General features: G+C 34.5%; 1 pseudogene across 1 annotated transcript; it reads left to right on the top strand.

Annotated features, from left to right (window-relative positions):
* The first annotated feature begins 22,555 nt into the window (after positions 1-22,555).
* Positions 22,556-89,923, top strand: LOC143252716 (uncharacterized; annotated as a pseudogene). The gene is made up of 10 exons (XR_013029117.1): positions 22,556-22,710; positions 48,825-49,028; positions 56,229-56,325; positions 57,726-57,781; positions 60,743-60,790; positions 65,273-65,375; positions 66,576-66,636; positions 68,726-68,824; positions 84,466-84,546; positions 86,034-89,923. The product of XR_013029117.1 is annotated as an uncharacterized LOC143252716 (transcript).
* Positions 89,924-107,477: the final 17,554 nt, after the last annotated feature.

Below are 107,477 nucleotides of genomic sequence, written 5' to 3'. Positions count from 1 at the left end.
AAGCTCTCGTCTTGATTATGTCTATCTGTTTAGCGTACAAATACATCCATAATTTTAAAGCACACCAATACTATAAAGAACAAAAACAATACAAAACGCAAACTCAGTGCTGTGAATGCATAAAATTAAAAGTAGAGATAAAACCAAATCAGGTTTAAGAGAAAGTTAGCTAAAGCATTCACTGAAATGTTATGATCTGTCCAGTAACTGAAATGTTATAATCTGTCCAGTAACTGAAATGTTATAATCTGTCCAGTAACTGAAATGTTATGATCTGTCCAGTAACATTCTAGAATTAAGAATATGAAACAGCTTTGCTGCATATTGTTAACACAACATACTATTGTAGTAATAAGTAAGCTATGTAAAATAATATTATATAATTAATGGCTACGATCATTAATAAATTGCATTTGCGACGATTTTTCATAAAACTTTTTAAAAATTTCTGATGAATTATAAAACACATTTGATATATTACTTTCGCTGGAGCTTAATTATTTTCTGAACCAATTTTGACATTATGACCACACTGTAATGTAATTACTGAAAATAACAGTGAGTGAAATACGGAGTGGTTCTTGTGCTACAGTTCTATTATCGAAAATAGTTTATATTGGGAAATTTATTGACATTATTATCTATAGAACTTTTTTAACTTTCTTTTACAGTTTGAAAACTTACATCAGTTAAGAACATTGGTTATTTTTACAAATGATTTTCTTTGTTATATATTGAAGGATTTAAAAAAACTTTATGATTTAAGAAATTATTAATTTCTCTCATAATCAACAATTAAAAATGGTTCGTTTTAACCCTGGGAAGCCAATCACACTCAATGAACTAACCTTCATTCTTCTGCTAAGTTTCACTCATGTCGCGTCTGGTAATGATGGTGTATATAACGGTTACCAATGTCGCCATTTATATATTCTCACTAAAGCCGAAACGGCATAAAAATGTTACCTAATGTTAAAAAAGCAGTAAGTTGATACCACGAGTATGTGTTTTTTACAAATTAAACTTTTGTCGTAGTCCAGAAATACAACCAATACAAAACAATTTAGGAATTGTAAAAAATATTTGTTATTCAAAGTAAATCCCTAGGTGGGGCAACAGAAAGTGTATGGACTTGCATCGATAAAATCCGGAGTTCGATTCTCCGTAATGGATACAGCAGAGAGCCCGATGTGCTTTGTTTTAAAACAAACAAATCGTAATTAATAGATACAAATATCAAATCAATTAACAAGGAAAATATACGCCCCCCGCTAGTACAAGGGTATGTCTCCGGATTTGCAACGCTAAAATTAGGGGTTCGATTCCCCTCGGTGGACTGAGCAGATAGCCTGATGTGGCTTTGCTTTAAGAAAAACACACACAGGAAAATATACATTTCTTTTATGAGCATGCTCCTACATAATTTAGTACTAGTAACCAGTTTGCGTATACAGTAAAAATACACATAATTTAATCTATAGAAACATTGAAGATTTAATTAGGTTTTTAACTTTGTAACAAGTAGTTAATAGCTTTTTGTTAGCTTCGGCATATATGCTCATAGAACAACTTTTTTTCCTCTTCTTTTTTTTTAATGCAAACTTTTAGCTTATAGCTCCTATTATCTCTTTGATATCTAATTACAGTTTTGGACTGACAAAGTTTGGAAGGTCAAACCCTTTCGATTGATATATTCGATCACGTTTTAAAAAATTCTGTTTTAGGTTAGGCTGTTTGAGATCCTGATGAGTAAGTAATAAAATCGAATCGGGTATATGAGTGCCCCACGTTTGTTGCTTCTTGTGCACAAAAAATATAGCTTATAGAAAGGGAAAAAACATGTTATAGATTAACTTACTCTAACCCTGTGTAAAAAAAAAGAATTCAAGTGCCGTGTATATTGAAGATTTCATGTTCTTTAAGATTATCAAATAATACATTTATTGCTATTATTATTATAATATTATAAGAACGTATGAAAGAAAAATAGAATATTTTATAATGTATCAACCACACCACAACTGCCATATCACTATGATAAACCAATTTAAGTGTAGAAGTGCAAAAAATATATCGTAAATATTCTAAAAAACAAGTTATGAATATTTTTCGTTTAATAGAAATCTTTATTACTTGATTCATGGTGTATCTACAAGTCCTATATATAGTATCAAGTTAATCTTTTATCTAACCAATATTTTTACAATTGATTGCTCACTCTCTGTTTAAACCATTATGTTATCGGAAGTATACAGACGACAGCTTTACTATTCCTATGATTCACATCATGTTTCTCAGTGTTTTGGAGTATTTAAACACCCTAAATAATAGTAATAAGTTCACTGTCGAACATCAGTCTGAAACTATTGAAACCTTAAAATCATCTTTGAATTGAAGCTTGCCTTGGAAACAAATTTCTGATCTATATTTTAATTTTACAACTTATGTTCAAATTTTGTTTACGGAAAACTTAGATGAGATCTTAGTTCATCATGCATATAACATCTGAAAAACTTATGAATTTTTCCTAAAGAATTTGATAACAACAATAGATTCTTGCGGGAAAAACTGGTTTTTATGCTTAATTCAATGGGTAGAATGATTCACGACTATTTCAAGGAATGAAGCTTTATTAAATCAATAACGAATAAAGTTCCAAAACAGTGAATGCCTATAATATTTACCATATTCTTACAAATATTAGTATTTTATAAATTAAAAAAACAGCTACGTATTCTAATTCCCAGAGTGTTTGGGTAAGTAAAATTGAGAAGTATTTTTAAATCAGGATGTCGTCTCAAGTATTTCTTCATATATAAAGATTGTATTCTCCATTGAACACGCATCAAATTATTTTATCAGTTTATTTGTCCTTGTTGCAAACAAAGTTTCATTGATTATACTATAAGAAGGCTACTAACGAAAGCGAAGGAGTATGTCAAGCGTAATGTTTTTGTTATAAGTGGAAATTTAAATCTAGTTGCGAATATTTACAAACCTGGTGTATAAATGAGCATTTTGTATCTCAGGACGGCTGGTTTGGGTATTAAAACTTCTGCGAATAAAGCATAGAACAGGTCATCTTCAGGTTAACCTGAGATACATTTTTACCTCAAGTAGGTTTCATCTTCAGGTTAACATGAAGGTCGAAACGTTGTTCTCTGCTTTATTCGTAAAAGTATTAATACCCATACCAGCCGTCCTGAGGTACATTTTAACTTCAAATAGGTTTCTTATTATCCAAAATTAAAATTTTGCTCAACGTTTAACTCAAACGGCAGTGAGCTTTTGTAATTCAGCATGCACTGAAAACAAGAAAACTAAAAACTTTTTATTTGAGCAAATCTAAGCTCAAATTGAAATTCTTAATTCAAATAAAAATATTAGCTACTTAATACACACACATCGTAGATTATGCATTTATTTCAAGCTCCAAAAAGTGTAAAAGAAGGTCATCGAAGCATTACACACCCAAAGAAAACATATTGTTTGTAATTACAGTTGAAAGAAATTACACATTTTCTTACGTTAGTTGTCTTTCTTATTATTTTATTTCTGAAACCAAGGGAAACAGAAACCGGTCTTGATAACGTTCACTTGCTGCCCGTTCAGAGTCCGTTTCTAGGCGTACAGTATTTCTATTAGGTAATCGTAAGATGAACATAACCCTGCTTATGTCACACTTCCAACTCTTTCCTTTCCATCCTGCAGGGTTTGTGTCTATCTCTGTTTCCCTCTACGTATCTCGAAAACTAATAGACCGATGCACATGGAAATTTTACACAAGATGGGAAGTCAGTATGGGATAGGCCTCCCCAAATTTGGTACGGATCCTACATTACTTTGAAGCAATTTTTGCAATGGGGAGCTAGGACATTTCACAGTTTATGTTTAGTAACTCTGTAAAATGTAATCAGATTTATATAAAATTTCATAAGACTCTTCATCACACTATAAAAAATGATTCGCATCGTTGATCATTCTGGATCTGAGAAGGATTTTATGAATTTTCGAAGATGAAATTTGATGTTATCCAATACAAACATACAGTCTCAAAAAGGAGCGGCGGCCCGAGGGTATGCAATCTATCTTATTGCTCTTGTCATCTATACGATCATGTGCTGTACCGGTCAGGATAACCTGAGGATAAACCAGTAACAAATAATTCTAAAAACATTCTTTTTCTGAACAATAAATTCAGATATGGAAAAATTGAGAAAATTGGACACCAAAACTTTATGTACCCATGAACACAATTACAAATATATAAATATTTTAACTGCATCTAAATTCAAATGACTGAAAACAGCTCATGGTTCAGTAACTTGATTTATTTGTCTTGTGCTGGTTTTAAGCCATCTGTTTTACTTAATCTTTCCAACTGGAAGTTAACTGAAAAAATTTTCTTTGAGACTAGGTGATCGGTCAGACTAATCGAACTTAACTGGAAGAGTTTTATTTCAGGTTAGATGTTCAGTTTGTTTTGTTTGTTTTAATTTCGCGCAAAGCTACACAAGGGCTATCTGCGCTAGCCGTCCCTAATTTAGCAGTGTAATACTAGATGGAAGGCAGCTAATCATCACCACCCACCACCAACTCTTGGGCTACTCTTTTACCAACGAATAGTGGACTTCACCGTCACATTATAACGCCCCACGACTGAAAGGTCGAGCATGTTTGTTGCGACAAGGATTCAAACCCGCGACCCTCAGATTACGAGTCGAACGCCTTAACCCGCGTGGCCATGCTGGGCCTAGGTGTTCAGATGTTAACAAAATAGTCTTATTTAAGACAAGACAATCCTATTAATTTATATATAACATTTCATCTTCTGGAAAGCAGTGGTTTGAAGTTACAGTGAAGATACATTTAGTTTTATCTGCTAAATCTTAATAGTCTATTTATGTGTGATATTTACTTTATTTACAATGGAATAAATAGCTTCAATAATATTTTGTACATCAGTTAAATTAATTGTTAAGAGGCAGTTAAAGTCAGCTTTATAAGACAATAATAAACTTAATATAAAATAAGCATTAGGAAGTTCTTTGCAAAATCCATTGTAAACCACTGTTGTCACCTCAAACCCAAAACGTCACTTTCGTTACGATTTTAAGGTGACGATTGGGGTTTACATTGGATTTTGTAAAGAGCTTCTAAATGCTTATTTTATATATATTAGTTTTATTATCTTATTTATAATATCATTATTATTTAAATAATTAAAAGACTGGGGTTGCTTTTATTATTATAGTAAAACTGAACATTTCATTATTGATCTCAACAATATGTCAAACTTTGACATCCATTTTGTGTCATCTTTCATTTTGAGTCTGACTAGAATGGAACGCCAACCGTCTTGAATTTCATATTATCTTCCCATAACGTTCTTTGACGTTCTTTTGCTCTCTTTCCTTTCACTTTTCCGTTTTCCATAAATTTCTGATATGCCTTTTTATATGTCCAGAATACACTATTTACGGAATTTGTTAGTTCTTTTAACACACCATATAGTAATAACGATTATTTTAGATACGTGATTAATATTATGCCGTTGCGACTAATTTATTATTCGATATTATACAGCAGATCAACTGTTTCATGACTTGTGATGTAGAAGGAAAAGAAAATCTTTTACATTTATCATTTTAAGGAAAGGCATTCATAGGAAAATATCAAAGGGAAGTACAAGCCTGTTTCACAGCAGTTTCAAAGACAAATGACCAATTCTAACATAATATCAATAACTCGTATTGATCTTCGTTAAGTGGTAATATCGGGAAAATACATGAGAGTGTCAATTTACATAAACAGCATTCAACACAAGCAGGACTTCTTCTAACACTATCATTGTCAAAATTCGCAATCTGGTTGTCCAGGAGTTCCGAGCTCCCTTCCCCAGAAAACTATTGCCGACAAGTCGCACAAATTCAGATCAGCAGTGCACAAGACAATCCCTAAGACGTATTAACAGCTAGAACACAGACTTTTCGCTAGACACACTTGTGAAAGAAAGTTTGTGTAAAAGAACTGTAAGAAAAATAGATTTCACGTGAGATATAGAAGTTTGTTGTAACACTGAACATGGGGTGGATGTACTTGAATTACTACTACAGCTTGTCTTGTAATAAGAAACTTAAACTTTACAATGACGCGGTGGTTGCTGTCAGGAGAACTTATTAGCATGAATTAAACGAAACAAAGTTTCTACATTCAAAAGTTTCTATGATTCAAATTGAATGAAACCGGTGTTCATGGTATATCCTTCGACGTACTTGCGAAGCCACCTAATCCCGTATCCACAGCTCTCTGTATATTTGGTTAGTTTGGCTACAGGTCTCGGAAACCAACGCCTACGTACAATGTAGGATTGTTAAAATTTTACCATCATGTGTGATCTGAGATTGATGTCACATTCCTTGGTGAAAGTTTGTTATATTGAAAATTCCAGTATCAACTAATAGTGTAATAACCATAATCATAAAAAAAGCGTGGTTGACAAAGGGAGAAGTAGTTCAAGTGTACCTTATGAAGTTCGACTAAATTTTAATTTTCTCAAATATTTCTTCTCTAGTTTTACGCCTCTAATATAGCTAGCTATTCACATATGCATTGCTCTGTTATCCATGTGAACTACATGGATGCAGCTACATAGGTGAGTATGTGCAGCTTTAAACATAAACAAGTTGTGTGTTACTAATATGATCTTTGTACTTCCATTCCACATATGCATATACTCCTATATCGTCTTACTATACAAACTATCAAATGCTATCTTTCAGTTACCCAAGCTATAGAGATATCTTTGTCTCTGACTGGGTGTATACAAATTCGAATTAGAGTATTCTAGTTACGTGAATTCCTAGGTTGACTTCCATGTCGACACTTCGTGTTTTTAATATACCTAAATTAATACATTATATTAATTATAAGTTAATGGACCTTTGAAATTTTAACGACAACTTTGTTCTAAAGTACAAGTTAAAGAAGACTTGGCAATTTACAATGTTCTTACATAACATAAAAAGGTTTTCTCGTGCTCTATGTCAACGTGTTCAAGAACATGTATGAATTTTCTCATTATTTCAGTATGCCAGAACAGCTCTCAACTGAACAAAATATCAGTAATTATTGCAAACCCGCTAACGTAAGGTCACGACTCTCGGTATCGGAATTCTCACGCGGCTTTGCACGGGCTTTGCGGCGAGTTTCACGGATCAAGCGGGATCGCTACGGATGTCCAATCGTCGGTCTACTGTCTCGGACTCATTGTTACACACCTTTTTTTTTTTTTGTTCCCCGTGTCTCGCGAGCTCTGATGTGATTTAAAACTTCATTTAAACATCACCTGCACATGTCTGATTTCCACTAATATGTATCGTAAACCCTTGCAGTAATGTTTGTGATTATTAAAATGTTACTAGAAAATTATCGTTACAATTTCACACTAACGACTTTGGAAGAGCAGTGCAGTACATATAGATACGTATATTAACAATTAACAGAAACGTTCTAAACAGTTTGCTCCTCCCCCTCTTGTTAAACTTTAACGCTACCGTTTATATTACTTGTGTTTGTTTCATTTGATGCATTTAGCTTGTATGTGTTTTTAAGAAACATGCAAAGGTACGTTAACCAATGTAACAGAGAAACGCGTTACGTTTCAAGTTGTATAGTTTAATAGTTTCTTACACTCGGAAATGTCGACACGTATAAAACAAGATTAGTAAATGTATTCAGATGGAAAATTTCATGCGCTTACCATTGAAGCATACCCGTCAACCTATTAAATGTTAGTTTATCACGTGATACTGACGTCGTTCTTTGACCCTCTTTTAGCTGCCAACAAGCTCGGGTGTGATAAGTTTACAGTACACGTGTTTTGGCAGGGCTATCAATAACTGGTTCTACATACAAGTTTCTAATCGTACAGAGTCCGTCGAAAATATGCTGAAACTTTACTTAGCCCTGTAACATAGCAGTTGAGAAAGTTTCTATAGATATTAATGTTGACTAAAAATAGTTAAAACGACTTAAGCTCGTAAATTAACGAAACTTTTGTTTCAACTGCATTTCTTTTCTCTCTATCTCTGGTTTCTTTTATTTGCTCAGTCCCTTTCACCTAATTTTATGCCACCTTAAAAAGTGACCAATAAATTTTAAAATTTCGAGAATATTCTATTCTACTCTTTCTAAGTCCCAATAAACTGTGGTAAAGATACTCAGGAAGGTGACGTGTGTTTTCAGCATATTTGTTGCTCATTGCATGTTATACACACTTTATATTTATATACACCCGTCATGATTATCACTTCTTATTTTTATATATATGTATCAAATTAACATTCAATAATATGTTCATTATGTTCTACATATTTGCGCATCATACTACTGTTAATAAACACTGTGTTTATTAAACTAATAATGAGGCAATGGGTATACTATTATACTGAATATCTTGCTATTTAACTGAACATCATATAATGTGCTGTTAAGTTACGTTACGTTTCTCTACACATCATACCGTTACTTAATTTCTAAAGGTTTTCTACAACTCATAATCTAATTCGGTTTTTCCTTGAAGTATTTAATTAAAAATGTTTATTTTGCATTATCCATACTCATGGTATTTATTGGTTTCTCCTGATCTTTATCTATTATAAAACTAATGAATCACTTAACGTTTCTCATGTTGTTGTTTTTTTCTGTTTATATACACATCATTTTTATTTCTTACTTCTCTGCACTCACTCCATGTACTGTTAAGATTTTCTCTTTATCTCTGCATCATTCAGTTATGTATATATATATATTGTCTACACATTATACTATTGGATAAATTCTTTCGTATCTAAGCGTTTGGCAACTGAGAGACTTAATCTACGCGTTATGTTTTTCTTGAGTTGTTCTAAATTACTTACTCACGAAACTTGGTGTTTATCTGCGCGCGCAGCATATAACTATTTAATCACTTGGTGTTAATCTACATATCTTATTATTTTTATCTTGGTTAGTTACATTCTATACTACTATTCCATATTTAACCATTTGTTGTTTTAATATCAGCTATACTGGATATACGATATCTGCTCTGCATAGACTATCTGCACGATATCTGTGTAGCCAAACAAACCCTTAGTAGCTCACCCTGTTCTTAAGGTCATACACATGATTATTAACCAGCCAGGATTGTAATGCATCTATAACAGTTTAAAATATATATTCCTCAACATTTCCTATCTTGGGTCAATCTTCAAGGATTCTAGCGGCAAAACAGCAAATCCCGAAGTCTGTGAACACATTCGTTTTGGAACTGTGGTTTAAAATTAACTATCACAATATACCAAATAATCCCTTCACTCGAACTTGGAAGCAATTATGTAATACTTTGAAACTTTTAGTTGTTGTCCACGAGTTTTAAACTACACCTGTAGCAGGAACTAAATCAAGTTAATTGTTTTCATGAAAATAGTGTTGGTTTCAGAACAAAATCAGTTTTGATTCAATGTTTGCAGCAAATTAATTTGAGAAAATATCGAGTAATATATCGATATCGTATAAGGAAAGCAACTGATTTCAGTTTAGTTAATTAGTTTGTTTTTGAATTTCGTGCAAAGCTACTCGAAGGTTATCTACGCTAGCCGTCCCTAATTTAGGAATGTGAGACTAGAGGGAAGGCAACTTGTGCAGATAAACCTTGTGTAGCTTTGAGCAAAAGAGAAATACGATTTGAAAATCAAGTAAGCAATCTTATATCAAGGATGGCTATATACAGATAGGTCTTGTGTATCTTTGCGCAAAATTATGAATATAATTCATAAATAAAAATATTTTTCTGGTAAATGAACAAGGTGAATTGTTTGTTTGTTTATGCTGTAACAAAAACGCAAGAATTATATACGTTTGTGTCGCTAATCTGCCTGTTAAATAAGTTGAGTCTTTAACACTAATACGTACTCTTGTCAAAAGATTAAGGGTCCATAAATGTTTTTAAAGTTACGTGAGTAATCGCACATGTTTTTTTCAGGACAAAAATCTAAGTGTTACAAGATGTATTAAGTTGCATAAATATATATATTGCAAATATTGAAGGTAGACGCATACGTAACCCTATATCATACGCTTTGTTATCCTTTGACAAAGATTCGCAGTACGCATTGACAACTTTAAACAAAATACACGTCGACTTGTTTTGGAAAAAAACTTATTATCACCTATTAACAAGTCAGAGGTTCGTTGATATACAATGTTGCGATTTTGTTCGTAATTTTATTTTTGTATACAACAAAAACACAGCTTCACTCAAGGCAGAAAATACTATTGTGAAAAAAAACAACTTTATACTTCATTGTAAGACGTACAAACTAGACTTGTGCGGCCAAATTCTGCACTTTCAATAAACGTGATAGGTATTGGCATCGAAATTTTTAAAACAGAACTAATAAAGTACCTTTGGATTTCCGAACACGTACGATCGAGTGTTATCCCATACGTTTGAATCTGTATTTGTATTTATGGCAAAACTACTAAGGCTATATGTCGCCATCCCTAATTTTGAGCTGTTGACCATAGGAAAGGCAGCAAATCAGTAGTATCTTATGACATCCCTACTCACCATCCATGCTGGTAAGATTAATTGCTACTCCTATGAAGAAGCTACAGCTTAAAGGGGGGGGGGAGGAATATCTTGAGCTATCACACGGACTCGATCATGGATATAATAAACCCAAAGAGAAAACATGAGAGCAACAGTTAAAAGCTGATATGGTTGTCCAGAATTCTTCTTTTAGTCCACTCGTACGATAATAAGCTGCCAATGTTAAAACGCTAATTTAAACAAAAAATAATTAGTTGGTTGGTTTGAATTTAAGCACAAAGCTACACAGTGAGTTGTCCTTGCTCTGCCCACCATGGGTATCGAAACCCGGCTTCTAGCATTGTAAATCCGCAGACATGCCGCTGTGCTACTGGGGCCAAAAAGGATAAAACGCTTGTTTTACTGCACCCATGGTTCTCTTAACCGTTGTGCTTACTTTGCCATGATATTTCGTCAGACGTTACCTCAAAGGTAATTTAAGTTCCCATAAATAATTCTTATCGTAAGTTAATTAAGTTTAATTAACTTTTGTTTAAGCGCTATAACCATGAAATGTGAAATTGGAGTATAATCGAAAAATTAATTGCATGTATCTTACCAGAACGTTGGGATTTTCGTCCGGAGGAAAAAGTGGAAAACTTTAAATTCGAAGAAAGATATTTAGACCAAGTAGGAATTAGATCATGAAATCAATTATTTTTTGTTACTGGTTTAATTTGCACGTGTATGGTTTACTTTATTTCTTACTCTGTGTAACAAGTGTTTATAGGGTGTTTTAGTCAGCCAATTCTGTTTCATTGAAATAAATCAGCAAAAATCTGTTAATAAGCAAGTATCATTTTTCATCTCGGTTCATATGTTTTCTGATACGTAATTTTTCATAGTAATACTGTTTTTAAAGTATTTTATAAATGAACTCAAACTGTTTTTCACCAGTATAATATCGTTTTGTTCAGTTCCAGTTGTTTTTATAATGTCTGATATTATGACGAATATAATGACGTTGTTGTTGTTGTTGTGGTTTTTTGTTTTTACTCTCAGTTATATGAAAAAAGCATATACATCTCGAGTATATATTGGTTACAAGTTTGATCACAAACTTCTTAATTTAACACAAGTGTAGTAACATATTTTATTTATTTACACAAGTTGAGTACCATAATCTATTCTTAATACTTATTTCAGATTTTACAGTCTAAATGTTAATCTCATCTTACAGTTTTGTAATGTTCGTTTCAAATTATTCGACAGTCACCACTTTAGCGGTTTTGTTACTCTATACGCAGATTAGCGTCAGTTTGCGATTCTGTAATATTATTGTTATATTTTTACGTAGATGAGTGCCAGTTTTGCGATTCTGTAGTATTATTGCTATACTTTTACCCACCTGAGTGCAATTTGCGATTCTTTAGAATGAAGCAAAATGACGAAAAAATATTGAGCTAAAGCATACAACTACAGTGGCTCGAGTTTGTTTGAAATGGAATATTATACACAAACACAGTTTTCATAACACCTACTGCTAAATTAGGGTCATTTTCGTGAGACCTCTGCACAGGTGGTATATCCCTAAAACAGGTTTTATATCAATAAAATATATGCACCTTAGACTTGGTGTTTCTTGTATTAGTAAAACGTTGGTATAACATATATATACACATATCTTTTTGGTGGAAATTGAGTGTTAAGATTTTATTTAAATAAGTTTTATTTATAATATTGTCCGTTTAAACAAAAAGCTCCAAACTAGTAACGATTTTAACCAAAAATAAACGTTTTGATTTCTTGATAACTACAGAGAGCTACGTTTTGATTTTTTTGATAACTACAGTAATAATTTTGTTATATTTTACAAATTTCAAGTGACCAAGGCGTATGCAAGACAAGTGCGTCGATATTTTTGGTTAGGTTGCCAACAAATAACGCGAAATTGACTCTCTAACGCTAGTATATAACTGTAAACGTTATTGAATATAAGTATTATACAACGGATGATTTGATGGAGAATGATATTCTAATATTGCATTTACTATATATGTCACACAAGTGGACAAAAATTGAGAACTACCAAAGTAATACAAAAATGAACGTTTTAATATATATTTTAATTTATATTTTATCCGCCTGTTTGCGGTTAGAAAATGGCAAAACAGAATTAAAATTAATTTGAAAGTTTTCATGTTTCCACAGCACACTAAAACATGATGGTTACAGCAGAAGTGACTGGTTAACATAAAAGTGTAGACGTGTTAGGTTTTGTTGTTGTTTTTAACGTAAACTTATGCAATGGGCTATCTGCTCTCTGTCCACCGCAGGCAATCAATTTTTATATTTTAGCACTGGAACTCGACTTGCAGGTGACCCAAAATGTTGTATACCTCAGACACTTCAAAACATCAGCATAAACATTCGTGTTGTTTGGTATCCTCTTACTAAAAGCCTTAACGTTTTTATGAAATACGGCTAATAACCATAGCTTTTGGTCTTGCACATATGCGGTATATTTTTATATTTAAAACTGTTACATTACTAACATGGCTTCAAGAATCAAACAACATTCTCTTCACCCTTTGCTTCAGCACAATTTTATATATATATATATATATATACATATATTAGAAACTGAGTTAAGACGTCGAAATTGGTAGTTAATGAAGAATTACATGTTAAAAATGCACGATGTGTTGAGGCATATCTACTTCATACGTTCCTATTCAGTATCATTCTTTACTAATCAACAAACACCAATCTTACTTTTTTTTTCGTGTAATTTTACCTGTAAGTTTTGTGTAAGTTTTATGTTTTATTTTACTTCTACTAATTAATACTATAGGACTTTGTACGTGTAAAACATAAAGCTCTTGTACTAACGACCTGACTTTTGAATTGTAGAAATTAAATATTTAGTATTATTATTCGATTAAATAATAATAAAAAAACTGGTATCGGCTTTGTTATTTTTTTTGTTTTTTGCAAAGCAACTGTTTAAATCATTGTAAGATAAAGTGGAAAATGTGACCAAATTTTGGTGAATGTCGTTTATCGAGATAAATAAATAGGACAAACGATAATTCACTTCGAAAGGCGATTCGTTCGTTCGTTCGTACCTGTCCCTAATTTGGAAGTTGTAGACTACGGGGCAATGCAGCTTAGGCAACACCAACTCTTTACCAACGAATAATGAATGTGGTTGACCAATCACATTTTGATGTCCCCCACGGTTGAATGTACAAGCATGTCCGGCGACGAGTATTGATTCTATGACCCACAAATTGTGGTCAAGTGCCCTAATCACTTGACAATGACCAAATGTAACTGCATAATATCTCATAAGTGCAATTATATATATATATATATAGAGAGAGAGAGAGATTTTTTTGAAGAACCGGTTTCATAGTGCGACCGAAGGCTCTAAAGTGTGCATGGAAATACATATATAATTGTTGAATTCCACAAACAACTTGGAGATTGTAATCCTAATATTTACAGCATTTTTCAACTAATTTAATATCCCTCAATTTTTAAAAAAAATTGGTTTCTTGTTACGTAATTCTCGGCTGTTCTTATACATAGTTATTTAAAAATAATTTAATGCTCTTTTTGCCCATAAAAATAATTACTTCTATGAATGTTAAAATTAATAGTTGTGATTACGAATTAATGATTCCAAATAAACAATGTACTGCATGAAGTATTTGTTTAATTACTTACCTTAATATTCAGTGGGAAACCGGATTTGCTTTAATTGTGTATACGTCTGTAAATTCACAGCAGTATATATCTTAGAGGCCAAGCATGGCCAGGTGGTTAAGGCACTCGACTCGCAATCCGAGAGTCGCGGGTTCGAAACCCCGTCACACCAAACATGCTCGCCCTTTAAACCGAGGGGGCGTTATATGTAATGGTCAATCCCACTATTCGTTGGTAAAAGAGTAGCCCAAGAGTTGGCGGTGGGTGGTGATGACTAGCTGCCTTCCCTCTAGTCTTACACTGCTAAATTAGGGACGGCTAGCACAGATAGCCCTTGATTAGCTTTGCGCGAAATTCAAAACAAACAATGTATCTTGGAAACGAACATAGCATAATAGCTCAAGGAGCAAAAATACTTAAAAGGATTCGTGTGTAACGTAGTTAATATAACGACGTGATAAGGCACTTTAAAGTCATAGCATTTTCGTTATGAAAAGAAACTAAGGGAGGAACTAAGTGTGAAACCGACTCGATCTCTCAGAAGGTTATTGTTTATCCTGAAACGAATATATCTAAAGCTGTTAAAGAAATAAAGTTTAGTAACTCCATATCATACATGTATTTTGTTATTTATTAAGACTTTTGTTAGTTTGTGTCTTTTTTTCAAATTAAGGGCCCAGGTGGTGCATTGGTAAGCTTGAGAGCTCATAGTGTTAAAAACTGAGTTCAATCTTGTAATGAGAACAGGAAGGATAGCCCATTGTTCTTACAAAACAAAAATAGTTGGTTAAGGACTTATTGAAATTTCTCCGTATTATTATTAACTTATTAATAATGCTTTACACTAAGCACAGCTTAGAACCAAATGTAAATCTGTACAAATGATCCAAAAAACAAATGTTAGTTTAGCCAAAGATCAGACTAAAGAAGAAAAAATAGCACAAACAAAACACAATAGTACGAAGAAACTCGGATCCACCGAAAGTGGACCCAAATTTAGCATTGACTAACATTAAACCATACTAATTACTGCTCGTAACTAGTTTAAAGTAATTAAATTCGCGTAATCGCGGCAATAATCGTGAAACTGAGAAAGTGTAAAATAATAGTTCGGGAACTAAATTTGCTTATTAGAGGCCCTGTAAAAATAGGCCATAGGCCCACGGGCTCGCTTGTATTATCATATACAACAGTTTACATTGATAATGTTAAACAGTTTAATACAATATAGTAAAATAAGATATTTGTGTCTGAAAATTATTCATCAATTTTCTTTTTACCTCTCATATAAAATCAACGATAAACTGTAGCACGGGGCTGAGTTTTATTCAGATTTTTATTTCGGTGTGGGACTCTTTTATTTAGTGACTCATGTGGAGTGGAACATTCAAGTGCCGAAGGTACAAAACGTCTACAAACACGATCTAGTTCTATTCCCAAAATTGTTTTACAACCGTGTCTAAAATGATACAGTTTTAAAGACATCTAGCTTCTTCCATCAAAAGTTATTACATAGAAATAAAATCCTCAAATTTGCAAAACAGATCTGGAGAGAATTAAATTTAGGGGGTGGAAATTCGCCCGTTCTATGGAAAGAAATTTCCCTGAACGAGTTTTTCTAAATAAGATTATTTTAATCTATAATTTATTTCTTACATTATTTTATGCCAGCTAAGATCACTTTTAACTTGTATTTATGTTAATTGTTCTTCATGTTTAAAAATAATTTCAGAGGACATGAAATAAATCTGAAGATTCATTTGAAAAATGCGTGTTGATTTTCTGTAATATTAACAACAAAAAATGCTTCATCTTAACTTACTAATAATGCTTTACATTAATATTAATTCAAAGTCGAATTTTACTGTAAACAAATGATCAGAACGAAATATTAATTTAGGTGGAGATCAGAATAAAACTTCACTACAGACAAAATCAAGAACAAACTACCACAAGGAAAGGACGAAAATAGAATACAACAACACAAAAGAAAAATTAATTGTGGAATGTCATATATATGCACCAAAATACGTGGAAAATCTTACCACAAAAATAAAGATGAGGGCGAAAAAGCACCGTAGACAAAAGATAAAAATCGAACGCTACAGTTCTTTATAATACAATTGGAATGTCAGTATAGACAAAAGTGAAATATGAAAATTGAGTGTCACTATAGACAAAGTGCAATATAGAATATCACTATAAACACCGACCGAATGTCACAATACACAAAAATGCAGAACGAAAAGCCACCACAGTTAAGAGAGCAGGATGGAATATCATTATAAACAAATGCCAGATCAGAACGGAGTGTTACTATAGATAAAAATCAGAGGGTAATGTCACCATTGGTAAAATACCAGAATGGAATGTCACTATAGATAGATAAAATACCAGAATGGAATGTCACTATAGATAGATAAAATACCAGAATGGAATGTCTCTATAAATAGATAAAATACCAGAATGGAATGTCACTATAGATAGATAAAATACCAGAATGGAATGTCACTATAGGTAAAATACCAGAATGGAATGTCACTAAAGATAGGTAAAATACCAGAATGGAATGTCACTATAGATAGATAAAATACCAGAATGGAATGTCACTATAAGTAAAAGATCAGGATGAAATGTCATTATAAACAAATGTCAGTACGGATTGCCCACTATGCATAAAAGATCAAACCAGAAACAAAATGAAAATGTCACAGGTAAAATATGAATAGTAAACATCTTAATATAGAGAAGAATAGACACGAACACGAATATTATGAACTGAATGCTGCTAAAAGCAAACGATGAGAACGAATGTCATTATATAGACAAAGACGTATACAGAGAGTTGAAAGATTACAACGGAATGTTACTATGGACGAGCTATATTTAGAAACCAGAATCTGTGACTGCTTGCCTTCCCTCTGATGTAATCTTTGCGATATTCTGAAACAAACAGTTATGTTACTATTATAATTTATCTCGGACAAGTCTCCCATTTAATACGTTACATACGTTACGTATTACGAATTAAAATGTTTGGCTATTTGAAATCGTAGTAGGTAAAGTAATAAATCGGAGACTCGTCAGAGATAAATTATAATATGTAGCAAAACGCACAAATCAAAGTATTCTACGTAAAGTAAATGTATTGAATACAATAAACACCTTTATTCGTTTAATGATTGTTGCTTATGTGTGAATATGCTCAAACTCTACAAGATTGTTCTAGTTTGTTTTTGGTAAATTAAATCGGATCATTTGTAACGATTACTTGAAACAAGACATTTATGTATTTGGAATTGTTTCCAAGTTTCATTCATTCCTACTGCCTGTCATTTGCCCGAAAAGATCTTAATTATGTTTCTTTTTTTCTTTGAATAACATGTTTGTTATCCATTACTTTCCCTACATCTCAACATTGTTCGACGTAGGACGTTTAATTAGTGTTGTAATTAATGTTTACAATAAAAACGTAATTTAATCAGAAAACTCTAAAAGCTAGGTGAAATAAAGGAAACAATAATGCCATATCAAGTAAAGAAGAGTAAATACAACTTGTAAGCATTTACCGAGTACATTTCCTGTCATAATCAAACCCATATGATGATTTCAACTTCCAACAAGGCAGAGAAAGATATACATTTATATATAAGGCATTAAGTGTTCAAGCTATATGACCGAGCTCAATGAATTTTTGTGTATTGAACTTTCAGTGTATGTCAAATGGACATAGTGACAGAAATTGGTTTGGTGTGTTTGGAAGTTCGCGCAAAGCTACACGAGTACTATCTGTCCTTAGCCCTCCCCAATTTAGCAGTGTAAGACTAGAGGAGCTAGTCGTCACCATCCACCGCCAACTCTTGGGGTACTCTTTTACCAACGAATATTGAGATTGACCGTCAAATTATAACTCTCCCAGCGACAGAAATAATCAAGATATAGTACAAATATAATGAGCTATAAAGTTGTCTCATAGATATAAGGTGACCCAAAAATTAGTTATTTCTACACTTTTATCACAATGAGTTGTAGCGCGAAAATTCTTGTTCCGTTGTCTGTTTGTTTGTTGTGCTTATTCACTCCTTACACTCGCATACCAAACTGAAAAAAAAGATGAAAATCAAAAACAACTAGTATTCGGCTCTGGGGTTATTTTGGGATCGCCTGTAATGGAAATGTGTTATTATACGTACGCGCACACCTAAGTTCTACTTGTTTCCAGTATGTGCATTTATATGAAGCCTTACTGTAGGTAAGTACGGTTGTAATAGCCATGAATTTAAGCAATATAACTTAATCTTTGATATCATATAATTATACTTCTAACTTTAATGTATTCATTTCTTTAGTTGAAGGAAACAATACACCATTCATTTGCTCTTCTAGCCCTGTGTGTCATCAATTTTATGAAATAACTTAAAAACGACAAAAACTGCATCGAAGAATCAAAGTTAAAATGAATAACGAAACCTAAATGTCCTAGTCCTTCTGGAAACTGATGGGCTCCGACTGATAAAGGTGAAATACTGTCGAAACATGTAGTGTTGTAGTTAAAGTTTGACTGTGCACAAAGAAAAGTTGTTTTTATAAGTTTGTATTTCAACTCGACTTGTAACCAGAGTGTCGCGGGTTCGAATCCCCGCTGCACCAAATACGCTCACCCTTTCAGCCATTGAGACGTTATAATGTGATGTTCAATCCCATTATTCGTTGGTAAAATAGCAACCAAAGAGATGGCGGTGGCTGATGATGACTAGCTGCCTTTCCTCTAGTCTTGCACTGCTAAATTAGAAACGGCTAAAGCAGATAGCCTTGGTGTAGCTTTGTGTAAAATGCACAAAAACAAACAAACAAACAATCATTTCGGCTTTTTTCTCCTTGTATAAGAAGATAAATAATTTGAAGTATTGAATGAAAAAAGAAGTAAATGTGTGCATCCTAATGCGAATGAAGTAAAACTGAAAAGGTTATGTTGATTAAAGTGATAAGTGGATCAGACACATTTTAAAATACGACATTTATTTTCAGTTATCTGTATTCTGCGGTGCAGATAAAGATGAGAAACGTTAAGCTAAATTCGGAACTTCTACACAGATAATGATTGATAATAATTCGTTGCTTTTAAAAGTTTTTGTGAAAATAATCATCCTAACCAAATAACATTCAGTTTTTCCAGAACCCCGTTTTGTAGGTTAAGAACTTTAAAGGTGAAACTTTTGTTTTGTTACAGAATGTAAAACATCGCAATCGCGTCGCTTTGTACGTTAAGTTTCAATTTCGCGCACAGCTACACGAGGGCTATATGCGTTTGCCGTCCCTAATTGAGCAGTGTAAGACTAGAAGGAAGGCAGCAAGTTATCACCACCCACCGCCAACTCTTGGGCTATTATTTTACCAACGAATAGTGGGATTGACTGAAACATTATAACGTCCCCACGGCTGAAAGGGCGAGCAAGTTTGGTGTGACGGGAATTCGAATCCGCGACCTCCAGATTACGAGTCAAGTACCTTAACCACCTGGCCATGCCGGGCCTTTTATACGTTAGGAGTATTTCAGAGAATATTCTACCAAATCACACTAAAAAGGATGTGTAGCCTATATAGAAATATCATCACTATTATTTCCTTAGAAAGGTTTGAAAATTATTAGTTTTAAAAGATGCTCTTACCTCATTAACGCTGTTGATAAGCGATAAGAACAATAATTCTATAAATCCAAATTCAGAAATTATAATTCTGCATTGCACTATCTCCAGACTATTAACATTCATTGCTCATAACGTTTATCAAAATTGGGAAATCGTCAGAGCGAGTGGCAAGACAACAGTCGTAAATGTGTAACGCTTATCCAGAGAAAAATAACATAATTTAAATATATATGTATATGAATTCATAATATATATCGACTTATCAGAATGGCGTGGTAAACAAATTGCGTTTTTTCTTCTAGTAAAACATTTTCTTCCTGTTCTTTTTTTATTTGAAATTACACTCGGAATAATTATATATATTTTAAACATTGAAAACTTATTTTCATTATTCAATATGGATATACTCAGCTTTCATCTGCCATCTAGTTAGCTACGTTTAGTAATGTTGCTATATTAGATATACCCTGTAGTGTTATAATACTCAAAGATCGCAATCGTTTTTTGGAAATACGCGAGGTTAATAAACAAATGTTTAAAATACTGAAGCCTGCAACGTTTATGTCTAAGATACTCAAAGAGGTTATGGTATAGTTATATTTATTTCAAAAACTTACACAAATACATTAATACTTGAGAAACTGAGAGATTGTATCTCAGGACGGCTGGTATGGCTGTTAACAGTTTTACTAATAAGGCAAAAAACAACGTTTCGACCATCTTAGGTCATTTTCACTTTAACAAAAAACTGAAGGTGATCTAAGAAAGTCAAAATGTTGTTCTTTGCTTTATTAGTAAAAGTGTTAATACCCATACCAGCCGTCCTGAGATACAATTTTACTGTAAGTGGGTTACTCGTCCATCACGAGAAACTGAGATATTTACCTGACAGGTTTAGAGTTTTCTGTTCGGTACTCAAATTAACATTGAAGATCATTGATTTATTTTCTTATTTTTCAAGTATACTCATCACTCATACTCATAAGTGAGAGGATAATCATATCCATGTGAGTTGTACTTGGTATCGTAAGAATATTGTTAATGAAATATCCATGAGTTTGGATGTTACCAAAAATCATGTGTAAACATAATAAAAGTATAAATGTATTCTCATAGAATGTTATAGAGAAACGCTAGTATTTGTACGATCAAAAGCAAAATTTATACGTCAACACAAAATTACGCACATTTAACTTTCCAGTCGTCTTTTGTTTAGAATATTTTTCTATTCCATATCAACTGCTTTTTACATAGCACAGAAGATGTTGATATACACTCATACCAAATGTTCACATACATGTAGATTTGTTCCATTGCTTTCTTCCTGCAATTAAAGGTTCATTTGCAAACAATCGCTGTCATCATGTTGTCTCACATACAAAAATATAATTTTAACAACTTATAATTTTCTATTCAAATATAGAAACCAACACTGTATTACTGGTAAGAAACATTATAATATGAAACACTTTTCTTCAAGTCTTCTTTGGACATTCTACTGGGTATGTGATTATTGCACTATGCATGTGTTTGCTTTCTTACAGCAAAGCTATCTGCTGTGTCCACCGAGAGGAATCGAGCCCCCTAATTTTAGCACTGTATCTCCGAAAACTGACCACTGTCCCACCATGTCACTCGCACTAAGTGAGTGTTTACTTTATAAGAGAAAGGGTTCTAAGGCGCATATTATGCTGCTGTGTAACAGAAAATATTCCACTGTCACTGTGGACACAACTGTTCTCTAACAAAGTAACTTAAAAAGTATATATTTAAAAACATTACAACTAGTGTTGGCACATTCACCAAGATTAACCAGGAAAACTAAATGGAAGCTTTCAGTTTGTAGTCATAAAAAAAAAACCCACCTCCTCCCCCTTTCATCATCGGACAGTTGCTTTTATGGCTAACCAAGTTCTGAATGGTCTTAATTGACTTTTACGGATTCGTATAAATATTTTCACTGTTCTCTTATTTGAAACTGTTTAAATTCGTTTTACCTCATCATATGATGTAATATCTCTGAAGTTTCATACGTTATAAAACGAGTGAGAATCAAATATTGCGATCTGTTATTTACAAACTGTCTCTGTTGTTGCTTTCCTTCTTAACAAGAACCCGAGGTTTTGGGGGTAATATTGATTTCGAATTCTAGGTATTGGTGTGTTTATTCTTAGTTGATCAGCGCCATTATCTTTACATAGGAAATACAGCTACAAATTACATGTTGTTTTCAAAACTGAATTGCATATTTTTTTCGTTATTTTTCCCCATGTTTAAATACTGATAGAAAGCCAAACTACTGTTAAAATAACGTATATATATCCTAAATGAAAGTGTACAGTGAAGGAGTGACGTATAGCTAGACGTTCTCGTGCGTTCAAACAGCTAGCTCTCTTCAATCCAAATCCTGCACTCTCCCTGTCAAGAATATGTCACGCAAGAATTAGTGTTTCAGGCTACAACTCGAGCTCTCTCTCTTCCCCGCTTGCTGCTGGTCTTATGTTTACCACTCTACACGCCTCACGAACGAGCGGGAAATAGGGGAATAAAAATACGTGGCGCGTTACTCAGATCCGTCGATTTGCTGACTTGGTCTGAACAAAAGCAATCCGGGACTTCTGTCACGTGACTTTCGTCAGCCAGCCAGCAGATCGAGGCAAGCAGACGCGCCGTTCCGATGTCGGTGTACTGGAAGGAGCAGTTAAGGATAACTCTTAAGGTGCTGCATATTTTCGATTTTTTGGGAAATCTTTTGGCGTGACCACAAAACCAAAGGTAAGTAGATGGTCCTTAGTCTTTCTAGTTATGGAACTGATACTTATTAAACTTACAATAAGCTTTGCTTTTACTAAAAATCTGCCAATTTATTCACGCTACTCGGGTGTCGTCTACACCACTGAACCAAAATGGCGACAACATATTACCGTAGATGCTCTCTCGAGAAAAACTGCACTCCTCTTCTAGTTCGTTGTTGCTAGGGTAGTTACACTGCCACTGTCTTATACTTAAGGCTTTAATACTCCTTTCAAGGAGGCACCATGTGTCTGGAAGTCCGTTTACTAATTTTAATTTGCACTTTCTCTGTCTCTTCACGTAGCCTTTGAAGGTTTCATCTGAAGCTGTTGTGCGCGTTTAGGCACACTCGTGATCACAGGCAAGCCTCAGCGAAATATCCTTGATTTTAAGTTAATGACAAACCGGTCCTACAAATATATTATGCCATCTTGGAGCTAACAATTCTCCAAACGTTTCTCATTTTGTCTGAAGCTATGGAGATAAGTATTTCTAACTTTTGGATAAGTTTTCGCAAGGCGATGTGACACTCTGTTCACTCGTAGCAAGTGTTAGTCCGAGCTTTCGTGATGTAGGCAAAATATAAACCTTTCATTTCTCACGTTATTGTAGATTAAGCTCCAAACAAATATTATGGACAGATACTCTATAATATAAAGATTAGCTGGTACCCTTTTCGGGAGAACAATTTTGATCCGTGTTAAAATTGTGAACTTGAAAGCAACATGTAGTCTCTCTCCAACCTCTGACGTCTTCCCAACTCTTACATCTACAACACTTCTCTCATGTTTGAATACACTGCATTACGTTATAATCTAACTGCCTTATGAATTTCGACACTTTTACGTAGTTTAGTGGTACATCCAATTTATTTATTTATTTTTATTGTTGTTTTCTGCACAAACATCATACAGTTTTTTAAATGTTTGATCGTATAATTCAGTTATGCAAAAATAAAAATATTATACAGAAATGAAAAATGCTTGCGAAGTGAGTGGGGATTGGCATAGGGAGATACTTCACGAAACTGCTCATTTTTTGCATTTCGCTCCCGTAATCGTTATACAAATTAATATTATTCTATTTTCACACACATACACAAATGAACGGTTGCTTAACAGGATTTAAATTAGTCTTATAAATTTTTGTGAGTGAATCTTGAAGTCTGTTTATTTCAGGTATAGGATGATTTTCTAGTATAAAATTATAGAATTGATTATTTTAAAGTATACTTCAATGCGTGCAGATCAACTTTAGTAGTTTTTAGATGTGAATAGGGTAAGCCATCGTGTTCAGTTCGATAACATTCACGCAAGCATGTGTTTTGATATGTGTAGATAATTTATTTCTAGTTTGTACATGTTCCTTACGTAAAGATACAACAATGAAGAGTGTTTTTTTTTACGTTTTGTTATAACCTATGGAGTCTACGATAGCAGTGGACAACATTTTAAAGAAAGGTCTTGAGTGAAATGTTTTTGTTTTTCAATGGTTTAAACTTAGCCTTTCCGGGGTCGGAGAGCAAATACGTTAACAAGTTTACGGAACGAAAATCAAAGAAAGGGGATAAAGTACCCCCCAGAGATAACCATTTGAAGGTTTCCCCGGGATTAATGAAACCCATGACAAGTGACAGTTATTGGACATTTCTCTTGATGATCCGTCGAATAGACAACCATTTCGCCGACCACATACACAGACCACCCCGATATCTTGAAGGGGAAAGGTCGGACGAGCGACTCAGGCAAAAGGTAAATATTCCCACAAACAAACTGGTGGCTGAGAAAGTCGTTAATTTTTTGTTAGCAAAAAAAAAAACCAAAAACAAAAAAACCAACAACAACAGAACCTAATGGGTCACCAATGCAGCAAAGTTTAACTATTATGGCATGTTGTTTTTTCTTTCTTTACAACAACGACAAAATGAGTAAGTAATAATGAAAACAAGATTTGAAATTATTCTAAGCCGATCATAGATTAACATAGATGGTGTTGATTTTTTGCTGCCTTGAATAGGTAAGTATCTTTCAATGAACGTGGCAGTATTTGTGTCGAGTTACAGACAACCTTGAAGAAAGTTCCAGAAGACGCAAAGTGTTATCATAGAAAATGGGGTTTGGTAGAAAGAATTTTGAAATGTTTGACTTTGAAGTTTACGTCATCTTTTTCCCTTGTAATGAGTATCCAACATATCTTACGTGTTTTGACTATGTAAAGAGAGATTTTCAGCCACGTGTGTGATGTGACACTCGTGCTTTGTAATCGTACAAGTATCCCATAAAAGAAGCACTTCCATAATTTGTCTACGTCTTTGATGTTATGGTAAGGTCCGTTTCTCTGTAATAGTTGTTTTACGTGGACAACATTGCTAGGGCAAGACTTGACTAACGTTTTAAAGTTAGTTTAGAAACTTGATAGCTACTCAAGGTCTAGGCACTGATTGCCGTTCGTGCCCTTGCATGTGTTTAAAGGGTGTGAGCGGGCTACAGTTGGCCAGGAAACCCTCCTCTATTCTACGTTCTACTGGAGAGAGACGAGCACCGAGAGAAGTAAGTAAGCCAAGTCAAATTGACGCTTGGTTTCCCACTCCTATTAGCTTGCATACCGGCACCTCCCGTCAATAGCAATGGACGCGGCCGCCTTGCTGCGGCATTCCGCGACATGTTGTATAAGAGTACGCAACCAACTAGCTAAATTTCCCTTTTAAACCGGTACATCCACAATCGGTTCTCGCTCTCTCTGTCTAGAGTATTAAATTTGTAGTGGGGGACATTCACGAATCCCACGGGCTTAACATTCACAACGGAAATTTTTATTTTTTTAATACACCTTTTGCTGAACTCTTAATACTGTGCAGGCCACTTGGATAGTAAATGGAACTAAACACACTATAGGTTTGGTCTTAAGAGCTTGCTGTTCAATACGTTTATGGTCGTTCATCGTGGGAAGAACCTGTCTCTCCTTCTCCGGAAACGTTTAGTTTCATAAAAACAAAATATCTAGGCTTTAGAAAAAACCTCTGGTTATGAAGTGGATATGTACACCCCGTAAAAGAGAATGTGATAAAAATATAATAGAATTACATCGTAAATTAATAGAAACTTATTCTCAATTTCTTCGCGCCATAGACTTATAATACACGTAACAAACGTTTCTTAATGCATGGAGTACTTTTACTTCAAGGTGTATTGAAATTATTTTTAGTAGGTATTTTTGAAGATAGATAATTGAAAAAAAACCCAACAAAATATCACTTGTCATTACATGATATATTTTATTCATGACTACGTCTCACCGGTATTGTTGTGGAAATACATCGCGAATTTTCAATGTTTTATTTCTGTACAATGAACTTAAAGCCATTATCAGTATTAGTGGAAGTTCCACGTTCACTCTGAGATGGCCAGATGGTTGAGGCGCTCGACTTGTAATATGAGGGTCACGGGCTCAAATCCCCGTCGCACGAAACATGCTCGCTCTTTCAGCCGTGGGGGTGTTATAATGTACGATCAATCCCATTATTTGTTGATAAAAAGTAGCCTAAGAGCTGGTGGTGGGTGGTGATGACTAGCTATCTTCGCTCTAGTCTTACACTGCCAAATTAGGGACGGTTAGCGCAGATAGCCCTCGTTTAGCTTTGCACGAAATTCAAAAACAAACAAACCTCTCCAAGCTCAGTAGAACAGAGGTATACACCTATTGTATTCTTGCTTCTCTGCCGTTCGTGTCTGTTTCTTGTAAATCCATTAATATTCATTCAACCTGAAACAGTCTTCTTTCAAAATTATTTGACAGATCATGTTTTTTCGCTTGTTCTACTTTTATATATATACAGAAAATATCTATATAAAGAATATTAATACTGAAAAATTAATTAAAATAAAATAAAAAGGTTTGTTTGTGTTTGTTTTCTTATAGCAAAGCCACATTGGGCTATCTGCTGAGTCCACCGAAAGGAAAACTATAATATAAAGGAGGGACTGCGTTAAAAACGGCAAATCCAAACCTCTGACTAATGTTAGTTTATTATAACAAAGAAAAAGCTGAAACAAAAATAAAAAACGCTGCACTACTTGAAAGGATTCCAGGGTACATGTGGGATATAAAATGTACCCTGGGTTTTGAAGGTGACTGCGGAAGTAGGACCCACATTGCGGTGGAGATACACCGTCTATCAGTCTTTACCTTCATTCTCCAGTCTCACATAAAGAAAATAAATAAGAAAAAGCAATAGAAATTAAAGTACTAGAAATAATAGATGTGGGTGCTCAATTTCACAACGTCCCACGTTTGTGTCCTCCTTCACTGCTTGCATACAGTTGTGGGAAGTTGACTGCTCTCTAAAGTAAAGAAAAATAAGTAAATTAAATGAAAAAAATATATAAAAATAAAAATAAGGTACTACTATATGGGAGTAAGTAAGTTAAATAAATTTACCTCTTGAAGTTAGCAGACACTAATTGGTAGGCCAGTAAATGAATTATACTGGTATTAAGGGTCCCAACCAGTTATCTAAACTAACTTGTATAACTCCCATTATTCTTTCTGTTGTTTTTATATATTGTTTTAAGTAACATTTAAGGAATTTATTATATTGTTGTTAAGCACAAAAATACAGTAATGAGTACTGTGTCCAAACAGAGATCGAACCCGAATTTTAGCACTATAAGTTCTCAAGCTTAAGTTTACGACTGACTCACCAGTAGTTGGTGTTGGGGGATATTTCGATTAAGTCATGCTCCTATATTAACGTAATACAATAGATTAATTAACGCTTTAATATTACCCAGTTAACGGCACATTATGCAACGAAAACATTCACTACAATACACGAAGCTATACTAGAAAAGAACTCGATTCAACATTGAATTATGTATAATTAGCAAAAAATTACAAAAACATAATTTTTGTATTACTACTAAATTCTTTCATGCATTTGCTACGAGTTTCTGCACAAAAGTTTTTATTGTTTGTTTATTTTGAATTTCGCATAAAGGTACACGAGGGCTAACTGCGTTAGCCGTCTCTAGTTTATCAATGAAAAGCTAGAGAGAAGGCAGCTAGTTAGCCATCACCATTCACCGCCAACTGTTCGGCTACTCTTTTACCAATGAATAGTGGATTGACCGACACGTTATAACCCTCTCACTGGTAGGGTGGAACGACCTAACAACCTGACTATGTCGGGTCTTACACAAAAGGAAGCGAATTATAGTGTTCAGTAGATAGAAAGAAAAATACTTGTAATTGACATATATTTGCATAAATACAACCCAATATAAATAATTGACTAAAATTTATATGTTTTAAAGTAATAGTCCAGAAAATCCAAACATCCGTCGATTACGTTGCGCTGAAACGTTATTTGGTTGATCTTACTTTTAATAATATTTTCGAACTTGGTTTAAGGTAATATTACAAGGAGTTTGGTCAAATAGAAGGCTTAGATTAAATCCTGCCCCCCGCTAGTACAGCGGTATGTCTTCGGATTTACAACGCAAAATCAGGGGTTCGATTCCCCTCGATGGGCTCAGCAGATAGCCCGACGTGGCTTTGCTATAAGAAAACACACAGATTAAATTCTATACTCACACACTTAGCTATTAAAAGTAGAAAAATGACCTTCATAGCTGTAATTAGTTATGACTAAAATCAACACCAGTATTATTTAATGAAACTAGGATTGAGTTCACCAGAAAGTTAACACAACTTCGAATTGGAAACAACAGGAGTATGAGAAAGGATTTAGTTAAGCCACGTTTGAAACAACTGCTTTTCTGTGATTTAATGGCGTGTTAACAGTTGCAGTACCGTCACAGACGACTTCTTATCTTTCTGGTTTGATCACGTTCACAGGCTCCCTAGACCACCCATCCACCCACACCCCTGAAGTTTCTTTGGGTTTCCCACAATGTCTAAGTTCTTAGTTAATGACACCATATAATTTTTCTCCATAAGTGTCTTGTACGTCAATGATGATTAGTTGTTGTAAGCCTAAGTTGGCATTTTAATTTACTGTTTATCAAAAGTATCATCATATAATGATATATTACTGTCTTAAGATCCAGAAGTGATGAGGGAAGTAGGACCTGAAGAATTAAATGCACATAGCAGTGACATAATATCATTATAGTATTGAAGAAAGAGTTAGTAAGTATTAGATATAGAATATCAAGACCTATGATAGTTTACTGGTGAGGGATGAAAGTGTGGATTATGTGTGTATCTATATATTAAACCTGACGTAGTTGTGAGGGGTACTTTGGAGGACCTGATTTTATGGAGTCACTTTTACATTCTCGCGTTAATAAATGAAGTGTGAAGTTTAAAGCCCTTTCAAAGCGATCGAGCTTCGTATACCTATCATAGAGTGTGGAAATATATGTGTAATTATATAGCTTCAGCCTGTCCTCTTTTATGTAGTGACATCGCATTGATACGTTCCAAATATGTGGTTTCCCTTATTATTCATAGGTAACTTAGTGGTTCATCAAGCGTGACGTAACATGTACCAAAATGACAAATGATAACGTCCTATTCGTTAGATAAATATATCTTAATGCTATTGATCTACCAAGGTTTAACTACAAACGATCGAAGTCCAAAGTCCAATTTGTTTAAATCATTAGTTCACAGAACATGGCGTGAGGGAAGAATTTCTTTAACATGCATTTGATGTAGCATATATATATATATATACACACACACACAGCTTCTTCTTACGTATATTACAAGAACTAGGATATAGTAAGTTAAAATCATTACTTATTTGTTGCAGTTTATCTAAAATTTGCCTAATATAAGTTTGTGTACTCAGAACCCGAATTTACCATGGTAATGATTAACACAGTATCCTGTGGTAGTTCTTTTACTGACTGTTTTTCCTTACACGTGTTTTTCTTTCTTTATATTAATGGTATAAGGTTTGGAAACCTTATATCCCTAAATACACCAGTAGAAATAAACCTAACTAAATTATGCTAAAATATATGTGTATAAAATTTGGTTTATTAATAACTTTAGCAGCAATATATCCTTTTAGCTTACCTGGTAATGACACAAAAAGAAAATAACAAACGCTACAGATAATTCCGTTCTCTTTTGTCTATAAATGTTGTATTATTCTATTTCGAGTGTAGTTAAAACAATAATGCTAATTTTACAACAAAGATTAGAACATTTTACTGAAAAAATTAAGTAATATTTATATATATATAAATTTGTGTTAATTTCAACAATATTGAAAACGTGCTGGTGTATATTAAAAACGAATTGTAATTTAACATTATTATTAATGGGTACTGTTATTACAGCATGTTCACTTTAACTCACCTTAAACGTAAAGTCCTAGTATCTGTGGTTTTCTTTACCATCTTGGTATTTAAAAGATGCAATAGACTATCTACTTTGTATGAGAAATTACTATAATTTACGTCAATGTTAACTTGAAACTTGTTGTTATATATTTTTTAAAATAATTGTATATATAAATAGGCCCCTGTAGTGCATTCAGTTTCCAATTGTATCATGCTGACTAGAAATGTAAACATTTTTGTATAATGTGTGTCACATTCTGTTGTTGTTTAGAACAAAGCTGCATAATTAGCTATGCCTGATTCGCCCACAGGGGAATAAAAACTCGGTTTTTAGCGTTATATGCCTTCAAACTTATTGCTGAGTCACTAGTTGCATTGTGAGTAAAACAGTCTTTATAAAATTTTAAATTCTGCTGTTTTACAAGTGCAGGTGTTTTGTTATAACATGTGCTATTAATCTAGCTTTCGAGGTTGTTTAAATAAAAGATAACTGATCAGGAAAATCGATTAAATCGATGCTTTCGCCGCCTCGATAAATTCAATTTCTTTGGCGCTACAACTACACTTGAAAGCTACACTAAGCCGTGGGAAACACATCTAACTGAAGAGCGAATTTAAAACAAGTTTAAAATAGTAGGGGTGGTGTAGCACAAGCGCTGAGATAGAATACACTGCTACTCCTTTTTAGCATGAAAAAAGAAAAAGAAAAACTATTAAGTTTTAAAATGTTGCCGCTCACCCACATACGTTGAATGTTACGCTTAATAGCTGAAAGAAAAGAGAAGAGAACTAAACCTTTTTTTAAAAAAAGAATGACATATCATAACACTATCTGATAACACACGCATATACACATATATCAAATTAGTGTCATATAGCAGCATTCTAACGCGTTCAGCTCGCGAGAAGACGCTCCGCTTGCTATCAATAAATCCAGAGAATGCTTCCACGTGTCTCGAGTTGGAACTTGTCTCTATGGGGGCATAAAGAAAAGAACGAGAAAAAGAGCTTGTCTTTCACTAAGTCATATTTACTCAGCTTTAACTTAATTACACTTAAATTATGTTTAATTATGCAGAGGACTAAATGCATTGTGTATATATATATATATACCGTGTTTCTCCGAAAATAAGACAGGGCTTATATTAATTTTCACTCCAAAATATGACACTAGGGCTTATTTTCGGGGGATGTCTAATTTTGATATATTAAAAAAATGAAGTTACAAAGTAAAAATTATAAGACCTCTAAATAAATAGAAATTACGAAAAACATTCAGAAACTCATTAACAGGAATTTATTCAAAAACAATCATATCATCATCCTCTGGAATGTCTTGCAAATCATCTGTTTTTAAAATTCCTGCTGAGTTTTCACTTAACTCAATTTCTTGTAGAATTTTCGCACCTACTCTCTCATGTTGAGCAATAGAGGTTTCATGGAATGAGAATTTCTTATCCAAGTGGCTACTTGTAACGCATTGGCAATACAGTTGTCTGTAATTTTGTTCCATGAGTTTGTCACCCAAGTCACAATCTCTTGTAACCCGGGCTGGAGTGAAAATGACTAAAAAAATTATATTCTATTTAATGTTGCAAACTATTAAACTAACCATTTAAAATAAACTACTATTAAACTATTAAACTAACTGATTAATACTTAAACAAACTAATTAACTAACTATTAAACTAATTAATAAATTAATTTTTTTTTATTTCTTTCCTCTTCCTGCCACTCTTAACTAGGGCTTATTTTAAGGGTAGGGCTTATATTAAAACTATCCCCAAAAATCACACTAGGTCTTATTTTATGGGTAGGTCTTATTATCGGAGAAACACGGTATATACAGTTTTCATATGTTAATTCGCTGGAGTATCGCCGAAGATGAGAGCTGGGGCGCCACGGGCGACATTTTGAATACTTGCATCTATGTATATATATATATATGTATACTTGATCCACGACAAATTCCCGAACATATGGCAGTGCAATATCGTTTGAATAGATATGGAATGTATGTTACTGCTCTTTAAGGAAAAGGAATTTATACAGCAAGGTTACTGAATGATTGGTTTGGTTCAGTTTGAATCTTGCTCAAAACTACGCGAGGTCTTTACTTAAGCATAAAAAATGCACAGCAGAGCATTAAAAAACAACTGGAATCTAAAACACACCCTAAGCTTATCTGGAGGAATACCATTCACAAAGTAAAAACTACTTTTATAGGCAGCAAGATAATGAGCAAGTATTACAAAGGCTCAAAAGCTTCCAATCACATCAAATTAACGGCTATCTTCATGAGAACGATGAAAAATCATGTGAAGAAACTGCAGTTTTTGTTTGTTTTTTAATGTTTTGTCTTGATTACAAGAGGTGGGAAGCTCCTGTTCTATGGACAGTGAAAGATTTGTGGAACGTTTTCATACAATGTGGAAATGTGTTATTTATTGAAAATTGCGATGGTATATCATTCAGTACAGTACGCAATCGTGCTATCAGACTGAAAACTATTGACACTGGAGGAAGTGGTCCCAACAGTTTAGAACGTTTTTATTAAGTGTCATTATCCCTCAGTGTACCAGCCAGTGAATTCGTTATTGAAATCATTAAAAAGGAAGGAGAAACTGGTTCCAACACAACAGAACATTCTTTCCAAGTATCATTTTCCATCACTGTAGCAGCCAATAAATTCGTTACAGGAATCACTGAAAAGGATGGACAACTGGTTCCAACAGCTTAGAATATTCTTATCATATGTTATTATTTCCCACTGTTATAGTAAGTAATTGGTCGCAGATGAAATCACTAAAATAGATATACAGATCAAGTAGTAAACAAGTGTTATCTTTTTAAAATTTTTAATTGGTTGGTTTGGTGTTTTATGGCGCAAAGCAACTAGACTATCTGCGCAAGGTTTAATTTATTTTGGAAGAAATAAAAAGCAACAAATTGGTTTGTATGATTAATACTGGAAACAATTGGTACTTGGTGAATCTCCATGATTATAGAATTGAGGAATATAAGGACATATGCACAGTTTACAGATGTCTCATTTATTATAGTTATGGTGTCACCTATAAAACTTTTTTTTTTTTACGTGTAAATGAACCAGCATTAAATTTGTGACGTTTCCATTAAGTTTAATTAAATTAGCCATTTTTAAACAGTATTTGTTTATCGGCTAACATCACTAGGTTATGTTTGTGAGAAAACATTATTCCGATTCCCACATTTTACAAGAACTGGAAAACTACGCTTTATTATGTACGTGTTTGTTTATTTTACCTGTTTATGTCTATAACTTATCAGAAGTCACAAAGTTATAAGGACCAAGCTCAGTGCCGTCCGTGAGTCAAACAGTGGTGTTCTTTTCTGTTTCCAAGTTCGGAAGCATTCCATGAGAACCAGCACGGCTGACGAGTCGATATCGTACTACATGCTTCCGCCTGCTAAGGGCTGTACTCTTATCAGTCTGGTTGTCTAGGGCTCTACATTGCGCTCGTGCTAGTTCGACCCTTTGCTAGATTATCAATACCGTAGCGTACGTCGCTCTCGAATATGGTCGTTAGTTCGATTTTCCTGCCATGGTTTCATCCACCTACTCACACTCTTAGAGACAGGTAAGAAACTAAAAAAAATTAATAATAAACAGATCTTAAAAGTTTGTAACATACACTGGTAATCAGAATCTCGGAAGTAAAATTATTTTCAATCAAGAACTAAACAATTTTGATTGTTTCTTTGTTTTTTTTAATTTCGCGCCAAGCTACACAAGGGCTATCTGCGCTAGTCGTCCCTAATTTAGCAGTGCAAGACTAGAGGGAAGGCAGCTAGTCATCACCATCCACCGCCTACTCTTGGGCTACTCTTTTACCAACGAATAGTGGGATTGACCATCACATTATAACGCCCTCACGGCTGAAAGGGCGAGCATGTTTGGTGTGACAGGGAATCGAACCCTCGACCCTCGGGTTACGAGTCGTGTGCCTTAACCACCTGGCCATGCTGGGCCTAAACATTTTTGAAAAGTCTATAAAAACACACCAAGAGTTTCACGTTCGTGTTCCTTCCTGCTCAGATTCTTTAATTCGACGTTAGAAGGATGTTTAACAATTGATTTAGCACTGTTAATTACTTTTTATCAACTCTTAGTATTTTACTTATTTAATCATAAAATAAGACCATTAATCCTTTTCCTGGAACTTCACCTCTCCATCACTTAAAGTTACGTAATTTAAAATCAAGAAATGTTTAAAGGATATGAGAAAGCGTGATAGTCCTGCAGTGCGTGTAAAGTTTACGTTTTATTTAACGACGTCCAAGTTCGTGAAACAAAATTGTTTTTGTGTATTATGCGCCTGCTTTACGAAACAGAGATGAAAATTTATCAGTTAAACATTTCGTCTAACTGTTTTGCTGACGTATATCGATATATTGAAAATGTTAAAATTGTTTTGCAGATTGGTTAACGCTTAACAAAATTGGATATTGTTCTGATTTAAAATTTTGATCGAAGCAAAATCTTTTGCTGCAGTGGGACTAAGCTTTTGCTGAATATTAACAATTAGAAGTGATTGTGAGATATAGCGATAGTAGGTTTATAAACTGGTATTTAAAAAATGGATATTACATCCATTTTTGTTTGTATATTTTTTTGGAATTTCGCGCCAAGCCACACTAGAACTATTTGCATTATTCCTCCCTAAGCAGTCATCTCTTGGGCTATACTTTATGAAAGAAAAGTGTGATTGATCGTCACATTACAACGCACCCCACGACTTAGAATATTTTTTAGTGTTTCCTTTTAAGAATCAATAATAAGAGAATAAAATTGAACTCAGGTAGGGAGACAGGTAAGATAACAGTTTCATTAATTTCGAAAGTTTTGTATATATATATATAATACACATACATACACACATATATATATATATTAAAAACTACAAACTCTCCTTCATATCGAGAGCTTCCTTCATGTCAGCTGTTAATGTTATATGTCCTGTGGTTTTAAAATAATCTTCTACAAGTTAATATAATTGATAGCATGACCTTCACTTACGTGCTTCTCTCATTCACGTGGTTAATGTTTTTGATGTTGAAGCAGCCAGCCTAGCTAATAGACATAACAGTCGGGGATTTCCAGTAGATAACTTCTCAACGCGGTGAATTCCTTGTTTGGAGAGTTATGTACGTCCAAGTGATGGTTTGGATCTCTAAATCAAGTGTATACAGTTAAGTTAAACAGCGGTTTCCCCATGAGGGGATCGCCGAGTAGTCTTTTGTAACCGTGTGTACTTTTTATTATTGTGAACCCAAGTCGACGTTACCGTACGTGAATGGTGTGTACTTGAAAACACGCAAAAACTAGCACTTTGACGTATAGATATTTTACTCTGTAACGACATGTATATTTGTTACCGTAATTTACGAGTGTACGTTGTATTTTGATCAATGATGTAAGAACTCCCATTTTTAATCTCTTTAATACGCCGACAGTAAAACGAACTCAATGGATCATCTTGTTTTTTTGCTTATTTATTGCTAATAAAAGACACTTTAATAGACGCCTATCCATACATTTTCTATAGATGCTAAACACCTTAAAACTGAACTTGATGAAAGAAATTGTGGAGAAATTACTTTCAAACATTAAAATTACCCTTTGAAAACCAGTAAAGCCAACCATATGCATTAGATACAGCTGACTAAGGACAGAGGTGGGTGGTACTTATAGGTGGCGAGTTTACTGTGTTTGCTATTATGAGTGTTAATATGTCAATAGACTTTTATGTCGAGATCTTTGGTTACAAAAGTTGTATTGCGTGAATTTCTCTGTCTCCTTTGAAGCTTAATATTTTTTACCGTTTATTCTAGCGTCTAGATGGCACCAATGCACCTCTTTTCTTTATTGTGTGTGCCATGATGTTGTACTCTCAATTCGATGGTTCGAGGTTCTCGTCTCGTTTCTGCAAACATGCGTTCTGAACATTGGAGCAGTGTATGATTTATAAATTTTGTAAAAGTCCACTCTTCGATTATAGTAGCTTAAAATTTGGCAGTGGTTGTTGTTGTTGACAATCTGCCTTCTGTCATTTGAAATTATGGACGGCTAGCGTATGTAGTATATAGCCTTTTGTTGTAGCACTTCGCGAACTTCAAAACAAATAAACGTTATGAAGTAGTGAGATATATGTGTATTTTAGCCTCCACAGCTTCGACTAAACCTCACCTCTGGCGATAAGAGGTAACGTGCTAGAAGTGTAACTCCTGATCTTAAGTAATTTCTTCCTATTTATTTTGTGTTATGGGATGTAAGATTAATTTAAAAAGTTTTATAACACATTCGTTTATACGTGTTTTAATTTTGTCTTAGAATGTTATTTTATTGGTCAAATATTCTTATAAAACGGTATTCAGTGGTCACCAACTTCATTTGGATTAACTTATTCCAAACAAAATCTATCACTTTTCTTCTTTCTATTCCTTATTGTAAATTACGTAAGTGCACGTGTTGTTAGTTGCAGTTGTAAGGAGTTCCCAAAGTTTTTCAACCACATTTTATCTATTATTATTCGATAATAATATACCTATTTTATATAATCGATTATTTAGGTAATATCTCTTTACAGAGATTGAAATATTTAATTTCGGTGGAGAGAGATCTCCACTTCTTAAACCTATGAGAAATCTTGTGTTGACGTTGCAAAAATTACAATGTTTTCTTTACAAATTTGAGCACAAGGAAACCCAAAAGACTAATCTCTCGTACAGACTTTGTGTAAATTTAAGATTCTATAACTCGCTTGGAAAAACAAAATTAAATTACCAAAATTTTGTTTTGGCTTTGATGAAAGGTCTTTCCAAAGTAAGCTTTTGTGGAGGGTTATTTTATTTTAACCTTGATTGCACTGTAATAATTGTTTTCGTAATGTCCATAAGATTTCGAAAAACTCTGCGTTCTACAGCTATTTGTAATGACTTTAGACGGTTGAGGTCTGATCAATCATATCTAAGTTGTCAGCCACTGAGCAATCTAAGACAACGAAAGTGCTTTCAGTGAGAAAAAAAAAACGTTTTTACTATCTCTTCTGCTTCGCAGCTTCCTTGTTCTTTTTCTATTTGATTCTAACGTTTTGGACAACCTTTCTCATCGCTGTAACTTCTATAGGAACCCTATTGTGAGTTGTGACGTTAAACTGAAAATGGGCCTCCCATTGATAAATCACTTTGCAAAAGCAAAAAACATTCATAAACGTTTCACAAAAACGGAGAGAATTACTAATTTTCAAATGAAAATTTCCATGCAACAGGTGAACCGGTGGGTACGAAAATCATGTTATTCTAAAGCTCTAATACTAAATAATCGTCGAAAAGATAATTTTGGAGCTTTGCCGTTCTTTATAATTTATAGAAATTACTTCTAGCTTTCATATAATCAGTTCTTGATTTTGGTTAAAAAAGAAAGTTTGAAAAAAAAATGGTTCTTAAAAATTCTTGTGATGGGCATTTTAATATTAGTAACAACATAATAATATAGATGATATTGTAAATATTTATATTTGGAGTATATTGTAACAAGTTTCGCTATTTGTCAGTACAGTTTTCATTTTTTTCGTGCAGTATAAATTTTGCAAGTTTTTGAAATTCCTGGCTTTTGTGCGAACGTCGAGCAGTTAGTTATTGTTGTAATTAACTTCTCCCCGCAGTGATCTTAAAGGAGTGAAAATTTCATTTTTTATTCCAGTCTATGTGAGCCTATTTCTATTTTTTATTTTATTTTCCAGTCTCTGTCGTGCTGAAACCACGTGCTACAGTGGGTCACTGTGCCGTAAGTCGTGATACTAACGTCCGTGTGTCTCGTGCTTCCCATACTAATAACCTTATGATGTGGGGTTTAAGGCGTGCTCGGATAGGCCATAATTGGTGCGCTGCAGCCTAGCAAATCTTCTAAGTTTGGCCGACAGGAAGGTTAAAAGTAACAGTAAATTTTCAGCGACGTCACCGTAAAATAACAAGCATAGTTCTATCACTCTCCTCGAATAAATAACAGTAACACCGTCTCCATGGATTATTGCAGTTTCACATTTAAACAAACAACAGCTTGCTTTCAGTAGTCAGGTAATTAGCCGCGCATTTACAATGTTTATAAGGAAACAAGCGCAATTTTAAAATAAAACAAGTTATACTTAACTCAGAAGGTTATAGATTTTCTGTTTAATTCTGTGCCTCTGCGTCTTCTAGAACACTTTCCGTAATGGTTTAGAATGAATCAGCATGCAGCTCCATCTATACTTGTGTTGATTATTCAATAAGCTCACAAAGAATTATTGCAACTATAAAACTTGTATTTATTGAGAAGTTCGTGGCCTTCTACAGGAACCTTTAACTGACAGTAAACAAAACATTTTGTCCCACTGAAATGTCATAAAATGTCTTTTAATAACAGATTTCTCCAAGTTATGATCTCCAAGTAAGTTTTTCTTTTCCAAATATTTCTTTGGCACGTTTCACAAACTAAAAATAAAATTCGAATTAGGAGACATTTTTCTAGTGTGAGCAATACTTTAATCGTTAAGTAGACGGCAGAAGCTCAATGCATTTAAGTTTTTACACGCATTTAATAGGTTGTACTTTTAGTTGTAGAATGTCAAAACGTTTAACACAGATTATTGGTAGAGTCTTCACACCTGATAATATGAAATATCGTGAGGTGATTATTTCAAACTGAAAATTAGGCACCAACTTTTGATGGGAACATTATACAGAAGTAAAGCATGTTTCATATTAAGTGGTTTCTAAAGTATATTTGTTTAACAACAACAAAAAGTAAAATATAGAGAAACAAATGGTGTTTAAACTGGTTTGTTAATTAATGTTTTATTATGACGGCATGTTTGATGCGCGTAATTCGCACACGCTCAAGTAGGTAATGGAAGTGGTGTTAAAATAAGGGCTAGCTATGGGTTAGAAATACTCGTCCAATATATTGATTAGCAAGACTTGTTCGACGTTTCTGTCGCTTGAGATCCTGGTGGTGTATTCTATAAATAAATATAAAACTTGATACACTGCAGGAGTGTAATGATTGTGTCGACTTGAACTGTGTATTTTATCATTATATTCAATATCATGTATAGAAATTAAAGCTTCAGTGCGTGAAGTCTTTCTGTATATACGACAGTAAGACGATTCTCAATTTTATTTGTATTTTTCGTATTTAAAACACTTCATTTAAACTTAAGTTAAAAGTCTGACCACACAAAAATCGTCAACCTACCGTCTTATTTAGCATTATATTCTACCATGCGCAATAAATTTCGTTTTTGTTACAGCAGTAGAGTTCTGTTTTTACTCTAAACAGAACTGACAGTGAATATGCATGTTATTGGACTCTCGTTATTTCCTTTACGTAAACTATTTCGTCAGACAGCTGTTGTCGTCGGCCGTTAAACGCTTGTGTCTTATGTATGTAGCTTTTAGACTTCTCAATAAGGCTTCACACATGCAGTCATTGTTATTTAAAAATAATTACAAGCTCCCCTTGTTAAAACTCCAACATTAAAAAAAAATGTTTAGAGTTTCTTTCAGAAGTACATCATCGTTTAGGTTACAAAAGTTATAATTTGTAATGATAACACGTAGTCTAATCTACTTCAGCGTAATATTAGTTTACAATAATAAGTACTTAAGAGTAGAGAAGAAACCATGATGCATACTCCGAACGCCTGTTAGTTAAGTCTTCGTCGTGGATCAGCTAGTGTATGCCGAACACGACTAAGTTAAGCCTTAATTTTGTATCAACAGTTCCAGTTATTTAAAGCAAGTCGATAACTATTTATATCTTATTGTCACTGTTGCGTATTTTTCATTTTTTCTCCAGCTTACCGGGTTTAGTATCCGTTTGAACAAACTAAATTCGAATTTTATACACAGTTGCTCTGTGCTTTATGCAGGTTGATCGATATGTTTGTCACACTGGCAATCCGATGTACAGTACACGGAGAGCAACGCGCACGCATCCTTATTACCCACAGCCACTGTCTACACGAGTTAGAGTTTGTGTATAGGTGACCTAACAAATAAAGTTTGTGTGTGTGTTTTTATAGCAAAGCCATATAGGGCTATCTGCTGTGTCCACCGAGGGGAATCAAACCCCTGATTTTAGCCTTGTAAACCCGTAGACTTACCACTGTACCAGCGGGGGACCAAATAAAAGTTGAGCATTTACCTGTTTCACCTAATTTTTGAAATTTTCGTCTGTTAGCCGATCTGGTTATACGCGCAATTACATTCCTGTAATTGTATTTCACGTCTTGTATAATTGCTGTATAATTGTATTATAAATTGTATAAACTGTATTATAAATTGTATAATTTTTTTCCTGTGAAAACGACCCGGCTTGGACAGGTGGTTAAGGCACTCGACCCGTAATCTGTGGGTCGCGGTTTCTAATCCCCGTCCCACCAAACATGCTCACCTTTTCAGCCGTGGGAATGTTATAAGTGACGGTCAATCCCATTATTCGTTTGTAAAAGAGTAGCTCAAGAGTTGGCGGTGGGTGGTGATGACTAGCTGCCTTCCATCTAGTCTTACACTGCTTAATTTGGGACGGCTAGCGCAGATTGCCCTTGTGTAGCTTTGCGCGAAATTCAAAACTAAACCAATCCTGTGAAAATACAATAATTTTGAAGTTTTATTGTAGAATTATTTCTGTTTAATAGTTTAGCTCCACTTTTGTTTTTCACTGACTACCAGTGTTGTTGTTGTTGTTGTTATTATGAACACCTTAATGGTTCATGGATAAAAAACAACATTTTTATAAGATCAAAAAGCGCAGAATCATTTTACCAAATCGTATCTAGACCTAGATGTTAATCTTGAACACTGTTAAATACTGCTACGTATATACATATTCAAACAGCTTTAATTAAATGAGAAAGGATATTCATATCGTGACAGAACGTGTTTTGTCGAAGTTTAACGTCGGATATAATCCGTTAGTTTCATAAATAGACTAAAATCGAGAACTTGCCACAGTAACACTTCTATACTTTCCCTTCATTGGGTTTGTTTTGTATACAGTTGTCGTAACTAAGCACCTAGATAAAACATTCTTTAAACATATCTATAGAAAACAATTATGTGCAGACTCTATTTACTTAATATTATACACTTTGTACTTGAGTGCTGAAAGTTATTTACACAAAGTGATTTTTATTTCTAACATGTACACAAACACAAATATATAAATATATTTTTCTTTCACTTGAACTTTTGTGTTCTTTAGTTACTAAATTATAAACGTTTTGAAATCCAAATTTCGTAGTTCTGTAGTAACATGTACAAAAGGTCATGTAGTTAGAATATAATCCAATACAATTTATTTGGAAGAAGTCACATGTTTAAATGCTCTGGTAATGTATTGACTATTTGGATTCTGAAAAACGTTTTAGGCTTGGGTATCCTTTATAGAACAATACATTCAGTGGTTTCTTAAATTGTACTGATGTAGATGATATGCCTAATATTACTCAAAGTGAAATTTCGTAGAAACTTGTGGTATAATAGTAGTTGCTTTTATTTTATTTCCCTTTTGCATTAGCAAGTAAATATATATAAATGTATGTGTGTGTAAATATGTTACGTTTCACATCCTAGCCATATGTGACGGTTATACCTGAATTCATGTTATCAGAATAACAAAATCTGTGTATACTGCAACCATTTCGCATTCCTACCAATACATCAGTCTCACACTGGGACAGCGGTAAGTCTACGGATTTACAACGCTAAAATGAGGATTTTGACTCCCCTCGGTGGACGCAGCAGATAGCGCGATGTGGCTTTGCTATAAGAAACACACACACCAATACATCAAGTAAGCCTTTATATACAAGTTTTCGCGCTCAGTTCTTCACTGCAAGCACAAGCAGTGGCCAAACTCAGCTCTCTCTCTCTCTCTCTATGTGTGTGTATATATATATATATATATATATTGCACGTGGCATGAGGCTTTTACCTCAGAATGTAACCGCCGACAGCTGGGGGTGTCTATTTTGAGTAACAATTTCGCGTTATACTAAAAAGTCACAGACTGTCGCATACTGCTACCAGTCGATTTTATTTATGTGGTTGTGTGTGCATATACAGGCTTTGTTATTGTTACTTTAACGTTATGTATACGAACATAAATGTTCTTGGAATATTGAAGTTTCTTAACAGTATCTGCAGAAAATTAAATTGTCAATAACTATTTTTATTGAACTAGATAAAATGCATAATAGCACGACACAAAAAACAGGATGAGAAACATATGTAGATTAAAAGAAAAATAAGTATATATATATACAGGTTACGAACAATTATTAATCTACAGAAATAGAAAACTAAAAAGTTAACTAAAACCATTTCATTGTGAAATTAGTAATTCGAAATACTTTTGTGTGCGCCCTGTTTACTCTGTCCAACGAAAATATTTTGAGACCGAGAAAGCTTCTCTACTTATTATGTGGGCGTCTTCGCGTTTTCTTCACATGTTTGGCACATGTTTTTATGTGTAATAAATACTGTCATCTGTGTTAAAAATATTAGTTATGTGAGGTTGATTGAAGACCTTAAAACTGTAAATAATTAATAGAAAGACGCCTCCATTTTTTAGTGGCCATTTTGGTTATTGTAAGATATGATATAAGCCTAGGTAACCCAACAACTTGAGGATGAGTCCAACAGGTGCACGATAACGCGAATGTACTTGATTCATGGTGTTTGCATATGGATATATGTATATATTTTTTCTTAATTTATATGCTAGAATGTAATCGAGTAAGAGTTGTTAAGGTATTTTAACTCAAATATACTCTAATGATTTATATGTCTCCGCTGTTTTCCCCCATGGGGATTGATCCCCAACTTTTACAGTTATAAGCTCTCAAGCTTACCATTGAGAGACTAGGAGTTGGAACCGTGAAATGTCTTAAAATCCGATAGATATCAATGGTTTGGTTTGGTTTGAATTTCGCGCAAAGCTACTCGAGGGCTATCTGCGCTAGCTGTCCTTAATTTAGCAGTGTAAGAAAGCCAAATAGGAAGGCAGCTAGTCATCACCACCCTCCGCCTACTCTTGGGCTACTCTTTTACCAACGAATAGTGAGATTGACCGTCACATTATAACGCCCCCATGGCTGAAAGGGCGAGCATGTTTGGCGTAACGGGGATTCAAACTCGCTACCCTCAGATTACGAGTCGAGTGCTTTAACCACCTGGCCATGCAGGGCCATCATCAATGGTGAGAAAAATTAGAATTTATGTAATATTTGAGTGTTTTCAGTGATGACAAGAGAATCCACTTGTAGAGAAAAATATATATGTAAAATCGGCTGGTATGGGTTGAGAAAATTCTATGTAGAGTTCGCTCCTCTACAGGTTGTTTTTTTTTTTTAACGTAATCTCTTGTAACTGTTAACTTCAGATTCAGTGCCATCTTTCGGACAGTATGTCTGGAATAAACATGTACAATAAAATCGTATTTAAATAAGCAAAATAAATAAATAAAACTAAAAAGTTGTGTAGTCGGCATTATTTTATTAGCTGTATTTGTTTAGCGTTGTGTATCTTTTCACGCCACACAATTTACAAAAAAAAAAGCTATCCGTAACCAGCAATTGTAACGCCTGCTGCTGTTTTGACATAGAACAAAATATTAAAAAAACAACAACTAAAACTACGTGCTGACATTGCCATATGATTCGAATTTGTCATTCCAACATCCCTGGAGCTTTGGGGGAATGGGTCAAGGGTGTTGGGTATGACGTATGCGATACATTTTTCAGCGCATTAGTCTCCCACCGCGAAGAAGTCGAAGAACTAGGAGATAAAAAGTACACTAACCCTGAGTTATCCCGTTACTTGGCAGCTGCATGACCAAGCAATCACCATGGGTCACGGCGCTGCCCACTACAATACGGGTCATAGCAGAAATCCCGGGAACACGCATAAGGGTTATAAAACTGTGACAACAGAATATTAATAATTCTTTGCCAGAAGATCCAGGTCATATGAAGTATGTAAAAGAAACTATGACATCATTCCTGTCAAGCTACGTCTACATAAGGCGTCTTGATAATGTGATGTTCTCTCATTTAAATTATAAGTGACTGAAAGTTCTACACAGCTTCGAAACCACACGCTCAGTACGTTAAGTTTTCTAGTGACAAAGCCACTGTGAATGCGAGTTTCTTTCTGAAGTTAAAGACAACACGACAAAATGTTAAAATGCTAAATAAAACACATTTTAAACTTACCGCACTGTCTGACGAAATGTCACAAACATAAAAGCAATGTTTTATGGGTTGATTATGATTGGATCACGATTATATATATTTTTTTAGGATTCGTGATTTTGTTTTTTTCAAATGTTGCCTAACACAATTTAAAGTTGAAATAAATTATTATTCAGATTTTGAAATATAAGGCAATATCTAATAACTAAACAAATATATTTTTTCTCTCCACACCAGCACTTATTTAAATGGTTCAGATACCTTACTTGTCTGTATAACTTGTTGAGTCTGAGATACCATGGGTCGAGCACTCGTTTCACATCAACGGTAGCTATATATGCTTTAAGTATCACTTGCTAATTACACTGAGCCTGTGACACCGTGGATCAAGTACTGGTTTCACATAACGGTAGACACATATATGTTCACTTGTTAGCTGAAAAGTTTATGATAAGTACACGTATTATCTGTTCATGATAAGTGCACGTATTATCTCTTTCTTTGAGAATTAATTAATTAATTCATGCTGACTGAGTACACGTTTCAGACTATTATATCTTTTGGAAGGAAGAACCATAGAGAAACTTGCGCACATACATGTTCATTCCTTCGTGGTTAACACTAGATATAACACACACAACAACAAAAAAAATTAACTATTACTTTCAAACTCTCACACTTGAACGTATTATACACAGAACTAGTTTCAACTATACCAAATAAAGTTTTCCACTTAGAGATTGCAGATTTTCAGTTAGTTTTTAGCCTTACTCTACACAATAAGTTTTATTATTTTTATCAAGACACATTTGTAGTTTTCCCTTGTTTATATTATCTTCACGTGATATTATAGCGTGTGTGTATGTATATATATATAAACACACAAATACATAGCTCATAATTAAGTGGTTATTGTTACATTATGTTATTGTAAGAGAATGAAAGGCTTTCATAACTTTCAAATTATATTTATATTCCAACAGATACGATATTCTCTACAATTTTAAACTGTTATATACAGGGTGTTCGGAAAATCACTGTGCACTTATATATTTATTAACAGACTTGTTTCAAAAAGAATACAGGAGGTAAATATGAATGACAATTATAAACAATGTTGAAAGTGACCCCCGTTGGCATCAATACGGGCTTGGATCCTTCTTATTTTGTTTCTAAACACCGCTATCAGTTGTTGGCTTGAAATAGACTGAATAAAATATGATTACAAAACTGCACAGTGACTTTCCAAACACTCTGTATAATTTCTGTTTCTTTATATGAATTAGTAAAATTTATATCTATGAGAACTTATAATTTGAAGAATAATAACTTGTGTTAATTACTTTTGGTTTTCAGATTCATTAGGGGTTCTTATAGATCGAGCCCTATGGCTTTCGCAAAAAGAAACAACAACACAAAAACTATATTTGTGTACGAGTGAATATTTATGAAAACTAACGTTTGAGCGCAATTCTAGCATATGGAAAGTTTAGATATTCTGTGTGGTATAATGCAGTGGGCCAAACGACTGTGAGTATATTTCAGCCATTGTAAGGAGATCGATAGCATTAATTGCCCGATCCTCTTCGAAAGCTGCGAAAGACTAACTCTTCAGTAGCCTGCACACAGCACAAATATAGTATTTATATACATCGCCCATCTCACCAAATGCGGTGGCCTGCCTGCAGGCGCGTCGTATAAGGATGCTAAGCTTGCCGTCAGCTGGCTCAAAGCCTGTGTACTGCGGGACCCAAAGTGGGAGGGGTTAGGGTCGACGGTAGCCGCACGCTCTTATGACAAGTGAAGTTGAATGGCAAGAATCAGCTTACTCGGCCTGTGCAGCCACCCCGGATATTTCTTTTTTTTTTTTTTTTTAGTGGGTTTGATATAGAGTATTAGAGCAAACTATTGAAGGCATGTGGATTTTGTTATTTTTATGAAGACTAGCATACACTGTTGAGGACCCATGTTTCTGCAGCCCTTCATATCAGTGAGTGTTTGTAAGTTTATGAAAATATCAAATGGGTAAAAAGACCCTTTAAATTCATCATTTATGTGCATTCTATATGTACATACATGTTATAGCTTAACCAACATTGTATCTGTAACTTAACCGTATTTTAAAACCAAATAAAGTAGCTACTTAAACTGGGCCTCTAGTTACTATTTTATCACTGTTAGTGATTAAAAAATAAAACAAACATACACAGAAGAACCAGGGGATTAGTAGGGCAGTTTAACCTAACCTGTTAATAATTTTAAAGCTATCGTACACTGCATGTCCGCATTTCACTATATTTATTTTATGTACTGCTTCATTTGGAGTTTGGTCCGGCATGACCAAGTGGTTAAGGCACTTTACTCGTAATCTTAGGGTCGCAGGTTCGAATTCCCATCACACCAAACATGCTCGCTCTTTCAACCGCAGGGACGTTATAATGTTTCGTTCAATCCCATTATTAGTTTGTAAAAGAGTATCTCCAGAGTTGGCGGTGGGTGGTGATGACTAGTCTTTCCTCTATTCTTATACTGCTAAATTAGGGACGACTAACGCAGATAGCCCTTATATAGCTTTGCGCGATATTCAAAAACATTTTTTGGAAGCTGTAATACGCTAACCCCTTTGTAAAATTGCGATGTCACGTATTCACCTTTGTTTAAATAGAAATACAATTTATTTTAATTGCCTTTATTTATAGCTACACCATCAAGTTTGTAGAATTTATTATTATTTGGCTTTTAAGGAGAGAACCTAATGTTTCACAAAGAGAGACTTAGAGGCGTCACCAGGTGCTTAAAAGATTCGGGACTTGAAGGCATGGGTGTGGGAATTTTCGGCGTTTTAGTATGATATCGACCATGGCTTTCTATTCTGATTTTTTCTAGACACCAACTGGAGATTCGGGGCACTGTCAAGTAGAATCGGGACACGGGTTCCGTGTGCCAGCGCCTAGCAACGCGTCTACAGATATTTAAGTATTCACAGAACTGTACGAGAATGGAAAAAACCAAAAAACATAACTATTCTACCTGATTACCTTTCTAACAAGCTTGATCATGAACTCCTATACACTTCCCTCCTCAACAATTGTTCTTGTTGTGAACTTTGTTGTATAGCTTTTTATCATGTTTTTTTATTATTTTAATTTGTATGAGAATAGTGTGGCTTAAACTACTTTCAGTAGAAAAGACTACAAGACGTGGAAAAATAATGAAAACAATTATAAAACACACTTGTATAACAAACACCTTTTTTCATTATTACCTGCAACGTTTCGAGCATTATCACTTCCCGACAATATAAACCATGTTACATGTAAAAAAATCGTGCCCGAAAAGTTGCTAGTAATAATTTTGGGAAAAACAACCGTTATAAACGTGTGCTTTAAATTTTTTGAGACTTTGTTTCACAGCTTAAATTACTTCCGGGTGAAATATGTCTTGGTGGAGTTTATTAATGACTGGCTGACACACGAAAACGATCACTCTTACTGTGATAATTGTGTTGAACAGGAAGTGCATTATTAGCATGTCATAATAGAAAACACGGAACGTTTGAAGCTTGTAACATAATCTGGAAATGACGTTGTTTCATCGATTATTTAGAACTGAGCAGAAAGCTACACAATGGGCTATATGTGCTATGCCCACTACGGGTATCGAAACCAGATTTCCAGAGATGTGAGTCCGCAGACATACCTCTGTGCCACCGGGTAGTCAAAGGACGTTGTGAACACACAATGAGGTTTAGAATCTGGAAATGATATTGGGATTACGCAATGAAGTCTAACATCTGGAAATGGTTTTGCAACCACACAACGAAGTTTATAATTGATAAATTACTTTTTAACCACACATTGAGGTTCGTAATCGATAAATGACTCTGTGACCATGCAATGAAGTTTAGAATGTGATGGTTGGTTTGGCGTTTTATGGCGCAAGTTTAGAACGTGGACGGTTGTTGCGACCATAAATGTTTTTCAGAATCTCTTAGAGAATCCATAACAGATGATTCCTGTAATGTTCAATGCAATATGCTTTGATAAACAAGTTGCAATGAAATCAGTTGTACTTATAAATGGCTTAATTAAATTAATTAATTAAATAAATTTCCAAGAAACTTCCACAGACAAAAAAAAAAAAATACGTAAAGATGCAATTGTATGTACAGTGTATAACACTTTAAATAGTACATGTCAAGTACATTACACATCGTGCCAGAACACATTACTTTCTTTGTCATGCGAAAGTCTTGTGAAATTATGATTTGCCCATTAGACAATGGGCATGAAAAATTTATGTTTCATGTTTAATAATTATATATTATTTATATAATAAATAAATTTACAATTTAGTTTAATTGTAAAGTAATAAATTCGAGGTCAGCTACCCTTTCATGTTAATTTACTCTTAAATTGTAAGTATGTTTTTATTTTAAAATTCGAAACTTTTGACTACTTTCGGAGCGGTTAGTGACAAATATTTCTATTTTTCTATACAGGACGACTGCTATATCAGCGAACGCTGTTATATCGATTGTGATTTTTTGTCAACCCGTAGTGGTGCCGTTTTTGGCCGCTGGGCCGACACATCATGTTACGGCCACCTCGTCTTCATGTGATGGAGGTGAACCCCTACTTGACTTGCGTGCTGTGTGGCGGCTACTTCGTGGACGCCACGACTATCATAGAATGTCTTCATTCATGTAAGTATAGGAATGTCATTTTGTATGATAGGGTCTTTCTCGTGGCGACTATCATAGAATGTCTTCATTCATGTAAGTATAGGAATGTCATTTTGTGTGATAGGGTCTTTCTCGCGGCGACTATCATAGAATGTCTTCATTCATGTAAGTATAGGAATGTCATTTTGTGTGATAGGGCCATTATCGTGGCGACTATCATAGAATGTCTTCATTCATGTAAGTATAGGAATGTCATTTTGTGTGATAGGGTTTTTCTCGTGGCGACTATCATAGAATGTCTTCATTAATGTAAGTAGAGGAATGTCATTATGTGTGTGGTAGAACCTTTTTTAGTGGCGACTATCACAGAACGTCATCATTAGTGTAAGTAAACAAATGTCATTATGTGTGATAGGGTCTTTCTAGTGGCGACTGTCATAGAACAGCTACATTAGTGTAACTAGAGGAATGTCATTATGTGTGGTCGGGTCTTTCTAGTGGCGACTATCATAGAACGTCTTCATCCATAAAAGTAAAGGAATGTTATTATGTATGGTAGAATCTTTTTAGTGGCGACTATCACAAAATGCCTTCATTCAAGTAAGTAGAGGAAGGTGGTAGGACTTTTCTCATGGCGACTATTACAAAATGTCCTCACACATATGAAGTTTCACCCTATCTATGTTTGAAGACTTTTCTTGGTTTAAACTTTTTTTCATTTAAACATAAGAATGACGTTATTTTTATTTCAGAGTATCTTCACACACTATGTTTCATGTTGTATATTTTTATCCTTGTATTTAACACTAAGTTTCACACTGGTAGTATATGAAGATGTTTTCCACTTATGTGTTCATTACAAAAGAAATTTGATGTGTGCATGTACTTAAACAGCTTTCTACTCTCACTTGTGTGTATATGAGCGCATTCCATGTTGTGTATATAAAGGTTTACCATCTACCGTTGTTTAAAGACAGGTAGTTTTTATGATGTGTATATCAAAGTTTTGTTTTTTCAGTACTTGTAAACAAGAAATTTCATTTCATGCGTGTGTATATATATATATATATTGTACTTTCATATATATTTCACAATATTTTGTATATGAAAGTTTCATGTCAAGTTTTACTTGTATATATTTACAGGAAATCCTACGTTTATATATGATATGTTTGTAATCGTATGCAAGAAATATCGCATTATGTGCATCAGGGTTTTTCTCTCTGTGTTGGAGTTATTTTCAATAAATGCCACTTCTTTACACAAGACAGATTTTCTTTAATATTGTTCCTATATACAACAGAAATTTCACGCTGAATATATGAAGGCTTTTCCGTTTCATATGTACATGTATAGAGAAAATTTCGAGTTGTGTGTGCGTCTGTGTGATCGCTTTCTTTACTACGATACTTATGTACAGGTTTCTTTAAGTTTGTTTGGTGAGCACAAAGCTCTACAACGAACCATCTATGGTGCGTTCACCATGAGTATAAAAATTGTTGTTGATGTCTTTTATTGTTTGTTGTTTGCTTGTTTTTTGCGTTATAACCTTTAAACTTACCGTTGTGCCACTTAGGGGAAGTATATATTATTGTTTTGTATGATCGATATTTTAATTTACGTAGGAATATTTAAGGTTTTTCTTCAACTCAACATTGTATTGTTTTATAATATTCAGCTCGTGCACTTATTAGAATACTTATTGTAACGTTGTTATAGTTTTAGTTTTACTATTTTTTCTATTCGTGCTTTAGCAGGTAATTTATATTTGTGCCTTTTTTCGACGCCTATAAAATAAATAAACCAACATTTCATTATAGTTCTTAAAATGAAATGCAGGCTGTAACAAAACAAAGTACTTTACTTGTTTCGAAACCATTAACAATGCATTTATTATAAGCGGTGATGTAACATGAATTGAAAGTTTCGTTGTTTTAGTAAATATTTCTACAAGTTTCATGGTTTTATGTCGTAGTATTTGACGTTCTATGAACGTTTTGTATTTTACACACGCAGTATATTATTGTACGTTTTTCCAAATTTTAATCACCGTTTCGTCCATCACAAAACTGAGCGTTTGTTTGAAGGTGGTTAATGCTGCTTATCCTAGTGATCTTTTTTTTTCTATTACTCATTTAAACTCTGAAGAATAGTTTTGTTTGTAATTAAGCATTATGCTATACAATCTTCTCACAATGGGTATCGAAACCTGGATTTTAGCGTTGTAAGTCAGCAGACATAACCTTCTGCCAATTGGGGGGGGGCTTACATTTATATTGAGTAATTGGATTTACTGAACTTTCAATCTATTCGAAGCGCATTTTTTCTCAAGGCTGTGGGGCTCAAATATAATTTTTTCAATGAAAAGATGTAATATTTAGTTCTAAATCGCATACCTTTCTAAAAATGTTTGTAAATCGTCAGCGGAAGGACATGAAATAATTTTCAGATCTATAAGTAGTGAAGGCTAATAAATTTAATTTATACGAGAAACCGTTTTGTTACAACACTATCGATTCTTCACTGTTGTAAGAGAATCTTATTTTACATTCTACATCATTGAGTTAGTGTTTCGGCATATAATGATTGCATATATTCTTTCTTATCACGTACGAGACTATTATTTTATGATTCTCTTAGAGAAATCAATAACTAGTTTTATATAGACTAGGGCGGCATTTACTCTCTTGCAAGTCAGCCGACACCTTTCACTCCAATGCCCCGAGTGGTGGAGGCTCGTGCCTCGTGACATGTCCTTACGATGTTTTGCATATCTATAATATTGGTAATCATTGAATTCCGGTGTTGTTTCATCGGTTTAAGCGCAAGTGTAGTGTGTGTAAGACTCGTCTTCCTATCGTTAATGTAATCGTTATGAAACTCGTACGTATTAAGATACTAGCGTCTTCATACAAAGTGGGGAACGTATTAAGATACTAGCGTCTTCATACAAATTGGGGGAAGGGAGATGTCAGTGAATTCATCGTATTCGTTATTAATAGAACATTTCATTTGTGCGAATACTTATAGTTTTGAATTTATAGCAAACATGTTTTTCAATAATATATTTTATGTTGCACACAAGTTTTTATGATAATTTTAACCAGAGATATTGAAACTTATTCGTTTCGAGAAAAGGAAAAAAAAAAGAGAAGGAAGAAAAGAACAAAGATAATTTTCTGTCGAACTTATATTACATACACATTAGTTTTATATTGCACATAACATATTTTTTAAGTAGTATTATTTTACAATAATACTATTTAATATTCTAAAGTATTTTGGCACTTTTGTTCGTGGGGGCGTTATGGACACATTGTCCTCTCGAACTGAAATCCTGGCTACGGCCGTGGTTTGAACACAAAGTAATGTAAGCTTTATTGTCGAAGAAATATCGTGCTAAAGTTACGATAAACGTGGGTAATGAAATGAAATCCTATGCAAACAAATGTTTTATTTGACGGGTTGACACATGTGCGTATGCCATTTTGGTAACTGAAAAAAATCGCTTAGTGTCTGTAGCAACCCCCTTTTTTATGTTTTAGAAAGATCTGGGTCTATGCACATGTGACAAACTAAACTCTCGAAACCATGTCCGTTCTCATGAGGTAATCACATGACGCAGTTCTATACAACGCGAGAATAGTGTGTCAACATCAACGTACTTGACGACACCAGAACCCTGGTTACTGTACTAGCATTTTGGGTTATTTCGAACATGTTTGATTTGTATGTAGCACATGCTCAGTGATTAGCTTGGGCAATTATTTATATCATACGTTGAACATCTTGATAGTTAAAACACGTCTCCTCAGCTAGACAACCTCTTCCCGTAATTAAAACGCTCATAATGTGTAAGCTACGTTTTTCATTACATCAATAAAGCTTTAAAATCTTCTAAAACAGTAATTGGCCGTCGTCGACGTTATTAGGTTAACAGCTCTGTCTTGCATTACCCGAATAACTGGCTAGTCGGTTTCTAATAGCACTATTTATTAGAATTTTTTTAACAACCTTATGTCGAAGAAGAGTTCAAGTGACATAAATGAAAATAAAAGCTTTTTTTTTATTGTTTTAAAGGTACAAAAGTGTCGCACATGCGTACGTGACAGTCTATTCTGTCAGGAAATGCTGTATGCAGAGCCAGCTGATTTATTACCAATAACGATTTAATTGTATGAAAAGTTCTTACACCTTTCACATTTAGATTTTTCAATTAACTGCTTGCAGAACTACTTTTATTGACTCGTATACCTCTGTATTGTTTACAGTACTGTTTTCGAAAGAACCGGATGTTTACTGAAGCTTATTCATTGGTACATGTACGACTATATAACGAACATTAACTAGCCGTGTGCAGAGATTCAGTACGTTATATTATAATAATCTTGGAGCCTCACCGCTTTTAAAGTCCGTGCCACCATGTCCACTCATGCTTTATCTAACAAAAGTGAAGACTGACAATAGCCCTGCGGCGTAGTTTTCATTGCGAAAGGCTCCATCCATCGCAAGAGTATCATGTGTAAATCACACTTCTCCTCCTTACAGGGACACTATGACTTTCCATAAGTCATCTAGTGTGCGAGGAAGACGGTTTCGCGGTGAACATTTCAACAGTCCTTTCGTAAAGAACAGCATGAATACCAGTTTAACTTTCCAACTGCTTGAGATATGCAACATTTGAACAAATACGTCGTGGAAGAAACATACATACATTTTACCCGTATAGTCTTTACGGACGGAGATCTAGCTAGCTTATGTTTTGTAGTATTGCCTAATCACATAAATGGCTTTTGCCACTGACCGTTCTGTTTCTGGATTCTCACTTTATAAAAATACAGCATTGTACTTACCACAGGTACGATACGATTTTTTTGCAAGTTTTTTTCTTTATTTTCCATATTTCACTATTTCCCAATGCTACAAAGTACAAGGAATATCCTCATCTTGGAAATTTTAAATCTTTGATCTGAACACATCTTTAAGATCTGAATACATTAATATTTTGGATTGGAAAGGGTCGTTAGAAATACTTCCGAAAAGCGATTAATTTTTGGTGCTGTTACATTACCTACGAAACAGCAAACAACGTCAAAATGTACTTCTTAAATATGTCAATCCACTGTGACCTTATACAGGTTGTGGTTGTTATGTAATTTGCTTATTTGCATATTCCAAATTGTTTTAATGTAGCATACGCAACCATCAGCACAACAGGTTAAGAAATAAATATGTTTCTATTAGTTTAGTAAAAATAACTCCAGTTGATCTTAGTACACCGTCTAAGCTGATTCAAATTACATTGTCAAAGTTCGCTGTTATCTATAGTCATTGTTGTTGTTTTATAAATAATCTTAAAATACCAATATTTACTACACACTATTTGTTGTGGTTTATGAACTACATTTTATAACGAACGCAATTAAATGCTCTTAAACAGTGACTAGGCCTAATTCTGTGTTTCAAGATGCAAGGAAGTAGGAGCAGCAGAGCAACTATGAAAGTAGAAAAATATGGAGTGAACTTGAAGGTAAACCTTGATTTAAACCTATAATCCAAAGAATTCAGTTTGTTTTGGATTTTGCGCAAAGCTGCGCGAGAATCGTTTTTAATTTACCAACAAAATACTAAATAGAAAGCAGCCAGTCATCACCACTAACCCCAACGCTTGGTCTACTCTTTTATGAACGAATAGTGGAATTGATTACACTTATAACGTCCCCACGGGGGAACGGGCACGCATGTTTGGTGTGGTGAGAATCCGAGCCCATGACCTTCAGATTATGAATCGAGCACACTAACTACCTGGTAATGCCGTCGTGATGAAGGAGATCGTGTACCTTGAACATATTTTACAGCCAGTTATATATGTTTTGTATTTTTATTTCATTCATACTCAGAAAAAATATATCGATAGTATGGGCGTAATTCTATATATATATATATATATCTATATATCGATAGAATTGGCGTAATTCTATAGTCCACTCACACACGCTTCTTTATATCTACACTGGAAAACTGATTAAATATAATTATGAACAGATTTGCTAGATTATACAAGGCATTAGGCCCATTATCACAGACAATACCTGTGGTTTCTGGATTCTTAGTTGGTAAACCTATCCCATTATATATTCCACTATAATTGGCAAGAAGAGTTCTAAAAAAATCAGTAAGTTAATTTTACATATTGAGTATAATAGAAACCTTGTGCAAACAAACTGAAAACCTGTTACTATTTCAGCTATTAACATATATGACCGACTACATTAGAAACCATTGCAATGTAACCCAGTTGGAAAATTCACGCTACTTGTTGATTCTTGCTCAAGTTGATACACTAATTTCATTTTTAACTCTCAGAATAACACACAAACTATTGCTGCTACTCAGTGCTAATAACAATAAGGATGGCTAACAACTTCGATGTTTGAAGTTCCACTCTGTATGGATTTTCTTTAGAAGTGCTCGCAGACATCTTCTATGAAGAGAAAAAAATAGACTGGTGCGCTGTGAACTTTATGTAATTGAGTTTTCAAATACTGAATGGTAGTAATGCACGATGTTCCCCTTAAGGACACCTTTTCCATGATAATCAGTCGGATCAACTTTGCCGAATATAATTTTTTGTTCTGTTTTACACAATTAACATAAACCAGTAGATGTGGATCAAATTTTTCAATGTGAGTGGTGTGTTTGTTTTTGAATTTCGCGCAAAGTTACATAAGGACTATCAAGGTCAGCCGTCTCTAATTTAGCAGTGTAAAACTAGAGAGAAGGCAACTAATCATCACCACCCACCGCCAACTCTTGTGCTACTTTTATACCAACGAATAGTGGGATTAATGATCATATTATGACGCCCCCACAGCTGAAAGATCGAGATGTTTGGTGTGACGGGGATTTTAATCACAGATTACGAGTCAAGCACCCCAACCATCTGGTCATGCCGGGTCGAAATGTAAGGGGCTCATTCGATAGAATTATAACTTCTTTCCATATACAAGACTTTACACTAAAGTTGATAGTACGTAGTACAAGACTGAGCGCATACTGTTTGACTTTTTTTGGAAGATCATTTCTTAACATCGCAAAGAACCATGCGAGAGCATTCTATCCACGCAATCATAACTACTTATTGCTTGAGATGTTTTATGACATTAGTGTAATCTTATTTAGATCAGGTTACTAAACGTTGATTTGATTCTTTTTTTTCAGTTTGCAAAACCTGTATCGTACGGTATCTAGAGTCCAGCAAATTTTGTCCGATTTGTGACGTTCAAGTGCACAAGACGCGACCTTTGATGAATATTAGGTAACTATCAATTATTGTCCCAATTTTTTTAAATAATTACAGAAGGCAGAGTGAAATTATAATGAGGTACACATTTTGTGCTTGCATGTGTTCTAACATGTGTTCTCATTATTAAATATATGAAAAGTGTATATTATTTATTGTATAGCTACACTAATACTAATTTTATGTTTTAAAACTTACTTATTCAAAAAGTTAAGTTTTCTTTTGATTGCGAACGTCAGAGTGAAACAAACAAAGATGAAATTTCGACAGGCTTTTCGAGTATTTGACAAATAAGATGTTTTAACTTAAATTACATCATGAATGCTTCTGTCTTCCAACGCTTCCTGAATTCTAGTATACAGGTATAATCAATGGTGAAGGAAGAGAATAGTGTGCCCAGGTGCTGGACCTTTTTATACCTACCCCTATACCGCCCTTTGTTCTCTGTTCCTCTAAATTTATAAATTCAGGTTTCAGGTCCCTCTGTAGTCATAAGCCCATATGCAGGTGTAGACATAGTTGCAAAAGATAATCTAATCTGTATATTAGCTTATTTAGAAATAATACTTCAATGGCCAATTTTTGGGTATTAGGCCGTTAACTTATGCTACTCGATATGAAAATGAAATTTTAAAAAAAGTTTGTTTTTCTTTCGTATCAGAAGTTTTTTTTTATAAAAGATATAATATTTCTTACCATATAATGGATTTCGACATGTGTTTTCTACCAGAATCAGTTTATTTCTTTCACCTTACTAATATCATTAAGTGTTGACACTACTGTCTATCTTTTATACTTTATCTGTCTCATCGATATGGAAGATATACATCAATCAGACAATGATGATAAAAAGTTACTGTCTTGTTTAGCTATTTATATGATAATAGAAAATATTAACACCAAACAAACGAATCTCATGAAATAAAACAGTGTCATTCAGCTATCTCTAAACGGTGTTGGATTGAAAATATTCATGAACCATAAAAGTCTGAATAACAAACAAGCTGTTTCTAGATATTATTTGAAAATATCAATCAGGCCAAACAAATATATATAAAATCCACTGTCGTCTTCAGCTATAACTAGAGAAATACAGATCAAAATTATACATTAACTGTACAACTGGTATCGGACAGGTTACGAAAATATACGTTCAAATCCATGAAAACAAACTGTGAGGCATCGAGACGTACTTATTCCAATACATTAAGTTACTAATATAATTAATTACACGTAGATATAATAGTGACTGTTTTACAACTAAACTTAACTACAAACTGTTAATCATACTTGGTGTCTGGTTTGGGTTCACATAGGTGTATATGTGAAGTAACTGGTTCTAAGTAGTTTCATTAATGTTTCTGAATACATTATAAAATTAACTAATTTAATGTTGTTTTACTCCCACTATGCAGAGCTGACAAGACCCTACAAGATATCGTATACAAATTGGTTCCTGGATTATTTCGAAGTAAGTTCCTGTTATATATCGGCTGTATGTATTAACTTAATATCCTTTATGTAAATCTTATACTCAAAATGCATGTTTTAACCTAATGTTTTGTATTTAAATGTTGTATACCAACTACATGTTTTAACTTAACGTACACCAGTTAAATGTTATATACCAGGTACTTTAACTTAACTCCCTTCAGTTAAATGTTATATACCAGCTATTTTAATTTAACTTCCTGTATTTAAATATTAAATAACAGGTATTTTAACTAAGGAGTTAAATTCTCTGTTTAAAAAACTACCCAATCTTTCTTATTTTAGATGTTACGCTTGTGAATATAGTTATGATACACGTACTCAAACTCAACATAGAGACTAACTGGTTGATAAATTGTGGAAGGTTGACTTTTTTTATCCCATACAGTTATTCGCTTCACATACAGCCTTGGAAATTTAATAGTGTTCTGAGCGTGTTGTTCCAGATGGCGGATGAGTATTCATCATACATTCAGCTAATATTAGTTCACTTCGACACTAAAATTGCTTTTGTAAAATTCACTGAAGATGTGCAAATTTTCAAGATAATTCAGAACGTTACCAAAAAATAAAAAGTTCGATAATAATGAAATGTTTGTGCGCATGTTACTAAAGGCTATTGAAGCTTGAAATGTATGAGGCGATTATAAGAAATGTCGTTATTCTATCAGCTGTAACCACTAAGAGTGAATTGTGTATATATTATACTTGGGTTCCATACATAGCGACAAAATTCTTATATAATATAAATATAACACAAAATTTCATGGGAAAACTATAATTTATCAAGTTATCAAGTCAAAGCACTGATGTTTAGCATGATATAATATAAAAGTTGACTAAGAACATATATAAATATGGAAAGGAATTTAATACCACGTGGCAAGAAAAAGTATTAATTAATGTAACTAGCAGATGACCCCTGAAGATGACATCGAAATATCGTACATGTAGAATGTATTTTTAAAGTGAAAGTCGTTAATGGCTTCAATTAAGTTTTTAAAATTGTCTAAATACGTAACGTCGACTTTAATTGTTTATTAAATGGGGTACATAAACTAAACACGCATCTATATGTTGCACATATTACAGAATGGTTAAATAGTATTGGTACTAGCTTGGTAGCCATAATTGTATTGTGTGTTTCGAATGAGCTATTAAAGGAATTTTTTTGTATAGCACCCGGAACGACCCAGATAAGCCTGGACAGGCACGTGTATTGGAAATGTCTGCGTTTCAACATGACTTGTTGTGGAACCGTTTTTCTCGGTTAGCTGTTGCTTTGAAAAGTCACGAACTAACTTTTACCACCTTCGTGTCTAATTTCGATTCAATTACAGAAGTTGTTTTGCGTCCCCCGTCCAGTATTAAAGTTATATTGTAATTTCAGGTCAATTTATCTATCTGCAATTAGGGGAGATGGTTGCTGGTTCAAAATAATATGAACTTTATTAAGATGTTAATTAATTTGTTTTTGAAGCACAAAGCCCACTTTCTTGTGGTCAACGCAAGGATCAAATCCCAAATATCAGTCACGAGCCTATAAACTTCCTCCTGAGCAACTTAAATATTAATATCTTTGAAACTACAGCTTTTTTGTACCTACATTACTCCCACTACGGGTAATAAGTAAGCTGTTAAACTGATTTAAAGAAATACTAATTTTAATGCTTGTTTTCGGTCTAAATTTCACGATTTAATATAAAGAAAATAACTTTAGAAACGTCAGTACTGAAAATTTGTACCTCTTCAAAATGTTGAGTAATTAGTGAAAAAAAAAACTGTATGCAGAAATGCCATCGTTGACGTGAAAATATTTTTGATAAATAAATATTACGCATAAATAACGTTTCATTGGAATGAAGATAAAACGTAATCTATTGAATTGTTCAACGATCAATATCATAACTATAATACACAAACAAAATGCTTGAAAACACATTCGTCTTCAAAATGTTTAATGCATTACCCTTTTGATGATGACCATTACGGCTTGTGAGCACACGTAATGTAATTAAGGATTAAATTAAAATGTATCGTATTTTGACCATAAATTCAATTTGAAAACGAATTGTTCATCAAAATATTATTACATTGATTTCCTGAACATGTGTTAAACTCACAATAAATTCTATAAATTTTCTGATATGGTAAGTGTACGATATGTACATTACCAAGAGATGAAGCTGGCATTATTTGTTCTACCTGGATGTTGTATATTTGGTATGAAAGTCAGAGTTTTAACGAATAGCAGTGGCACTTGTCAAATCTCCGTATGCTTACGTAACGTTCGTTAACTGACGCTTAATGTACCAATTGCTCGTTAAGTAGACCAGTCACGAATCAAGCCTCTGGGGCTGTAGGGAGGGAAGGAAGGGGAGGGGGGATTGGAGCGACACTTTCAGTAGAAAGTTTTATCACATTGTTCATAACTCGAAAGGAACAGGTTTGTTCGTAACAAGCCTATTCAGCTTGTAATAGTGAGAGTGGCGTTATCTTTGTTATCGTGTTTGATATTGTTGATGATCAGTGGTGTGACGGATTATTACTTGCTGGTAGGTATTACACACGGAATTTTTCACTATTTTGAAGTGTAGATTGTATCTCTTATTGGGAATTTTAGAAAAATTATTTTTGGTAACAGATCGCACGAGGCACGAGCTACGTATGGCCTCGTTCTTCAGTACGAGATTGCTGGAAGGTGAGTGTTTTCGGTGTTTTGTATTAAGTACCTGGTAAGTTGTAAACAGTAGTAACTTTATATATCCTTCAGGTACCTGCGGTTTCCAAGTGTGCATGTTTTTTAATGTGGAGCTCCTTTTGTTTCAGAGCTTCGTATCAACTTTTAGTTGAAACGTTGAGATTAACTGTCACCCATTGTAATGACGATACCGTTCGTTTCACGAGTGGTAAATATAAGCCAATCTATATTTTCTTCCAGATGAAATGAAACGACGAAGAGATTTCTTCGAAGCTAACCCTGAAGCAGGTATGTGTCAATGTGATTTTTCAATATTACTTCAAACTTCCATCATTCGAAAACCCTGCAGTATTCATATATTGATTGATCCTCAGGATATCAAAAACACTACAGTATGTATCAATAGATACGAATAGTGAAAAAATTAGTAGAGGCGGAAATGGAAATGTACACGCTATTGACCAAATAAAGTTTAGAAATTCTTAAACTTGTTTAAAATTTATAAAATCAAATTATTCAGTATACAAATATGCCCTATCAAGATGCAAATGAAACGCTGGTATTTTCGTAAGTGTAGCTCGGGGAGCGAAGACTTATTATATATTTCATATATACATGTTGAGATCATATAACGGTACTCACTGTTCACGTCGAATTGTACCCGGCAAGTCACGTATGCCGCGTATATCATATGGGATAGATTGCTGAGCGACTCGACAATATTTTGGATGAAAACAATCGTAAACAAATGAACACACGAGAAGAAAACTTTGAGCTATTTCAAGAAAGATTCGTTTGATGTATGTTGTAAGCAGTGTAACTGTTGCCTTCCCTCAGCCTCCATCAGTATCGTGTATTTGTTGCATTTTCGTCTCCTCGACGTATATCTTAAGGAATGCAATTGTTCTCTGCCTCCCTTTCATAGACATACACATCTTGCAAGATATCATATTGAAAAGTTTTGGTAGAACATTAAAGAATGTGTAAAAAGTTAAATTAATTGAACAGTAAAATCAGAGTAGTGAAGAGAAAAACATATTTAAGTATATCCTTAATCCTATATCCAGTAGCTTCAGGATACCGTGTAAGAAAAAAGTTATGTTTCACATGTGGAAATGTCACATTTACTCTCCCAGGGCCTCTGACATACCACGCGAGAAGTAAACCCCCTTAGCTAGTCCTTTTCTTTTTTAAATACAACACAAGCCACAATATTCATGTAACATTAGTATGCATTATGCGGTTGAAGCTGAGATAAAATACATTACATTATCATTAGTAGACTATTTTATGTTGGATTTCGCACAAAAAGTACACGAGGGCTATATGCGCTAACCGACCCTTATTTTGAAGTAATACACTGGAGGGAAGACAGCTAACAACTTTTTGGAGCTGTTCTTTTCAAGTCGAATAGTAGAATTTGATCGTCACTCTTATAATGCAACTACTGTCTGAAAGTGAGGAGCGCATCTTTTTGGGTTTATTTCCTTCAGCGGCAATCAGACGTTACCTACGGAACCTCACTTTTACTGGTGGGCCTCAGTCATCCCAGTAGAATAATAGAAAATCGAGAAATGAAAAACGCCAATTCTATAATACAAAAGTGTTGTTTCTTGAAGAGAAGTCAGGGTAAATTGAGAACTATTGCTAGCTTTTGTATTATATTTAGTAAATACAGTTTTATTTGTTATCTTTTAATTAAAGCTGGGAAGAAAAGTATTGTTTGTTAAATATTTTTACGTATTTTTAGACATTTCAAATCTTGTGCATTTAAAAATAAGTTTTTTTAAACAGAAAATAACTATAGAATAATATACATTTACTGTGCAATTACTTAAAAAATAAAAGAAGGTTCAATATGTTAAAGAAAAACGACATGTGGTGGCTATGGAGAATACACATTATCTCCTCATACTACATTTGCAGTTTAATTATTTTATTAGAGTCTCACTTTATGAAAACTATAACTTTTAATTACCATATATTTCGTCAACTGAGGAATCTCACAACAGAAGTCGTTCTTAAAATGTGACTTTAGAAACATCTCTTTCCTAACAATGGTTCACAAAAGATTTCGTACGTTTTTCCTGACTTTACGATGGGTAATTAAGTGTATTAAGATGAAACTGAAAATGGCCGCAATCTAAACTTACCTAGAGTAATAACGTTTATTTTAACTAAGTTACACCAATGTTTTAAATTTTTAAGCGAAATATTTTTGTAACTTTAAGAAAAGGTAAAAACTTGAAGGGTGTTAGACAAGAATGATTTGTTTGTTTGTTTTAAGTTCCGTGCAAAGCTACATGAGGGCTATCTGCGTTAGCCTTCTCTACTTTAGCAGTGTAAAACCAGAGGGAAGGCAGCTAGTCCTCAATACCCACCGCCAACTCTTGGGTTATTCTTTTTACCAACGAATAATGGAGTTGACAGTAACATTATAACACCCTCCACGACTGAAAGGTCGAGCATGTTTGATGTGACGAGGATTACACAAGAATGAAAAATATCTTGTCTACAGAAGTATTATATGATTTACAGTGTTGTTTCTTCTTCCCCCTAGTGGCACAGTGGTATATCTGCGGACTTTCAACGCTAGAAACCGGGTGGTTTATATACCCGTGATGGGCAGAGCACATGTAACTTATTGTGTAGCTTCAAACAAATAATATTTTCTCTTAATTAACTAATAAAAAAGTATTGATGAAAAAGACAAGAACAAGGATATGAAGCCGAATAAAAATGTGATTGATAAAAGATTAGGGTGTTTGTACAACTTCTAATTAATATAACTGACCATCCGATTTTATGTAAATCATCCATATATTTCCGATGTTTTGTTTTCTTAAGGTAATTCATAAGCCATTCCTAGACGAGAAATTCCTAAAAAATACTTTGTAAAACAATTCAGAACATAGTTTACGAAATTCTGAAATTTCATCTCACTTATCGACTTGAGAAAAAACGTAAGAAATATGATAAGAGGTTTCATGAAACTGGGCCCTGATTCCTTAAGCGAGAAAAATATTTCCCTGTCATGTTAAAATTGCATTACACCTATCAGCAAGTTTTTAAAATTTTTTTTATAGGTGCATTATGGTCATTGTTTAAAATTATTGTAAATGTTTTTTTAAGCAGTGCAAAACGTAAGATGTTCGTGAACCCGAAAAAACAACAACAACCCTGAATCGTAATCAAGAAATACATATAAAATTATGTGAAGCATTGGCGCTTTTCCTATAATTTGTTTATATTTTTTAGCCTAGTGATTTGTAATAAGATCATTACTGGATAAATCCACACTGATCAACAATCTCGCCAGATTAAAAATACCTAGTTTCATTAGGGGCTAATCAGCGCCATCTTTTGAGGGTAAAACAAAAGGGACAGCTTGTAAAAAGAACGAGAAAAGTATTTTCGTACACGTAGCCCTAGCTCTATTCTTAGTAGATTTGATTGTGGCTCGCTGTAACACATTTGTAAACGTCTAAGAATTACAACATAATGTTCATATAAATCGGGATCGCCCAGGTAACTCCAGGTTGCTGTCTCTGGTTTTACTTTGTAGAGTATATAATAATTGATTACATCTATGTGTAATACGCATACAGTATCTCGCTATTAGGTTCGTAAGGCCACTAGAATACCATTGTTCACTCAATACACAAATCGCTAAAGCACACACGCACACACGTCGGAAGGAAACAACAAAAATATGACAATCTTAATAACCGAGGGTGCGGGTCCGAATCCCCGTCACATCAAACAAATTCACCTTTCAGCCATGGGGGCATTATAATGTGACGAGGAATCCCACTATTCATTGGTAAAAGAGTAGCCCAAGAGTTGGCGGTGGGTGATAATGACTAGCTGCCTTCCCTCAAGTCTTACATTGTTAAATTAGGGACGGCTAGCGCAGATAGCCCTTTTGTAGTTTTGCGCGAAATTCAAACCAAACCAATCTTAATAGAAATATATAGGCCAAGGCTAACTGTGTCAGCATGGTTTTTGTCTCTTTTTCGAAACAAATGTTGTCGAAGCATAGTAACAAATTATAACGCACATTTTCCCACATAGTTTACCAAGTATCATTGTTCATTCGGTGTGGTTAACTTTTATTGTGTAACTGGTTCAGTGTCAGTAATTTCCTAATTTTGCGAAATAATATGAACGGGTACACCACTAAAGACACTTTTATATAGTATTTATTCTGCGTTTGTTTGATAGAACACAATAGCTGAAATTCCTGGATCTGGATGTTTTAACAATGAGAAGTTGCAGTTATATCAGGTCTTCTATCTTAATGAGATCAGAATATCCTTTGGGTATAGCGTATTATTGTATAAATATATTGCAACTGTAATTAAGTGGTATAATAATATTATTACAGTTTAACCTACTTGTCTTTTACACTTACACATGTTTTTCTTCTTCCGTCATTGGTATATAAGGTTCTTGGTATACATATAAAAGGAAACCTCTGAAGCTTGAGTTTTTATAGATTTATTTTATCTCTGTGCCTCATTATTGTTACGTAGCACGTGCATGGAACTTGTGAGGTTTTTATAAAAATCGATATATTTTGGGACTTTGTAAATTATACATGGTTACGTTGCCTCTTATAATGTTGTGAAAACATATAACATGTTGTTTATAAACAAACACCACTCATCAACAGATACTCACAAAGACTGTTGTTGTTGTTGTTTTTTTAACTATACACGAGGCTTAAGTATCCCGAACTTTGTACTGAGTTGCTGGTTTTGTTTATAGCCGCTTATGTGACATGTCAGGAAGACCGAGGAGAACTGACAGAACAGCGAGTAATCTACAGCCCAGACGACACTATCAGTTTATCTCTGGAGTACGGATATGGGTAAGCAGAAAAAGGAGTGTTATATAACCTTCCAGAGGAAAGCAAGGCTAAGTAACCGTAATTCTGAACTTTTATTGTCCCTGTCTATAACACCATACTTACACCTTCGAAGCAAAACAAAACGGTAGAAACTGGATTGAGTATAATTTTCTGACAAGTACCCAACAACACCCTATATTAAATTTACAAAAACAGTAGAAACTTGTAAGGTATCGTTACTAAAGTTAATCTTAACGAGTTCATTTTAATGGTCTATAAATATAAAGCTAAGTCACCAGGCCTTAATATGATTAACAACTGTTTAAATTAGTTTAATCGTAAAACTACGATCCGAATTTACTTAAGAACTTACGCCGATAAGTTGAGTCTGTTTCGTGTTGGAAATGTATAGAGTAAAACTAGCCTCAGTTTCTATGATCGATACCGTTAACAACTATAACATTACCGTTCATATAAGAAAAAACAAAAAAAAACACGTTCCTTTTATCTTTTTCGAAGAATATTAAGTTTCATCTTTCAATAACTTTTATACGTATGTTTTCCCTCTTCTTTTCTTTCTGAAAAAGCAAAACCAAACACACGTATGTGCGTGTGAAAATGGCACTTCGTGAACATCCAGAAGACATACAAGAATCAATATTGTGACGTCAGAGAGTATAAAGATCCATTTCGCTACTAAACTCAAATTATTAAAGTTAATGGTTTGAACGATATATAACATTTTATTTCATTTAGATGTGACAAATTTTATTTACAAAATAACTGCAAGCATGTCACAAAACTGACAAATTTTATTTTTTCGTAGTTTAATATGCAGGTATATTCTATATTAATTTTGTTTCTTTTTATGAAATTAAGCGTTAAATATGTATCCGTATCTCGTCATATAAGATATATGTCTAGAATGTGCCTTCTGCTGCGGTTGACAGAAACGGCGAAACGTCAGTGACGAGAAGCGAGACCACTCCTGACGAACTCTATTCTCCGAGATACTGAACTCAGTACACTCTGCCATCATTCCTGTACTGTTATCTTCTACATAAAGATTTCCTGTTTTGTCTCTTTACTTTAAAAAGTAGCTTTTTATACGCATGTATATATATATATCACATTTCCAAATTGTCTTAACTTAAAATCGATGTGCGTCGGACGTGCATGAATACCTATTTAATGTGAAAGTATTATTTCTGATATTTTCAGGAAAAATCAATTGCCGACCAATGGTCATTCCGCCACGACTACTGATTCTGGAGATGATACGGTAAGATATTACTCTGATATAACCATGCTTTCACAATTAACAAGCATATTTTCACTTAAATAGGTCATGTTCAGCCAGTGTCCGTTTGGGCATTAGAGAAAAAAAAAGTAGTACCGGTTTTCTCATGCGACTATGTTGAGTGACAAAGATAAACAGATGAAGTGGTTATTGAGTACAGAAGGTCAAAAGGTCAAGATTATGTGGACAAAAAAAATGTGATGCAGAAATATAAAATCTTCTTCTCAGAACGCAACTTCCGAGAAGCCTATTTAATTTAGGTTCTTAAGAAAGGAACTGTGGAAGAACAAACTTTCTTACACGTTGTTGTACAAACTGTTATCGTCAGATAAAGCATACTTCAACGCAATTATCATGTTCGTTTGTTTTGTTTATTTGAATTTCACGCAAAGCTACACGACGTCTATCTCCGCTGGGCCTCCCTAATTTAGCAATGCAAGACTAGAGAGAGAGCAGCTAGTCATCAACACCCACCGCGAACGCTTGGGCTACTCTTTTACAAACGAATAGAGGTATTTATAATAACATTATAACGCCTTCCACGGCTGAAAGGTCGAGCATATTTGGTGAGACGGGGATTCGAACCAGCGATCCTCAGATTATGAGTCGAGCGCCCTAACCACCTCGCCAGGCCGGGCTCGAAGCTATCATGAGTATTTTAGAACAGAGTAAAGTAAAATTAGTGTATTTGAAAGATGTTTACGTAATTTCAAAAGTGATATGTCTTTCACTTTTTATTTTCCATCTTTATGATCAGTATAAAGAATAAATTTTGTGTTTTGTCACTGATATTGAGAAATGGCTGTTGTGCCAGCTTTTTGATAATTGAAAACAACAAACTGTGGTGTTTTACCTATGTGTTGAGCAGAAACTAGAAACGTTTGTCGATGATGAACAAAAGTATGGTTTGGAAACTTATCAGTTTCTCGACTATGAACACAGAAGCATTTTACGTAATCTGTGTTCACATTTATCACCTTTGTATATCTATTATTTGGTAACTGATAATTTATCCAGTTACGTAAATTTTTTGACTCTCTATTGCTTAATCCCCATATGCTTAGTTAGTTTTATCTATCATTGTTTTAATCTATCCCAAAGCCTGATAAGACTGGTCCGTATCTTGCATGACAGTTTTATATTGTTTTTGTTTTTTTATCGGCATAGCACATTACACATGGAAGAGATACAGGACAGTGTAGGAAAGATAGTAAGAAATGCCATTTGTTTCATTATAGGTAAGATACGCTACTAGAAGATACTGTGACCTGAGCAACAGTCGTTTTTAATTAATTATTTTTCATTAGAAACAGGTAGTTTCAAGATTCGCTTTCTATATCAGTAAATTTCGTCCAACGAATGATTTGTGTGGATGGGGCACTACACTTAGACCACTGCTGCAGCATCGTATGTTGTGTAAATCGACGATAGGTGGCCTGCAACAAAATTACAAGATGGTTTTGTTTGTTTGTTTCGAAATTTTACGCAAATCTACACGAGGGCTATCTGCGCTAGCCGTCCCTAATTCAGCAATGCAATACTAAAGGGAAGGCAGTTAGTCATCACCACCCACCGCCAACTTTTGGACTACTCTTAACCAACGAATAGTGACCGCACTTATAACGCACCCATGGCTGAAAGGAAGAGCATGTTTAGTGCGACAAGGATTCGAAATGGTGGCCCTCAGATAACGAGTTAGTGCCTTAACCACCTGGCCATACAGGGCAAGCTACGAAATGTCAACTATATGAGATATATTGTATTTCAACAATGTCCTTTAATAAAGTTCTTCAAAGAAGAGAGTATAACACTTGTGCGCACATATCAACTGTTCAAAAAATGTGTTGTCACGTGTTGTTGTGACCTCACTACCAGGGTTTTAGTAATGCGTCGTTTGATTATTAAATTTTTTCTAACTTACAACTTCAAATTTTACAAATAACCTGAATTTTAACAAAATGGCACGTTTAATTAGAAATATATATATATATATATATGTTTATGTTTGTGTGTCTATTCTTTAGTTTCGCATGGAAGCCTAATTAGATATTTTCATTTCTTTATTTTGCAGGATTCCAAACGTCGATTCCTGTGTTGTCCAGCTGCAGTAACAGTGGCTCATCTCAAGAAGTTTATCACCATGAAATATGGTCTTACTCAATCGTATATGGTGTGTTTATATTCGTTTTGTGTAGCGTAAGAAATTGCACCATACAAATAACAAACCTGCTGTAAAGTGCGCTTAGTAACTCACATTTTAAAATTGGTTCGTTATTTGGTGGCTTGCTTCTGATGTGAGAACTAAAACCTCGTATCAGTAGCATTTTTAGTAACAATAAAACTTGAAGCGAGATAAATCTCCTCAGTAAGTCAATAGGTAAGCCTAATTTGCGTTTCATAACTTTGCACTGTAACAGCTGTCAGCAACACAACTATTTTAAGTTATAGTGTAAAAGAGGTGTTCGGAAAGAAACAGGATTTTCTTTGCTGCACCTTTGCCATCAGTAAATGATTACGTTAATAGGTCGGTACCTGTCCTCTGCAGGCCCCGACGTATGCTATGTATTTCTATAAGACATTGCTCTTGAACGGTTAAAAAAAGTTTTTGGTAATACTTCCATTCTTTATGTCTTCTCAAAAACGGAAGACATCTCCAGAAAACTGATATCTTCAGATAACTATTCGCATTTTTTGTAACGTAACACCTTTAATTTTTAGAACAAGAAGCGTTGTCTGATAGCATACATCCTCAAGTTAGTTGGTTTTATTTTTCTGGTAGTAACCTGATACTATTGGTCAACAAGTACTTTGGCCATTTTCCTTTCCCAGCGTCCGTCAGTGAGTTGCGTCTGCGTATTAGCACAAAGTTTATGTATATAGTGAAACACAGTAAGATAAAAACCAATTCATCGATGTCTGATTACATATACAACTATTGTAAACCATTTGAAGCTTAACAAAACTAAATAACCGTCGTATGAAATGATGATTTCTTTATGTGTAATAGCGAATGTAAGCTAACTGCTATTATGACACACGTCTCAATGTTGACATTAAATTATGATGTCTTTTTTTATCCTGTCCATGATAGGGGGAAATTTATTTAATTTATCTAACACCAGAAGATGTGTATCGCTAAGCAGGTCAGGTCAGATCAACTGGTACGTACTTTCACACTTGTTCACACTATGCTCTAGTCGATATATAACGGGACGTTGCGTTTAAGTTTTACGCTAAATTTTCTAAGTGTGTCTTGAGAACAGATGTTTGTCGACATTATTATTTCTCGCGTCTCTGTAGAGGCGGTAATGCAGTAGTAAATGTTCGAAAATTAATCGTCAGATATGTAGGCACTAAGCATGTGTCTCTAACGTCGCTGCTTGCATCTATCTGACTCGCCATTACAACAGTATATACAAACAGCACGTATCAACTAAATCTTTAGCACATAAAATACATTATAGTATTTCAATGATGCTTCCGACAAGGCCTGTCAGGTATCCATGACCAGTTTATACACTTATTCAGTGCTTTGAGATGCTGACAACCCTGAAACACAAATACGGATATTTTTTAACTGAGCAGAGAAATTATGCTACGGCCGGAATGACTCAGCATAGCATTTGCTGCTTTCTCTGAAGTTGGTTGTAAGGCAGGCAGGTTGCATCAGACATGATGCCACTATTAAACACCACTGAGCACGTGATTTTGCAAAATGAGACAGGGTTTTGAAAAAGGAACGTACTGCACCCGACCGATCTTCGACTTTCAAGTCATGAAGTACTTATATAAGCAAAGTTAATGGTTAACATAAATTAAAATTGTGCAGAATTTTAACACCCTCCCAAAAAAAGAAAGTTGTTCGAAAACATCCACTTTCAAAGAATACATTTTCCAGGTGGTGATATTTATTTTTTACGTAACTGATGTGTAATCCGACACCCCTCCTCTAGATATAAAAGAGACAGTCTGGGTTCTATAAACTGAAGATTTGAGTGCTTCCCGGTTTTATTATTCGAAAATCTGGTTACTGTAGTTAGGCATACGATGATATAGAATGCTTTAAACGATGTCACTCTACTCCAGGGCCCGGCATGGCCAAGCGCGTTAAGGCGTGCGAGCCGTAATCCGAGGGTCGCGGGTTCGCGCCCGCGTCGCGCCAAACATGCTCGCCCTCTCAGCCATGGAGGCGTTATAATGTGACGGTCAATCCCACTATTCGTTGGTAAAAGAGTAGCCCAAGAGTTGGCGGTGGGTGGTGATGATTAGCTGCCTTCCCTCTAGTCTTACACTGCTAAATTAGGGACAGCTAGCACAGATAGCCCTCGAGTAGCTTTGTGCGAAATTCAAAAACAAACAAACACTCTACTCTTTCACCAGTGAGGTGAAAATTGAGAATTTTGGCTTGTATAGGTTGATTTGATATGTTTAATTTCTATGATCGGAGACCAACAGATTGTGGCAGTGTTTTGCAGGTGTATTTTTTTTATACAACTTGATGTGTTTGCACCTATTACTGTAGCCACAACATACACACTACAAGAGTGTGTAACGCACTAAATATCAATGTTAGAGAAACAATGAACATGTATTTTAAAGCAAGAAAAACCAAAAAAGATGCCAGTAAATATCCTATTACTTTAACCTTTTAAGTGTTAAATAAACAGTAGCTTTCTCGCTTGAATATTGTTTTATGAGAGTATTATATCCCATAAAAACACAAGTGCAATACTAACCTTTAAGTGTAATGTGCTTCTTAACTAGTTTGTCTTTTCGCGTTATCTTTGAGACGAATAAGCACACGCTTCGGTCACACGATGAGATTAGAGGTGATATTAGTTGCGTAAGTAGATTTAGGTGGTTTGTTTGTTTCTTGTTAATCACAAAGATATACAGTGGTTTTCCGCGTTGTAAATACTCTGACTTACCGCAGTCTAACCGAAGGGTACGTTTAGGTGGAGTTTATTAGATTTCTCTTTTACTTCATTGTTCGCTTGTTTCAAAATTTCCCAATAGAGCTACATGAAGTCTGCTTTCACTAATTTTGGCTAATAGACTAGAGTGAAAGCAGCCGGTCGTCAGCACTCAGCGCTAACTCTTGGGATACTCTTGTCTGATCGACAGTGAATTTTGATCTTCACTCTTACAGATCACTCACGGTCCTATATTTAGTGCGGAGTGCGTGTTTTTTTTTTTTTCAGAAACGAGACGCGAACCATAAACTATTCGATTTACAATCAGTGTTTACATGCTAAACATTAGGCCTCATCCAGTCTCGGGAGTGTTAGGCGTAGTAAAAGATGAGTTAGCATATGACGTGTCAAACGTTCATAGGTTTGTTGATTTTTTTAACACGTTACGTGTTAAAGGTTTATGAGTTTTGTCAACATGCTGCCTGTCAAAAGCTCAGTTTACTATTCAAAATACCCGCGTATGAAACTAGAAGAACAAACATACCGCAAATGTATAAAGAACAATGTATTGAAACAGAAAAATAGCCCGGCATGGGCGGGTGGTTAAGGCACTCCACTCGTAACATGAGGTTCGCGGGTTCGAATCCCCGTCACACTAAACATGCTCGCCCTTTCAGTCCTGTGGGCATTATATTGTGACGGTCAATCCTACTATTCGTTGGTAAAAGAGTAGCCCAAGAGTTGGCGGTGGGTGGTGATGACTAGTTGTCTTTTCTCTAGTCTTACACTGCTAAATTATGGTCGGCTAGCGAGATAGCCTTTGTGTAGCTTTGCGCGACAAACCAAAGAAAAAATAAGCTGCACAGTTTTGTTTAGAAAAAGCAATCAGAGCCACGGCTGACCATTATTTTTTGAAGAATCACATTTAGCGATTTTTATGAACGACAGAAGTTACTTAATAAAATCTATGTCGAAACTGATACTACTGTTGAGTGAAATGGCTTGAAGATTTACTCTTCGAAGGGTTTGTTTTGAATTTCGCGCAAAGATACACGAGGGCTATTTGCGCTAGCTGTCCCTCTTGGAAAGGATGTTGTGTTACGGATTTGTTTCTCAACGGAACGTCCGTAGGATTATAACATTAAAAGGTGGGTTTCTAGACCCGTGGTGGACATATCATAGATAGCCCATTGCATAGCTATGTACTTAACTACAAACAAACGTGTACAGACTATTTAATGTAACGATTTTCAAAGAAATAAAAGCGCAGCTTAATATTAGCTTCCGATCAAAGAGATCCACCAACTTGAGGATGACTACCAGTCATCCTGGCAACGAATATAGCTAACTAGATACGTTATTTTAATTTCATAATCGATAATTTATTTTTCCTGAAACCAGAATAACCTAGTTTCAGACGTTAGGACGTTAAAAACATTTGCGTTTTTTATAATGTTCAACTTATTATTATTTTGAGAATGTTACCATAAAGACCCTTTCAACCAATAAGACATGTGGAAAACTACATTCATGTCCATGTAGGGTTAGGAGTGATGTTTGCTTTATTATGTTATCATATGTATTAATGTAAGCTATATTGAGAATCTTACGTTTGGAGCAGGAAAATGTCAAATGTAGTACACTGTTTGTAAGAAGCCTGTATCATCAGGTATCATCATAAAGTGTATTACCATTTTATCTGCTCAAGTTAACTATTATAAAGGTAGATATAATAAGATGGAAAGAATAAAATCTTAAATAACTCCTAAACTAGTGTCACAACACTAGGCATATTATATTGAATAGGTTTCTACAGAGTCTTTTCAATATGAAATAATTAAAAAATACTCTTTTGCGCGCACTTTTGATCAACCAACAGTAAAATGTTTTAGTCTGAGTTGTTAAAAACTGCCTTACTACGTTATTGGCTAGTTATTTAAGTTTAGGTAATTTAGGTAGCAGAACGCGCGTCTGTCATGTGCCAGGTCTCAAGTTCAGTTCCAGGACAAGGAAATATATATAATGATGAAAAGTGAAAATATCACATTAGCGCCTAACTTGTAGCCATCCCTTAACCCTAAAGTTAGTCCTGAAGACGAGCTTTGTGAGTACAAGAGAGAAAGACTGTCATAGTTACTTGAGCACTTCAAAAGTGTTTTACTAACAAGAGTTAGGAGATTAGCACTTTGACATAGTTGATAGAGTAGGCGCCTAGTGTGTGATAGTTCTCGATTCCAAAAATCGAAGCGACGAAATATACATTGTAAAAAGAAAAGAAAATAGAATAAATTCCCATAATACAATGCGTTAATTTGCTTTCGTCAGCAGATTTTTGAATGAGTCCATAGTCTTTGTAATAATAACACTTACTTTTCATTTTATTAATTAATTATCCATTCTAATAATATGAAAACAGCAATACAAACATTTGAAGATCTGACTCTAATTCAAGCATCCTGTGTACCCTACCATAGTAAACACAGATCTTTTCGGTCCAGCCCAATGAACGCCCAGCGAGTCTCTTTTATTCTAAAAGCGCCATTAGATAGCTAACTCACTTTAATGGCTTAATAGTCAATTACTTTGGAAAGGAACTCAGGATCGTGGAAGAGGGGGATAACATATCATGGTCAGCGACAGTTGCTCATACCCCATTGTAAAACAATTAGCGAGTTGTTAGTAATGGACCAAACACTGAACAGAAATGAACTGTTATAAGCTTATAAAATCTCCGAGCAGTCAAATTGGTATGTCTCTATAAGAGTAATGCCAACTATTACTTAGGGTAAACGAGTACATACTATCTACTAAACTGGTTGAGTCTGGCATCCGTTGTATTGCCTGATTATATTGCTCTTACCATATACTAGCCTGTCGATAGTGATACGTATTATATAGTAATATAAATGAGATTGCCGTGTTTGTGCTGTGTAGATTTAGCTTCTGTGTATCTCAGTTTATAATTAATATATGCATACATTATTTGTATATTTAGTCTCTTGATTACTTTAACGTTTACATTACACTCATGTGACTGTTATACGAAATACTTAATTTTGATACGCTATGTGGAATTTATTGTTTGTTGAACCCTTTGATATTACTAGATACTCGTTCTTTTATCTGTATCCATAATCCCTGTCTTTAAAAAAAACTTCCCTCTGTTTCTATTATTGTTTGTAAGAGGAACAAGCATTGGATACTATTTACAAAACCAACCCAAACATGGCGTCGTGAATTGGACGTTTTTGGTATTATTTTCCTATTGTAGTGTAGAAAGTATTTTAACATTCTTTATGGATAACAATCCACCTAAATAATTCTAATTACACTATTCTTCAGTTTGCGTTAGAAAAGATTCATTAAAGATAGGGTATAATTAAAACAAAGTTGTTATTTAAGAATTGTTTGAATGAAAACTGCGTTTTACCTAATGTTTGTTTGTTTTTAATTTCGCGCAACGCTACACGAGGGCTATCTATGTTAGCCGTCTCTACTTTAACAGTGTAAGACTAGAGGGAAAGTAGCTCTCTACATCAACATATCACTGACGTTTTTAACCGTACTTGAGAATGAATGCTAACGACACTCATTGGTTCTGCTCAGTAATGTTAGGACTATTTGTTCAATTCAACATTTGCTATAAATATCTCATGTATTGATGTGCTTTGTCTATAAGAATGTTCAGGTCATCTTACATTATCCTGTTAAAATTGGGAGTGCCTAATCCAACTTTTCATCATCCAAGATAAAACGCGGTTCTACTCTTGTGCCAGAGGAGCGCTCAGTGAGTTTTCTAACTACCTAGCTATCTGTTATATCCCCCCACCTGCAAACAACACCCGTCTTCGGCCTAATCTCGTGTTCGTGAGAATTCCATTAGTTGACTGTATCAAAAATATATGTAACAATAAGGAGAAAATATACAATGCGTAGGTTTTGCTGATATAACCGTTCATGTTAAAATTTGTTGCGGATAAATATAATTATTTGCGAAAGAGTGCTTGCTAAGAAGTTATTTATATATATTTTTTATTAAATATGTACATGCGTGTAATATGGTTGCCGCAGTAAATGAATTATGGTTTTGTTTGTCATTTCATTTTTATGAGTTCTTTAAAACAGTAGAAAGTAATTTTAATTTACAGTAAGTCAATGTAGCTTTTAGAAAGTGCTAATAATTTTTATTATGAAAAAGATTTCACTCCCACGTTTCGTTTTGTTTATTTATATTTAAGCATGGCGCCCCTCAGTGGCACAGTGAAATGTCTGCCGACTCATACCGTTAGAAACCGGGTTTCGATACCTGTGGTGGGCAGAGCACAGATAGCCCATTGTTCAGTTTTGTGCTTAATTTCAAACAAACAAACAAATTAAGTATGGCTTCCAAACGTTTTGTTATAGACAGTGGAACGCAAAATGTAAGTGTGCACCACTCAAGGAGGAGGTGGGTGGAGAGTCGGTGTTGGGTTCACAACTATGATAACAGGTTCATTTAAGTTATATCTGATAATACTAATTTAATTTTTTTTTAAAGCTGCGGTATATATGTTAGTAGTATTAGGTAATATAGAAACAACAATTAGCATAGGTTAGTTTCTTTCTTGTTCCAATCTCGTTCAAAGCTACGCAATGGTTATTTGCGCTAGCTGTCCATAACTTAGCAGTGACACGATTAGACGGAAGGCAGCTATTCAACACCATCCACTGCAACTCTTGGTGTATTCTTTTAACAACAAACACTGTAATTGACCCTCACTTTTATAACTCACCCACATCCACGGCTGAAATGGCGAGCATGTTTGAAGATGAGTACTTGAATTGCAACCCACAGATTGCGCGTCGAGGACCCTAATCACTAGCGCATGCCAGGCCCATTAACATGGGAAAATGATGTAACAAAACGCATGTTTAGAAATGGTTGGAGTCATAAAAATGTTTGTACACCCAAGATGTCGATGAACATGCTTTAGCATAATTCATTAAGTAAGGGACAAGTTCATAGTCGTAATTAGTATCAACTGACTCTTTGCCACAAGTTGTAGACTTAAATGATTTTCTGTGCTATTTAACAGTGTAGAAATACTCCTAATAGGCTTGTCTTTATATATTTCGGATTAGTTTTTTTTCTGTATTTTATTAAAACATGCGTATTTAAATTACACATATTACACATTTAGAAATCACTTTCTGAAAGAAGCAGGATTATTTATAATGTCCTCTGCATTTATTTTCTCAGACAGACGCCTAAGTGATTGATGAAACCAGCTTGGACCACTTATCTAAAGCGCTAAAGTATACGATAGGTCCAAATCGATAATATTTCGTAACCCCACCTAACACTTGTACTGTTATGAATTATGCATGTGTCTCAGACATGATGAAGATGAATGAAAGTTATTGTGAGTAGTATAATATACGGTTAAGAACAGGATATAGGACAGCAACACTCGAACTTTTTTTTTCACTTAAGTTACAGACTGATAAAATGTGTTACGAAAGTTCCATGAAAACAGAACAAACATTACATACAAAAGCTAGGAAGAAACTACTTGTTTAAGGCTCGAATAGTAATTGTTTCAGCCACTTTCTTATTTAAATAATATAGTCAAGTTTTTTCGATAAATGAGTTTATGATATTGAAATTTTATTTCTATGTGTTATATTTTTGTCATTTATATTCCCTGTCTAAACATAGTTTTAATAATTTTTTTCTTCAAAGCTAATTTAAAAAATATGCATACACTAGAAAATCAAGACCGAGGATCAGAAGAAAAGAATAACAAAGGACGAAAAGATAAACTTAAAAACATATGTGCTTCCTAACGGTAAAGACACAAAGAGAAAAGAAATGCACTTTTCAAGATTTATAGTTTTTCAAGATTATTAGTGTGTCGCTTGGTGCGAAAGCGGAAAATCTAAGGGCGTTAAGATCCGGGGTTCGTTTACCCGTCCTGGACACGGCAGGTAATATAATGAGGCTTTGCCCTAAAACAAACACACAGACATTTTTAGTGTAGTTCGCAGACGACCTAACTCTGATTCGTGTACTCTGAGATCCATCCACTGGTTACAGCAGTATGTTTACGGGTGTAAAACGATAGAACCCGGGTTTCGATGCCAATGGTGGGCAAAGTACAGATAGTTCATTGCGTAGCTTTGTGCTTAAATACAAAGAAACTTACTCTGAGAACTCGAAACTACAGTTCAATATTATTACTCTATTACAACACTATATGACTTTTATGATTTTTAAAAATTATTTACGCTAGATCTTTCAAATCAGGAAAAATCGTCATTGTTTTCAAAGTTACTAAATGTCTAAAATTAACATCGTCCTTTCAGTGTCCTAGTAAAGAAAAGAAATATTCTAAACAATTACTTCATCAACATAATACAGGCTTCTAGTTGTAAGATGCTATACGATCATCCTTTGTTTCACTCAAAAATATACTGAAAACTATTTCAAGGTATATTGGACCAATATAAACCTACTTTTTCAGTTGCTGTAATTCTGGTTGCCTTATTCAATTTTCTTAGGTATATAAGTTTGTTTTTAAATGTATGTCACTTAAACTCTTCCATTTTGCTGCTTGTTTTCTTATAGCAAAGCCACATCGCGCTATCAGCTGAGTCCACCGAGGGGAATCAAACACCTGATTTTAGGGTTGCAAATCCATAGACTTACCGCTGTACTAGCGGAGGACCTGTTTTTCTGATCTCATATTCTAACAACGTAATGGATTATTTAACAGACCGGTATAAATAATTACAGAAGGAAAATATGTGTATTTGAGTTTTCCATTCATAAGTATTTGCTACGTTTAATGCATTTAGGCCTTATATTATGGACTCAAATTGCGAGTGGTTATTGCAAACTTCATGGCAGCATTAAACTGGATTCTTTTAAACAAATGTGGGTACGGGTTTGAATGATAATAATGCTGTTGCGTCTCAAATTAAATAGTAAAAATCACTATATATAAAAACATCACAGCTGACTTATCATCATAGTATTTGTTGTTCATCCTGACTAGTTTCATGTAGTTGCAGTTTAACGACCTGTTTCCCCTCTAGTTGAATGGTATAGCTCCTGTCAATGTGCTGACGTCAGTCAGAAACGACCTTGGCGGGACGAGCAGTGGTGTAGTAAATCTTGCTGGTAAGAATGGAACGTGAGCTGTCGGCACTTTTGTGTAATGTGGATGTCTTTGATGTGGGGTGTAGATCGATATCTGCGATTTGGTTAGTAAATGATCACGAAATTGCTACAGGAGTGCGCATGCGCCTGTTAAAGTTTAGGAAAAAAGGCAGATATGATTTTATCTGGAGATGGATTTTTAGTGATCTCGCGAACAATGTACAATGGCACTGACTATGCTATGGTGAATGTTCTTAGGCCTCTAAGGTCACACGGATGTGTGTTTTTCTGCATTTTGTATTTGCCGTTAGGGCTGTCAAACCTATCTATGTATTACCACAAATGACTCTTCGTATTAACAATTGTAACTAGAAGTTTGTAGAGTGAATTTCTTTGCATATGTAAGCATTATAGGTTCAGAAACGTTGTAAATAAATGTTGACCAATAAAAGTTGGAGTGATTTTCAAAAAAGTCTCGAAACCCGAGCACTGTTCTCCATAAGAAGAATGAAAATAATATGTGTGTCAGCTAAGGCTTGTATATTGAACAGGTCACTCATAGTTCATAAATAAGCAAGAATGAACTGTAATTATATATATATGTATATACCTTACTTGAAAAAACTTGTTAGTATGAAGTTTCATACCAGATAAAAATAACTGAAACGGTTGTATTTTATCTATGACAACTTACGGGCGACCTGTATAACTGATAATATAGAAATCACTTTATGAAAGAAGCAGGATTATTTATAACGTCCTCTGCATCTAATAGTCCATTAGAGAAAGAAGATGTGATTGGGGTGAGATTCCAACGAACACACTTATTGTTGTTGACAAGAGAAGTCATATTGTTAAGAGTGTAAATCATATATTAGTTCACACGTCTACTGTGTGCATAAATGTGTAAATTGATAAACAAATGGGAAAGTTTGTTTGTTTGAGAGTAAAGTCACGTTTGTCTGTCTGCTGCGGGGAACCGAGCCCTAAATATTAGCGTTGTTAGTCCATAAACCTACCACTATTTGCGGGGGGAACATAGGAAGTCGTGTTAGTGGTATATGAAAATATAAAATTTTAAAAACTGGAAGCAGAATTATTTTCATTAAGACAATTTTATTGTAACTATAATATAGTATGAACATATTTCTTTTAGAAAACAGTACAATTAAGCCTGCTTGTATGACGTGTAGCGTTAAATATATCATTATTTAAGTTTTCGTAATTCTCTCACTGGTTTGTTTCTTAAATGTCGCGCAAAGCTACTCGAGGGGAATCTGCGCAAGCCATCCCTAATTTAGCAGTGTAAGACTAGAGAGAAGACAGCTAGTAAACACTTGGGCTACTCTTTTACCAACGAATAGTGGGATTGACTATCACATTATAACACCCCCACGACCATGTCGGGCCTCTCTCATTGGCTCAGATTAACTTATTTTGAGGAAGGGTGTGAAATCACACCTTCTTTTATGGTATGCAAGAAACCAATTTTTTTTATAAAGTGTAAAACGTTAGGTATGTCCATATATGTAAATTGACTAAACATGACTGATTATTACTTTACAAAACACGATGTATAATTCTGTTATTGTTACTCATAGATTATAGCTTGGAAACAGACCAACAAATTATTTTTATCGTTCCAAAACGTATATAAATATATTATGGTTGGTTAGTTATTTTATGTAGCAGAAAATTTGTAATTAGATAAGAATAGTTTACTTATTTTCAAGTTGGCTTGAATAGTAAACATCTAAATAAAAGCTGCTTGTTAGATACCAAGACGGTAGATTGTTATAAATAAACAGAACAGATAATTGTATTTTTTTTATATACAATCACTAGAAACAGTTAATTATTATCTATAAACAGCTTGTAAACAGAGCAGTTATGTTCTATATAGAACGTGCTCCCTAACTACACAACTAGGTGATAGCTCTACCTGTTACACATCCTTGAATTAAACCAGATAGAGTGAGTTTCTTTATGGAGCAATCTGACACTTGTATAAATGAAATATAGGAAAAGTTGTTATTTTATTTATAGAATATAACTCTTAAATACCCTAGGAGTGAGTTATTAAATTTTGTTAATTGATTTGCTGTACAGAAAGCATATTATAAATGGATCGCGTATAGTTGCTCTTTTCATAGCTTATGAAGGATAAAAGTTACAGGTGCAAACAAATATTACATATACAACATAAACTTGAAATAGTTTACGAACGGTTAGTTATTTTCTATGTGTGCTATAACGAACCCATTAAATTGACTAGCGAGAGTGCTCGTTTGTTTTTTATGGGACAGTACTGGTAAATAAAACAAGGTATGTTAGTCAGTTTTCTTACCTGAAATTCAGCTGTAAATCACATCATGTATATACAGCAATAACAAAGAATAGAAAGTTATTCTAAATAATGAAATCCAAACACAAAATACAGAGCGAACTGTCTGAGTTTTGTACATAATTACACACTGAGTTAATTTCATTAATATAATTAGTCATTTTTACTCTTATTAAAATTACCGAAAACTCTTAAGCTAACCGATTTTCGTGGGATGTTATTCGATTTACAGTTGGAATTATAGTAAGTACTGATGATGCAGTATATCCCAATCATTATATATATATATTTTTTAGTTTTCTTATGTAGTTTTGTCAATTTGTAATATGTGTAGTTAACGTGATTAATTTATAAGTTACTCTTTAGTTTTGAACTATAAAATTGACTTACTTTTCATCACAACTTGCTGATGATGTTGCTTCTAGAATTGAACTAAAATTATTTCTATAAAGAGTGTGTCATTAAATTAGTACAAGAACAGTGTTTTTTTTCTTTATCTCATACTTCTTGTAAACAGAGCAGGAAAGCATGTTGTATTTTTCTTCAGCATAAATTTTTGGATTAAACTAAACTAGGACTATTAATTATTTGGTGCACAGAACAGTTTTTGAACACGTTATTACTCTCGCTGACGAGGGTGTTGCGATCGTATTCGTTTGTGTCTAACTGTGTTTCCATGCAAGTATCTCAAAAACTAAGATACCTATATATACGATAGTTTTATACAAAATGGGAAGTCATTATGAAAAAATGCTTTCCAAATATGGTCAGGATCCAAACTAGGATCCACGTTCTGGATCACGCTGAAGCTTATTTTATAATGGAGAGATTGGGCATTTTCATGGTTTTTGGGTTAATAATCCTGTAAAATGTGATCGGAGTTGTACCATATTTCATGCTAACATTAAGGTTGAGGCTCCTCATTATAATACAGAAAGATGATTTGGATGGTTGAGCCTCCTCATTATACTACAGAAAGATGATTTGGATGGTTGATGCTCCTCATTATATTACAGAAAGATTATTTGGATAGTTGATTATTCTCGATCTGAGAAGGGTCTTCTTAGTTTTCGAAGGCAAAATGTAGTAAAGCTTTATCTCGTCCAGTTACAGTATTAGACATTTGTGTGATAATTCTACTATTTCTTTTGTATGAGAAATTAGCTGTTGCTTTGTATTGAAATTCCTATAGGTATATTGTGCCCAATGTGTCTGAATGTTGTATGCACAAATATACTATTTATTCTGAAGCTCTAAAAGACTCTTTCGTAGAGAAATCTTAAAAATGACTCCGATTAATTTGGGTTACTGAAGCATACTTATAAGGTTATAGTTAAGTTAAAAACCACGTGTACTTAACTACTGAAGTATTTAAACAAATTTAGAACTTATTCGATGACCGTCAATATCCGGTATTTGACATTTACACATGTACGACCCCCTTCACACACACATCCGTTTAAAACTGCAAAGGATAATTTTAAGATATATCCCATAATTCTTCACATGAACAACAATTTTATAAGCGTTGTGTCCACGGCTTTAAACAACAGCTGGATAATCAAAATAACCAGTGTAATAAAGAGAAAAACAATGTAAGAATTTGAATGGCTGGTGGAAGTTTTATAGTTTGTCACTTACGTATGTTAATGTCAAAGTCACGATTTTTTTTTCTAATCGTTTGAATTATGTCATTACTGTTACAACTGTAACGTGTAGAATGAATAATATGAGTAAATACAGCTGCGATTCTTTTACATGAAGATCGAAAACATTCGTCAAGAACAGCATCAACTAGTGGAAAGCACGAACGAAATAATTGTTTGTATACTTGTATAGATCTTAATTATGCACAGGGTATGCCTCTCAAAGAGAACTGGCACTGTTACTGACCAATCGCTATTGGCAGTTTTCATTGACAGCCAACACGTCTTTGTGGATCTTTTGATTGCACCAGTAGAGCTGGGGGTGTAGACGGGCGCCCTGAAGGGCGGGTCCCGCGTGTAGGGGGAGGGAGTGGGGTAGCAGTTTTCCTGGCAGTGCGGAAGGAAGCGCGTGTTCCTACACGTGAGGTTGTGTCTGACGTGGCGTGCCTGCTGAGATTGTGCTGTGACATCTTATGCTTGTGTGGTAAGGGTTAGGAAGGAAAAAATACAAAGAGAAATATAGTTGTTTTGTTTTTTCATTTATTCTCAAACAGAATGTAACTACTTAATGAAACGGTTAGTAATATTTCAGTCTGACCACAGTCACCGATAAAATTTGACAGCAGAAAAGTGCTCTTTCAGTTCCCATTCAATGAGAACGCTTGTTACAAGAGATTTCCTGCGTATTGTGTCTCTGAAAGAATAACTAAATATGTGATATATATATATATATAAACACGTTTATCTTCAGTATACAGTCAATCAAATTCACTTTCAAGCATTTGTTGTTATGAGGTAGAGGAAATGTATTAAATTATTAGTTAAGTAAAGTAAATTGATAAGCAACGATTTATATTCACGATGGAGTGTTTTTACTTTGGAGGAACATATGAAATGTTCCAACGGAACGTTGGTCTGTCTTCTTCAATCAAGCGAGAGTTTCAAGATATATCCCATAATTCCTCAAATGCACAATAGCTTTTTTAGACTTGTGTCCATAACTTCAAACGACTAGATAGATAACTAAACTAATTAGCATAATGGATTTTTAAAACAATGCAAGAAATTGAATGGCTGTTGAAAGTTTTAGAGTTGATCATTTACTGAATATTTTAATTTCAGGGACACTATTTTTTTTTCTTCTAATTGTTTAGCTTTTGTCGTTACTGCTATAACTGTTACGTGTAGAACGAAAATAGGAATAAATACAGTTATGATTCTTTTACATGAAGATCAAAACAACTCATTGGTTTGTCTTCTTCAATCTTGTGTTCCGTCGAAGAATGTAGTGTATATGTTCTGCAAAAACAAAACCATTTCATTGTCCTTACAAATTGTGCTTTGCCAGTTTACTGTTATATTAATATAATGTGCTTCTGTTAATAACTGTCGACTATTTTTGCGCTTCTTCCTTTATGGTGATTATTACTAAAAGACGAGACGGAATGAACCATTTATCCAGATCTACTTGTCGGTCCATACCATACAGCTTGAAATTTAATAGTAGTTCATCAAGTGATTTATTTGCTGTTTTTTTGTACTCCAACTTGTTCTCCTATTGAGTTGTTTCACTTTTCACTAGAGTGACACGGTGTATGCTTTCCGCTGATTGTTATACTATTTCGACACCAATGGCATATAAACTGTGTTAATTTTTATTGAAAGTACAATACTTATTACATGAAATACACCCTTTATACATATATTTCAACATTCAACCCATGTTTTTAGTTTATTTATATTTTAACAGAATCCTTTTCTTTCCAGGTTGACCTCATGTATTACGATGATTCACTACGCGATGACTACAAACTGATGGATATTGCTTACATTTACACTTGGAAGCGAGTAAGTATACATGTTTGTCGCGTGTTATATACTCACTTGTAAGTACAGCGTAAGAGATAAAATACTGAGAAATGACGTAGAGCGACAAATACGCAGTCTTAAGATTTTCTTTATTTAAATCTCTTTTAATTTTAATTTTCTTAAAATTAGTATCAAGCTGTAAATGTAGTAAAATACGCATATAATATACCAATACGGGAAAGAAATTGAAGGGGGGTCCGCCGGTTAGCAAAGTTTGAGAACCACGCATTCATACCATTTATCAAAGGTAATTCTAGATGTATATTAAAATCACAACAAAATGGTGAAACAAACTATCACGTATTCAAAGGAGTGACAAACATCTTATAAATCAGTAAGGGATTCTTCATTATAACTGTCATGCAAACGCTTCAGGGTTCAGAGAAAAACTATTGAAGGATCGTGGAAAGAGTATAGCTGTACTGGTCAGTTAAGGTCCTCACATGTACCATACAAACATTTCTTAAAGAAAGGGATTTCGTGTCTACAGAATTTGTATACGTGGCAAGTGTTTAATGATGACAACAGATAAGAGGTTCTGATCTCATTGGTTAGTCAAAACAAGAAAGTCACCCCTATTAACAATGAAAGTCACTCTTTTTTTAAAAAACGAAAGTTTCCCGTTTTTAACAATGGAAACCACTCATTTTTTTCTCAAAAAGCTGAAGAAATATTTGCAAAGAATTAAACAATGCGTGAATTTAAATATTTTGAGAGCTATCGTTAGAGAAATTGTTATTGGTTTAGATCATTGATAGAAAACAGATGTATTTCTCTTTCTCTTTTTCTATGAGTCTAGTATGGCCAGGTAGTTAGAGCGCTAGACTCGTAATGTTAAGGTCGCGTCTTTGAATCCCCGTCTCGCCAAACATGCTTGCCATTCAGTCAAGGGGACGCTATAATGTGACGGCCAATTTCATGATTCGTTGCTGAAAAGTAGCCCAATAGTGTTGACTTGCTGCCTTCCCTCTAGTCTGTCACAGACAAGTTAGGGACGACTAGTGAAGATAGTCCTCGTGTAGCTTTGCGCGAAATGTAAACCAAATCCAAACTCTTTTTTCTATATTTTTAAAGGATGTACTAGTATGTAAAATTATTACAGGTGTATTCACTTTTATTGTGAGTAACTGATGAAAGATTGAAAAATACACACACAGATGTTCGAAATGGGCAATTTATTGTGTAAAAGTTAGAGATGCTATTCCACTGTTTAAGAACTACGAGGTTATGTTCACAAGAAAAAAGCAAACATTTCCAGAGAGATTACAGTTCTTTTGACAAACATCAATATTTGGTCTAACACTGAACGTTGTGGACGTGACAGAAGTAAATCTCAGTTTTCTTATATAATGTAGTAGGTTTCGTAGTAATTATTACTCAGTGTTTGTTGCAAAAGTAAAACACTTTTCTGCGTGATGTTTTATTTCCAGAGTACCGTTTGACTATTTTCTTTCTTTTCTTTTTAGAATGGGCCTATGAGGCTTTTCTATAGAATTTTGGATAAACCTCGTAAGAGGCTGAAAACATGTCACCCAACCTTGACTGAAACGCCAACTGTCAGTGCTGATGACAAAGCTAATTCAGTCATTCCACAAATACCAGATAAAATGCTTTCTGGTATAGAGACAAATGGAGTAGGATCTTCATCCACTGAAGAGGGAGAGGATACTTTTGTTGAAATTCAATCAGGGTCACAAAAGAAAAAAAACAATCAAGAAAGTAGTCAAGACAACTTGAAAAGTCTTTGTGGTGAATCTTTCAAAGAAAGTCGTCCAGTTTCATCAAATTCGACAAGTGATAACAGCCAGTTGCATGGTACACAACAGATGATTACCATAGAAAAAAAGAAAAAAGATTATAGGCCTCAAGCTTCTAACGTTTTTTATTGTCCAAAAACCAAAACTAAGCAGGATAATTCCTTCAAGGACAAATCTACTACAACCGAAACACATCGAGATCTGTGGAATTCGTTGCTGAAAGAAACACCAAGAATAGTTGACAAACTCAAACTGAAACCCGTTGAGTTACCTCAAAAGCCAGAAGAACAAACACAACTAACTGAAGCAAAGAAATACACCAGTCAAATTGAGTATAAGAAACGTACTAACATTACTGAAACTATGAAAACAACCAGTTCATATGAGAATAAGAACTTAAACGGTTCTTCAGAGCCCAAGACACTTACTAACGCTACTGAAAGTACGAAACCAAACAATCCTGTTGGACCAAAGAAATATGATATTCCTGTTGAAAGCAAAATACCTAACAGCTTTACTGTCACTAGTCTTGCTGACAAAAAGAAACAAAGCATTCCAATTGATACTATGAAACCCATCAGCCGTGATGAATCAAAGAAATCCACCATCTCAGATGAATACAAGAAACCGTCTAGCTTGATCGAATCCAAGAAACTGTCTAGCCCGGATGAATCCAAGAAACCTTCTAGTTCTGGTGAACGCAAGAAACTATCTAGCCCAAATGTATTCAAGGAACTCTCTGGCTCAGATGAACCCAAGGAAATTTTCAGCCCACATGGATCCAATAAACTTACCAATCTAGTTGAATCCAAGGAACTTACCAGTGCAGATGAATCTAAAAAACTCACCAATTCAAATGAATACAATAAATTCTCTAGCCCAGATGAATACAAGAAACCCACCAGCTCAGCTGAATACAAGAAACCCGCTAGCTCAGCTGAACCTAAAGCGTTTACTAACTTAGTTGAATCCAAGAAACTTACCAGCCCAGCTGAATCTAAGAAACTATCCACTCCAACTGAAAACACTATTAACCTAGCCGAAAGAAAGAAACTTGGTAGCTTACAAGAAATTATAAAACACTCTAATCTAACTGAAACCAAGAAACTTATCACACCAACTGAAATGAAAAATACTACCAGCCCAACTGAAATAAAACAACTCAGTATCGAGCCTCATACAGTGAAAACTACAGAAGTAAATTCTACCCATTTAGCCCCTACCGTATCTTCTTCCTTCTCTTCACTAGTTTCAGCCACCGAAGCCCTCAAAAATCAGGATCATACATCTGAGGTACTTCCAGCAGTGCTGGTAGAAAAGAGGGAAGACACCTGACAACATCATTACAAAAGGTACCAAAGTTTTCCTTTAGCGAAGATTCAAAAGTTGCTTGGCATCAGGAAATAATTGAAAAGAAATCTAGAAAAGACAGTGAACTCAAGATATCGAACTCTCCCGAATTCGTTAATACTAAGCCCAGAGAGATTCCACCTATAAAAATTTCCCGTAAACTCTCTATTAAAATTGTTGATCATGATAGACTTGAATCCAAGGAAGACTCGGAAGTGGACAGTGGAGTGGGCAGTGATGTTAGTAGTCGCCCCGAGACCCAGTTGAGTGTGGAAGACGACTTGTGGTCGCCCACCAACTCTACACCAGAAATAGAGAAACCAGCTACTCCATCTAAGCCTTCTCTGACTCCACCTCCAACACCATCACCATCTACCAGCAATCCGTGTCCATCGCCTAACGCCGGCTATCCGCTGTGCCCTACTCCGCTACACGTTCCGTCCATTTCGCCAAAGTTGTGCCTCTCTCCTCGCGAGGAAAACGAGCCGCAGCGAGACGATATCGGAGCGTTGGACCTTTCCCTGTCCCACCGTCACGAGATTCGCCACCGTGATCGATCTTCTCAACCCCGGTCGCGGCACGTAGCTAACCCACCCGTCCTAGACAAACACAGACAACAGATGTGCCTGCCGGCGCCGACCACGCCGCAGCTCAAGCGTCCACCGCCGCCTCCTGTTCCTCACACTCACGTGTATAACAGGAAAGGAGAATCTGGAAGAAACCACCGTTTCAAGGGCAGCACTTTGACGGTGATCAATCCTGATCCAAACAGCTATCACCCAAAGTTAGTCATTAAGAACTTAGATCCACGACCTGATCACAGCCACCATCATCACAATCACCGGATGTAGAGCCCCCTAACGTGATTTTTATAAGTCATTGAACTCAGCGTGACGTATTTCTGTGTGTGTTTTTGTGTGTGCAAACTCTGTATTTGTCAAGGACATCCAAGAGGTTATCGGGAGTACGACACTTGGTAAAATAATGTGTGCGTGTGCGCGCGTGTTAAAAACTTCTTTGAAACAAAATGCGTTGATTATTTAGACCTCTAAACATGAACTCGTGTAATATAATTAATTTGACGTGCTCTCGAGTGGTTACAGTTAGAAATCTGGACGTTACAGCACAGTAATGTAAAACTGGCTTCATGTAATTTATTACCTAGGAACGGAAGATGTTTGACCAATGCTTTTTTGTACTACGTTTGTGCGTGACAAACTTGCGTGCGTGCGTGTGTGTGTGTGTGAAACTCTTGTGACAACTACGTGCAACAAACGACGTCTGTCTGCTACATTCTTAGGCGTTGTTATCCTTAACCGTAACGAACATGATGTCTTGGTTACAACCAAGTATAAGTACTTCCTTATACCTGCCTGACAGCTTATGTAAGTGTACTACCTGCCTGGGTTCCAAGAAGCCTGATATGAAATACGCGTGTCTTCCATATCGGTTAATTTGACGTCTTATGTACAAAGTATTCGGTAATGTTTGCAAAGTTAAGTTGTCAGTTATGTATAAATATAAATATATATCATCAGTCAAAAAGTGCAATGATAGAAGAATCTCTGTTACTTTTTTTAAGGATGGTTGGAAGAGTGGAGGGGGGTGACACGTTGATGACCAGTAAAGCTATGAAAACAAAAAGACGTAATTTCGTGATAATGCGATATTTTTGTGTGACGAATACGTGTTTATAAATCAGGGTAAAGTGCTTTTTTGAAATCATAACAGTTTGAAATTCTGTATTGCTTGATGGTAACACGTAACAGAGAAAATATATCGTATTTCAAGCAGGAATGTTATGGTCTTTGTAAAACAAGATCAGATGTGGGAGACTTGATACATTAATTAGTTTTCGTTCTCTATCAGCTGCGGAAGCTGCAAAAGGCATGTGGTGAAAGTGACCCTTGGTGGACAGTTTTTGTGAATTACTTTTGTTGTTTTTTTCAAACAATGATCAAATATTTTGTCACTATTACTAAAAAAAACACAACCAGTTTAATACACCTATTAACACCTGTAGTCGTCGTAAACGTGGATTTCCTGTACAGTTATGAATACTTTTATGTATATTCAAATATAGACGACAAAATTAAAACAAAAAAAGATGTAGAAATATTGCTAAACCCGATATGTTTATTTTTGAATGACTAAGTCATCTTTTTTAACCCTTGAATGCTGTTTTTTGTAGCTACAGAATTCTTCGTTCCCAGCGTGTATAAAATTTGCTTGAATAAAAACTCCATAGTAACAAAGCACGTTGTTTTTATAGGCTATATTTACATAAAACATATTATATAAAGATTGAATTTATTTCTTATTTTTCGGCTATACGATTAGAGATAGCTTATCAAAAAATTTACTTCCTTTTCATCCTGTGTACTATGAAGTCCATGTGCTTCGTTTGGATTGCGGAACACCATCTATTATCACTTGTCATAGCTTTATAAGATAATGTAAGAATAGATATAAACAACTAGTTCAGTATTCATGAGTAAGGTTAATTGCTCTTATTTATCCACGGACTCTACCACTGTCGACTTTCAATACGTGTATATTTATACTATTTTTAAAAATCGAGTTTATTAATAGATAACTGTAAATTATAAATCGGATGATTTGGTCTGTGATTCTATTGAATGAAAGTTTTAAGGTTAAAAAATGAATGAAAAGTAAACATCAGTAAACTTAAGAACGTGGATAAAAACAAAAAAACAACATGGTACGTGTGGTGAAATACACAGAACTGAGGTGGTTTCTACAGTAATTCCTGCAAGCTGAATCCAAAAATGACATCCTTTTTTTTTTTTTTTTCTCCATCACGTACAGATTGCTTACAAAACGTCATATATACTTTCACTTAAGTGAATCATTTTCATTGAAATCGGGTCACATTTTGTTATGCTTGGGCTGGGATGGTGTTACCAATTTGCTATAGATATCTCTAGACCAGCCCTCCAGTGGCATAGCGGACCGCTAGAAACCAGATTTCGATACCAGTGGGGGACAGAGCACAGGTAGCCCATTGTATAGCCTTGAGCTAATTTCCAAACAATCAGTCGCAACCAGAGAGTCTTATCAGTCGTTTTAGAACCCAAACATTATCATAATTTTTTTTATTCTCGTAAAAGAAATACTCGTTTGATCTAAGTAAGAGTTTACGTTTTCCCGAGCTATAAGAAATCCAATCCTTAAATGATAGAAAATATATATATTATTATTATTTTCGAAATTTGAGTAACCGAATTATATAACATCTGTTATTAAAATTCAAATAGCGTTTTTGGAGTTTAAATTCATAAGTCTGTGATATTAGGATAAAAGCATGAAATAGCATTGAAAAGGTTTTTGCTACGTAAACGTTTTCGAAACTCTTTTTAACAATGTAATTGATATATTTGAAAAAAAAAATCTAAGGATCGACCTAAAGATGGCCCAGCATGGCCAAGCGTGTTAAGGCGTGCGACTCGTAATCCGAGGGTCGCGGGTTCGCATCCCCATCGCGCCAAACATGCTCGCCCTTTCAGCCGTGGGGGCGTTATAATGTGACGGTCAATCCCACTATTCGTTGGTAAAAGAGTAGCTCAAGAGTTGGCGGTGGGTGGTGATGACTAGCTGCCTTCCCTCTAGTCTTACACTGCTAGATTAGGGACGGCTAGCACAGATAGCCCTCGAGTAGCTTTGTGCGAAATTCCAAAACAAACAAACAAACATCAACCTAAAGTGCGATATTTCTTAGCACACGACATGTTATCTGATGAGTATGAGTTGTTTTTATTTAGTGAGGGTTTCACAGTTTACTGTGGAGAGAGATTCATGTTTAACAAGACGTCTATATATAGAGGTATGATAGGTTAAGACCTTGGCAGAGCTGCAAGTACTTCGTTTATGTATTGTTAGAACTGACAAAAAACGGTGGACTAAATACTTAGGCCTTTGGATTCGTCATAAGAGTGACAGTAAATTAGCGTAGCTCGAAACTTGGTGGTGGGTACTGCCAACTAGCTGCTCTTTACCTGTGACTGCTAGCATAGATGGCATTAGCTTTGCGGGAATTTCTGAAATCAAAGAAGATCCAAAACGATAATATTTAGTTTAAAAAACTAACTAAATAAATGCTGTCGAACAGATAAAACAATGTTGGTATGACGTTTTTAAAACAAAATAGAATTGCTCTTATCAACGTGAATAACTCCTTATGCTCACTCAAATTGTGAAGTTAAATATCTCTAGAATTCGGATAAATCCGTCTATTTTTTTCTTCTAACGACAGAATGGAAAGAAATCAATTAGCAACACTCACTGCCGCAAAGACTTATTTTCAGTTCTTTGAAACGAATAACTGACACTTTTGAAACACTTAAAGCTTGTTTCGCAGAGTTACATCCAAAACCTTAAACCCTACGAAAGACGGTTCGACAAGTTCACCACTAGACAACGAAAAAGATCTAAGAAAACATTACAGTGCCATTATTCATCAATTTTCTCCAACATTTTTATTAAAAACACATATAATTACGAAAATCAATAAAGAAATTTAACGTACGATTAAAATATATAAGAAAAGAAATAAGTTACAAGAACTTAAACTCTCTTGGAGCACTAAACAAACATTTTAATTTAATCTTGATTCGGAATTTTTTAAAATGGCCAACATTATTTGAAAATGAAACCATTTTAATTAATATTTTATTTTCAAAGAAGATCTTAATTAAAAGGCATTATAATAAGACTCCCTAACTTAACTAAAATTTCATTTTACACTTATACCAAAGGTTTTGTTGACTCACAAGTAAAAAAAAAAAACTAAAACAAACTTATCGCTAGGTTTTCTACATGAGTTTAGTGAAGATTAATTATTAACCTCAAATGACACATTTCTCTAACATACGTTTCTTTTACAAGTAAAGCAGGTTGCGTAATAAATTACACTTTTACGGCAACGGTTTTAAAGAGGAATACAGTTTCTCATTACATGATCCTGGAATCCATTTATTTCAACTAACTTCACTCTTAATGACGAGTATTCAGTTCAGCCTTTGACAAGGAAAAATACCTTTAGTATGCTTCGGAAAAATTTTGCACGTAGTCTTCTTATAAAGGTTATTAGGTTGTCTACATAAAACAGTGACTTATAGTCTAAAAACATTCTTTAACCTTTAAGTACAACACATAGTTTTACGATACGAGTTTTAAAAGAATTGAACATATTATTCTAGTGTAAAGCTGTTTATTATACGTTATCAATTTATCCAGTATTATTTTGACAAAGAAAGCACACATTTCATGAGATCAATTTCTATACTTTTATAATCACTATTATGAAAAATATGATTTATAATCTGTCAATTACATGGAAATGTATTTTTAAAAAACTTCGTATGATATTTAGTTTTGTTTATTTTGTTTGTTTGTTTTTGAATTTCGCACAAAGCTACTCGAGGGCTATCTGTGCTAGCCGTCCCTAATTTAGCAGTGTAAGACTAGAGGGAAGGCAGCTAGTCATCACCACCCACCGTCAACTCTTGGGCTACTCTTTTACCAACGAATAGTGGGATTGATCGTCACATTATAACGCCCCCACGGCTGAAAGGACGAACAAATTTGGTGTGACAGGGATGCGAACCCGCGACCCTCGGATTACAAGTCGCACGTCTTAACACGATGATATTTAGTTGATGATGGGTTTGAAAAAAAACCTTTTTTTATTTTTCAACCTTTTATAGCATTCTTTAATAAAATATCCCCAGAGCTTGTGGGACTTATCACTTACTGTGTTTAAGATGACTACAGATAAATAAAAGTAATGATGCTTAAGAAAATTAATAGATTTAGAGAAAATATCTATTTCTATCTTTCCATTATTTGTTGTTACTTTAATCTTGATATTAAGAAAGATTCACTTTTAGCGTCAATATTTCATGAATGAACTAGATTGTATTATCAGTCTGTTCAAAATAGTTTTAAAATAAAATAACATCAAAAATATTAAATTTTATGGTATCTTTACTTCATAAATAAACTTTTAAAAAGGGTGTTGTTAATTTGAATTGGAATAGTTTAGGGTAAAATAAGAACAAAAAATTCCCGGCACGGCCAGGTGGTTAGGGCGCTTAACTTGGAATCTGAGGATCGCGGCTTTTAATCCTCGCCACACCAAGTATACTCGTCCTTTCAGCCGTGTGGATGTTATAATGTGACAGTAAATCTTACTATTTGTTGGTAAAGCAGTTGTCCAAGAGTTGGCGGTGGGTGTTGACTAGCTGCCTTTCGTCTTGTCTAAATTAAGGACAGCTAGCGCAGATAACCCTCGTGTAGCCTTTGCTCAAAATTTAAAACCAGCAAGCAAACACTAGAAGAAGACAATTTTTAATACCATTTATATTTCATAAATAAACTTAAAATTATTACTATAAGCACTGTCTCAGAAAGTTGGGTATAATTAAATATATGAACTAAAAAAAAATAGCAATTTTTCATCACTAAGTTTTAGTGATCCTATAAGCGGAAATCTCAAATGAAGATGTATCAGTCAGTAATTTAATAATAAATATCAAATGAAGTTTATCAATAAAATATATTTGCCAGTATATGATATATCTTGTTACTGTGATTATAAAGTGGTTTAACAAAATCTCCGATGTATTCATTTGCCGACAAAGAATTTAAAACTCCATGTATCCGATAAAGATCTTTGAGTCACAAAATATTAGCCACATTTGTTAGGTTTTTAAGTTTATTTTTAAAGTTTTTTGATATAAAACTTAAATATTTTTAAGGTAAATCTTCATCTAGCTCCAAGTAACCAAATGTTCGAAAGCTGTGTTTATCATATTAAGCTTCGTTTGTTAACACAAATCTAGGTTCTTTACTATCTTGTATTTATCTTTCATGTTCTAAATAATTAACTTTGAAAACCTTTTCTTTCTTTCATGGTGAATTTTATGTTAACTCTTTTCATAGGTTTGACCCAAGCATTATTATTGTGTTTTGAGTCGTAACATTTGTCAGAAATATTTATTTCAGATTATGATATGTGGTCTTTTAAATCAGAACGGTATTTTATGCGACACATACTTTAAACCTGAAAGACACTTTATGAAACACATGATATAAATGGACAGACTCCTTAGAAGATTCTGGTTAGTTGGTTGGTTTAGTGTTTTATGACGCAATGTAATTAGGCTATCTGGGCCAAACATCCAGTAAAAAGTTAAAATTAAAATAAAATTAGTAAAACTCATAAAAGGAAATTTAGGTAAAAGAAGACTCAGACCGAGCTATTTATAGTTTAAAATTGCTAACTATAGGAAAACGAAAGCTTAAAAAACTATGAACGTTAATTTTATGCTTTCTCATTCTGAAGTTATGGAAATAGGAAAAAAAAAACCATTAAATACAAATATTTATTTATTACCGCCATGTATGCCAATAAAAGTTAAATTTCAAAGTTGTGTGTTTTCTTATAGCAAAGCCACATCGGCCTATGTGCTGAGTCCACCGAGGGGAATCGAACTCCTGATTTTAGCGTTTTAAATCAGAAGACTTACCACAGTACCAGCAGGGGACAAGATTAAAGGTATCGCACCTAATAGGTAACTGGCAAGAAATGTTTCAAAGCTGAATAATGCTTTTTACCTGTTATGTTTCAGTATTTAAATGTTCATTTAGATGTCTTTTAAATATGAGCCTTTAACTAAAGTGATGAAATTCTAAAGCGCATCATAACTGAGAACTGAATGGCTTTAGTGATATTGAAAATTCGTAAATTTTCAGACTGTGGGTATTGAACACTTGATATTTAAGATGTGTATAATATTAATTATGGTGCTTATTGTATGGTCTCAGGGAAGAATACGGCATGATGATGTGCGCATTGCGAAATATTGAAGTTAACTGATTAGAACTTCAACATGCAACAGCACCACCTACGCATGGCTATTTTGTGCGAGTTATTGAAAAAGCGAGGAACTAATAAGATGACATATAGGAAATTTATGTGATATTTAGGCCCTATCTTTTCAGACTAGGTCAATACCATTATGATGTCTAGCATAAGTGACAACACAAGCAGGGACTTTTCTTCAAAGCCCCACATCAGTTGTTGGCTTCTTCATTCGCGGGTTCGCGGCCGCGTCGCGTTAAACATGCTCGCCCTCCCAGCCGTGGGGACGTATAACGTGACGGTCAATCCCACTATTCGTTGGTAAAAGAGTAGCCCAAGAGTTGGTGGTGGGTGGTGATGACTAGCTGCCTTCCCTCTGGTCTTACACTGCAAAATTAGAGACGGCAATCACAGATAGCCCTCGAGTAGCTTTGTGCGAAATTTCAAAAACAATTCTTCATTCGAACTATTACCACGAGTATTTCTCTTGGCTGGAGTTTATTCGTGTATTATGAACTGATGTTACATTCAAAACTATGCAATTTTTCCAAAATGAAAACTTTGTCATTCACAACTGTTTTAGATTGTTGTTGTTTGTTTGTAGAATTTCGCGCAAAGCTATACGAGAGCTATCTGCGCTAGCCGTTCCCAACGAATACTGAGATTGACCGTCACAAAGTAATGCCCCCACTACGGCTGAAAGGACGAGCATATTTGGTGTGACAGGGATTCGAACTCACGATCCTCAGATTACTAGTTGAGTGCCTTAACTACCTGGTTGTGCAGGACCTGTTGTTGTTTGTTACTACTAAGCGCAAAGCTACATAAAAGGCTATCTGTGCTCAGTCCACCACGAGTATCAAAACCCGATTTCTAGCAGTTTAAGTCTGCAGTCTTATACTTTTCCGTTGCCTAAAGGAGGTAAATAGCAAATTTAGGGGAGGGGGGCTTTTGATTGTTAGTTATAGTATTGTTAATAATGCTGTATGTGACATATAGGTATAATTCACGTTCTATATCTTATAGTTTAATTTCATTACGAGAATAGCTTTTCATTATTTGTCTCTGAAGTATTCATTACGGTTTCAAAAGCAAATACACAAATACCTGTGTACATTTCTGTCGTTTACTTTTATAAATAAGGTTTAATTTACGATTTGGAATTAGACCAATATTAAGTCTTTGTATGTAATGTACAAGTTTTATGTGGTATTGTAAATCTTACTTCTTTATAAAATATCCGACATTCAGCCAAGCTGACAAATATTTCTATTGTCTCTAAACATTTACACCAAGAGAACATAGTACGTGTATGTATATTGCTATAGCGATCTCGGAAGCAAAATGTAAGTTTAGTGAGGTGATAAAGTTGAAAATGAGCCAATTTTCTCAGAAGTACGCTTGCTGAAACTATAAAAGGATATGGGACATGTTCCGGAAAAATCTTAACGATTAGACTGATTACGTAGCCAGCCTTTTCTTCTTTTTTTGTTTGATGCAATGGGGGGTCATGATATGATGGGACTACAAACAAAGTATTATGAAAATAAGTAATTGAAACATCAGATTAAATTAACACCTGTTTTCTTACCTTAATCTTTAATGTTATTCAACTAACAAATCCATTTTGGAATATCCATCTGTTGATAGTTAGCCATTAGTTTGGACAAATAATCAATTAAAATTTGTTAAATCAAAATGCACGGGTATGGGAGCGCAGTGGATGTGGAAATTATGTATTGGAAATATAGGGGACTATTCCAAATCCTGTATTGGAGATATAGGGGACTATTCCAAATCCTGCATTGGAGATATAGGGGGCCTGTTCCAAATCCTGCACTGTAAATATATAAGAAACCTGTTCCAAATCCTGTATTAGAGATATAGGGATCCTGTTCCAAATCCTGTATTGAAGATATAGGGGTTTTGTTTCAAATCCTGTACTGAATATATAGGGTTCCTGTTTCAAATCCTGTATTGAAGATATCGGGGTTTTATTTCAAATCCTGTATTGGAGATATATGGGTCCTGTTCTACCTCTTCTGCAGTTGGACATGTATTACAGGAAGTTTACTCTCTCGGTGTGATAAGTTTTATGTTTGTTTTGTTTTTCAATTTTGCGCAAAGCTACATGAGGGTTATCTGCGCTAGTCGTTTGTAATTTAGCAGTGGGAAAACGAAAAGAAAGATAGCTGGTCATCACCATCCACCGCCAACTGTTGGGATACTCATTTACTAAATTACAGTGAGATTGCTCGTCACTTATAACGCCCCTTCCGTTTTAAAGGGCGAGCATGTTTAATGTGACAGGGATTCGAACTCGTATCCATTAGATCACGCCCTGATCACCTGGCCATACCGGACATAAGTGTTATATATTGTCCGCACTCAAGAAACCATGTCTCAGTCCACCTCATCTATCACAGAAGTCAAATTTTGTCGAATTAGTAGTTTATTATAGAGATTTACATTGCAGTACAATCTTATTAATGTAGTGTTTATAATTTGTTTTTCAAAGTAACTTGGCACATTTATTGTGGCGGATCCAACAGTTGGATAAAACATTGTTTTATGTTCATTTGAATTTTTCGTACACGTTCAGCATCATGCTTATTATATTTGAAATAATATAATTTCACTAACAATGGTCTATGTGTCAGAAACTCTATAAGACTTATAAATAAACAAACTAAAACTAAATCAAAGCATATAATATTTAGAGCTTACTTCCCTATGTTAAACAGTTTAATTAAGTATAAGAACAACAGGCAGTTCATGAATAGAAATAAAAACATTAACCCGTCAAAAACGAAAAGTTTCTTAAACATTATATTAGCCTTTTAGAATAGAAGTTTTAGTAGCGTATCATAACGATTATATAGTAAAACACAGTTTTCCCGAGTACCTCCCGAGTAGCTTTGTGCGAAATTCAAAAAAACAAAGAAACATTACCTATCGCCAACTTTTGGGCTACTCTTTTGCCAACGAATAGTAGGATTGACAGTAACATTATAACACCCCAACGGCTGAACCGGCGAGCAAGTTTGGTGTGACAGGTATTGGAACCCGTGACCCTCAGATTGCGATTCGAGTGCTCTAACCATCTGTTCGTGCTGGGCCATTTTCAATTTAAAATTACATCTCCACATTCCATTTATATCATAAACAGGTGATATTAACCTTTTTATATCTTCAAACCCCACCTTCCAATAAAATTGAACAAAACTTACTTCCTGCGTATGTCCAGCTTATCATGTCTTATAATATTTGAAATGTACAAAGCATATTTCTATTTCACACCATAGAAACAAGATAAAAAATATGTTCTTTAAGTCCGGGATCAGTTTTTTTACATTACAAAAACAAGACAAACTTGGTTGTTTATATATATTTTAATAGCATAAACCGCTGTAACCGTAGGCTATTATTATGTTGAAAGCTGGTTAGCAAGTTTTTTTGTGACTTTTCATTGGTTGGTTTAATTCTTTCACACTTTAGGCATATGCAAGAGAACTTGCGAGCTCGAAATCCAGTAAACACGCCCTACAGGTCAATTCGTTACAAAACTGGCAGTATCGTGAACTATCAACCGAGAGTAAATAAACTGAAAGATAATCAGCTAAAAACGAGAATGTTAATTTCCTTTCTGATTAAATTACTAGACATTTGAAAAACGAACTTTTCGGGCAAAGAATGAAAACCACTTAAATGCATTTCATGTGTGTGTATGTATGTGTAAGTGTCCATGTTTTCATATTTTCCTATATAATTAATTTATGTCACGTCGTTTCCAGTAAAAATAAAGAAAATTAGGGTTCTTACGATTTGTTTGCAATTAGTTGTCTGAAAACCTTCTATTAGATCCAGCACCACACCTTCTATCAACCGGGTGTTCACTTTCCACCAGGCTCAAAACTACACCTTTTATCAACTGGATATTCTCTTCCCAGACTCAAATGTATACCTTTTATCAACTGGGTGTTTACCTTTCATCATGCACAAAAGTAAACCTTTTTCAACCGAGTGAAAATGTTTACTTAAACGATGATTATATTAGAAAAATAACAAAGTGGCTCATACAGAACACAAAGTGGGAAAGCGATATGTCTTCGATCTTACAACGCTAGAAACCGGATTTCAATAACCCTTAGTGGGCAGAGCACAGATAACACATTATGAAGCTTTATGCTTAAGTGCAAACAAACAACAAAACGTAAATTACATTATGTTGAGACTTGTGGTTCATTTCGTCATAAATCAACACTTATATAAATTTGATTCTCAATTATAAAAAATTCCCTTGTTCCTTCTTTTCGTGGCCCGGCATGGGCAAGCGCGTAAGGCGTGCGACTCGTAATCCGAGGGTCGCGGGTTCGCGCCCGCGTCGCGCTAAACATGCTCGCCCTCCCAGCCGTGGGGGTGTATAATGTGACGGTCAATCCCACTATTCGTTGGTAAAAGAGTAGCCCAAGAGTTGACGGTGGGTGGTGATGACTAGCTGCCTTCCCTCTAGTCTTACACTGCTAAATTAGGGACGGCTAGCACAGATAGCCCTCGAGTAGCTTTGTGCGAATTTTCAAAACAAACCTTCTTTTCGTAGACGTTGGTTAATTTTAAAATTCTATTTCTGACCGATTCCAACAAAAAAATGTCACAAGTTTTAAGATTCTTCCTATTTTTCACTCTTTCTGGTCTGTTGGGCCCTAGTAACTAAAGGAGTGAGTTAAATGCCTCAGAATAACATACAACTAAAAGGTCATAACTGAACTTTATTCGATCTCTGAATGATTGGTTTCCTGTTAAGGTCCTGTTTCATTTGTTTGTTCGTTTACTTTTGAATTTCGCGCAAAGCTACACGAGGGCTATCTGCGCTAGCCGTCCCTAATTTAGCAGTGTAAGGCTAGAGGTGGGCTAGTCATCACCACCCACTGCCAACTCTTGGGCTACTCTTTCCCAACGAATAGTAGGTTTAACGGTAACATTACAACGACCCCACAGCTGAAAGGGTGAGCATGTTTGATGTGACGGGGATTCGAACTCGCGACCTTCAGGTTACATGTCAAGCACCATAACCACCTGGTCATGCAGGCACGAAAATAAAATAAGGATTCCATATGGCAACAACGTACATGCTTCAGCTAAAAACATACTCAAAATTTATAAATAAGTTTGTTTATTTTGGATTTCGCGCAAAGCTATACGAAGGCTACTTGAGCTAGCCGTCCCTAATTTAGCAGTGGAATACAACTAGTCATCACCACCCACCGCCAACTCTTGGGCTACTCTTACCAACGAATAGTGGGATTGACCGTCACATTATAACGTCCCCACGGCTGAAAGGGCGAGCATGTTTAGTGTGATCCTCGAATTACGAGCGGAGTGCTTTAACCACCTGGCCATGCCGAGCCTCTCCTGTTTTGTTTTGTTACAGTCACTTTTATTTAGAACCACTATTATTTATGTTAGAGTATGTAGAAAACTGACTTAGGTTTTCTTTAACTTTAAAGTAAAACTTACCATTCAGGTGTAATGTATCCTGAGAATCCTGTGCTCAGTCTTGATCTCGATAACGCTGGGCAGAACCTCAAACAGAGCTCGTTAAATGAACCACTTTTGTTTTCTTTGTGAGATTCTGGTTTTTGTGTTTTTTATTTGATTGTTCAACTTAATTTATTCTTCAGTCACGTAGCATTGCCATTTACTAGTAAATTAGTCAAACCATCGATTTTCCTGTTACTTCTGAAATGACTTACCTTTGGGTCAATTCATTAGCATCGAATACTAATGTAGAACAAAACACTGCTGCTTACTGGATTGCCAAACAAATTTCAATTACTGTTAAGTAATGCACTCATTGTAACGTGTTATGCATTTGAATATGGCTAACGCTGTCAAAATAGGAATCAATGTATCGCTCAGATGTCGGTAGGCAAGATAATATCGACAGCCATTAACACTTTTAAGACCTACGTCATACAAAGTAAATTCACCAACAATAATGCAGGCTTTTTTTTTTCAATCCAGAAGCCTTAAAACCTGGTATTTGAGTAAACACTTGAGCAGTGTAGTTTCTTAGTTTTTTTCTTGATTGATATTATTGTTTCTTATATCAACTTCACTTTAAGAAAACTTTAATTGCTTGATCAGTTTTTAGCTTTTACACTTATTTTCCATAGATATTTTACAAGTAAACTTAATATTCTGAAAATTGTTTAATTTTGAAGTCTAAGTTCCAGGGAGGTCCGGTTTAATCTATACTGTCTTCACTTCATCTATCAAGTTTATAGAGTTTTTCTTTTCTCATAGTGACTGCAAAGCACGTCCAGGCAACAATACGTTTCATGGTTATTTGTTACTTGTTATATGTAACTAAGTTGCTCACTCTTTGCAAGTATATTAGTTTCAAGAAAATATGTTTAATTAAAAAACACTTATGATGTTGTTGTTGTTGTTTCGAATTAAGCACAAAGCTACACAATGGGCTATCTGTACTCTGCTCACCACGGGGATCGAAATCCGCTTTTTAGCGTTGTAAATCCGCAGACATACCGCTGAGCCACTGGGGGGCAACACTTATGAAGAGGAGCCTTTATTCCATTTAGTGATAATCTTTGATGTAAAAATGAATTATAATACAAAAATATGATAATTATAAATACGTTGCGCTCGTGAGGACCACGGTATACTTACGGATTTACAACCCTAAAATCTACGCATCGATTCCCAGCGGTGAACACAATAGAGAGATAAATGTGGCTTTGCAGTAAAACAAACAAACAAGTGTTTTTGTTGTGAACAAGTGTACTTGTACTAAAGTAACACTACAATTACAAATTTACATACTGGAAAAAATGACCGAAAACACGGTGAGAAAAGTTACACCCTTGTTCAAATTAATTGAAACAAATGGTCATTTTACAATATTTTCAGCATGGCTGCCGGTGTAGACTCGCTGGACCTGCTGATTTCCTTTAATAGTCATTTTTTTTTTCACACAGACAGCATCATTAGCTGTGTTTTGCAATACGGTCGATCTATTTTTGAGATATATGACGAAATTTTGAATAATATTACATCATTCGAAATTGCGTTAGAAGGGCAAGGAAACCAGTCAAAAAACAACTTCTTACCAACTCAATGAAGAAAAAACGGTATCAATGGGATCTGAAATACACAACTGGACGCAAGAATAATGGAGGAAGGTGTTATTCAGTGACGAGACTCATTTCTTCGTACAGGGTCAAAGAAGTCTGCATGTTTGCAGATCTCCATGTGAGAAACTTTGAGAATTTCACATCAATCAGTTTGTAAAACATCCTTTGAAGAAGATGTTTTGGGGCTTTTTCAGCTACTATGGCGTCGGAGGCTTACATATCGTAGAAGGTATGATGCGAGGACCACAGTACATCGAAGTTTTGCAGAGAAGAGTCGTTCCAAAATTGAAAAAGAGATTTCCAGATGAATCTGATATTTTTCAGCAAGATCTGGTTCCGTGCCATATATCGAAACTTGTGAAGAATTTTATGAATACAACGCGAATAAAGGTGCTGGACTGGCCTGGACACTCTCCGGACTAAAATCCTATTGAAAATCTTTGAGCGATTTGTAAAGAACGACTTTTGGGAAAAGACTGTACTACGAAAGATAAGCTAATTGAGCCCACAATTGAGGTGTGGTACCACGATCCAAAAATTAGTAAAGATTGCAGTCAACTCGTGGACTCGATGCCAAAGCGGATTAATGATCTGAAAAATAAAGGCGGTCATATCATGTATTATTTTGTGAGTAATTTTTGGATTCTCTAAAATAAAACGCAAAAAATTGAAAAAATTGTAATTTTCCGTCTTGTTTCAATTAATTTGCACAAGAGTGTAAGTTGTAGAAATTTTAATTTTAATAGCTCAGCAATTTACAAAACCTTCTCACATGTATTCATACTCTCGTATTACACTATTTCCTATTGACAAACGGACATATTGTAGATCACATTTAATATTAATTCTGTGCTTTTCCATATCCTCACAAACGTTATATATTAACAAAAATATTCTATAAACAAAAATTAATAAGAAAAGCTGTTACTGTACTTTATAAAGAAAAGTAATAGTATTTAATATTTCAAAACTTGAGTTGTGTTTTACACATAGCATACGAAATATATATTTACATACAATTATTAAATGATTGGTTTAATACTACAATCATGCTCAGATACTCTAGGACCGGTTTTACCCACTTTGTCTAACTTTACATATTTATGACTGAAAATGCAAACAAATCCAAACAGTCACACAGAGGAAGGTCTTTAAAACACAATCACAAATCATCAACGGTATTTCTCTGTACTTGATTTGATAAGGTTAAATTATTCCATTTCAAATTATGAATTTTATAATTCAATTTTCATGAGCAGATGAAATAACTGATTTAAATATCAACTATGCTTTAGAGTTTGTTTTGAATTTCACACAAAGCTACACGAGGGCTATCTGCGCTATGCTTTAGGGACACTGTAGAGGTAGATTTGTTTGTTTGTTTATTAAGCACATAACTACTGAATGAGTTACCTGTGCTGTATCTACCAATATACCACTGGAGAGGGTGGGTGAATGAAGGTATAGCTTTCTCTATATTTAGAGTTGAAATCAATAAGTTATCTAACTGTAAATTATTAAGAACTTGACCCAGATAGATTATCGTTCTAATGAAAGCGGTTTTCAAATATGGTTATTTATTATGAGTGCAGGAGTTACCAGTGGCATTCATTTAACTTCGTGAAAAACTACCATCTCCAGCCATTCATAATTTAAAGTGATAAACTGGAGTTAGAGTAGTTAGTAACCTCCACCACCCACCGCCAACGACTGAAATGGCGAGCTTTTTCGGTGAATGGATTCGAATTCGCGACCTACAGATTTGGAGTCGACGCGTCCTGACCAAAAGGCTCCGACAAACTTCCGTTCAGACCTCTTAAAGCAGAAATTAAAGCTAGTGAAAAAACGAATACAAATAAATCAAACTAACTAAAATATGTTACTGGTATTTTCGTTGTCAGTGGTAAAATAAAACGGCAAAACAGGACGTGGTTAAAAACACTAACAAAAAAAATGGGGTTCAGCGTATCGTGTTGACGATATTGGTGTTAACGTAAACAGATTGAGGTTAGTGTTGAAAGGAAACGGAGGATTGAACCTTGTGTAATTTGTATTAATGTGTTAAAGCATATTAAATTTCATATACTTTAGTTCTACTATGTGCTAAAGGTCTTTAATATTTTCATAGGTACGTATATATATATATATATATATAAATCTGAAACCAGAACTTTTGTATTTTTATATAGAGGTTTGGCAGAAAGATTGTTACAGTAAGCAATCAAACTCTCGTACAAAAACAATCCGAAATAAACTGCTTAAGATAACTGAAGATTTCTATACGTTATATGTGTAACAAAGTTCAACTTTTTACACAGTAATCCTAGGCACAATCACTGTTATTAAATAATGTCACTGACACTGCTGGGCGGGTTTACATACTAAACATACCCCTGATTATTACTCATATGCTTAGATATACGAGTATCCACTTCTCCTATTAGAGTGCACAGTCGCGAGTGTATATAAAGATATGCAGATTTTGTTGTTAAATATATGACCAGAAACCAAATGTCAGTAAGGGTCAGGTGAATATCCACTTCGGACACAAACACAAATATTTTAGAAACGTGGCAAGCGTAAATTGAGTGACACATTAAAATAATATGAACCACTCCTACAACAGAAATTATATTAGTGCACAAACTCGGAGAATCATCTTCGTAGTATATTAAGATACATGTTTAATGTGATTCGCGTTCGGTAAGCATGTTGGCCACTCATTTTATTCGCTTAAGGTCTTTCTGTTCCAGAAATTTGCTAATCCGTCATATGCTGTAGGAGTGTGTATTAGAAGAGCAGGAAGTTGCTAACCCATTATATACGATAGGAGTGTGTATTAGAAGAACTGAAAGTTATTAACCCATTATATACTGTAGAAGTGTGTATTAGAATAACAGAAAGTTGCTAACCCATTATATACGATAGGAGTGTGTATTAGAAGAACTGAAAGTTATTAACCCATTATATACTGTAGAAGTGTGTATTAGAATAACAGAAAGTTGCTAACCCATTATATACGATAGGAGTGTGTATTAGAAGAACGGAAAGTTATTAACCCATTATATATTGTAGAAGTGTGTATTAAAATAACAGAAAGTTGCTAACCCATTATATACAATAGGAGTGTGTAATAGAAGAACAGAAAGTTGCTAACCCATTATATACGATAGGAGTGTGTATTAGAAGAACGGAAAGTTATTAACCCATTATATACTGTAGAAGTGTGTATTAGAATAACAGAAAGTTGCTAACCCATTATATACGATAGGAGTGTGTATTAGAAGAAAGGAAAGTTATTAACCCATTATATACTGTAGAAGTGCGTATTAGAATAACAGAAAGTTGCTAACCCATTATATACGGTAGGAGTGTGTATTAGAAGAACAGAGATTTGTAAACCCATTATACACTGTAAAAGTGTGTATTAGAAGAACAAAAAGTGGCTAACTCATCATATACTGTAGAAGTTGTTATGCAATGTAAACACTCTAAACGTTGAGAGATGGATTTATTCAAACAATATAAATATTCTAGACGTGAAAGTTTGGACTCATTTATGCAATCTAGAGACTCTAAACGTAAAGAGATGGATTTATTCAAACAGCATAAATATTCTAAACCTAAAAGTTTACGCAATCTAAACATTTTAAACGAAAAAGACGGAGTTACTCAAGCAATCTTAATGCTGTTTAATGCTGTTCACTTTATAGCTATAGCATATTTTCAGCAGTATGTAATAAAATAAACAAGAGGTTAATAGCTTTCAGTTGTTCAGTAGTTGTGGTCTTCTCCCGTTCATACTGTGGGTTCACGTCTCTCTCTGCGGGATAAAAAAAGACAACTATATATCTTCCTGGTTTGTTTTTTTCATTTACTGCTGTGAAAATAATTTCAACGACATATTCGTTCACATACACTTTACAAAAGTTACTCGTTATTGCTGGTCTATACGGTTAGCTTACTTTAACCAAAAGTTCTTAATAACATAGGACTGCGAATTTAAACTTCGTAAAAGGTGCTTTAGTTTTAATAACGGATTTCCCATAATTAAGCTACGCAGATTTCGAAAATAATATCATTTTTTTTCTATCACGTAATGATTTTTTTGTAAATCTGGAAGGAAAACTGTTATTTACACCATATTTTTAATTCGTTCACCACAGTAAATTTTCTTTATTATTATATTTGTTGTGTTTAGATTTTAGAATGACGAATATGACTCTCTCGTAGCGACTGGTCTAGAGAAATCTATAGCTAGTGGTTGTCAACATGTTAAGTATAACAAAATGCGACTCAATTTCAATTATGTAAAAGTACATATGACGTTTAGTGGAAAAAATATGTACGTGATGGAGAAAATTGGATATCACTTTCGAATTCAGCGTACAGGTGTTACCTTAGAACGTGTAAAAAATTATAGACACTCAAACCATCTCGGGCCTTTTAAATTATATACACAAGATTTTCTGTCTAGAGTTACTGCAAAGATAACAACCATTTATCGGCGCTTTATAATTACCAAGCAATTGTGTTGTACATAAGCATTCAAAGGTAAACATATATGTATAGTAAGCATCATAAGTTTCGGGTGTAATTACATGTAATATCATGTGACTATTTACAAATTTAGCTACTCAGAAATAAGGTACTTTTGATTGTAATCGTCACAAACACGATTTTCACCCTTTACACAATATGAAACACACTAAATTTTGTGATATTTCGACTGTTACTAAATAGGATATTTTAATTTTAAAAAGA

The sequence above is a fragment of the Tachypleus tridentatus genome, chromosome 6 (assembly GCF_004210375.1).
Source record: "Tachypleus tridentatus isolate NWPU-2018 chromosome 6, ASM421037v1, whole genome shotgun sequence".
Lineage (NCBI taxonomy): Eukaryota > Metazoa > Arthropoda > Merostomata > Xiphosura > Limulidae > Tachypleus > Tachypleus tridentatus.
This window is presented reverse-complemented; position numbering and strand designations above follow the sequence as displayed.